At 36.8% G+C, this 144,179-nt stretch overlaps 1 protein-coding gene, 2 non-coding genes and 1 pseudogene across 3 annotated transcripts; 1 reads left to right on the top strand and 3 right to left on the bottom strand.

Annotated features, from left to right (window-relative positions):
- Positions 1-33,260: 33,260 nt before the first annotated feature.
- LOC149221095 (uncharacterized) lies at positions 33,261-34,170 on the bottom strand. The gene is made up of 2 exons (XM_089387320.1): positions 33,517-34,170; positions 33,261-33,356 (listed from the first exon to the last, which is right to left on the bottom strand). The coding sequence occupies exons 1-2, from the start codon at positions 34,168-34,170 to the stop codon at positions 33,261-33,263; spliced, it is 750 nt and encodes a 249-aa protein (XP_089243446.1).
- A 2,797-nt stretch (positions 34,171-36,967) lies between these two features.
- LOC149221092 (protein GAMETE EXPRESSED 1-like) lies at positions 36,968-122,649 on the top strand (annotated as a pseudogene).
- LOC149221094 (U6 spliceosomal RNA) lies at positions 38,854-38,956 on the bottom strand. The gene has a single exon (XR_016249788.1). It is a non-coding gene; the product is annotated as a U6 spliceosomal RNA (small nuclear RNA).
- On the bottom strand, positions 78,439-78,541 carry LOC149221093 (U6 spliceosomal RNA). Its single transcript, XR_016249792.1, has one exon. It is a non-coding gene; the product is annotated as a U6 spliceosomal RNA (small nuclear RNA).
- Positions 122,650-144,179: the final 21,530 nt, after the last annotated feature.

Genomic DNA, 144,179 nt, shown 5'->3' with positions numbered 1-144,179 from the left:
AAGATGCATAATAGAAGTGAAAGTAGTAAAAACACAGTGATACCAGACAACAAAGTTGATTACAGAGTTCTTCCCTAATGGACTACGTCTTCGGGTCCGCTTTCAAGATGGGCGACCACTTTATTAGGATTGAAACAATATGGGTTGATTACACAGAGATTTGACCAGACTGAATGTGCACATAAGCACTTCTGATCATAGTCATAAGAAAGATCTTTGAAACAAATTTCCAATTCTTGTCACGGTTCCCAATTTTGACTCCGGATGCTCCTGTTACACTGAAAACAAAGGAAATTATGACCCCCAGAATCTGCATACAAAAAACCAAAGTCACTCTCCCCCCTCTTCAATTAACAAAAACTACGTCTTATAGGCCTGCAAATACACTCCAACCTCCTTTGGCTGAATTCAAGATGAATTAGCTGCATTTTGGGTGAATTTGGAGCCTCAGTCTAGTTGTGATCTGACACATAAGATAGGCTTAATGGTCATTGAATTAATTTGTTTTAACAAACTTGTAACAAAACCCATTTTTAACTTTATAATAAAGTCATAGCTATTGGCGTCTTACTTAAAAGGTGGAGGAGGTTGACTGCCCATGTGAATAGGCCATGGTCTAACCCCCAACTACCAGATCTGCAGTCTGCCTTGGTGGTTTCGGCTACCATTACAATGGCTATACACATGTCTGCTGACTCCTGCACGGTTCCGGTTTGTGGTTACAGTGAACTTTGCAGTGAACTCTGAGCTCCATTCACAGGACGATAGTTGATGCTAGTTGTTCCCACTGTGGTCAAGGCTGCGACTTCCACAACCATTCACACAACATACCTCTGATGGTTATAATGCGGTTACGGTTTTCAATTCCGGACGGTTTAATTGCTAACCTGATGGCTATTCCAAGCCCTGTTCACATGTATAAGGTTCCATTGCGGTTTTGAGAATGTGGTTAGGGACTGTCAAATTGTATTTGTAATGTTTTATTGTATTTTAAAAGACCAATGGTTATTTAAAATTTGGAATAAGCTTTAGCACTAGGGTTTTATGTCATAGATTTGTATAGTGGTGAAATTTGATAGGTTTAGACTTAGGTGTGGTCTTAATGCATTTTGAATGTTGCATTAGGTTCTAGGTTTATGTTTGATACATGGATTTTTATCATAGGTTTTGACTTAGTTTTAGGTTTTAGTCATTAGAATTTTTACATCAAATAAGAAAATCACTATACAACTAAATGTCACAAAGTGACATTCAAACCTACATACTGATCATCAACACAATGCTACATTTGTGACGATAAACCTTTGTCGACATCCAACTCCTGTGAAGCAAATGACAAACACATGTCGACAACCAAACTCTGCAAGGCGACTAATCAAACCACATTGACAATCATATCCTGGTGGAATTGATGACAACCTCATATCGACAACTAGGTACAAAACCATATCAACCACAGTCATTACCTGAACAACCTGAACCATAAACAACCTTGCCAAAACTGAACGACATTGAAAAGAATGTTGATGATGACATTGAATACTGATGATGAACCTTTGCAATTGATTTGATGAGATCCTCCTTGATCACTGTCACTTTTTGTGTTTCACTTTATGTGAGTGTTATCTACTTGATTTTAGTGAGCGCTTGCTTTTATTTTGATGTATGTTAGCTTGTGGAATCGTTGTTTTAGTTTTCCTTCGCATTTCACTACTGTCGCATGGATGACACTGTTTTCTCATGAACGTTCATCGTTGCGGAAACTCGCTTCACACACATGAATGCTTTCCCATTTTCTGAATCCTACACTTGATGTTTGCATGTGTGATCATTCACTCTTGTTTGCACTCATCTCACCATGCATTTAGACTTCTCGTGTTGTCAGTTGCCCATCGGCCAGACTGGGCTATCTAGTCTGGGCCTTGCCCGACTAGCATTGCACATTTTTGGAAGCGAAGGCTCTACCTTGCCTCTAGAAAGTGTGCAAGTCTGGCCCAACACTGACCTCCAGGCTTGCATTGCGCAATTCTTGGAGGCAGTGTCCTGCTGGCCCGAGAAACTGCGTAATGCAGTTTACTGGTTTCATGTAAATGCTGACTGAAATTGTGCATTGTGCAGTTTCAGTCCTCAGCAGGCTAGGATAGACTGTGAATTGTGTAGTTCCAATAGTTATTTAGCCTCTTGACAGCCCGGACTGTGCCTTGCACAGTTTTGGTAGTCAATTGCTATGGGGTAAAATGCACGGGATGAAAACTACCCTCAAAGGTCTTCCCGAGACCTTCAACAGATTGTAAGATTATCTGCAAAAGCTACTAGTTACACACATGTTCATCTGTCAAACATAAATTGACAAAGTGTGGAAAGAGGATCACCTTTGGTTCCTTCTAGATTTGCTTGAGGATCTATATGCGATAAGAACTCCTTCAAGGCCAGCTCTAAGACAATTCCTACACAAAGGACAAGGCGAACCAATCACATCATATGCTTCTAAAAATTAATGTAAGAATCTATAAAAAACATGTATTAATGTATTACTTAACTACTCAACTTGATAAGCATAAGAATCAACAAATAAATGAACAATATCACTGACACTTTGGTGTAGGGAACACAACTGCAGTTCTATATTCAGAATGGAAGAGTGATTACAACAATCCGTTTTATCAGCCTTCCTTACCCCTTCTTCCTCTCTCTCTCCTTCTTTCAGATAGCTTCTTCAAGAATATGAAAGTTCATAACAGCTCTATGGGCTATCCTTCTAAATGCTCTGACCCTTTTGCAATGGCCCTCTTGCTACTTATGTAGCAATCAAATTAGGGTTTCCAAGCTCCACCTAGAGTTCATAAGGGAAAAAGCCATGAACCTGCCCTGTTTAAAAGCTTTTTCCCATTTGTCTTCATTCTCAGAATAGAATTTCTCCAAATATCTTGATTTTTGGAGTTTCCTTGCTTTTCTTGAGCAAATTTAGGGATTTAATATCTAGATATTTATGAGCAGATTCATTGGCATGACCTTCTGAACATCCCTTAAGTTCACTAACGCTCCCCCTGGTCTAACAACATGAGTTAGCAGGGTGACTAATGCTCCTTTATGCTTGGTAACAAGCTTTATAAATCAGGTTTTCTGTGTATAGAGAGCATTAGTGTGGATTCCTAGCCTGCAATTGTGGTCTTTGCTTTAGTCATCTTGTCTTTCACCTCTGAGTTGATGAGGAGGTCAATTTGTCCTATAACAGATGCCCCCTAAAGTATGAGATCAGAGGCAAAGATGATGGCCGAAATACTTTATGAAAAAACACTATAATTTGCTGTCAAAAATCTTTGTAGAGAGAGAGAGAAGTTTCGGGTGGCAAGGAAAACCTGATACAAAATAGATACATATATATAAACTGCAAAAATCATGTCCTGAGTCGGGTATTCCCATGCTTAGTAGCTATGTCAGAGTAATTTCCTCATCTGAGATATAACAATGCTGGCTGCCAATATGGCATAGGGCGGATCCAGTGTCATAATAGATCATCTTGAAATAACTGTTTCTAAAGAACAATATCCACAGCCTGGGAGAGGAAACAAGGCTGAATGATGCAAGCCTCCACCCAAGGTCTTGATTCCCACTTCACCAAACAACATAGATCGGTACATGTGATAAAATTTGTTGATGTACAACATGCACGAAATCATCTGATTACCAGCCAATAATGGAGACTGTTAACAGATGCAAGGAAGGCCACCGATAATGGTGATGGTCTCCAAGATGCACAGTGAAAAATAGCGAGTGTGAAAGATTTTTTATCGTCGAACACTTGTAGAATCGCTTAACCAGGAGCCAATAATGAAAACCTGTGATCAAACACAAGGTAACCTTCCACTAATTTCTACAGGTACCAAGGCACTGAATGTGTTTCTGGGTTATCTTCCTAGATAGAGTGTTGAAGTCGATAGGAAGAAACCTATAGAAAGGTAGGCAATGACATGTCCTACATTAGTCGACATGAAACCGGACAAGAATGATTTTGTTTTTTGAAGAGTCTTTTGAGAATTTGGGTCTAAACAACGGAGGGCGTGATGAAAGGATATGTAGGATCGGTTGATAGAGGAAACAAATGAGGACCCTTGAACAATAGAAGGCACGACAACGGTTTTAACCAGATAGCACTAGACTCATGAACACTACAGAGTTTTTAAGATATGGAGATGCAATTACATCAGGGTATATAGGCTAAAAACTCATAGGTTGGTAGGGTTCATATCGAGAGGCTATCAAATGAAGGTTTATCTAAGGGAGTGCCATGTTCAAGGGAATGATTGTTGCCAAACCACGCTTTCGAATATAGGATACAGTTGTATTGTCCACTTTCCCCGCCTGATTTTTTAATGAGTCCAAATGGGTAAAATCATCGATCTTTTCATGTTTAAAGAGTTTGAAAATGATTGCAAAAATAATGACTCTTTGCCTTATCTGATTAGTATAATGAGTCCAGATAGGCAAACTTGTCGATTTTTTCATGTTTTAAGAGTCTGAAAAGTATCGTAAAAAGAACAACTCTATATCTTGTCTGTGTATTTTAAAGAGTCTAGACTAGACAACTTGGTGGTCTTTTCATATTTAGAGAGTTTGAAAATATCGTAAAGAGAGACTCCATGGTGGCCCCTTTGTCATAGTTGTTAACCGGGTGTGAAAAAAGGTTAATATTATACCCAAAGCGGTTACTTTTACATATTTTAATCTATTGAACCCGGATAAAGAGAAACCTTTTTCCAGTAGATGGCGACCTCATTTTGTTACGAGTACGAGGTGACAAACTTAAACTCATGTTTTGTCGTGACATTTTAACGAGCTCAGTAACAAAAACTCGAGATTTTTTAGTTTTAACGAGCAAGAAAAGTATCTAAAAGAATGCTCGGGTCATATTTAGCAATTTTAATGAGTAGCTAGACATAGCTCGGGATTTTTTCAGTTTAAAGAGCGAGAAAAAAGTGCCTAAAAAGGATGCTCCATTGGTCTTTTTTAGTTTATGAGTTGGAAAAAGATCAAAAAAGAGTTGCTCAGAGCATTGTTTGCATATATTTAACAAGTGCAAATGATGAAAAACTCGGATATGGTTATTATTTTTTAAAGAGCAATAAAATATCACAAAAAGTGCTCTGACCATCGTTGCATATATTTAACGAGTGCAAATGATGAAAACTCAGGGATGTTTATATTTTTTAAAGAGTGATAAAATATCCCTAACAGTGCTCTATTGATTGCGGTATATATGTTTAACGAGCCCTACTACAAAAAATCGGAGATGTTTATATTTTTTAAAGAGCAATAAAATGTCTTCAAAAGTGCTCTATTCATATTTGTAGTAGTTTAACGAGCCCAAAGAAGGAGACTTGAGGTTTTTTGGACTAACGAGCAAGAAAAATACCATAAAAAGAATGCTCGGTCTTTCTCGATCTCATGCTTGACATTAGAAGGGTATATGCCATGCATTTCCTCATAAGACCAAGGAAAAACACCATGGAAGTCCCTAAATGGGTAGGTGAAGCTCACAATTTCCTCAGGATTGTGATTGGCTCCACTCTGTATGTTTTCCATGATGCCTGTCATGATAGAAATATCAGGGAGCAATGTTTGTGAAATATTGCCCCTGTTTCCTTCCGAGTCCAAAAGTTGGATAGTTGTATACAGTGAGGAAACGATTTCATGTGCGTCAGGTGATAGGATTTGAAGAGGTATCATGTCTGAATCAGATATCGAAACATGATGGTGCGAATCCTCCCAAGGTCACTCTTCTAAACTCGTGATCTCTCTAATAGCTTCATCCTTAGGTAGGACTTGATTGAGTGGATCGAAAGAAGGAGCAGTTATGGGAGGGATAGTGGTACCATTGGCCGAAACCAAAGTGACTGGAGATTTAGATGCAAATTGAATTGCTTGGTAGGCCGATTCAGCTGGTGACAGTGGCATGTTCTCTCTGTATGTGTCAATGTTTGAAGGAGCCAGTAGGATCCATGGATTGGTTTGTTCATGAGGAATAGATGAAAGTATACTGACCATCTGTGAAACTTGCGGCGACTGAAGAGGGAAACAACCCATGAGGGAAGAAGCCTTTAGTAGATCGGTACCTAAACTGACATAAGAGTCAGTTCCACCTCCTACTAGGGGTACAGAGCCACTTGGTAATGGTGAATAATCAAGGGTGCAGAAAGACGACTGATCTATTGTAACTACCTTTCCATCCAATGGAAATTGGATTATGTGAAAGATAGTAGATACGACGACCATCATGGCATATGTCCAACTACGACCTAGCAAGAGATTATAGTCAAGTTTTTGTCCACAACTTCTATGTCCACCATTATGTTTTTCCCACTCAAAGTGATGGGGAAACTGGCTAAGTATCCTTTTGGTATAAAGGTGTGGCCGTGGAAAGCTTTCAGGGAGTTCGACGGTGGGGATAGGGTTGGAGAACCCAAGGCGAGCCAACATGAAACCGACATGATGCAGGTTGAAGCACCTTCATCAATGACAGTTCTATGTATACCTTTACCTTTCAAAGTGATATGCACTTGAAATGCAAGCTGGTGGGAAAGGGGAGGTTTACACTTGTCCATGTCGAAAATAGCAAGCATGGAATTCGTAGGGTCAATACCTCCAATAGCCGAAAGGAAAGCCTTCTATTGGGTGGGGCATGTTTGTAATACTTCGAGCACCGACATAGCCGACAGTGCTTGCACCAAATCCTCTACGATGTTGTAGTGTTGGGCAGCACATGCAGATGTATTGTGTGTTGTGTGTCGAAGTGCCCCCTTGGGGGGTTGAATTACAAAGTCCTCAACTAACCTTTCAATATGCAGATCATTGGGCGGTGATGGATTTTGACCTAAGGATGGTCCTGCTGCCAGAGCGACAGGAGCTCCATAAGATTTGGCTCTTGTGGCTAGTTCTACCATTTCAAATGTGTAAATGGTAGAACTTCCTTCATTAGCTGAAAGATGTTGTGAACTGTCGCTACCCCTTGATGTGGGTTGCGGTTGGTTGGCAATGAGATTTTGCTACTGTTGAGTAGGAAAAGGATTTCTAAGGACAGCAAGTGCCTTACTAGAATCTCTCTTGGCAAGGTAATCCATGCATTCTTGAAGACGTGAACAACGCCAGGTTACGTGTTCTTCAATATAGAGTTTGCACAAATATTTGGTGCTTTTATCCTTTTCCTCATCAGTAGGTGCAACAACCTTCTGTTTGGGGTTGGGCTACTTAGATGACTGCTCTTCAGAAGGAGTGGTCTTGTTCTTATTCTTCTTGTTCTTACCACCGAATTTCTGTGTAGACTGCACAGAGTTAATGACAGTGGTAGGAAGAGCAGTCGCTTTGGTAGAGGGGTCCACTGCTAGCTTGGCAATGGAACCACTGAGTTCTTTTACAGTGACCCTAGAGGTTGCGCCGATAATCCCGTCGGCGTGCGCTCTAGGGTGCTAAGTGGTGGGAGGATTGGGGTTACCAGGAGCATAGGAGATTATGTCGTAGAGAGTGCCAGACTGTGAATAAATCAAATCTAAGTTTTGGGAACGACGTATGGATTGGTCTTCTGTGACCGCACCACCTAGAGTGACATCTCTAGTGATTTGTGGGAGTAACGACTTACAAAACCAATCCATTAAGAGAAAATCAGGGATGAGAGCTTTGACCAACCTCTGCCTACATCTCCATTCATGGATATGATCAGAGATGTGGGTTGCGGTATCCTGACGAAACGATGTAAGGAGCTCTGTCCCTCTCTCATAGTGGATAGGTAACTGAAAGTGCTTTAGGAAATCCATCGCTAAAGCATCAAAGGTATTCACTGACTCACGTGGTAACTCAATATGCCATTTCACGGCATTGCCAATGAGGGTGTGGGGAAAAAGACATAACCGGACACTTTCATCCACCATAGAGTTAGAGATATACCAGAGATGGTAGGTGGTGACATGGGTGCCTGGATCCTCCCCTTGTTTTCCGTCGAACTTTGGAATGTTCGTCAGTATTTTATGCGGGATCGAAGACCATTGTAAGTTGTGGTAGATGGGGTCATTTGTTAACTTGTATAAGTCAGGAATATCCAACATTGCCAGAAAAGGAAAATTGTTGGTTGCCCCCGACTCGGACCATGGTGATGATGGATGACTTGAGGAGCTTTGTGCTCCTCACATCGTTTGGTTCCCCATGGTGTACATTGGCTGCATGGTGTAGCAGTTGCTTTGCGATACGGTGTTTTAGAGTGGATTTCCATGAGGATTTTGATACTGGGGTATGAAGTTGCCCCCAGTATAAGTGGTGCCCCCTTTGACTCATCTGAGTTTGTGACTAGGGTGTCCTCATGGATTGGGTGGGAATCCCTTGTGGATTTCCAACTGACACAAAACTAACCATATGGCTTTGATTGACAGAGGGAACACTCATGTCAATCAGCGACTATCCATGCATGCCTGAGAACGACGGGGGAACTGTGACATTCCTCATCATCATGTGCATATTGGGAACCACCCCAGATATCTGAATCTGGGGGTTAGAACTGTACATTGGCGGTTGACCTTGTTATTAGTAAACTGGAACCATGCCCATAGTGCCGCATTGAGTGTTATATGGAGCACTATATGTGGCACTAGTCGAAGGTATGCTTTGTGGCACCATAGGAGTGGAACCTGGCATCTGCTGGGTTCCACTTATAGAGGGTGTTATGTGAGTTGCAGTACTTGGGACAAACGGGATAGCGGGATTCCACATTACTGGTGTTGTGATGACCATCAACTGGGGAAGTGGTAGAGGACCAACAGTGTCTCTATAATTCCACAACCCTTGAGGCATCAACTAGATAGATGGGAAAGTTCCACCTACTGAAGAAGGAAGTACAGGTACCACAGGAGCAACGATAGGTTCTGACAGATCTGTAAGCAGAGTGTTAAAATGAGGAAGAAATCCTTTCGTGAAGAAATCCTCCAGCAAACTAGAATCGTCGGTCATCCACACAGATCCCGTGTGCGATTTAGGAGACTGATTCCTCGAAGATGAGGAATCTGAGTCAGTGGAACTCGGCAGATCCTCCATAATGAGTGGAGGAAGTCCTAACAATTGTCTGGATTGATGATGAGGGCCGGATGTAGCCACAATGACTGTTAAGTTTTATCAAATAAATTTTAATGTGATATTCTTTAAAGTCTCAAAAATGATAGCACTCAGGTACCTAAAAAGAAAAAATACACTAAATATATCAATCAACAAATAGAGGGAAATTACCTCATCTGATAAGCACCGATTACTGGAGATGAAACCCAGTCTCTCAATGAATAACAGAGAAGGATGGCCAAATGTATGGTTACGGTTACTTTTGAGCTTCGCCTGAACCTTAGATTGAGGGGCCAAGTACTCTCATGAAGACGAGCACCCTCCCAAAAACTAAAGACAAAGTAGATCCATCCATTTTAGGCACCAAGACAGCCCGTCCCAGTCACCTTGTGTAAGTACCTAGAATTTTTGGCCACTAGAGATATCTCAAATCAAAGACATTACTAAGGGGGACACAGTCGTAGACAACATGCTGTGTGGGCAAGATACCTGAGTCCTGGACTCAGTTTCGAAATCCCCGAAGGGACCCCCAATATGCAGAATGCCCAAAGGAGTTGTAAGAGAAGGCGGGCTCCTTCAATTACAGTTTGATGTTGTCTCATATTTCGCTCCGTTGTTAGTGGAGTGGTCTTGGTAGTATGAGTGCAGAAGGATTTTTCACTCGTTAATGACACTAGTTTTGATTTTCAACCTTGGGAAGTTCACTCACATGCTTATCCTAAGGTCCTAATCTAGCTAATGTTGGTTTGCTCAAAAAGAGTAACTGATTGATTTTAATGTAAATTTTAGTGTACTTGATTATTTGTCTTCGGTAGGGGTGTTGACATATGAATATGGTGAGACTCTCGACTCAATAAACCATGTAGAAAAATGTTCTGAATTTTTTTTTCAATTTCTTATGCAAACAAGTCTTATTATACACATGTATCTTTTCACATATTGATGGATTCATCAATGCATCTAAAGCCGTTCAACACTTGCATAACCAAAAGATTCTTTTCCCAATATTCCCTAACAACTACTGAAAACCAAAATGAAGCAGCTTACAGCTATTTCGACAGAAGGAGATGTACAATTTATCAGTCTTTCTTTCAAAAAAATGTCTTTTAAGAGAGAAAAATTAAAACATTTTCAAGACACCAAATTTGTTAACATGATATTGTTGCAGATCTTACTTTAGCCCCTGAGACAAGTTCCCCCCCCCCTTTTGGTCCACAAAATCTACTGAAAAACATGGAAATGGGAGACTAACGCTCTGTTTCTTTGTAAACAAAGAGTTATTTTGGCCACTAATGCTCCTTGTGCACAGTCAAAGAGCTTTATAAAGATTTGTGTAGACTAGAAACCTGTGTTAGTGAGGGAAATAGCTCAAACAAAGGGCCTTTGGGATCAGTTTCTCAGGAGAATGCAAACTTGCAGGATGTAACAAGATAGATGGTGTATCAGAAAACGATTTGAAGAAGTGGGGAGCTCTTAGAAGAAAGAGAAGAACTGAGAGGAGTCTAGGTTGACCAGGAACTAGATGTAAATTCCCCAGCGAAGTCGCCAATTCTGCTATGGGGTAAAATGTTGCATCACATTCAATCACACAGGTATGTTGCAAGTTAGTCCTCAATTTTGTTTTGCTTTTAGACTGACAGATTTCTTGCCATGAGTGTTGCTATGTCTCCAGGCATCATAGGTGTTCATCTATCTCTCAACAGCACAAGTACAATGGCTTCTAGGAGAGCAGAGTCAAAGACACTATTAATAGCGCAATTAGGGATGTAGTCAAGCAAGTGTCTATGAGCTTTCCTACCTATGAAGACATAAAGTTGTTCATAGACAATGACATCAAGATGATATGGCATCAACATCACAATGAGCAGCACCATTAGCAGCAACAAAAGGTAGCATGCCTACATGCAAAAAATGAAAGAGGAAGTTTGTTGACAGCATAGAGGTAGAGAAAAGCTACAAGTTCAAAAGCAGATCCACTCATGATGAAAGAAACTTTGGAGATTGAGGCTATGAGGTGACAACACGACATGAAGATCACGCGAAGGCAAAGAATGGAACAAAGATGGAGTTGCATGTGTTGAAGCAACAACTCAAGGGAGAACATGAGCTGCATATATGAGAGAATGAGTTGTAGTAGGAATAAGTACATTAGGGGCCACAACACATATAGACAAATGAAACTACGCCCGTACAATTTATGGATCCATCCCTGCAGATGGCACGACACAGACAAGGTGAGTAGTGATGTTGGTCGCATGAAAGGGAATTCAGCAGCATGCATTTCATTGTGTGCACACATGCGATCTCAACCATTTGGCACCCTCACCAAGGCGAAGACAAGAAGAAATTCCAACTGGATATGAACATGTATTTTGACAAGTTGATGTGCATGGCCACCAGCACATGCTTAGAGATCAACGAAGACACTATGCATCAACATGTTGTTGGTCTGGTCACACCTAGGAAAACCAAGTGCATGCTATCAGACGAGTTGGACGGAGGAGCCATATCAGTTTACTCGGATGCAATGGAGGCAAGAGTTCGCTTCAATAGGATGTCACTGTTGAGCGCATGGACACCATCACAGATGACCAAGTTGGCATCAGTTCACCACCATCGACCATCAAAAGGATGTCAAAGTGTTCGTATCACCACAACGGTCCGAGTGTTAGTGATGTCTTGCATGGCTTGCTCAAGCCATTTTGTCTCACATGGGTACATGTGCAGATTGTATGTAACGTCTTGTGAAGTGGAAGTTCAAGTATCGATAATTGAATGTAACAATCATAGAGTAGTTAAAGAGTCATGAGGATAGACAAATGGTCACAAAGGGTAATTTCAAGGGTCACCCCACCCTTTGCTATAAATAGAACCTCATACTCATTGTAAATGCTTTTGGTCAGCCAAGCTTCGATAAGAGTATCTTAGAGAAAGCTTGGGCAGTGTTGTAACGCACCTTGGCTTCTCCACTATGCAGAGCTAGTATATCTCTTTGGAGGAGCATGCAGTTGTGACTGGAATGTTCTACTGTCGAAACTAGTGGTTGGACATGGATGTATTGTATGACTAAAACTTACACTTCTTAATATAAAAGAGCTAGCACATTTCATGCATATGTCATATTTTATTTCATATTTCTTGTTTACTCTAAATGATATATGTATCTGTTTGCTTACGTCGTCATATATGGAATATTCTGTATAAGTATGTATGAATCTTACTGAAATTTGATGATTGGTTTAACCATCACTTTGGATTGTTAGCTAAATTGCTTTCTAGTTTGTGATGCATCTTCACTTGTGTGTTCCCTTCCAAGCCACATGCTATCATAGGTTTCCAAGGGGAACACTCACCCAACTCTCCATGTGTTATAACTGTTCATGCACGTTCCTTATCTTGCCGCAACTGTCACACCCTTGCTACCAACACGAACATCTTACTTGCCTCTATGCGAAACTGCAGTCAAGGAATTACTGTATGACCCTACTGGGACTCCTACACCAAATGGTCTGAGGTATAATTGGGACTTCTTACTGGGGAGATCCATTGACATGTTGGCGGGTCCAACACCATCAACATTTCTGGTGCTAGAAGGAGGGCCATATGACAAGTTGTGTCCTCTCATCTTGTTTTGAACTTTTGCATATCTGTCATGGAGTCTTACACTCTCCTCCCTCCACGATGTATTTCGCACACCAAATCTATCACCATCACGAGGGAGTTTTTTAATCTCTTGTCCACATACACATATGATGGTGAAGGTGAAGTGGCCTGGCCTGAGTTCCTACATGACTTCCTTTCCATGCTTCATAAGGAAGATGGATGTTCTGACGAATAGGCCAGTCTGCTGCTTGCATACACACTTCGTGAATCTCCACATCGGTGGCTATGAAACCTACCAGCTGACAGCATGCACTCACTTGAGCACTTCTATGATCTCATTGAAGACACTTTCTATCATTTTGATCCATAATATATTGACTAAAAATTGTTACAACAATGGAAGGCTCCGCATGAATCTCCTATGGATTTTTGGTAGTGCTTCTGTGATTTGCAGTTTCAAGCTCCAAATAGCTAGATGAAATTTTTCTATCTTTGGGATAGATTCGAGTATTGTCTTAAGAAATATGCACATCCCAAGAATAAGTTTGAACTCAAGCCTCGCTCAGTATTCTTAAGTGAGGGAGCTGCGCAATCACAGAGGGATACGGTCACTATCGCAAGTGACTATCCGTCGTCCCCTCATCAAACAGCTCCACCACTGCAGCGTGATGTGGGAGATCATGCTCACACATATGTTTAGCTATCACATCCTCCCAACATCACTTCGCTTAATTTTCACCTAGATTTGGTTGTGAGTCCATCGAGTTGTCATATGCATTTTGTACCACAACCTCCGTCTTCATAATTGGCTGTTACTTCAGATGATATTATCTTGTGTTATTCCATTCCAAACTCTACACTTGTTGTGAATGAGGATCAATCCACTAACAGAGTTGGTTTGCACAACCAACATGCGCTATCATTCATGAAGAGTATGACTAGGATCATGAGCATTAACACTCAGTGAAGGATGACTCCCTTCTATCCGAGCCTCCTCTGTTCTTTCCTGAGATCTTTGGTGAACCTGTCATCCATGATTTCTCATGTGTATCTTCATCTATGGATGCACCCATTGTTGATCACTCACAGGACACATCGGATTTCATTTCATCATCCGACAACGGAGAGGATAAACTATTCACTAAAAATGCACTTGACCTTTCATTTTCCTTTTCCAGAAACACAGAGGATAGATTTTTTCGCTTCTCATCTACCCCTCTATTTGATTTATCAGATCATGAGGATGCCAATGAAATTGTTGATTTTTGTGATCATAGCTATCGTGATCTATTTACTCCCATATTCGATCATGATGATTTTTCTATCGCAATTTAGTTTTTGAAGGCGCTTGTTTATGATGATATATCTGATGATGAAGTTGTAACCCCACAGAATGTTGAGGCACTTCAGCATGAGATGATGGTTATGTAAGGCCCTCGCTATCCTGAGGTTGGTTTCACTTTCGATTAGGAAATTTTCCAATCACCCGAGGCTCCTCATCACTCATCTGTATGCATTGAATATCAATCTCACACACAGGTCGTGATTCCTCCACTCGAATTGCATGATCCCATCACTCATGCATTGGAGGAATCTTACATTGCAAGCACACGTGCACGACGCAATTTATCTTTGTTTCTTTAATTTTCTTGCATGTTACATTAAAGAGAATGCATATGCTTCAAAGATTCATGCAATGTAACACAACACTGTGACAATTCCACAGACCACATGTCATGTACTTGCACTCACTTATGTCTTGTGGACACTTTTAAACATGAAGTGTGTTTTTCTTCATTGTTATATATTTCTTGTTTACTAGTTTGCACAACTAGGTTGCTCGCGGACCAAGCCTTCACCAACATGGGTCAACGAATGTGCCAGTGGCTACATTGGAAATATCTCTTCACGTGATCAGGCCCATGCACCATTAGATTAGGAGTAGGAGTAATGTTTGCTTTTAGTTTTTTTTTCTTACATGCTTGTTTGCTTACTTGCTTTGCTTGTTTTCTTACTCACTTTTCTTTCACATTTACTTCTGCTTCTGCTTTTATTTGTTGTTTGTTTGCTTGTTTTGTTCATAGGTTAGTTTCGCATGAAACCATGCATGACTCTTGACACAATATGGGTAAAGTACAAGAGGCATTACGTAGCTATCACTACTTGGTTATCTGTCATCTTGCCTCTTTATGAAGAACTTGTTACTTTTATTCCATGATACGTCGATGGAAAATACGTACTATTCGAAGTGAACCTTGGTGAGGGGGAAAACCTTAACAGGCACATCAAAGGTATACAATAAACTACTTCTCTGAAGGAACAACCTCTTCTTCTCTCAATAAGTTAGGATCCCTCTTCTACCTCTGAAATGAATAAGTGCTATGCACAATTATGAAAAGGCGTCCTACTCAGAGAGGTGATGCAAGTAACTCCACCGGGGTACTGACTAGGCTCGCTAGAAGCAGAGCGATGCTTGTTTTCATGCATGACTCTGCTGGGGTACTGTCCAGGCCTACTGGTAGTGGAGAAACACTAGAGATGAAGCTAAGACTCTAAAGACTATACTGCTTATGCACCAATATACCCCTCAACCACAATCAAACTACTATGTTGGCTTGGCTTGGAATGTGTGTCAATCGACCAAGAGCTTGGCAGATGCTACATCTTACAATCAAGCTAGTGTGAAAACCAAGACGAGTTGAGAACTGAACAATACCTCCTGAGGTGTTAGACTTGCTTTTCATGAACAAGGTCCGTTCAGAGAGCTGGAGTTCTAATAGTGTGTCACCAAGTTTTGTAGCAGCTACAACTACCCTCCAAAATTTTGCCTGATATTTGTTTTGGAGCCTCCCTACCAACCATCCTCAACAACATGTCTTTCCTTGTTAAGCACTCAAGCTTTAGTGATTTTCTTGTAGATTTCCAGCCTATGCATGATAGCTTGTTGCATCCCCCTCATAAGTTGTTTCTTTGGACTTGTTCCAGCTGCAGGTTGAGCAACTCCCTCAAGAAATTGCACAATTCAGGAGGGGAACCAGCCTTCCCTCCAAAAATTGTGCAATCCAGACTGGTGGCTTGCTGGGCTCCAAAATTGTGCAATTTTGCTTGTCAACCTTCACTGGAAAAACTATGCAATCTATCCCAAGCAGGACTGCTCAATCCCGAAATTGCACAATTATGGGAAGAAGTCACTTGCTGCTCCCAGAAATTATGCAATCCCTCTGAGACAGCCAACCTAGTAGCTAGCAGAAATTGCATAAATCTAGCTAGGCAGTCTCCTGGGATCAGAAATTGCACAATACAGTCTGACAGGATTCCTTGAGAAAATTGCAAGGTTTGACCCAGGACAGCTGCTCAGCCTAGAAATAGTGCAATCCCGGGAGACAATCACCTATTTCTCGTAAAAATTATACAATCCCTCTGGGACAACCATCTCTCCTCAGCCTAGAAACTATGCAAATTTTCATCCCAGGCTCACAGACCAATGCATGTGCCTTTAGGTTGATCAGTTCCCTTCGGGATCGAGAAAAACTGATTTTCATGCATGTAATGCTTCTCCCAAGGCAGCATGCAAAGGCATCCCTTGATTCAGGGATCTATTTTTATCATCTGGAGGTTACATGCAAGGATCATTTTAGAAACCTCCCACCAAGTGATGAGCACCAATATTGCAGCAAGAATGTTGCAACTCTTTGGATACCAACTTTACTTTATCAACCAGGGGTTCATACAAACTTGGAGGTAACAATACTGTATACACAAGTAAAAGTGATGGTTCTGCCTTTTGTCACTGTTCAGCTTGCGAGAGACCACTAGGGTTTTCAAGCTAGACTCCTATGGATTCAGAAGAAGCTTGGTTCCTTGATGAAAGAAATAGAAATCTACTCTAAGAGAGAGATGATCTACTGCAAAAATGAAAAAGACTGAAATTCAATGCTAAGGCACACCGTTTCCTAATTAACTGCTAAGAGCTATGCTTTGCAATAATGCTAAATTAACATGAAAAAAATGGTACTGTCCTAAGCATGGAACTAAAAACATCAAACATCACTGTTATGCATGTAAAGGACTATAATAAATATGTTTTGTCTTTTTATGTTTTTCATGAAAAATCAAGTGCACAAGCTAATCTCTTTTGGTGATGTGGCAGGTGTTTTAGAGATGATGGTGGATGGATGGAAGGTTCAGAAAATGGTTGGAAGGTTTGGGAGACCCTTGGGTGACCTTGGGAGGCCTCCTAGAGGTTTTCCCTCAATTCGGCCTTAAAATAGGCCACTACAGAAAAATCTACAGGATGTACTAGAAACCTACAGGATTCCCTGTATTTCTACAAGATACAACTGTGAGAAAAATGATGGGTGTTGGAGGTGATAGAAGGCTTAGGGAAGGTGGTTGATGGGTGGAATGGAGTAAGAAAAGGCCTAGGATCACTCAAAACCCAAAACGAAGTTTAGAAGATTGTTTGATTCACTCAAAATGCTTGGGGGAATTTCTATGTAAAATGATAAAATTGGTGAAGGTCTTGATGAAAACAAGGAATGACTATCGATGGATGAAGTTGGAAGGTGGTTGATTGCTATGAGATCTCTTTGTACTTCTGAAGCACCTGCTCTATGTCAAACATGTGTAATTTACAAAAAGTCATGTAAACAAGAAGAATTCTCATGAGCTAGAAACGAAGAATTTAATGAATTAATTGTCTACCTTATGCATGAAGAAATTGCTAAATAAGATGGAATCATGGATGAGATCTACCATAAGAATTAATATATAAGAGATGGAAATGAAATCCTACACTTGCAAAAATGATCAAATGCCAGTTTAAGTACATCAAACTCTAAATCTTATGAAAGAAATGGAAATCTGTCTTTTTGGGGTTGCATAAGGGTCTTTTCCTCAAATCATGATCCCGGAAGGAAGAAGTGAGGCCAGGAAACCTATTGATAGCTTTGTGATGCTTCTTTTATCCCTTCTAACATGCTACTGAAGTAAGACACAAATGAAAGCAAACTAATAAACAGTTAATCAAATCTACACTACTTGCAATGAAATACTTCTAAAGACAGTTTAAGCATGAATCTATGAAACTAAGCTAAGCATAAAGATACAAGAAGGGGAGCCTTTCCTTCTAGGGATGGTCCCTAACCCAAGAGCTTCAGCCCTATGAGTTAACTCAATACTGGATCAAGAAAAATCTCATTCTTATTACCAAAACATAAAATTACATCAAAATCTTCCACAAGTCTGGAGCTTGAAAATAACTAGATTTTTTACAACCAAAATTCGAATCCTAATAAGGCTCTAGGCCTTTCTACTTATACAACTGAAGTCCTCAATGACTTCCTTAAATTTAAGGAGGCTCGGCTCCCAAACTCGAGATGAACTAACTTTTTATATAACACTTGCTCGGTGGCCTTCTAATCTTCATGACTTGGCTGCTTGCACTTCGAGTTGGTGGGATTAATGGAGGAATATTCGATTGGGAGAGGAGTACATGAAGAGGATTTACCTTCTACAATCTCTCTCCCTTGTCCCATTCGAGTTTCAAACCTTAGTCTTGCCAAGATTCCTTGGTTTTCTCTTTGAAACCTGCATTCAATGCATATAAGTTCACTAGGCATAATATCTCACTTTAACTCATCTCATTAAACAAAATATAATCAAAACATGTAATAAGTTGTGAGAAGAGTTGGTTTGACTAAGCTAGGAGGTCAATTAAGGCCAATATAAATACCCAATGATGAGGCTCATCATCACCCCCATACGGAATGTGTTGCTCATCTCTGAGCAACTCAATCAATATCCATGTCTTTCATAGCTCTAATGGAATCCCTGACATCCCATGCCTTTGCTATGGTTTCCTCTTCTTCTGCATAGAAACCTACCTTATTTTCTACCTCCTCCCACTGCCTCCTTTCTTCTTCTTCCTTCCTTCCTTATAGCATCCCTAAGAGTAGTGGTGGACTAAGTCTCAAGCCAATCCAATTGACATTGAGCCTTTGAATAGATTGCTTGTACATGGGTGTCTTGTTCAGTGCTTCTCTCATTCTTTGAGGAGAGTGGTAATCTCTTATCTTTAAACTGTATGGAAATGTGTTCCATCTCCTCAGGCAAGCTTGCATGCTATCATCCCCTAACAACTTGAACATGTCCTCAAAATGTGAAATTGATTGCTCTTCGGAAACAAGATACTTAGGTGCAAGTTGAGGGTCATTTGAAATTAAATTATATGTATTGATGATGGCCATTGGATTGGACTGCTCAGCTCTGATCATAAGAGGCTTTGTTTTTTCTCTTACCAATATCTTTTTCATTTTTGCAGCCCTTGCTTCCTCATGGTTCATCCATGATGCCAAGGCCATCAACTGTAAATCTCCTAGCTTCGAATTAAGGCCCCAAACATTCATGTCTGTTAAGGCTATGTTATGCAAATAAAACTCAGACATCTTGGCCCTGTCTGCCAATGTACTTTGTTCACAAAGATCAATGAACTGTCTATCATCCTGAAATGGCATAGTGCCTCTCTATGCTAGGGTATTGATTTGGAACTGTAGCCACTATTCCTTAAGGTATAAGGCATAGGATTTAGCTGGCATTGTGCAATGGATTGCTTCCAAAGAGAGACTAGCCATGCATGCCAATTGATTCTCTCTTTCTTGTAGTTGTCCTTTCAACCATGCATTTTTATGTCTCTAACTGATTTTTCATTATGGCCTCTCTATCCCTCAAGCTACTTAGCGCTCTGCCCATCTCTTTGAGCTTCTCCTCCACGTGACCAATGTCCTCCACCCCCTTGGACTTGGCAATCTGCATTCATCTATGAGTTCTGGCTCTCTCCTTCTCAAGCTCAAAGAATAATGGAATAGCAAATTTTTGTGGAATGACCCTGCCCCCTTCAATAAATCTATATTAGGAGTCAAGGTTAGTTTGGGGGTTAGGTTCCCTTAGTTATGGGTCCTCTTCTTTAGTTTCTTGCTGTAGGCTTCCCTCCTTATCCAGTTTTTGAGTCTCCTGCAGGTTTAGTCGAGTCTCTTGTAGGACTGCTTCTACTCCCTGTAGATCCTGCTGTGTATCCTGTAGGATTTCTTTTCCTTTGGATGAAGTGGTTCTAGTTATAGGCCTTCTCACATAGGTGATAGGAGACTTAGGAGGAGGCATTTTCTCCTGCTATTTAGGTGTGTCCTCAATTACAATGGGAATTTTGGTTGGAGTTTTGGGTTTCCCCTGCCTTATCCTTGTGCTTTTCCTTTTTCTGAAATATAAGGGGGTCTGCCTCTGTCTTTTTCCTTGTTTGATAGGGTTGCTTCTCTCTTAGTGGGTTCTGGAGACACCCTAGGTGACTCCTCCTTGTCTTTTTCCTCCTCTTTTCCATTGCCCTTTTCCTCTATGTTTTTCCCCTCTTCTCCTCCTTCTAGATCCTCATCTTGTTTTACAGTTTCCTCCTTGACATCTTCCTCTATTTCCTCATCACCTTCTTTCTCTTTCTCCTTTTCTTCCTCCTCATCTATCTCATCTTCTTCCCCCTCTACTTCTTCTCCATCTATTTCAGTTTCTTCCTCATCTTTTTCACCGACAGTAGGACTAATGTCATATGTGAGGGCTTTGATATCCTCCTCTATCTACATGTCTCTGAAAATTGACCATTGGATAGGAATTCCAAGGTTGTGGAGGGCATATTCTATGATGATTCTAATTAACCCATGGTGGGCTAACTATTGGTGGTTTCCTTCCTGCAAATTTATGCTTGTGTCTATCAGTGATTGTAGAAGGATGGTATGTTGAGCTTGTGGTGAGGACGTGTTTCTGCTCCAAACCTCAATTCTTCAAGAAGACTAAAGCGATACCCATAAACCACACTAAACCTACCCTCACATGATATGTATTTGATAAGGTGGTAGCTCACCTCATTCCAGGGGTATGGTAGGCTTTCTCTCCTTACTCCATTTTTGTCCTCAATGGGCTCTTCTCCCTCTAAAAAGAACTTCTTCTTGGAAATCTGACTATCTCCCTTGTCTTCCTTTCTCCAAGGCACTCCTAGGGGAAGTGTGGTAATCCTGCTTATGAGTTCAAGAGTGAGCTCTATGGAGATTCCTCTCACCACAATAGTGGCATGGAATCTGGTCAGTGAAATGAGGGAGAGAGAAAAATTTCGGGCCACTTCATCATCATACCCTCTTAATTTTTCAAAATACCCCATCCAATTATGCCTTGTGAACATTTCTAACATCTGAGGGTGTTGGTGGATTCTCACAGTGCTAATGAGATCCCTTCTATTAAACCCCCCTATCATTTTGGTTGGTGAATTTTCAGGAGTTGAGATGGTTGATACAATTTTTAAATGTAGAAGTAAATAACTGAAAGAATTATGGAGACAATTTTCTTACACAACTGCCAAATTGACTCAATACTAGGGGATTTTCTGTTCAACTCTCTTTGAAAAAGGGAAGTAATTATAGATCCTACCTCCTCATAGTGTTTGTTGTAGCCAACCCCCGTGTTTTCCCCTTTTAAACTCCTCTTGGCCAATCCTGTAGACTGTCTGTATGTATCCTGTAGGATTCCTGTGCGATCTTGTAGGATTTTCTGTGTAATCCTATAGGAAGTCCTGCGCAGGAGACAGATGGAATTTTCCTCTTCTGTAGGTTTCCTAGGTATGAGAGTGACTTTGCTAGAGTGAGCCTCGAGGAAATGAATGCATGAGTGCATGGGGATCAACGAATATTTCCTCTTATGGCCGAGTTATGTGAGGTGGTGTGATGGCAGCGGAGGTACATTTTCTATTTTTGGACTATTGGTTCCCACTACCACCTCATCATTCCCCTATCATCGTAATCAACTCCCTGTTCATGCCTCCTTAGACTTAACTTATTTTGTCCTTCTCCTCTCTTTCTTTGACTTGACTGTTTCCACGTGTGGGAGGACCAACTATTTTGTCTTCGTTGACTAAACAAAGGTGGCCAAGTTAACTCGCCACCTTTCACTTATAAACCAAATTACACGTAAACTTTACATATTTTGACTACATTATGCAAATGAGAGAGTGAAGCGAGATACTTACCTATGTTGCTAATACCTTGCTGCAGTTGTTGATGACTGGAGGTGCTCGATGTGTGTTGGATGCATGCTATTTTTTCCTTCCCTTTTTATTGCTCTCTAATGATTCCTTTGATGTGCAGGTACCTGGTGTTGAAGATGATGGTGCTGCTGCTACTCTGGATCTCCTTCTGCCCTTGGATCTTCATGCTGGAATTTTGCTACTACCCATGATTTTTGTTTTGTGGGATAGGCTGCTATAGGATTTCCTATAGGATGTCCTGTAGCTGCTTATCCCTCAGAACTTTTAATCATACACTCTGTTGGGATTTTGAGGATGATAACATGGATTGAGAGGAAGACTAGGAGTGTGGAGAATGAGAAATACTCAAGTGCTGCTCCCTTTTGCTCTCTGTTTCATTTTTGTTTCTCTCCATGTTTTCTCTTGAAGACTGTGAATTTTTTTTCTTTGGAAACTGAATTTTTTATGATGAATGCAGGGGTGATCAAGGTGGAGAGAGGTATGGTAATGAAGTGGTTATGTAGGGATGTTATTTTTTTTTGACATGGTAGGTCATTCTCTTTCCCTTGGGTCACTTCCTGTAGTTGTTTTTATAATTCCAAATATTTTAGATTACTTTATACATATTGAAAATGAAGGAAAATGAAAAATATTTGAGGGCGCTCTACATTTTGATCTAGGGTTTGAGTCAGGATTTGGCACTGGTGACCATGGTGGGTCATGGAGGAGGAAGTTTTGCTCCCTCCTACAATCAAGTAGCCACGAACACAAACAAGGAAATTGATCTGCCTCGCTTCAAGAAACCAACAGAGGGAACAACTAAGGACACTAACATAGGAAATATCAAATCTCATGAACAAAGACCAAATCATGAGGAAGATAGCAGGGAGAAGAGGAAAGAGGGTAGTAGTCAGAAAGTTGCACCTTTGAGGGTGACAGGGGGCTACAAACCCAAGTTGACCATCACTCCTCAGGTCATTTTAAGTGACCCAGTGCTATAGGCGCATGGAGATCACATGGCAGAACATGCGATCGTATGAAAATTTATGGGGACTTAGCCAACGGAGAAGGCCTTACATGCATGGATAAGGAACCATTGGAAACCAAAAAGGGAAATAAACCTTCACCTTGGATCCAAGGGTTTTTTTACGATGGTGTTCACGAGCTTAGAAGATAAAGACAGAGTGTTTGAGGGAGGACCCTATTTTTACACTGCTGTAGGCCTGTATATGCGACCATGGATGATGAACTTTGTCCCAGAACGAGAAACGTTCACTTCAGTACCGGTATGGATAAGACTATGCTCCCTTACTTTAGATTATTGACTGTCAGAGTCTCTAAAGGCTATTGGCAATAAACTAAGGCATTTTATAAAGACATTAGATGTGACATTAAGAGGCAAATACACTTCCTTCACCTAGATCTGTGTGGAAATGGACCTATCTGGGGCACTCCTAGACGAGATCATTTTAGAAGTTTATGATGAAGAATGGGTGCAAGCGGTGGACTATGAGCATGTCCTGTTTAGGTGCCATAAGTGCCATGAACATGGGCACCTATACAAAGACAACCCATTAAACAAACTAGAAAGCAACAAAAAAACAACAATAAGCAAAGATCCCGAGGGTTTCACTAAGGTGGGGGGTAAGGGGAAAAGAGGAAAGCGACACCAAAAGAAAATCAATGAGGATGGATAACTGAGCCATAATAGTTTCAAAATGTTAGAAGAATAAAATTGAAATGACGGGAAAACCAGAAATTGGAGACTAAAACCAATGAGAAGGATAGGGATACTAGCATGGAGGACATACTAGAGAACAACTAGCAACAGGATGATCTACTGAGCATTATGGAGCTCAACAGGGACCATGAGATGACCCTAACTGAGGCAAGAACAGAGGATCATGAACTATAGGAGATTCTTGAGAAGGAAAACCTAGATGTAGAAAAGTTTCTAGAGCAAGGTATTACCAAAGGAGTTGGTGCCCTGCCAAAAGAAGAGTTTGACAGGATTCAACAACTCTTCCTACGGAAATCCCAATTGAAGAGTTCTAGAGTCAAAAGAAACCATGACAGCCAGGAAAATAGAGGGATGAAGACAATGGAGGAAACACCGGGGCACTCTTCCAAGAAATCGAGTAGGAAAAGAGGAAGGAAATGACAGAATGAGCTGCTAACAGAATGTGGAAAACTCATGATCAACTCAGGTAAGATGAAAGATCACACTAGTTACTCTTTTACAAACCCTTCTTAATGAATTTTACAACCTAGAATATTAGGGGCCTAGGAAGTAAAAGGAAACAAAGAAATCTCAGCAGTAGAATAAAAGAAGAAAACCAAACATGGTTTTCATTTAGGAAACAAAGTGCTCGATGGATAAAATCAGAGAAATACATAGCAAATGGTTAAGCAGGTATGAGTATCTAGAGGTTAAGGCAGACAACTCGGTAGGAGGGATTCTTATGCTCTGGGATCCCCAAAAACTTGGAATCCTGGACGCGGAAGCGTCCAGAAACTATCTTTCGCTAGTAATACAACCTTTGGGTAATAAGGAGATTTACATGATTACAAATGTCTATGGTCCTCAAAAACTAGAAGACAAACTCAAGCTTCTCACTTCCCTTGAGGAGCTAAGAGGGAGATATCCTGATATACCCTGGATTCTAGTAGGGGATTTCAATATGATCAAATCTCTTACAAAGAAAAAGGTGGCAGCAGAACAGTAGGCAGAGACTCCGTCTTCTTCCAGAAACTCATAAATAACATGAGATTAGTGGATGCTAAAACAATAAATGGATCTTTCACCTAGAACAACAAGAGAGGAGGGGCTTCTCAAGTTGCCTCTAAACTAGATAGATTCATGATCTCAGAGGACCTATTTCTCACAGGCCCTAACATGTTAGCTTTAATCCTTCCTTTTGGAGGCTCAAACCATTGGCCTGTCTAGCTTGAAGCCACTTTTATGGGTACACTGAGGAACAAACCTTTCAAGTTTGAAAATGTCTAGCTCTCTCACCCTGACTTCACCAGCAATATTGATAAATGGTGGATGGAAGAGTTTCCCTTTCAAGGCACTAAAATGTACATGCTACAACAAAGACTTAAACACATCAAAGTTAGACTCAAATATTGGAACAAAAAACAGTTTGGTAACATTTTCAAAGCCAAAAAAGAAGTTGAACAAAAACTTCAGGGGATTAATTAGCTCATGATCACAGATGGCTTTAACGAGGAAAGGAAAACTCAAGCTGATGCTCTTCAAAAGGAATGGGATGACAGGTGTAGGCAAGAGGAGATTTTCTGGAGACAAAAATCGAGAGTACAGTGGATTAGAGAAGGGGAAAGAAACACAAAGTTTTTTCATAAGTCAACTTTGAGTCACAGGTCACATAATAGAATTTTAAAACTCAAAGATTCTCAAGGGAAAGAGCTCATCACCCACAAAGAAATGGAATTTTTCCTAGTACAACACTTCCTTAACATTGCAAAGGAGCCTCTCTTAGACAGGTCATAGTTCATTAACAAATTCACAAGGTACATTCCCCAGCTTGTAACAAGGGAAGACAACCATAATCTAAATAGGCTAGTATCTAAAGATGAGGTCAGTGAAGTTATCAACGAAATGAAAAATGGGAAAGCTCCTGGCCCGGATGGTTTGAATGTGGACTTTTTCAAAGCATGCTAGAAAATAGTCAAACAAGACATCCTTGAGGTGGTGGAAGACTCAAGAAGATCCAGATCGGTCTTGAAGGCTCTCAATGCCTCTTTCATAGCTTTGATTCCAAAGCATGAAAAAGCCATCACACCGGAAAGATTCAAACCCATAGCTTTATGCAATGTGGTGTACAAAATTATTTCCAAAGTGATCGCTAATAAACTCAAGCCCCTTCTTCCAGCTCTTATCTCAGAGGAGCAAACTGGTTATGTGGAAGGAAGACAAATTCTCAACAATATAATACAAGCTCATGAGATGGTACTCTCTGAAGAGCAACAAGCAAGTTGGTATGATCATGCAACTTGACTTGGCGAAAGCTTATGACAAGCTAAGCTGGTCTTACATCAAGGCAATGTTGAAAGCTTATGGTTTTGACCACAATTGGATCAAATGGGTTATGGCCCTTACATCCATGGCCATTTTTTCGATCCTACTTAATGGCTCACCCTCAAGAACCTTCATGCCTTCTAGGGGTCTAAGACAAGGAGATCCGCTCTCCCCCTTCCTCTTTGTGCTCATGATGGAAGGGCTAAGCAGAGTGATAAAAATGACAAGTGTTGAGGGAAGAATCCAGGGTTTGAAACTTACCACATATGGAGTGGCCTCAACTCACCAACAATTTGTGGATGACACTATGCTGCAGGGAATTCCCATAGTCAAGGAAGCCAAAGCTTTTAGATAAACCTTGAATGACTTTTCTATGGCCGCTGGTACAGAGGAAAGCCTTGACAAATCAAAAGTTTACTTTTTTAACACTGACATTGTTATTTAGAGAAACCTTACCAGAATTCTAGGGTTCCAAAAGGATTAGTTACCCTCTAAGTACCTTGGAATTCCCCTTATAGGCAAACCTCTAAGCAGGGGAGTGTGGACATGCAGATCTTTAAATTTAGCAGGGCGCCTTGTGCTCACAAAAGCAATCTTGCAGGTCATACCCATCTTCATGATGTCAACTCTTCCTATTCCTAAAGGAGTTTTACAGCATATCAGGAACATTCAAAGAGATTTTCTTTGGGGAAAAGGGGAAGACAAAAAGAAATGGGATTTGGTAGCTCGGGATAATTTTTGTAGACCTAAGGCCCATGGAGGTTTGGGGCTTCATGACCCCAAAACCCTCAGTAGAGTTTCGGGTGCAAAGCTTCGGTGGAGGTGGCTTAAGGAATTAGCAACCCCATGGGCCAAGCTTTAGAAATAGAAATATGAAAAAAATTGGCAGGAGAGGGATAACATTCGAATGTCTGGGCTTATCAAGGGCTCCCACATTTGGAATCTTGCTTGGGAAAATAGAGGCATTGTCCAGCAACACAGCTTCTGGGAGATCCGAGATGGAAACCTAGAAAGATTATGGGAGGACAACTAGCAACAAGAACCAAACCTATTTAGGGAAGAACTCACCGATCTCAAGAATGACAGTGACAACAAAGGTTTATGCATGGTAAGTGACTTCTGGGATCAGGTAAGGAACAATAGCAAATGGAGAATATGGAAGGATCTAGGCTACAGGGAAGAGAGCCCTTTGAAAGCTCAGGCAAACTCTCTTGCTATGGACTTGGAACAAAGGAAGATTTTGGTTTCATCCTCGCCTGACCAACTAAGATGGGGAAGAAACATAGAAGGTAACTTTAACCTCAAAGAAGCCAAACAAATAGCCCTAGGGTTTGATTATCAAAACCTTGATAAGGCATGGAAGAACCTTTGGTAACACCCGCATTGGATGAAAATAAAGTTGTTCATATGGTTAGTTCAACAAAAGAAAATTCTAACTTGGGAAAATCTTCTGAAGAAAGTTTTTGTTGGCCCATCCAAATGTTATCTGTGTGGTACATAAGAGGAGATGATGGAACACTTACTCAACCTTTGCCCCTTCACCTCAACCTCGTGGGATTGGATGGCCTCAATCTTCAGGACAACTAACAGGGATGGCCTCAGCATTACCAACACTTTAAGGAATTGGAGAAGGAACTTCTCAGGCAAGGAGATCATCAACAATGCTTGGACTCTAGTTCCAGGCTTCTTAATCTGGGACGTCTGGAAAGAGCGCAATAACAGGATTTTTAGCTCAACCTAGAACACTATTGCACAGATATTAAGACAGCTCAAAGATACTATTGGTACCATGTTAGGGAGACCTTCTGAGAACTTGACTCTACCCCAGGACACTCGCATACTGCTGCAGTTGGGTCTCCATTCACTAGTTTCACAGAGCATACAGAAGGATGTGAGCCAAATAATCATTGGTAAAGACTTTTGGCAACCTCCTCCTCATGGTTTCTTGAAAATTAACATTGATGGAGCCTTGAATGGTAACCCAAGGATGGCTGGTTTTGGCGGGTTCATCAGAGATGAGCAGGGGTGCATAAAGGACATCTTTCATAGTCATCTGGGAACTGCCACAAATAACATGGCGAAGCTTATGGCCTTAGAGCAGTGCCTGGAAATACTAATTGAGTCAAATTCTCACAATGCCATCATTGAAGTAGACGCAAAATTGGTTATTAATGCGGCCAAGAAGATATGTAATGGAAAAGCACCTGGAAAAGTATCAAAACATTGGCAAATTTTGTAGGTCTTTCAGCGCATTCATTCCCACCTACAAACCCTAAGAACGACCAGCTTTGTTCATGTGCAAAGAAAAGCCAATATGCTAGCTGATCGTCTGGCGAATGAAGGAGTGTTTTGCAAAGAAATTTACAGCAAGTATGCATGGGACTCGACACCCTTGGGGAAATTGCGTGAGGATTGTCAAAGACAGGCAGACAAAGACATGGAAAACTTCCAAACTATTAGGACTGAACAAGAAGGAAGACTAGTGGAAGCAGGAGAAAGCAGAAATGTAAGTCATTTTTAACCATTGATTTCCAAAAAAAAAAAGAAGAAAAAGGAAAAAAGGGAGAAGATAAATGCTTAAAACAAAGCTTTCCACAGGGGAGAGGCACTTGGTAAACAACAGGCCTCTTAGTAGGTCGTTGGCCACGGATCTTGACAGCCTTTGTAATCGAATGGCCATCGGGTGGAAAAGCAATCGAAGGTTAACCACCAAAGCGGACCCGATGTTCTTTAGTTTAATGGTTTATAATCCTCATCGGGTCCGAAAAGGAAATTAAAGACCGTGCAAGTTTCCGTTCTGATATCTTGGAGGACCAAGTTTCAAATCGGACCCGAACATTTATAAACCAATGGCTCACTTTCATTATCGGGTCCGTGAACTGGGTAAAAGGGGCGCATGTTGCCAAGACAATAGTGTTCATGATCATCGGACCTCACGAGATCTTAGATGGTGAGGCTTCGGGTTTATTTCAGGTTATGTAGTTGGTTACCCTTTATAGGGTTAGCCCTATTGGTCCTTATATTGTAAAGCCATGTAACTTATGTAAATATTTCTTGCGGTTAATAGAAGGCTCCACTCTTGTTTGACCAAAGAAAAGAAAATGAAGGAAAATGCACAATAAGGTATATACATACTAAAATGAATGAAAAAAATATATACAATTATCTTTGTATATTTTTTACATATGTGAAAATATTTTATTTTTTAATCATAATGTGAGTATTTTTAAGAAACTTTTCATATAAAAAGGAGGATTTTATAAATATAATCATAGAAAATATTAGATTATAATAAAATGTTTAGATTCTAAATAAAACTAATAAAAACCAATAACGATTAATTTGAAATCAAAAAATATATTTTATATAAAAAAATGATTATCTTTTTAAATGTTAATAGAAATAATATTTTTATAAATATTAACTAATATTATCTATTGTTGTTAATAGAAATAATATTTTTATAAATATTAACTAATATTATCTATTGTCCATGTTTAATTAATTTTAATTAAAAAATATTAATAATTCCAATTCACTATAGTTATTTGATTTTATTTTTTATATTACAATCTAATATTTTAATATTTTAAGTAAAATTTTTCCATATCCATAAGACATAATACAATTCATATCTACTCTAAAAAGATATAAAGTAATTAGAAATTAAAAAAGGTGAGAAAAATGTTTAAACTTTACACTATTAAAAAATATTTCAATACATGATTTAAATAAACTATTTGAAAATGTATATTAACTAATTTATGTTAATATCAACTTCACATATCTATATATTGCATATATAAAATGAAAAAAAATGTTAATAGTAGATAGAATATATTCATAAGAAGGTGTGGGAGCGCGATGTCGATGACAAGGTTTTGCTATTACTCAAACAAAAGATGCAACAATGAAGCCATCACTGACAATATGCTCCTCGTCATGGTCAGAAGCAATGGACTCTAGAGTAGTATGGCCATGCCCCTCGCGGCACATATCCAAGATTGGTTAGTCAATGGAATTTCACATGAAGATGTTGGTTTCTCTCTTCGTCGTGGAGCACAAAATTTGGAGGATGAGGGTCGTGTATATGGCTATCACTATCTCGACCTCCTCATAGTGTGAATTTTTGGATAGAAGTTGGATTGGATTGGTGAGGTTTGATTAAATCAGAGTGCCCAAAAGATCACAAGTATTCCTGCTCCATTATAAAGTCTGATTTTTTCAAGGAAAGCGCTGCAGGATGTGGTTCATTTGAAAGAATATGGTATTCAAAGGAATGCTACCATCATCTTGAATGTGGTGCCCTGGGAGCGAGCTTTCCACCTATATCATCTTCCGCTGGCAAGGGTCCGACCTTGCTAAAGGATGCATTGAGAGGGAATGTCACCACACAGGATAAACAAAACCCAAATCTGACAATCCCAGGTTCGTACATTGTATAGAAAATGGAGGAAGCCCTAGATTTGTCTATAGAATTATCATAAGTAAGTGGTCTTTTCATTGATTTGAAAGCAAAGGCTATCATATGTCAATTTAATGGTTTCTGGCCCAAATCTGAAGATCTAAAAGAGTGGATCTACCTCAGTTGGACTAGAGATTGTGACATTTGTCTGTGTGCAAAAGGCTTTTTTTTTGTGGTTGAGTTTGATAACCAGAAAGACATTGATTATGTCATAAATGAAGGACCATGGTTTTGGGGAAGGGAAGGCCTCTTTGTAACCCCATGGTTTCCTGGTTTTGATGCCAACTCAATGGTGGTTACAAATGTCATTTTGGGTAAGGCTACATAATCTTCCACTTCCCTTTTGGCACCACCAAGTCCTAGAAGGCATTGGAACCCCTTTGGGAAGGTTCCTAAAGATGGATCGAGAAAGAATGGACAAAGGTATTGTAACTTTTGCACGCATATGTGTTGAGATGCATTTAAGCAAAGACCTTCCTCATCGTATTCACCTAACACATCAAGACTTCAAATTGACACAATGGTTAGATTTTGAAAATACGACCTTTAATTGTTGAATTTGTCATCAAACAAGGAACTTGCAGAACAAATGCAAACAAGCAAAGAAAATGACAAAGAAAAGACTACAAAAGCAAAAGGGATGAAAATTCCCTGACCTGCCTTCATGAGATGATGAGGATGAAGAAATGGATGAGGCCCAGCAACATCCAAAGACACAAAATCAACAAGGTTCTCAAAAGGAGGGAGAAGGGAAGCAGAAGGATCCAAAGACACAAAATCAACAAGGTTCTCAAAAGGAGGGAGAAGGGAAGCAGAAGGATCAGAATAAACAGGCAAAGATTCCCAATAACTCAGCAGTGGTTTTGATTCATGAGAACCAACACGAGGACAAGAGAAACAATCAAGGCCGAGTGGAACAAAGTGATCTCATGTTTCTGAGAGCTCAGATTCAGATAAAGAAGTCCCAAACACTTCAAGAAATAATGAGTTGGCAATTTTTCATTTACTCCATCACTTGGGTTTGGCACAAAGTCCAAAAGAAAAAAGGCAAAAAAGAAAATTTTATTTTTTATTTTTTGTAGTCTAGCTAGTCCCTAAAGCATAATGCATGTGTATCTGCTCTATTTAACTTTTTATTTTTTATTAATAGAAAGTTGTTGATTTTTCCTCAAAAAAAAAGAAAAATTGTTAAAAAAATAATTTAATATTGTATATCATAAAATATTCAATGTCCAAAAAAAGTGATTGAAATTTAAAGGATAAAATATAAAATATAAAACTACTTTTTATATTTTATATAAAATATTCATAATAAAAAAAAAATCACCATGGGTCATTAATAAAATATTTTAATATGCTTTGATTAAGAAATATTAATATATAAGAACAAAAAAAATGATTTTAATGTTAACAATATAGTTTATAGATAAAATATCTCAATGCCTATGTTTTTTTAAATATTTTAATGTAAACTATGTATATATTAGATATTGTTTAAATTTTTTTAATGTATATATAATATAAAGAATTTTAATAAATAAATAAATTTGTAATTCATTGAGATGTATAATAAGATGAATTGAATGCTTTTTTTTTGGGTCAAATTTTAGATTTTAAAAGTTTTACATGATGAAAAGATTTGATCCCTCTATTCACATGCTAAATCTTTACTTAAAAAATTTGATCCTCTCCTAACATACTAAATCTTTATTTAACATAAATATATAATAATCATAAGTTCATAGCAAATACTATAAACTATTAAATATCATAAACTTATAAATCACTAAATCTCAAATACTTAACTCAAATTTTAACTTTAATTTTTTAATTCTAATATTAAATAAATCAACTTAACATTACATTATATAAGATCTTACAAAATTCCACGGCATAAATATATAACATATTATGAAAATCCCAACAAATCTCATAATACATTCACATGAATCAAATTTCATAAATATTAATACACTGATATCCTCAAGGATTTCATCACTCACTTCGACAACATAAAACATTGAAATGATGTCCAAATTAAAATAAGAAAGGAAAATCCCAACAAATTTCATAAACACATTAACATGGATATGTTTGCAATTACAATGCATTCTTCGAAACTCAGTTACTAATGTATCAATGTATCAACATGAGCTCTGCATACCCAATCTCTCGCTAATACCATATTTGATGATTCTTGGTTGCTAACTGCAACATGATCTAAAAATTATATTATTAATTTAATTATATAAAAAATATAATGTGGTTGATATAGCAAAAGGCTTTATAAATATAACAAAAATTATTATTATAACAATAAATTATTGCAATACAAATTTTACCAATATATATATTTATTTAATTAATTATTTATAGAAAATGGTCAATTTAACTTTTAAAAAAAAAGAATTACACATCTTATTGTAAAATGAGTCATTTTGCTAAATAAAATTTGCTTATATATTAATTCTTCTATCTGATTAGAATATGAATTTAATAGAATTGGAATAATCTCAAATCCTTAAGAAATTGGTGGGTGGGTAGCAAGTGACATGAATCTAATTTAACTTGAGAAAAATCTTATGTAAAATAATTATTTTGCTAAATAAAATTTACTTATATATTAATTTCCACACCTATGAACTTATTAAAATTGGAAAAATCTCAAATCACTAAAAAATTAGTATTTTTTTTAATATATTAGAAGTCAATGCAACCTAATACATCTGCAACCTAATACACTGTAAAATAATAAACTTTATCCAGTAAACCACTAGCCAAATTTCTTCTATACTCCTATAATATAAAATATGATAAAATCAAAATATCAACCTATAATATCAGATATACATGGAAGTCATTGATCTCAATTAATTAAACCCTATTATGAAAATATCAACGGACAGGACAGGCTACACCAGGCATTGATCTCAAAGCGTTTCAAAACCGTATTTGCTCAAATCAAACCCTAACTCCCCCTAAACGAGTCACCAACCCAGCCTCTACTCCATTTGAGAGCCGGGCGCTGGTTTTGGCCGAAAGAAAACATCGTTCAAAGCCGTCTTTGAAGCCATAGACGCCCCCAGCAGCTCCAAAATCTGTGATCACCAATATAAATCTATGATGGTTTTTTTCTCTTGAAAAAAAAAACCTGTGATCACCATTTCACTTTGCAAAATCAAGTCTGCAGATTCAATATATATAACACGTTGCATTAACTAAAGGTTACCTGTGACCACTATTTATAATAATGTTTACCTGGTCAGGACCGACTGTTACAGTCATTTCCTTCAATTCACTTGGGTCTTTCACATACAGTCGACTGAAGAGAGTAATGCTTGTAATGGTAGAAATTGGAAAGATATTCAAATCATCGGTGATCATGAATGTAACGGCCCCTTTCACGTACCCTGCGGGGCTCCCGGAGTTGGCAGAAGAAGAAGGTTTCGAGAGATTATTATCTAACACCACTTGAGTTTTTATTTCTTGGCCACAGGTGCATTTCTGGCCTGCCTGGGTACTAATTTGGTGCTTTGTGTAACCGTACTGGCTAGGGTTGGGGCATACATAGAAATCGCGAGGAGTTGTAAAATATTGAAGTAGTGGGAAACCGTTGAATGCGGCGCTGGAATCTAGGTGCGGTTTCAGCAAAATGGACTTATCCGCAGTCATGTATGTGGCATTCAGCTTGTGGACGCTGTTGTACACGTTACTGATACTGCCCACATTCTTCTTGGAAGACGCCGTGCCATGCTCCCGCAGAATTCGGATAATGGCACCAATCGGTAGCACAAGAAAAGCGAAGAGGAGATCCACGAAATCCTTACCCGCCTCAGCATAGACCACCCGTCCAGTTTTCTGGTTTACAAGAAGCTTCAAATCCATGCTGCAATTAGTGCCATCTTCTGCCATTTTTTAATTACCAGTATTTGTCTCTCGTTCATCTGCTTTCGGAAGGAAAATAATGTTCACTGAGCAGGCTGAATTTTCACAATGAGATTTCATAAATAACTGAAATCCTAATTACTTGCAATCCTCCAACTAATTTTTCAGTAATCAAAACTATGATTCCGTAAATAACCAATGTCTTAATGACTCGCAATCCTCTCGCTAATAGATACCAATTAATTAACCAACTTTCTAATTACGCCGGGCGTCCCCCTTTGAAATCAACACACCCAGTTGAATTGAAGGAAATGACTGTAACAGTCGGTCCTGACCAGGTAAACATTATTATAAATAGTGGTCACAGGTAACCTTTAGTTAATGCAACGTGTTATATATATTGAATCTGCAGACTTGATTTTGCAAAGTGAAATGGTGATCACAGGTTTTTTTTTTCAAGAGAAAAAAACCATCATAGATTTATATTGGTGATCACAGATTTTGGAGCTGCTGGGGGCGTCTATGGCTTCAAAGACGGCTTTGAACGATGTTTTCTTTCGGCCAAAACCAGCGCCCGGCTCTCAAATGGAGTAGAGGCTGGGTTGGTGACTCGTTTAGGGGGAGTTAGGGTTTGATTTGAGCAAATACGGTTTTGAAACGCTTTGAGATCAATGCCTGGTGTAGCCTGTCCTGTCCGTTGATATTTTCATAATAGGGTTTAATTAATTGAGATCAATGACTTCCATGTATATCTGATATTATAGGTTGATATTTTGATTTTATCATATTTTATATTATAGGAGTATAGAAGAAATTTGGCTAGTTACGCCGGGCGTCCCCCTTTGAAATCAACACACCCAGTTGCTACCGTGTGCGATTATGGACCCTCGATTATCTATGTTAGACGATAAAACCATCTTCTACCATCAGATTAATAGCTAAAAACAGTTATTAACTCCCAGCAACTATAAGGCGAAGATGGATACCTCCACGCGGTTACTAACTCCCAGCAATTGCGCGACGAAGATTGATATTCCACGGGGTTAATAACTCCCCAAGAATTGCGCGACGAAGATTGATACGGTTACATGGAGGCTCCTTCTACTCTGTATCCTACAGAGCCCGCCGCATAGCGCTCCATGTTTCTGCCGAACATTGCTTCTGGTGAGTTCAAACCTTGCCACAGAACTGTGTTTGACTGGTTTTTGTTGAAGGTTTTTGTTAAATGTATTGAAAGCTGATCAGTCGGAAATTGCACTACTTTCAGTGTTCTTCACCAGCATGGGCCAGACTCTTCTCTCACAGATACGAACAATATTGAATTTTCCTGCTCTTCCTCCTAAACCTTAACTTTGATTGTTTTTTTTTTTTCTTGTTCGTAGTGTTGTAATGTTGTGCTTTATACTTAAAATGTGTTCTTGTAATGTCCAGCGTGCATATGCAATGTATTCATGTCTTGCAATATATGTTTAGATAAATTTAATTCTCGTAAAACTTCTCGCACAGAAACTCGGATAGAATAAGTGTTACATTGTGGAACTGTAGTTGACTGTAGTGGAAACATAACCGTATTGAATGGAAGAGATATACTTCTTACATAATTGACATACTTATAACAAGGTCAGAATTAAAGAAGGAACAGAAAAAAACATCATAAGATTTCTTGTGTTTATGGCCAGAGTGTCTCCCATAGCTGCATAGGATCAATGCCATCATTTAATTCATTCGGGATTGTGCAAATATCTTCACTCTCCTGCAGTGACAAATCGTAAAATTGTGGCACCAAAGTTTCTTTTGATATACACATATTAAATACAATATACAAGGGGATTAGCCCTCTTTCTACATGAAATTAAAACCACTAGGTGGATATCCTGGCTGCTTATTGTAAGAAGAACCAAAAGCAGTCTCAAGATGTTGGAAATACATACTCATCTTCCTCGGCAAAATAATTCTCAAGGATCATAAGTGCTGTTTCGTAGACCTGTGTGTTTTGATAAGACAGCAAGCCCTCAATCTTATCCAAGCCATCAACATCTTCAATTAGGCCCACATATACATTAATATCTGTGATGCTAGAACATTAATCATGATTGCGCAAACGGCGCCGCCCACTGTTCATAAGTCAGCAAATTTAATGTCACTGTTCATGAATGAGTCCTACATCATTTTGAGATGGCGGAGGTTATTATTGACTCTCCTTCATATGTATCTATAAATATAATCATGTTTAGTAATGCAATATCAAGCTCTTCTGAAGAGTCTTCGTTGTTTTCTCTCAGGGTATCAGAGCGAAGGATTTAGGTTAGGCTGTGAGTGTTGTTTGACGAAAAAAACAGAGTTGTCGGCTCTGTGGTGTGAGGAGTGGCGAGGGCTCTGTAACCTTGGAGCTAGCATGGAAGAGCAAGCTCGATACCTCAGAGCGTGTATTTCCTCATTTTATTACGTCAGGCACCCCCTCTGAAATCTGAAATCGGCACCCCCAGTTGCTACCGTGTGCGATTATGGACCTTCGATTATCTATGTTAGATGATAGAACCATCTTCTACCATCAAATTAATAGCTAAAAATAGTCACTAACTCCTAGCAACTATACGGTGAAGATGCATACCTCCACGTAGTTACTAAATCCCCATGGATACCTCCACGTGGTTACTAACTCCCTAGTAATTGCACGACGAAGATTGATACTCCACGGGGTTAATAACTCCCCCAACAATTATGCGACGAAGATTGATACGATTACATGGAAGCTCCTTCTGCTCTATATCCTACAGAACCTGCGGCACATCGACAATTATGCGACGAAGATTGATACGATTACATGGAAGCTCCTTCTGCTCTATATCCTACAGAACCGGCGGCACATCGCTCCATGTTTCTGCTGAATATTGCTTGTGGTGAGTTCAAACCTTGCCACAGAACTGTATTTGACTGTTTTTTTTAAAGGTTTCTGTTAAATGTATTGAAGGCTGATCAGTCGGAAGTTGTACTACTTTCAGCGTTCTTCACCAGCATGGGCCAGACTCTTCTCTCACATATATGAACAATATTGAATGTACCTGCTCTTCCTCCTAAACCTTAACTTTGATCGTTTTCATGGCTTTTCTTGTTCGTAGTGTTGTGCTTTATACTTAAAATGTATTCCTGTAATGTCCAACGTGCATATGCAATGTATTCATGTCTTGCAATATATATTTAGATAAATTTAATTCTAGTAAAACTACTGGCATAGAAACTTGGATAGAATAAGTGTTATAATGTGGAACTGCAGCTGACTGTAGTGGAAACATAACCATATTGAATGGAAGAGATATACCTTTTACATACTTGACATACTTATAACAAGGTCAGAATTAAAAAAGGAACAGAGAAAAACATCATAAGGTTTCTTGTGTTTATGGCCAAAGTGTCTCCCATAGCTGCATATATAGGATCAATGCCATCATCTAATTCATTCGGGATTGTGCAAGTGTCTTCACTCTTCTGCAGTAAGTCTTCACTCTCCTGTAGTAACGAATCATAAAATTGTGGCAACAAAGTTTCATGGTAGTTTGTAACCAGGCTTAATAGATTAGCATGTTGCATACTAATGTTATCAAGTTGTTCCTAGGTGGAATCCAAATGAGCTTGCAGCTCTGCCAGTTTTTTGCGGAGATCATTAATTACTCCTACACAACCATGGACAGGATCTTGAACTCTCTGGTTAGCTTCGTACACCATGCCTCTTACTGCATCATTTCTTTGCTCAGTCGGAAGATCCTGTAACATCATAAAGGACGAACACTTCATCAATCCATAATAAAATATGGTGGATTGTGGTCTTGCTGCAAGCAACACTCACTATATATCTTAATGTCGAAATTTGGGCTTAGTAAAAGTTAAAAATCATTTTAATTGGTTTCGGAATAAGTCAAATCTATTTACTACGTCATCATATCAGCATTAACGTTTCCTTCTTATATTTGCACATCATATCCAACACAAAAATGAAAAATAGCATATGCAAGCAAACATTACTGTACAAACCTACCAATTGCAAATACGTTGAATTATATGCTCATCATCAAAAATTGAAAAGTATGAATTGTTTTACAATCAACAACCATAAAATTATGAGAACAATACAACAAAATCTTTTCTCTCATACATACATACATTGATCAAAAAAGAATTTTTGCTTTTATCATAAATATTAATAATTTAATTTTACTCTTTCCTACACTCTGTTATGGGTTTCTTTTGCAACATCTGGTACAAATTCTAGTTAAAAAAGACAAACAAACAAACTAATTTTTCAAACAAATGCAAATGCATTGTCAAAAAAACCTTCATGTAAACACTCCAATTTTTTTTTTTTTTTTTTTTCAACCCAAAACTTTCAAATAATGCATTAACTGTATATCAATACACAAAATAATGTACATACATATCAAAATGTTAAAAAAACCAAAAAAATTATATAATTATCTTTTTATATGTTTAACATAATTTATTTATTTTAAAAAATAAAAAATAATATTTCTATCATAATTAATTATGTGAAAATATTTGATTTTTTAATAATGATAGGAGTATTTTTAAGAGATTTTTATATTTTATATCTAAAGTTGTTTTTTTTTTCAATTGAAGAAATCTTGGGTGAAGCAAGCTTTTGATTTGTGGAGACCGAACTTTCCCACCTAACTATTTGACCATACCTTCAGGACTACAAATTTGGATCATTTCTGGATTTGTGAATGTCATCCTTACTTAGAGGCCATGCTAATCTTCTCTGTATAGTTCCAATTTTATCAAATTTTTATAAATAAAAGTTTATTATCTTATAAAATGTTAATATCAATTAAAAAAATTATAAACATTAAATAACATTTTATATTATCTAAAAACTAAAATAACTAATATGAAATTTCATAAATATTAAAGTAGGAAGTTAAGATAGATCTAAATGCATTCCATAGATGACAATATGTAATTCAGTCTGTATGTGTAGTTAACATGTGTCCCTCTTAAAATAAAAGTAAAATAGTTTCTGAATAGAAAAACAATATTTGCTATGATAAAAAATAGAAAATGAATATCTAGGTTTATTTATTTTTAATTAAAAAACATTGAAAAACATCAATAATCTCAATCTCACTATGGTGACTTGATTTGTTGTTAATATCATAATCCACTATTTCACTCTCTTTATGGTGACTTGATTTGTTGTTAATATTATAATCCAATATTTCACTCACTCACAATCATAAGTGAAAAAATTCTATAAAACAATTAGAAGTAAAAAAAAAAAAAAAGTAAACTATTTAAACCTTATATTTTTAAAAAATATTTCAACACCTGATTTAAATAAGCTATTTGAAGATTTATATTAATTAATTTATATGGATATCAACTTCATACATACTTATATATAGAAAGATATATAAAAAGAAAGAAAGTGCCAAAAAAAATTTTAATACTTTATATAATAAAATATTCAATATCCAAAAAGAAGTAATTGAATGTTAAAAATTAAAATAAAAAATAGCAAAGTACTTTCCACTAAAAATAACAAATGAGAGAGTGTAATTCATTCAATTCCTAATATAAAATTAATATGTGACAATTTAAAATATTCATAATTAAAAAAAATTAATAATAAAATATTTTAATATGGAGTATTAGGTAATTTTGATGTATAAGAATAAAAAAATATGGAGTATTAGGTAATTTTGATGTATAAGAGTAAAAAAAAATATTTTGATGTAGACAATATGGTTTGTAGGTAAAATATGTTACATAAAATATTAATTTAAACTATATATTATATATTGTTTAAAACAATTATGTATATATCATATAAAACAATTGAAAAAAATAAGTTTTATGGTTAAAACTTTTGAAGTCTCACTATTTTACATTTTGATCATTTTTTAGGTATTTTTTTTTTGTCAATTTCCTTAGATTTATAGGTATACATTGTATATAGAGAGAGAATGAGAGACTACAAATTCATTTCGAAGGATGAGAGAGATGCAATTTTTGTTTTTCAAATTTTTGATAGATTTGATCCCTCTCCTAGCATGCTAGATCGGTGTTTAAGATAGATCTATACTGGTCATACCAAATACCATAAGTTATTTAATACCATAGACCTATATACACCATTGCTAAACCCATCAAATGACCAACTCAAACTTTAATTTTAGTTTTTTAATTTTAATTTTGACCAAGTCAACATAACATTATGTTAAGTGTTCTCGATAAATATATAACATACTAACACACTAGGGAAAATCTCAACAAATCTCATAAACATATTCATATCGTAAATATTAATACACTTTAATATCCTCACTACTTTCATGTAAGGATTTCATCACTCACTTGGATGACATAAAACATTAAAATGATCTCAACATTAAAATAAATATATAACATAGCAACGAAAATCCTAACAAATTTCATAAATACATTCACAGGGATATGCTTGTAATTACAACACATTCATTGAACCTTTGTTACTAATGTATTAATATGTACTCTACATGCTAGAAAGACCCAACCTCTCTCTAATGATCCTTACACTAATTTTATGATTCCTTGACTACTTGGCTAGCCACAGCCTTTCAGCCACCCATGACCAAAATGATTATACCATAAACTAGTCCCTCAATCTCTTCTATACTACCAAAATATCAGATATACATTGATAGAATCAAAATATCAACCTATAAGCTATACTAGTCATTTTTCGGAACAATATTTTGACCTGGATTTATGAAGGAACCAAATGAAATATAGATTTAAAAGAAAACATAGAGATGCAATGCAATAGAAATTCAATTAATAAATAGAAAATACTTGAAACTATTTACATGCAGAATGACTACAAACTAGCTCAGTGGATAGTAGCTTATATATGAGAAGAGATGTGATGGCTACATGTCTTCTAAATTTTGTTACAATGAGGCTCAGAGGCCTTTTTATCATGAAGAAACATTAAGAAACCCTAGACATCCAAAAACCTAACTCTAGGAGATGAAGCGCCAAAAGGTATGGGCCTTGATGGGGTTTGTTGGAACATAAATTTCTCAGGTTCGTAACATTGCATAGAATCTTTGTTTGGCATAGACGATATCCCATTAGAAAGGTCTATCTAAGGAAAATAATTTTTGATTGTAAACGGCGATATTAGATTCATGTTTTCCCATTTCTGCAAAAAACATTGTTTAGGGCCTCAAAACAACTCTGGAAGTTCAGGACCTGAAAACTTCCAAAAGTAGAAAACAGTTGAAATAGGAAATTGTGTTGAAAAATAGGAAACTAATGGAAACAATGTTGGGGGTCCAAGTGGAACAGGAAGGTGGTCACCAATATCCACTTGGATTAGTCCTCCCCCTTTAAGAAGCAATGGTTCCCATTGCATTGAGTGCCTCCATGAAGTGAGGAAACTTCTAAACGTGGTCCCTGGTGAGCCACTTGCCTTGGTGCAGGAGCTAGTCGAATTTGAAAAACCGATATAGTTGAATTGTTTTTTGTTGAGTGTTCTTAATTTTTTTGTCCATGATTTGGTGAGTTGTGGATTTTTCAATGCAATATGGGTTGAGCTCTTTTGGTGCCAACTGATCAACAATGCCTAATGTGTCCAACAATGGTAGGAATTATGGCCGAAGGCAATCCACATTGAATACTTGGTGTGTGCCAATGAATGGGGGGGGGGATACTTAAGTTGAAAGAATTGCCACCCATAGCGTTGGTGATGGTGTAAGGTTTGTATCATTGTGGTTGAAGCTTTTGACGGGCTTCAGCAAGGCTTTCCTTCTACAAATGCAAATAAACCTTGTCACCCACTTGAAACTGATGTGGCACCTGATGTTGATCATGACGTTGTTTATACTTAGTGTTATAGGCCATTTTGTTGTATCTAGTTAATAGGCCTACAAACTAGATCATTAAACATCCATGAACACCTTCTCATCATCCCTACATAAAGCCCTAAGCATGACTCTCCTAAATCCCCGAGTTTCTGACCATGATGCTTCATTTTAGTGCTCTTAAGGCCTAGCGCACCCTGTCCCTTTAGGGAACTACGTTCAACAACAAGTTGCTCAGTTTTGCACCTGCTATGATTAGAGTAGGTTGTCCCTTGTTGGGGGTGTGTTGATTCTAAAATTTCAAGAAAATAAAAAGAATCTCGAAGCTTCCTCTTCCAAAAGCTTCTAGGATTTGTTACAACCTTGGATAAGAACTTTGAATCCTATCTCATCCTACCATGGATATTTCACCTCTTATCCCTTGAGCTCATCCTCCCATCAAGAGTGGATCTCAAGCCTAGATTAGTAAATGGATAAGAATTCCTAAACTACCATCCTCTCTTATATATTTATTTCCAACCACAAGCTAGAGGTTGGATTTTGGAGACTAATCATACCTTTATGTTGTTGCTTTGATCATAAGAGAGTTATCCTTTAGATGCATTAGGGTGACTTTGAGGTGTGCTTTGTGAAAAGGAAGGACAAGTCAACTTGGGGAGATCTCTACAAGATCAACTTCCACTTTTGGTTGTAAACTCTCTCCTTTCATATTAATGCAAAGAGTATATTGTTTCCTATATGTGTTATGTTATGTTTACATTCATATATCTCAATGTTATGTTGATCCATTGAATAGAGTAATTGTATAATTCTACATAGATGTCACATATCTTTGGCTTGTGTTGATTGTTTGTGCAGATTCTAATTAGAATGATCGAAGCTACGATTGGAGCTTAGAATCATAGAGGACAGAAGAGATTGTGACGGATCACAAGTAAGCATATTTTCATTCTACAATTTCTCTAAGAAGAAATGTATAGTTTTTTCTCTCTATTGTTCTAGACCAAGCCACTAGGTCTAGGGAAGATATTTTTGTTTGTAGTTATAGATTCTGTATAATAAATTGGTGACTCCACTAGAGATCGATTCATTCCCTTAGTGGTTTCCTTGGCTTTATCCCTTGTTAAAACTCTTGAACATACCTCCAGTGCCTCACTCAGTTTGAATCGACCCTAGGAAGACCTATCTTGAGCGGCATTTGATTTTTTGTGTCAAAAATTGTCTTTTCCTTTATCAACACTTCCCCTGGTCTGCTGATAGGTCATTGTAGAGCACCCTATCCTTCTCTATATCTGTGTTGCAGAGTAATGGTAGCCTCTTTTCACCTGTGTTGACCCCAGTTTCATGCAAAAACTTGTCTTTACATGCTTTTCTCTCTGATTAACTTTGTTCCAATTGGTCCTCCTTGTGTCCCTGAGTGTGTTTAGCTCTCTCAGAAGCCTTCATCTTGTTTTCTTTTGGTTTTAAGTGCCTTTGATAAGAATTTGTTTATATTTTTCTTTGTTCTTGTCATTAGGTCATTAGCAAACTGATTTCTTGATCATTGGGTTGCTTGAAGGAATTGGTGTTTCAGTCATTGTTCTGAATAGTTTCTTTTATCAGTGATTAGGTGAATATATTAGTTTTCATTTTATTTGAAAATTAAGTGGAATTGAAAAGAAAATATATTTACATTGCATATAGGGCTTTGATTTTGATTCGAATAGTGAAGTTGAGGAGATTGATTATTGCATCACTTGTTTTTTGTATCATTGGTTGATTTCTTCTTCCCTTATTTAGTTAGGCCTTTAATTGTTAAAAGGAAAATGAAAAGAGTTATTTTCATCATATTAGTTGCATTATAGGTGTGTTCAGGTGACATCGAGTTTTGAGCCTTGAAATTGAAACTTAATTCAAGATAAAATTTAAAATTCACTCAATTAACCTAAGGAGCATTTGAAACTTAACGACACACATAGAGGTCTAGGCTAGAGACATGTTTCAACATCTTTAAATGTAGGAGTTATCATTTTTTGCCAGTGCTACATTCTGAGGGTGATATCTTGTTCCACGTACATACGTATATTAGACCATTCTCCACGTACCTTTGGTTATATCGGATGGTGCTCCACGCATGATAAGTATATGTGAACACTCTCATCAAACGGTTACACATCATAAATCACTACTATGGACTGCGCTTCCATGTACCTCCAGGTATATTTTGGAAGTCCCTACTAGGTTTCTATCCTCACCATAGGTAACTAAGTCAATCGCCTTGTATACTGTGAAACAATGAACAAAGAATTCAAGGATATTTTTTGCCCATACGTAAATCCTTAGTTCACCAAGGTGTTATATTGTAGTTCACAGTTGCATGGTAATCCTTTTTTTGCCTAGTTACCCATTTGTTGTATTTTTGTCTTTAATTTCTAAAATCAATTAATTGACCACGAAATAACATCCTCCTTACGGAACAACTCCTTAGTGGATCTTAGGTTGAGACTAATGGAAGTAGTTATTGAGTCCACCAATCAATGAAACCCCTCTAACATGAATCCTTGTCCTTCTTCTCATTTTGGAAATATTGGTTCTCCTTATATGACAATGTTTCCCCTTCCTGTATTTACCATTGGTTTCCAGTTTGGTTGTTTTCAACCACTATGGTTCTGAATGTCCAAAATTCTCCTCAACCAAGTTCTCCTCCACCTGAACAGTACCAACCTCAAGTTGATCTTAAAGTTGACCCTTTGCCTTCTTCACCTGTTGTTTCTGCATCCCTTTCTTCCTCCACCATATTTGGGTAGATCAATGTGTGTATCTAACTGGAATCCTGGAGTGGAATCCAAAGGATGCATGCCCACTGCCTCCTGAAAAGAGAGAGCCTGTTCCTGTAGTGAGCTAGAAAGAGGTGATTCAACATCCTATGAAGAAGAGTTGCAGCGGGGAGGCATTGTTGTTGAAATGCGTGAAGATTGAACCCTTCCAAATGGCACCTGGGGTGGAGGAGCAGGCCTTAAAAGGAGCACTTGGTGAAAATCTTGATTCTAGTAACTAGGAAGCTAAGAAGAAGAAGAAGAGGACGAAGAAGAAGAAGAAGCAAAATAAGCAGGGGGGTAACCAAGCAACCATTGCTGCAAATGCAACTTGTATGGAGGAACCCTCAAATCAATCCTGTAAAGTTAAATTCCCTTGTTAGTTATGTAAGGGTGATAACCTTCTTAGAGATTGTCCTGGTATTCCCAAGGTATTAGAAGTATGGTCCATAGGCTCACATCGGCATTTGTCATAAGTTTCTAGAGATCATGCTGATGATAAACCTTCAACTAGTGATAGTATGTTCCATAGGAATAAGGGTAAAGTCAAGTTTCCATGAATGTTATGTCAAAGGAATCATCCTATTCACCTTTGTCCTTATATGGATGAATCCTTAAAAGTGTTGGAAAACCTTATAGCTTCTCAACCTCGTCTTTTAGCTGGTTATCGAAATATTTCTCCTAATCCTCCACTAGTTGATGAAGTGATTGATCAGAATCCAAATCCAATCAACCCCACTATCTCTGAATCCCGTGAGTCCATTCCCAAACAACCATTGGTTGAGAAAATAGTACCGATTCCACCTTTAGTTGATCGTACCTTTCCGGTAGATGATGAACTTCATACCGCTCAGGTTCTTCTCATTTCTTCAAGTTCCAATGAATTGGGGGTAAATCCTCCTATTCCAACGACACACAGGGACAATCCTCTTATTCCCATGACACAAGGGGGACAATCCTCATGTTCCCACAACACAAGGGGGTAGTTCTCCCATTCTCATGATACCCCCTCCAAGTAGTATGGTCAATTCCTTTTATTGGAGTTGCTTGGCAGGATACCGTCTTCCTCTTTTTGTGCTCTTCCATATCATAGTACAAGCTTATAATGTGCTTGTACCTAGCACAGTCATAGATGAAGGCACATTTTTTAGTATTCAATCCTCAATTACTTGGAAAGCTTTAGGTTCTTTGCAGCTTATGCCTGTTACACAAAATCTGTTGGTTTTGAACAGGGGAACCAGTTAACCATTAGGGATCCTTCCTCAGTTTTCTGTTACTTTGGGAGGAAATATTGTCTATATCAATGTGATGGTAGTCCAAGGCCCTTTATATTTTAATTTAATCCTTGGGTGTGACTATGTTTATGTTATGGGAGCTCTTGTCTCTTCGCTCTTTCATGTGATGTGTTCCCCACGTGAAGGAAGAATCGTGACCATTGACCAAATTTTATTTGTTGGTCCTAATTTGACTCCCAATCAATCAACTTTACTAAATGGTCCTTATATGTAAGTGGTATCTCCCCCACCACATGTTAATTATGTGGAAAGATGTTCCATTCTTGTGTCTACTAATGATCTAGAAGGAGATGTAGTGCATCATGTACTGGGGGCATTCAAGCCTAAAATTTCCATTAAATCCCTTGATATGTATCCCTTCCAAAGTGTTTTTATCCCATCTGATGAGAACCTCTTGGAATCCATGGCCTTCTACAGGTCATGAACAAGGAGCCAGAGCAGAGTTCCTTTTCTTGTATCAAGCTCGTTAAAAAATGAAACAAGGTCAAGGTGTCTCAGAAGAGCTCCTTTTCTTGGGTCCAGCTCACTAAAAAATGAAACAGATCCCCTTCCAATCCGAGTATTTGATTATATCTCATAAATTCCCAATTGATTCTTTCACTTTATCTCATAAAATCAACCTTCATTCCATCCACCCATTAGTAATTAGTAGTCTACTAAGGTGCATGAAATGAAACTTGGGGGGCATGTATCTCGAATTCAGTCATTATGTTGGGGGCATGCACTTATTTCAAGCATAGTTTTTCTCCATTTCAAGCTTGTGTAAAAATGAAACCAAATTCAAGCATAGTTTTCCTCTGTTTCAATCTAGTGAAAAAATGAAACCATCTTCAAGTATTTTCAGGCATGCATAGTTTCCACATGTTTCAAGCTTGTGTAAAAATGAAACCATTTTCTTCCTACGTCTCATGATTGCCATTTTTTATCAAATTCTTTATGTCATATGAGCCTTGGTTTTCTCTTTCCATCGTCACCATCTACTTGGTCTATCATAGAATTTCACTTGGTGTTTTTACCCTTTCCTGAGGAACCGCTGCGATGAGTGGTCTTGTTAGCCTGCCTCTTAACCTTTTTGTGTTTTGAGCAATTCCATCATGGCTAGAACTAATTGCTACCCTTTATACCACTCATTCCTTCAGGAGGATTTCTCTTTCAACTCTTTTCAGACTCGCTAAACATGAAAATATTTCTAAGAACTTGTATTTTCAAACTCGTTAAAGTAAATGAAAAGGCATCTAATTATTATAAGTTTAACTCTTTTCTGGACTATGATAGACTATTTACGAAAAAGGAATACCTTAGTCAAACATGGCTAAGAGGTTCTATTGAGTATTGTTTCCTTTCTTTTCAGACTCAAGAGGCTATTTACAAAAAGGAACCTTTGGAGTTCTCCTTTTCGCCTCTTTTGCAAACCTCTAAACATGAAAAAAGAGTCGAGTTAGACCTTCGCTGGACTCGTAAAAACATCAAATGATGATGGACTTGTCGAACACGATGAGACTGAACCACTCCTTCTTAGGGTTCCTTACACGTACTCAGAGCGATTCATCTGAAGGATGAAATTATAGATCAAGCATATGTTATCTTCCTCAAGCTTGTTAAAAAATAAAGAAGTACTGACCAACAATGGTTGGGGAAATTGGGAAAATGGGATAATCTACCTATTAATGGAAGTGAGTCACTCTTGAACATGACACTCTTCCACTTCATCTATGTGGTTGTTGGGTTGGGAAATTTTCTTGTCTTTTAGTTCATTATACCATTTCAAAGCCTCTATTTTTGATTTTGGGTCCATACTGCCAACTCCATTCCATGTTTATTGTTCCTAAACCATCTCCAAATCAAATTCATTATATCTCAAATAATGATACTTATTTCACGTCATTGATGGCGAATACATCAAGGCCCTCCTATGATGGGTCGCTTCCTATCGATATCAACTCATTATCTAGGAAGTTGAACTCCATTCCATGTTTATTGTTCCTAAACCATCTCCAAATCAAATTCATTATATCTCAAATAATGATACTTATTTCATGTCATTGATGGCGAATACATCAAGGCCCTCCTATGATGGGTCGCTTCCTATCGATATCAACTCATTATCTAGGAAGTTGACTTAGGAACCCTTACTTCAATACATTTGGAATTGTATACATCAATGGAATTTTTCTTCACTCTCAGCGAAAGGTTTTCATCATTGGCCTTTGACCAAAATATTGTGTGTGGTGTTTGGATTCAACTCATTCATTCACATAATATAGATTATACTGCAATACCTTGAGAGCCATTAACATCATTAGTGGTTTCTCTCATGTATGTTAACGGATTACATCATTGGTTGGAAATCATATAGTGTTTTCCATGTTCGACTCCATCTCCCTTATTCACATGGTTAGAATCGTACATTGGGTGATCGAGTGAATGAGATAGAAGACCCCAAATCTAGTTCCATCCATTTGGGTTGCAATTTAAGGATTATTGCAATATTACAAAGCGTGATGGCTATGATCACACAGAAAGTCATCCAATCATGGATCCACACTTCATAATTAGTAGACATGACTTCTTGATAATTCTATATGTAATGTTATCTTATGTTTTGAGCATGGGCATGCCTCCCTCAGCAAAGATTGTAACATATGATGATGTAACATCGTTGGTTAAAAATACATGTAAAAAAATATAAGACCATGGTCATGGGACATGTATTCCAAGTTGAATGGTGGGAAAACATCTTAGTGTGCGTGTTCATTTTGTTTATTAATGGATAAGGAAATTAGCAAAGGAAATGGAAAAGGCTTTGGAAAGGAAAGAGGCATTATTCGACATTTATTTAAATAATGGAAAATAGGAGAAAAGGAAGGTGAAAGGTCACAGGTTGCATGTGAGGAAGAAATTGAAGGAAAATAATTGAAAATGAAGAAAATAGAGGCCTCATTATTAAAATGGCTCCTGAGGATCAATTGAAAAAAAATTCTCAGACTTTTTTGCATTCAGTTTTGGAGCTCTCTCTCTATTCTTTCTCTCTCATACTCTTGGGCACTTAGAGTTTTCTTGGAGCACACTTGAAGGAGTGTTGCATACTTGTGATTTGGAGCAAGAAGGAAAAGGAAAAGAAGAAAAGCACAAGTGGACATTGGGATCAACATCTACAACAATTTTTTCTTGCAAGTACTGAGTTGGATGTATGAGTTCCTTACTATTTTTGGCATACTTGGAATATGCATGTGGTTATTTGGTTATGATATGTTATTGGCATGGAGGATTTCCTGGATTGATAGTGGTTTTTCCTAGCCTTTCCATTTCATGGATATCCATGGAGTTGTGGGTTTTACTTTTGTTTTCTGGTTGGTTTTTTTATGCCTTTGGTTGTGGGTTGAGTTATTAATTCTTAGAAGCCCTATAACAACTTGCGTTGACTTACTATTTTTGGAATCCTCGGTTGGAAAAACACTCTGGAAGCCCTTAGTGGGTTGAGTTACTAGTCCTGAGAGCCCTAGTTAGACAAACGCTCTAGAATCTTGGCAACAACTATAGGTTGAGTTACTAATTGTGGAATCCCTAGTTGGAAAAAATTCTTTGGAGCCTAGAACAACTTGGGTAGAGACCAATATGGTGATGGTTAGTGTTGTCTAACCGTGAGGTGGAATAACTAGTTGAGGGTTGAGGTGGTTTTTCCTCTAGAATCCCTGGTTTGGTTTTGTTGGATGTGTTCCATGAGATCCCACATTCATGTTTGGAATATGGCACAAGGGTTGCTAGCTGAAAGAAAGAGTTGGTTTAGCCTAGTCTATCGTCAGGTGGTTTGTGGAAGTCCTAGACCTAGTTTAATTTTTCATATGTTAGTAAGAGAATCTTTCCTCTTGTATTTGATGGGTAAATATACTTGTTTATATGTGATTTATCTAGCTTTGTCATATCTGAACTACAATAAGTAGTTGTAGCATATGTGTCAAGTACAAATTGGGCATCAATATTTGCACCCTAGAAATGAAATATTCTGAGCGAAGCTATTAGTCCATATGTCTACTTGTTCTATTTTCAAAAGAATTGTTCTTTGTTTTAAAGTACATTGAATTGCATGGATATATTTAGATTCACTTATACCTATTTTTTCAAGAAACTATCAAATTTTTATGTCTCATCATGTTCCATATTCTCTAGTGCATCAAATACCATTCTTGCATTAGCCTTTTTTTTGCATCGTTGAATTCCATAGCCTCAAATTTGTGTCTTTGGAATTGGTGGAATTAGCCCAAACTGAACCTACAATGCATCTATTTTCCTTTCCTACAAGTGTCTCTATGACGATGACAGTGAATAGTTTTTAGATTTTCAGGTAGTTTAGTTGAATCATAGCACAAGTACTTGTAAACGAAACTTTCAATTTATATATTCATTATTTTTCCATAGATAGGATAATTTTTATCCATAGTAATCCATGTTCATGCTAGCGTCCTCGATTTTGGAATTCTATTACAAAGAAATAGTCAACGACGTCACCAGAGTACTTGGACTCATGTAAAATTAACTGATGTAGATAATTTATTCTACTTCTATAATATCGTATAGAAGTAACATGGTCATTTATTATCAAGGTGTCAATACCATCTTCCTCTACTTCATTTTTAGTCAACGGTTTTTTCTCTCATTGTCTTTGTTGCAAAGCCTTTAATAAAGGCTCCCAAATATGCTCAACATTGCTAAATAAAACAAAGAAAGTAAGTGGACCCAACTATCATATCATCGCATATAAGTTCTTACAAAAATGAAAAAAATAGTCTGACGATGTCCATATTCGTCTAAGATCTGTATACGCAATGGGCGATGCCATAATGCATTTCATTTTTTTTTAACGTCTCTACTTGTTAGCTTTTTTCCTTTTAACTATTCTTTTCTTATACGAATCCAAACACAACTGAACACATGACTGGGGATAATTCAAACTATTTTGTAAATCAAATTCATTATATGATACACAAAATCATGATCTTGATGCAAAACTTCCCATCGAGCAATATTGTGATATGTAAAGTTTCCCATAACATTGTTTGATCATTTTTCCCATAAAACAATATGGGAAAGCTCATATCTTCAAAATACCAATCTTTGAATATGCCCAAAGACATATAGCCTTCACCCAGAGCAATGCTTATTTTATTATTACGAAGCTCATAAATACTATACAAATTTATAAATCCATGTAATAGTGTTTTTGTTACTGACTTTTAATCATAATAATCATTATCATCATTTCTTTCTATATTTGTCTCACATGCATATGCGTCCTTGTTTTGATCAAAGACTTGTTTTCAATTTTCGTCTATTCTGACATTCTCTAGTATATAAAGTGGGTTTTTACACAATTGTCTCAATACCTTCATGACTTTATGAACACATATTTGCCCAACAACAAATATGATTTTAAACACTAAATGTCTTTTAGTTGCCACAACCACTTTACTAGATTAATTTATGTCATAAGAAAGTGCAATTTGAATTCGAGATGTGTCATTAGGTACATTGATTAACCCACCATTCAATGCCAACGATGATTTTCTAAAATGATGTCCAAGTTCTCATATTTGCAAAAATGGCAATCTTAATGATATTAGTATTTCCTCCAATTCACAAAGTTCCTTTACAATGGAAATTTGTCTATTATGCCTAATTCTCTCTCGAACTACAAATTCGATAACTTTGTCATTTCTAATGCTTTTCTTTATTTTTGGAATATACACTTAACTTTGGACACATTGTTGAGTTGTTTTTCTATGACATCTCTTTTAAACCAAGTTTGATTGCATCTTGAACAGCCATAAACAAGAACATCTTGTATTTATTAAAATATTTGTTGTTCTAATCCAGGTGGATATTTGTGTCCACCTGCCTATTCCACATAGACCTCAGTCGGTTTCATTAGTTCCCTTGTTTATAACAACATTGACTATTTTTAGCAGTTTTTCGGGTCCTGAACTTCTGGAGCAGTTTTGACCCCCTAAACAATGTTTTTTTGAGGTACGTAGCCAGGCCATTACCATAGGAAAGAGCCTACAACAAATATTGGAGTACTCAGAGATATGACCAAGTTACGACCCTAGGAAGTTGGCTTCCCAACTAACCCTAACAAGGCCCACAAACTCTTGGTGTTCCATCTCCTAGGTTTAGGGTTTTGGTTGTTTACGGTTTTCCCTTCTTGTTCAATAATAAAAAGGCCCTTGAGCCTCATTGTAACAGAGTTTAGAGGCATGTAGCCACCACATCTCTTCTCAGAGATAAGCTACCATCGCCTAAGCTAGTTTATTTCCATTTATGTATGTAATCATATATTAGTTCTTTGATATTAATGAAATGAAGTTTTATTTTTGTTGCATCTCTTTGTTTATGTGTATATCTATATTCTGTTGCATGCTTGCATAAGTCTGGATCATTGGTATTTGAGCGGTCTCCTCTTTCTGTGTTTTTATTTGCATGTCACCAACGAGGTCAAGGTATAAGGAGTTAGGACTTGAACTGGTTGAAACTTTGCAAGACCAGCCTCACAAATCCCACTGGCCTCCCATGGCAGAAGAAATAAACACAAGGGGGCAAGTGATACTTTTAAAATATTGCTCAAGGAATCCCTTGAGCAACAAAGGAATGCGATGATGGATAACTTTTCCCAAATCCTTTGGCGACTACCCACAGGGGATGCATATTCATTACTTTGGAGGTGCCACTCCTTTTAAGGTACAATTTGACTTTGACATTCCCATATTTGAAGGCCAGATAGATGTAAAAATCGTAGATATATGATTAAATCTATTGGAAGGACTAGTGGGAAACCTACGGTGAAGAAAAAGATGAGAGGTAATCCTTATTTTTTTCAGCAGCACCCACTTGGAATTCTTTCCAAGATGCCATCAAGGAAAAATATTACCCCATCAGGAGCTATGAATATAAATACATAAACTAGACATAAAGTGGACCACACTGCCTCAACGAAGGGACCAAGATGTGCCAAAGTTCACAAGTGTTTTCCATACCCTTTGCACGAAGTTGGGTATCAAGGATTCTGAGAGGAATTTGGTACTCAAGTACTGCAGTTGTCTACAAAAGTACATCCAAGACAAGGTGGAGTTCCTGGACATCTCCTCACTTGGCACCACCTATCGACATGTTATTAAGATCGAGCATAAATTTAAACATAAGAAACGAGACTTTGGATCTGTGAATCCGAAGCAAGGGAAAGGCCCCCCAAATTGCAGAACAAAAGACAAATCCAAGGTAGGGCGACCTTGTTATAGACATTTTTGTGCCTTACAGCTCTAAGCATGAAATGTCCATAAACCAAGGGTTCCTAAGTCCCTAAAAGTGTTGTTCTAACTCCTAAAGGAACAAGGTCAACAAATTACAGCTTCTCCCAGAAGTTCTTCACCAGAAACTGCTCAGAATAAGTCAAATCAGGATCATTTCAGCTGCTCCACTAGCCAAGTGTGTTGCATAGCACCTAAGTCCACTAGCTAGGTGCGTCGCAACGCACCTAAATGCACTACCAGGGTGCGTTGAGCGGGAAATGACAAATGGCAGTGTCATTCCGCAAGGTGGAGAGACAATGGAAGCTTCCAGAATCTTCTCTAATGACACTTGCCTCACTGAATTCGACCAAGGATGAGTAAGAGGCTTTCAGTCTCCAAGTGGAAGCAAGAACTGACAGAGAGAAGCCACTAATCAATTCATGAGCTGACTCATCCTCCTTGCATACATCTATATATGGATCCCTCATCCCAGAGATCGAGAGGCGGGAATTTTGCACATTGTAAGGAACTGCTGTTGGTTTTGAGATACATATCAGAGAATTGGGTGATCTATGCTTTGTTGGGGGTGAAGAAGGGACTTATTTGCTGGGAGGTTGATGCTGGGTCAGGAATCATCAGTTGTAACTCCTCCTGGATCTTCTTGTATATCAATAAAACTATTTGAGTTTCTTCTCCATGCTTGTGTTTCATTGATGCTTGTTACATTTATATGGTTAACTTAAATCTGATCCTAAGTTATTTATGAATATAAACCCATGTCTTTGTATAGTTTCCTTCTTCTGTGATCTTACAGGTACTTGGTGAAGCTGGGCAAGTAAGAGAGCAGGTAGCTGGAAGCTGTCAAAGAGGAGAGAGATTGGATCGAAGGACTAGCGCAAGACACAGGTTGGTTCATCCTATTCCCCTTTGTTTATAGTTCATAAAGAAGAATACAAAAGTAGTTTTCTCTGTTTGTTCCTAAGGTAGCTGTCACACCTTAGTGGGATAGAGTAGTTCTAAATAGACACTTTTCTCGATAACAAAATGGCGACTCCGCTGGGGATCGTGTCTAGTTAGTTTGTTTGTGTTTCTCTTGTTGTTTGTTTCATAAACTTAGAAGTAGCAATCGAACTGCATTTGCCATTAACAAATGCAAAGTAGACATCTGCTGCTTCAATCCATTCACTGGATCTGTTTATGATTTGAACAGCTGATTCATAAACTAACTGATTGCCCTTGTGATAGCTCTTAGACCCCCCCTTAGATCTACCTCTGATTGTGCATTACTGATTGCTTTTACTCAGCCAAAAACCAAAGATTAAACTGCAAACCGTGACCCAGAACCCGGATAGAATTCTCGTTTCTGCCCCAGCGTAGGCTCTGTGAAGAGGTTCTGCATTTCAACGCACTTCTCGAGAGGGATACCTGCGCTGCAATGCAGTTTCTCTGTGTAACAGGTGCGCTGATCAGCCTAGCCTTGTGCAGCTGAGGTTCTTTGCTTCATTCTTTCCAGTTTTGTCTTTGATTTTTGCAGCCTGTGATAAGTATATGACTGTTTCAAACCCCTTTTCCTTACTGATATTCCGCCTCAGTTGTACAAAAGAATTGTAGATGTTTTTATGTGTTTGTTCAGTCATCTACAGTTTTCCATTGCAAAAGTAGAATAGTCGTACTGTCGTCCTTTGATTTAGATCTGTCGCAAGTGTCGATTTTAATCATAGGAGAAAGTTTATTTGTTGTTGATAGTCGATTATGCTTTTACTTTTGCCTTTGGTTTGAATTTGTGACTTTCTAGTGTCGAAACGAGTATTTATTTCAAAATCATAAAGTGTCGTAATCATCTCTACCTTTTGATTTCGAAAAGAAGCTTGTTTGTGTTTGTCACTTGAAAGCAAATTCAGATTTGTACATCAACTTTCTTTTTAGGCATCAATATTAAGAAAGTGAAAAACAAAACACATGCATATGCATTTGCATATTGGCAGTCTGTTTGGCTTGATTTAGGAAAGTTCATTCACAGTGTGCTCTTTGCTCTTTGCGAAAAGATTGTGTCTTTCTTATCCCCTAGTAGCTAGGATTTTCATTGTTGAAAAGAGATAAAAGTTTGTTTATCATCTTTAGATTGCATTTTAGGAATTACATCTACATCTCGTGGTGATCCCAAAAGGCAAACTTCATAAGAAAGATCAACTTAAAATAAATTCAATGAACCTAACAACACTTTGGAACTTAACGCACAACATTTAGAGGTCTAGGCTAGAGATGTATTCTGGCATCGTAAAGCTTGGTAACTGTTGTCCTCATTGATGGTTGGGTGATTCCTCCACTTTGAGACGATAAGTGCCAGTACGGACTTGTGCTCCCACGTACCGTCGAGTATATATTGGGAGACCCCTATAGGCTTAAAACCTTTATCCATAGGAAGCCGTGTCGGCCGCCCTATTGATCGCAATGCACCGAACACAGCATTCGGGAAGATTGACTGCCGTACCGTAAAAAGTATTCTGCAGTTTTGCGATTGGTTTGGTACTCCCTCTACCTAGACCTCCAGAGCAGTCCCTTTCGTTCCTTTTCAGACTCCTTAACGGAAAAGGTCCATCTGAGCACTTGTCACTTCAGGCTCATTAAAAATCGAAGGAGACTAGAGTCATCTTTTGTTTTTTCTCGACTCTTAAAAACTGAAAAAACAAGTTGTGTCAAAGCGTGTTAAAATTTATTTTAAATGGAATATTCACACCCTTTTCCTACGTTGATCTTGGGTTGAGAAAATGGAGCCTACCAACCAAGGAATTCCCCTTGGTGGAAATCCTAGTCCCTTCTCCTCTTGGGGAGATGTTGGTGCGCCCCATATGGCCACATTGTCGCTTCCAGGACTGACAATTGGCTTGCCAGTATGGCTCTTCTCAACCAATGTCGTTCAGAACACCACCATTCCTGAACAATCGAATCAGCAATTAGATGAGTCCAGAGTTGCCCACCAGCCTTCTACTTCCTCTAATTCTTCCTCTCCTCCTTCCTCTTCACTTGATGGAACTGGTAAAGCTAAAAGCCATGTTCCTAAGGAGAAGAAGGAAAAGAAGAAGAAAGAGAAGAAGAAGAAGGAGCCAAAGGCGAATGGGGGAAAACGAGTGTCGTCTAACGAAAATCCACACACTGCACCGACCAGGCCTAAATCGCCATGTGTCATTTGCAAAGGAGACCACTTTCACAGAGATTGTCCTTGCATCCCCTGGATACTAAGGGACTGGTCTCCTCGTTTGCACACCCCGGTGTCGTCAACCTCTGGTGATCATGTTGAAAGCACACCATCAACTAGTGAAAGTGAAGCCCCAGGACAAAAAGGGAAAGCTAGATTTCCTTGTAAACTGTGCGAAGGCAATCATGCCCTCCACCATTGTCCCTTCTTAGACGAAGCTAAAAGAGTTTTGGATGATCGTCCAGTTTCACCGTTACGACTTCCTCCTGGATATAAAAAACTCTTGCCGAGTCCATCACTAGTTGAGAATCCAGCTGGCCCGCTCAGTTGGTCGGCTGAAGTGCCTATCATTGAAGATAAACCAACTGAATCCATACCAAATGAAAGTCAAAGGGTCGAGGCGGCAATTGACCCGGTCTTGCCTTCAGAGGTTTCGTCTTCAGATGATACAGTCACTGAAGAGAACAAGGATGACACCGTCCAAATTCTCTTCATAAACACAGACTTCGACGAACATGGGAGCAATCTACCCGTTCCTTTACCACAGGAAGGAAGTTCATCAGAGCCATACCCGGCCGTCTATTCGGTCCCACCTCCAAGCAACCTAGTTGTCTCCTTCGACTGGAATCAACTAGTCAGACCCCGTTTACCAGCAAGCGTACCATTCCGAATTATCGTTCAAATATATAGAATGGTCATGGCTAGTACCATCATAGATGAGGGGGATTCTATGAGTATCCTTTCCTCTACTTCTTGGAAAGCACTTGGTTCGCCCTCGCTTTTGCCTGAGATGAGAAATCTGACAGGCTTTGATAAAGGAACCAGTCAACCTTTAGGGATCCTTCCCGATGTGCCCATAACATTGAGAAGGAAGACAGTTCACATGAACGTAATGGTAGTTCAAGGACCCTTGGATTATAACCTACTCCTTGGACGAGACTATATTTATTGCATGGGAGCGATTGTCTCCTCACTCTTTAGAGTAATGTGTTTTCTGCACGAAGGAAGAGTGGTCAAGCTCGTGGACCAGCTTTCATTTCCTGGATAGATAGTCATATACCATCCCTAAATGGTCTTTTCACGCAAGAAATGTCTCAATCCCCAGTCCGTCCACCCGATAAGCGCGAGTAATTCGGAGGGATATGACTGAAACCCAAGGGGCATGCATCCTGGTCTGCTTCGGTAGGAAAACTTCGGGTATAGAGTAGGTTTCCGCGGGAGAATATGCCTAGTTTGTACCCCCATCCGTGATTGGAAGAGGGGGTTATTCTAGTACAGGATTCTCTTGTCAAATTTATGTAAGTGGGCGAGCACTGCCACTCACCTTTGTTTATCTCAGTAGACATCGCCGAAGAAATGTTTTGTTTGCGCCGCAAATAGAACAATCTTTGGGTAGCCTGTAAGAGGTAGTACCCTTCCTGATAAAACGAATGTTTTGTCAGCTCGAATAGAGGGTGACCTTGAAACTCTGTTTTATACCTGGGGGCATGCAAACCTTTTGGAGTGCAAGCGATGGGCGACTATTTTTTTTTTAATTTTTAGGACCTCTAACCCTTTAAACTCGTAGGATTAGTCGTCACCTAACTTGCATAAAGAAAGGATGTGGGGCAAAAATCTAAAAATTGCCATTTTTATATGAGACATTCTTATCATATGACTGGATTAATCGAGCAGTGTTTACCGCGAGGTTCAAGCTCGTTAAAAAATAAACCCGGACCGAGCAAATGTTTCCACCCGCGTTTAAGCTCATTAAAAAATGAACTATCCCCTGGTAAATAACCACCGTGAATGTAGCATTTCAGCCATTAAAGCCCTGGTCGTGTTTGCACCGTCACCTCCACTTTTCCATTGGCCGATCATTCACCTCCATTTGTTTGTTTACCCATTTTGAGGAACAGCTGCGAAGAGTGATTTCACTAGCCATCCTTGTGACACTGCCGTGATTGGAAAATTCCAAACCTTACCTGGAATCAGCTGCTACCCATTTTATCACTTGTTCCTCAAAAGACGAGTCTTCTTTAAGCTCTTTTCAACTGACTCGTAAAATATGAAAAGATTGCCGAGTTTTGGCCTTCCAGCTTGTTAAAGCGACAGGAAGTGCTATCCCTCCTCTAGATTTTAATCTTTTTGGACCTGAGGGATTATTGCACAAAAAGATCGAGCGCTTGTTTTGTTCGGCTCGTTAAAGATAATCGAAAATTCATCCCTTCTGTATTGTTTTATACTTTTTCGGACTTTAGGGATTAGATGACGAAAAAGGAATTTTGGAGTTACCTTTACGTACCTTTTTAGACTCTCTAAAAATGAAAAGGACCGAGTTATCTTTGTCGTTAAACTCGTTAAAAAGATTAATAGCGACAAACTTGTCTTTAGAAGAGAACGAGTTTCACTATCGCTAGGCTCGTTAAAACATAGCGATGGGTTTGCCCGAAGGGAAAATTATAGAACAAGCATATGTTATCCTCCTCAAGCTTGACAAAAATAAAGAGGTACTGGTCGGCAATGACTGGGGAAAATTTGGGAAGAAAACTCAAAGAATCTTTATTGGTAGCAAGTCGCTCTTGAACATGACACTTCCACTCCGTGCCCGAGTCGGGTTGGGTTGTTTCATTCACCGGCCACATCGCCATGGTCTCGCCATACCATCCACATTTGGGGTTAATGCTACCAATCCATCACATAAGTGTCGCCGACATGTTCAAGAGAAGTCATCCAGAAAGGCCACCTGTCTCCCACCCACTACCATACATTATACTCCATTCTTTCATGACCGCCACCCTGAACCATATATCATCAGATTGTTTTCACCTCCATCAAAATCATTTTCTCCGTTCCGTGTCATTGATGTGGGATTCATTAAGGCCCTCCTATGACGGTTCACTTCTTGTCGACATCAGCTCATTATCCAAGAAGTTGATCTAGGAACACCCCATTCAGTACTTTGAAGCTTGCATGCCTCAATGGCAAGTTTCTCACTTCCGGCGACAGGTTTACATCAATGACCTTCGACCGAAAGATTTTGCGTGGTGTTCGACGCCAAGTCCTTTATTCACACCACGTGAATTGTACTACAGTACCTTGAGGGTCATTATCATTATCGGTGATTCCTCTCGCGCTTGTTAACATTTTACATCATTGACTGCTAATCAAGCGATGTCTTTCCATGTTCGACTTCAAAACATTTATCACATGGATCGACTTGTACTTCGAGTGAAGATCGAACGAGATTGAAGACCCCGGATCTAGTTTCATCCATCCGGGCTGCGATATATATTCAGGAAAATAAAGACATTGAAATGTACAGCATTGTAGCACAGATAATCATCCTACCAAAAGGATGATGGCTCTAGCAGAATCATCAGTCTACCATCAGACGATTGTCTGTCCTATGTACATGAAAATGAATTTATAAAGCTGAGCATGGGAATGCCCGCCTCAGCTAGATCATGAAAACAGTATGAAGATAATGTATTGTATTGTATCTTATTACAGGTCTCCTCCCAGCATTGAAAGAACTTCGGATCCTCCTAATAAAGCATTTCACCCGATAAACGACCTCATACTTTAGGGGGCAACTGTTATAGACATTTTTGTGCCTTACAGCTCTAAGCATGAAATGTCCATAAACCAAGGGTTCCTAAGTCCCTAAAAGTGTTGTTCTAACTCCTAAAGGAACAAGGTCAACAAATTACAGCTTCTCCCAGAAGTTCTCCACCAGAAACTGCTCAGAATAAGTCAAATCAGGATCATTTCAGCTGCTCCACTAGCCATGTGCATTGCATAGCACCTAAGTCCACTAGCTAGGTGCGTTGCAACGCACCTAAATGCACTACCAGGGTGCGTTGAGTGGGAAATGACAAATGGCAGTGTCATTCCGCAAGGTGGAGAGACAATGGAAGCTTCCAGAATCTTCTCCAATGACACTTGCCTCACTGAATTCGACCAAGGATGAGTAAGAGGCTTTCAGTCTCCAAGTGGAAGCAAGAACTGACAGAGAGAAGCCACTAATCAATTCATGAGCTGACTCATCCTCCTTGCATACATCTATATATGGATCCCTCATCCCAGAGATCGAGAGGTGGGAATTTTGCACATTGTAAGGAATTGCTGTTGGTTTTGAGATACATATCAGAGAATTGGGTGATCTATGCTTTGTTGGGGGTGAAGAAGGGACTTCTTTGCTGGGAGGTTGATGCTGGGTCAGGAATCATCGGTTGTAACTCCTCCTGGATCTTCTTGTATATCAATAAAACTATTTGAGTTTCTTCTCCATGCTTGTGTTTCATTGATGCTTGTTACATTTGTATGGTTAACTTAAATCTGATCCTAAGTTATTTATGAATATAAACCCATGTCTTTGTATAGTTTCCTTCTTCTGTGATCTTACAGGTACTTGGTGAAGCTGGGCAAGTAAGAGAGCAGGTAGCTGGAAGCTGTCAAAGAGGAGAGAGATTGGATCGAAGGACTAGCGCAAGACACAGGTTGGTTCATCCTATTCCCCTTTGTTTATAGTTCATAAAGAAGAATACAAAAGTAGTTTTCTCTGTTTGTTTCTAAGGTAGCTGTCACACCTTAGTGGGATAGACTAGTTCTAAATAGACACTTTTCCCGATAACAGACCTAGGACAACCTATTGAACCTGAAAGCAAAGAATAACACCACAAAAACAAAGAAGGACACAAGGAAATGGTATGAGTTCCATAAGAGCCCCACTCACAACACAAGTGAGTGTCGAGCCAAGCAGTCACTGATGACCAAGCTGAAGTCTTCCGAATCAGATGCATGTTCCAACTTTGAGTCAGAAACCGACAAGGGGAATGTCAAAGGGAAGCATATTATCAATGCAAAGCCTAGTGTCACTGTTTCCACCAACAAGATCTAGAACGATGAACTCAAAGATGCAGAGGAGGGGGAGAGACTCTTCCACTCACAGATGTGGGTGAAGGGTTCTCTGTTGTAGTTCGTTGTCCATAGTGGGAGCCACAAGAACCTCATTTAAACAAATGTCATTAAGAAGTTGGGCCTATCAACCACACCAAACTCGTAGTCATACACCATCAGGTGGCTTCACTAAGGATGAGATCTCCATTTTAGCCAATAATTTAACCTTCCATACAACATCAAGCCCTTCACAGATGAGTTACTATGTGATTTTTCTCCTCTTGATTTTTTTGATGTATTACATGTTGTCTATGAGTCTAGGCCTCACAGTGTTATTATTACTTTCAGTAATAAGTTGTATAGGATACCAAAGGTAGCACTGTCTACCACCATTTATTTGATCATTGTGAAGAAATGAAGTAAGATCATTTCCCAGATAGAGAAATTTGTTTTCCTTATGATTCACCCTAAGGGTAAGAAGAATATTGTGGCCATGAACTCCATACATTGCTCCTCCGCACAACAGCACCAAATGAACAAGGTTGTGGGGGAGTACGAGGACATCTTAACCTCACCCACAAGGGTACCTTGACACTATCAAGCCAAGCACTCCATTGATCTAACCCCAGGTGCATTGCTACCCAATGGACCTATCTATTAACACCCTGTCCTAGAGAACAATGAAATCAAGAGGGAGATCCAGGAGATGTTGCGAAAAGGGCACATTAGGCCAATTTCATCACCTCGTGGGAGCCTAATTATGTTGGTACAAAAGAAGGATGGGACTTGGAGACTTTGTATTTAATATCGGGCACTGAACAAGATCATTGTCCAGAATAGGTATCCAATACCACAGATTGGCGACATTATGGACCAACTCAAGGGGGCCAAATATTTCAACAAGATTGACTTGAAGTCCATTTATCACCAGGTACTGATCAATCCCTTTGATGTGTGGAAGACTACCTTCAAATCAAAGGAGGGCCTTTTTGAATGGCTAGTCATGTCTTTCGGGTTGAAAAATTCCCCCATAACCTTCATGAGGCTGATAAACAACATCTTGCGACCCTTCACTAACTCATTCATGGTGGTGTATTTGGATGACATTTTGATCTTAAACCAAAGTTGGGAAGAGTTCCTCCACCATATTATATAGGTCCTCCAAATCTTGTGACAACACAAGTTGTGTGCCAATTTGGAGAAATGCACTTTTGGTTTGACCCAGGTTCAATATTTGGGGTACATCATTGATGAGCGGGTATGCATATGGACCCAACCATGATACATTTCATTCTGGATTGGTGAGCCCCAAGAACTCTTACATAACTTCGTAGTTGTTTGAGTCTTGCCAACTTCTACTGCAGGTTCATGTTAGGGTTCTCTCATGTCACTTGGCCTTTGAGTAAAGTCAATAAGGGAGGAGAGAAAGAAAAGTTCCTTTGGTCTAAATCCCAATAGAAGGCATTTTCTTCGTTGAAGCATCACCTCTGATCTGCACCAATTCTCAAATTACCAAACTTGCAGCAACTGTTTGAGATCGAGATAGATGCCTCTAACTATGCTATTGGTGCAATTCTTACTAAGGAGGGGAATCTGGTCACATATAAAAGTGAGACAATTTTTGACATAATATGAAAGTATCTCACCTATAAAAAAGATATGTATTCCATTGTGCAGGCCTACCAACAATGGAAGCATTACATTTTGGGGAAGGAAATAATCATCCACACAAGCCACCAACCTTTGTAGTTCATACAAGCACAAGGGAAGTTGTAGAACAATCGCCAACAGAAATGGTCCACATACCTGCAATAGTTCCATTTGAACATTAATTACAAGAATGGAAGTACCAACAATGTTATAGACTTCCTCAACCGACCAACGGTCATGGCACTAACCACTATGCTCAAATCTTGTGGGCACGAGACTGTGGGTGGTCGCATCTTTACAAGAGAAATCTAGAATTCGGCAACACATACCAAACGCTCCTAAAAGGCAAGAAAGTTCCAAATTTTCACTTCTAGGATGTAATGTTATGCCACCTGGGACACCTATGTGTCCCTTCAAGCGAGTGTGCCAAGATGATTTGGAAGGCACACTATAGTCGGATCACTAAACATTTCCAGGTAGATAAAATAGTGGCATTGTTGCAAAAGTATTTTTATTGGCCTGACCTTTGACATGATGTTGTGAAGTACATCATATCCTGCACCACCTACATCATTTCCAAACTAACCATCAAGAAGCAAGGCCTATATACTCCTCTGACTACTCCTAGTCAACCTTGGGAATCCATCACCATGGATTACGTGTCGGGCCTTCCTTCTATTAAGAATGGCAACAATCGTGTTTTTGTGGTCATCGACAAATTCTCTAAGATGACCATTTTGGTGGCCTCCAAGAAGAGTATCACAAAAAATTCCACTGCTAAGCTCTTCTTTGAACGAGTGTGGGTTCACTTTTGGATCCCATAATACATTATCTCATATCAGGATAGCAGGTTCCTATGTACAATTTGGTCAAGTCTTTGGTCGATGTTGGATACCAAGCTCACTAAGTCCACGACTTTCCACCCCCAAACCTATGGCCAAACCAAGATCGTTAATAGGATTATCATACACATTTTATGAACGTACAACTCAAAGAATCCACACATATGGGATGAAATCCTCTCTTATGTCCAACACAACTGCAACAAAGCTCTCCATAGCTCAACTGGCCATATCCCCTTTCTTGTGGGATTGGGATTCCAGCCATTATGTCCCATTGATGTGGCCATACCATTTGTAGCTACTCAGGTAGATTCGCCTCATGTCCAGTCCGAAGCTGATAGGGCTAACAACTTCATTGAGCACATTCATCACATCCTCCAGCAAGTCCATGGCATATTGGATAGAGCTAATGCTAAGTACAAGCATCGAAATGATCAACATCGGGTGCCACAAAAGTTCTAGGCAGGTTACAAAGTTTGACTGCATTTGTAAAAGGAACGGCTCATTGGGCCCTATCGCAAGCTTCACCCACTTCGATATGGGAGATACATCATTACCCAAGATGTAGGGTACAATTCCTTCGAGCTCAGCATTCTACCATTCCTTGGTCTACACCTAGTATTCAATGTGGACCGCCTTTGGTCATACTTTACACCATTGTTGGACACATCCAACATTGCAGAACAACTCACACCAATGGAGTTGAACCAAGACTGCATGGAATAAGTTGAAACTGATTGAATCATGGAAAAGTAGAACAAGAACACTCACCAATAGAGGATCCAACTATATCTAGTTTTCAAAGCATGCCAACTCCTTCACCAGGGCAAGTGGTTCACCAGGTACTAGGTTCAACAGAAATTTCCTCACCTCAATGAGGCTTTGAACACATTGGGGACGATTTCTCCCTAAGGGGAGAGGACTGATCCAGGTGGATATTAGTGGCCACCCACCTATTCCACCTATACCTCTAGTAGGTTTCCACCTATACTTCTAGTAGGTTTCATCAGTTTCCTTGTTTATAGAAGCATTTACTATTTTTAACAGTTTTTCGGGTCTTGAACTTCCGGAGAAGTTTTAACCCCCTAAAAGGAATTTTCTTGAGGTCTGCAGTAAAACCATAGCAATAGGTGGGGATGTATGGAAAATCTTGGAGTAATCATAGAGATATTTCCAATGAGGTATCGTACACACCAAACAGAGATAATATGACCAAGTTATGACCCTCAGAAGTTGGTTGCCTAACTAACCCCAATAGGGCCCACAAACTCTTGGTGTTCCATCTCCTAGGTTAGGGTTTTAGTTTTTTATGGTTTTCCCTTGTTGTTCAATGATAAAAAGGCCCTTGAGCCTCATTGTAACATAGCTCAGAGGCATGTAGACACCATAACTCTTCTCAAAGATAAGCTACCATTGCTTGAGCTAGTTTAATTCCATTTTTGTATGTAACCATATTTCGGTTCTTTGATCTTAATGAAATGAAGCTTTATTTTTGCTACATCTCTGTGTTTATGTGTATATCTATAATTTTTTGTCTTCCTGCATAAGTTTAGATCATGTTCAACCATTGTTTGAAATGCATAATCAAATATCTGTAACGATTCTTTATGTTTATTAGGAAATATGGTATTTTGTATTGACTTTCAACTCTTTGACCATGTTGTAATCAGACTTGTTTCAATAACATTATTTTTTCTTATTTATTTTTTAGTTCATGCAATGAATATCATGGTCTCTTACTTATACTAACAAAATTTTATTAAGTTCCATAGTATCTTCATCCATGTTGATGTTCATAGAGCTATAATTTAATGGCTTGCAAAGATTTCTAAGAACACTTGTTTTGAAAATTTCCTTGTTTCTTATATGTTTTCTTAGTTTATGCAATGATAATATCGATCTCTTGTTTACATTGATACTTGATCTGTGTCAATTTCTATGACATTTTCATATATATTCATGTTTTCATTGTCACTTGCATTAACCTCTCTATGTCTTTTATTGGATTCTTCTATATATATATCTCTTCGTTAACTGCTTCAATATGACATGAAATGTTTTTTTGATCTTGTACTATCTCTTTCAGAGGTTCATAATGTGAATGACCTACACTCGTTCCAAATGACATAACATGGAATATTGTTGCGTATTTTTCAAAACCAAGAAATTCATCTACAAGAGCTAAGGTATCAACATACCATATGTATATAGTTATATTCAAAATATATTGTATCCAATCATAAACAAAAAGGCTATTGTCTACCTTCCCTTTTTCATATGGCAATGTGAATTGTATAATATATCCCTGTTAATCTACTATTCCATGAAGTTGCATAATTGTATATCCGTTCATGTATTTCTATGCATTTTAATGCAAATGAATCATTATGCATGATTGCATTGCAAAAAGTATATATAATTATGTGTCGTAAATAGGGAACATCGTATTCACTCTCCATCAATTAGCATATTGTTTCAAAACACCTTTCACCGTAAATACTCTTAAACTCAGAAAATACCTTAAACATATGTCTACTCATGCTTTCTTCTATCTACATCCATCTATGTTATATTTTTTCGTACATTATTTATATTATTTGTTCATGATCAATTCTTATTGAATGATTTTCCTTACACACAAGTGGTTCGAAATGTCCAACAATTAGATTTTTGTCATGGAGAAATATGTCGTAACTTTCTTTGCATAAATTTGTATTAAAATGCAAATCAATTTTAATTATTGTCTTTGACCAGTCTTATCAGAATTTTTAGCAAATTCGATAACCAATGTATACTAAATATGTTCCCCCAAAGTCCTATTTCTTCCACAATTATAGAATTTGAAGTTGATTTTGTCATCCTTTCCAAGTAAACATCCAGGCTATTTATACCATTCATATGTATGAATGCATCTATATTCAATTCACATTCATAAGATAGTATCGCTTCAACATTCTGTTCATGTAAACAATTCCTAAAATTTTCTATCATTCCTTCATGTAACTCTATTGACATGTATCTAAAATGCAATATAGTTCACATAGTATCAAACAAACAATCTCCTTCAACATATGCAAAATTTCTTAAATTAAATAGATTATGCTTCCTTATAATTGCATATGTACAAACTCATTTTATAATAAACAAACACTTCTCCATTGATGCTTTAGTAATCACACTTCAAACATGTTTTTCCATTAATGCTTTAGCTATCAGTCTTCAAATTTTTTCTAAATTCAATATGAGCTATTGCTTCACGATAACCACAACATAGACAATGTACAGGAAAGTGAACAACACGATATAACTATAGAGAATAAAGCCATAAGATAACAGAAAATACACACATTAATAGCATATGTATATCCACATCAATTCGTGTAAAACTCTTATGTATGAATGAGATATAAAAGAAAAAAACAAATAAACCACAACGTACCTAATAAAGATATCATAAAATATGTACTCATTTTCAAAAAAATCTTGTGCATGATTCTTATGCTAATACAGTACTAAGAGTAACACTCTTGACTATCGATTTCGATGACTTTGGGTAAAACCATTCATAATGAGCCGCCCCAAGAACTAGTCGAATATGTGTTGACAACATGCATGTTAAAAAATATACATGATGAACACTTGGCCAATGCAACTACAAACATGTTAATTGTTAAAATTACATTACAAAAGCTTCATAAAAATTACACTTTTTGATTTATGATTTGCGTTAGAGAACAAGTATGTGCAATTATAACAAACACAATCTTTCTGTTGCAAATCTTTGCACCTACACATGCACTCTCCCTCTGCACAGTTCTCGGGTACACCTTCCTTCTGCAAAATATTGATTTTTAAACAGTCGAAGCCAATTAATATTAATCACTCTACACAATGTATCAACTGAAGAAGCCATGTGGAGCACGTCACCTATTCAATTCCCTATGGTTTCACACCCATAAATAATGTTCACTAGTCTTCTGATTCTATGAGACTATGCAACTTTTATTTGCTTCATTTGATTACAACCATAGTTTCCACTCTTTTGGTAGATATAATTATAAATTATTTGTAGTTTATATTTTAATAGGAAAGGCAACACAATGACAGATTCACAACATATCCCTAGATAGATTATCTCTCATAGACAGATAGACTATCATCTAGATATTTTATCGTCCCAATGCCTTGGATGCAATATTGATAGAATATAATAGTTTGCTTCAACTAAAAGCTTAGGCAAGAGTCAGGGTGACAGTAAAAATGTAAAAAAGCTGCATCAAAACATGAAGGAATTACCATAATTTCTATGGTAATGACAAATGAATTGAAAGAAAGTAACCAATATTTTTCCTCAAATCACATGTTGACAACAAAAAAGAGCACGTGGATGGTCATTTCGACTCATTGGGTATTAGGATGATAATATTGAAAGAGCATTATGCTAGTAGGAATTGGTATCAATTTGAGAGGTGGCACACATATTCCATCCTTTTCAAACTGAATTGAAAAATATTTCACACATGTTCCACACTGAAGTGTATCGATATGGATCTGCAATTAATAATCATGAAGCTAATGTAATGATCATCTATGGGAGATAGAAAATGTTGCGAGTTTTCTAGAGTTATAAAACACCAACCAATTGAGTGAAGCTAGTAGAAGAACCATTAGATGAAAGTTCAAACTCTATGAGAGTTTAATAGAGTAAAAAATTCTGTAATTGTAATAATAATAGTAGCGCAACAATGGCACAAGGAACATATAAAGCCATTCTATTAATACAAAGAGAAGTTAAAGGAATGGAAACAACGAAGAGTGTTCAATGAGTAAGAGCCTATGTTGTTTACCAGTCTAGTATGGTCCAATCACAGTAGGTGGCTCAAGAAAGAAAGGGATCATTTCACTTATGAGGATGGTTTACATGACAAGTCACAACGGCACCAATTAAATTAACCCAACAAAAATTATGTGAAATGCCTGCAATTATGGGAAGGATCTGTGATCTCGAGCAGTCCCTAGAATAGGGGCTATAGCACTAGATTGAGATTTTATCCTCATGCATATGGGGATGGCATGAGGATTTCCCGTCAAGAACCATTACATTGGTGGGTAAACAAGATCACCCTTTACACCAACCATTTGGGTATCACAAAGGAGGTAAAGAGATCAAGGTCATGCCAATTCCTGCCAAGGAAATGAGAAGGTAGAGAAGCACAAAGTAGGCAAATATTAGTGACATAAATGGGACTCACTCAATTTGATTATAATATTCTATTATGAAAATATGGGCATATAGTGCGCTGTAAAAGCATAAAAAATCTTGTTGGATGAGAAAATGAACACTTTGGTCAATGATCCAAGACTCTGTATGTTTATTTTTAATGGTGATAGCAAAAGGACTGAGTGGCTTGGAACGAGCGACATTCTTATGTTCGGAGCCTCTTGCAAGCTATTTTTTTTTTTTTTTTAATTTTGAATCTATATGAACTTTGATTTCAAGGACAAAACCCTTTAGCATGTTTTCTTTTTAAATATTCCATCATGTTGATTAAATGAATGTAAGTTTTATGAAATTGAAACTTTCTTCTTAATCAAAAGTTTTGAAGAATATAAAAAAGGATGTTTTTTGGTATTAGTGATTAATAGTTTCTAGTAAACTTCTTGGTGTAAATTAATGTTTCTTATTTAAAATGAAATAATAATGTTTCTTATTTAATGTTTATTAAAGTTTTTGTTCCTAGTTAAATTAATTTTGTGTTTGCAAAATAAAGTTTCCTCTACATCCCCATTCTCCCGCACATACACCATCCTCTGCATATTTTTCATTCCTCACAGATTCACAATACATTGAAACTGCTGTCCTACATGATTAAATTTGTAAAAAAATTCAATGGAAAGGGGCTTAAAATGAAATAATACAAGATAAAAACAATAGAAACTCCTATCTTGCTCTTAGTGTGAGAGCACTAATTGAATAAATTCCTTGTCGCTTTGTCCAATGATGTCAAATATTACACAATTGCATTACTATTTGGGTTAATAATAGTGTGGCTCATGAGAGTTCTAGTTACTAATTTTTATTTTGAATTTGAGAATGCCATCAATTTCAATGTACTTTAAGATGAATTATGTTAGCGAATTCTATCTAATTTTGACAATATCAACACACTAGTGGTTACTGTGAAAGAGAAAAGTGATATATGGAGAAAACATAAAAAAAGAGAAAGGTATTTCAACTACAAACGACTAGAGCTTTAAGTCTCTTTGTCATTTCCTCTATTTTGAAGCAACAAGGCACTCATCAACAAGATCAATTATGTAAATAGTTGATAAGGTTTTATTGCTGAAAAGGTTTGCAAATTTGATTATGTACATAGTGAATACTTCAAACCTTGTCTAGCTAACGAAATTTACAAACACGAAATTTATCCGAAAAGCCATAATGCTATGGATGAAACTTTGGTTACACTCAAATAATACAGATTCAACGCACTTTGATGCCAATGGAAGTCACTAGCCCAAATCCCAATTTTCTTGCACAAACCTCATCCTTTACACATCTTTCATTGCATAGATTCATAATCCACACTCTACACATCCTTGATTCCACATAGATCAATATCTCTCTGCAATTTATCTCTCACACAACTAAATCTGTAAAAGTTTTAAATGAGAAAGAGTAGTTTTAAATTTCGTGTCTTCACCCACTCTCCACACATCCTCAAGGAATTGCAATGTTTCATATCTCTACATAACATAAACTAATTTTATGATATGCAGAGGAAGGAGAATTAATCGACAATAGAAAGGGTGTGTGGACATGTGCATGTTCAATAATTAATGTTTTTACCACAAACTTTGATTATACAAAACAGAAACCAAAAAAATGAAAAATGCAATTTACGGGAGTTTGCAATCTTTCATTGTGCGAACCCACATCTCTGCACTCTTTTGCACTTCGCTTCTCCACACACATGTGCCTATGGTATTACGAGAGTGTGAAATATTTACCGCACAACTCGATTGCTGCATTCTTGCACAATGCACAATGAACTTTGTGTAGACCAATGAACCAGTGGTTTTATTATTACTTTTAATCGATATAACAAATTTTGGAAGTATTTTATACATTGTATTAATACTTCTATGTGGATAGGGTCTACATGGATTCATGTGGTTTTCACAATGCAATTCTAGTGACTAATTCTAATGAATCATTGAAGATATTGTTGATTTGGGTGGGTAACTATGGTTTTTAGTGTCTAGGGTAGTGTGTGTGGCCTTCTGCAACATATATTTCTACACCCATATTAATGAAGTTTTAATATCAACTGCAAATTTGTATGTATGTAATAGGAAAATGTGAAATATATTATATTTGAATTAAATTTTATGTTCATAGTTAAATTAATTATGCGTCCACAGAATAATTGCACCCCCGTTCTCTCAAACATAACCTATCCTCTGCACATACTTCATTTTGCACATATTCATAGCTCTATGCAACTACTCTCCCACACAACTAAATCTATAAAAGCTTTAAATGCAGAGTAGTTTAAAATTGATTTCATTTATGCAGAATAAAGTTCCATCTACACCCCCATTCTCCCAAACATATTAACATTAATAGTTTAACAATAAAGTTCCCTATACAGCCTCGTTCTCCTTCACGTACTCTATCCTCCGCACAGTAAAATCTCTGTGCAAGGAAAGCTTCGCATAAGAAAGCTTTGCACAATGAAACACAATAATATTATTTTGAGATTGTTTCGTAGTTAAATTAATTAAAGCTCCTCCTGCACCCCCATTCTCCCTCACATACCTTGTCCTCTGTACATCCTTCATTCTGCAGAAATTCATAGCTCTATGCAACTGCTATATGACATAACTAAACCTATAAAAGTTTTAAATGAAAAGAATTTTAAAATTAATTCTGTTGTTGTGGAATAAAGTTCCCTCTACACCCTCATTCTAAGGAAACATAATAATATTTTTTAGAGATTTGTCCAACGCACCCCCCTCTCCTCCCCCCCGCTTATGCAAAGGACCTGTAAGTGCATCAATTTTGGCATCATTGGGCAGAGTAGTAACGAACTATAAAAGCACTCACAAAAAAAATATCTACACAAAATCATAGTTCTATGTAACTACTCTCCCGCATAGCTAAATCTATAAAAAAATTAAATGCCTCCTCCCTGCTTATGCAAAGGACCTGCAAGTGCATCAATTTTGGCATCATTGGGCAGAGTAGTAACAAACTATAAAGAACTATAAAAGCACTCACAAACAAAATATCTACACAAAATCATAGCTCTATGTAACTACTCTCCAGCACACCTAAATCTATAAAAAAAATTAAATGCAAAGGAGTTTAAAATTAATTTCAATGCTGTGGAATAATGTTCCCTTTGCACCCTCGTTCTCCCGCACATACTCTATCCTCCGCACAGTAAAATTTCCGCACAAGGAACATAATAATAATAATTGGGGATTTGTTCAGCCCCTTAGCCTATGCAAAGGGCCTGCACCCACATCAATTTTGGCATCATTGGGTAGAGTTGTAACATAACAGTGTCAATTTAAGAACCAATCAAATGGCCACTTACAAAATAGTTTTAATTTTTATTGTTTAAAAACAAGATTCACTGAAAATAAATAAAGAAATATATATATGAATTATTTTTTTGTGATTATTTTTTTGTGAGAGGATATAATTTTTATTTGTGGAATTTTTGTATTGTAGTTTTATAATAATGATATTATTTTTTTAATTTTATAATGATAATATGTCATTATTATTTTTTTATAAAAAATAATTTACATGTTATTTAAAAATTGCATAATTGCATTTTTTCGATGCATGAGTATTTTATTTAAAAAATAATGATAAGTTTATATATTTACTAATTATAAAGTTTATTATAAACCTGATATATTAGTATAGGGTTTGAATGTCCTAATTTTTATTTGTGGAATTTTTGTATTCTAGTTTTATAATAATGATATGTTATTATTATTATTATTTATAAAAAATAATTTATATATTATTTAAAATTATTTTTTAATGTATGAGTATTTTATTTTAAAAATAATGTTAAATTTATATATATATATATATATATATATATATATATATATATATAAAAGGTTATTATAAACCTGATACATTAGTATAGGGTTTGAAGGTCCTAACGATTAAATATTTTATTTATTTATTTGGCTTTTTACAGGTTTCTATATGTATAATTTTTTACATGGATAAGATATTATCGTAGGGCTATATAGTTAAAAATCTATTTCATTCCATGAGTACGAATTTGTGTAACTTATTTTAAAATAACATTAAAAAATAAAAATATGAAAAGACATTTAGTTGTTTTTATAATTGGGTTATATAGTTAAAAATCTATGTTATTTTATGAGTATGGATTTGTGTAATTTATTTTAAAATAACATTACAAAATATAAATATAAAAATATGAAAAGACATTTAGTTTTTTTATAATTCCAAATATTTTAGATTACTTATTCATACCGAAAATGAAGGAAAATGCACAATAAGATATATACATACTAAAATGAAAAAGATATATACAATTATCTTTGTATATTTTTTACATATGTGAAAATATTTGAATTTTTAATCATAATGTGAGTATTTTTAAGAAACTTTTCATATAAAGAAGGATTTAATAAATATAATCATAACAAAGAAAATATAATATTATTATAAAATCTTTAGATTCTAAATTATACTAATAAAAACCAATAACTATGAATATTAATTTGAAATCACAAAATATATTTTATATAAAGAATGATTATCTTATTAAATGTTAATAGAAATATATATATTTTTTATAAATATTAACTAATATTATCTATTATCGATGTTTAATTAATTTTAATTAAAAAATATTAACAATTCCATTTTACTATAGTTATTTGATTTTTTTTTTATATTACGATTTAATATTTTAAGTAAAAAATTTTAATATCCATAAGATATAATACAATCCATTTCAAAAAGATATAAAGTAATTAGAAATTTAAAAAGAGAGAAAAATGTTTAAATTTTATATTATTAAAAAATATTTCAATACATGATTTAAATAAACTTTTTGAAAACGTATATTAACTAATTTATGTCAATATCAACTTCACATATCTATATGTTGCATATATAAAATGAAAAATAATGTTAATAGTAGATAGAATATATTCATAAGAAGGTGTGGCAGCGCAATGTCGATGACAAGGTAAACAAAAAATGCAACGATGAAGCCATCGCTAACAATATCCTCCTCGTCATGGTCAGTAGCGATGGACTTTGGAGCAGTATGGTCATGCCCCTCGTGGCACATATCCAAGATCATTTAGACAGTGGAATTTCACATGAGGATGGTTTCTCTCTTCGTCGTGGGCACAAAATTTGGAGGATGATGGTTGTGTATATGGCTATCACTATCTCAGCTCAGACTAGCCTCCTTGTAGTGTGAATTTTTGGATAGAAGTTGGATTGGATTGGTGGGTTCTAATTCAAATATGCTCTAGATCTATATCTCGATCTTTTTGCTAGATACCTACATGCATCAAGGATCCAATTCATCTTGAACGGCGAAGATCCCCTTCCTCTCATAAAAAAACCCAGATCTATCACTTAGGTCCAAATCTAAATGAGAGACAAGTAAAAGGGAGATCATAGGGCACATATCTAGATGTAGAGGAGCTATATTAGATTTTGATTAAAACCATTATTGGAAAATTGATCTTGCTAAGTGTTAGGGGAACAGATCTAGTGACATATCTGAAGTAGAGTGCCCAAAAGATCACAAGTATTCCTGCTCCATTACAAAGTCTGATTTTTTCAGGGAAAGTGTTGTAGGATGTGGTTCATTTGAAAGACTATGGTATTCAAAGGAATTCTACCATCATCTTGAATTTAAGACTACAAGGTGGTGCCCTAGGAGCGAGATTTCCACCTGTATCATCTTTGGCTAGCAAGGGTCTGACCTCGCTAAAGGATGCATTGAGAGGGAATGTCACCACACAGGACAAACAAAACCCAAATCTAATAATCCCAGGTCTGTACATTGTAGAGAAAATGGAGAAAGCCCCAGATTTGTCTATAGAATTATCATAAGTAAGTGTCATTTTCACTGATTTGAAAGCAAAGGCTATCATATGTTGATTTAATGGTTTCTGGTCCAAATCTGAAGATCTAAATGAGTGGATCTACCTCAGTTGGACTAGAGATTGTGACATTTGTCTGTGTGCAAAAGGATTTTTTTTGCGGTTGAGTTTGATAACCAAAAAGACATTGATTATGTCATAAATGAAGGACCATGGTTTTGGGGAAGGGAAGGCCTCTTTGTAACCCCATGGTTTCCTAGTTTTGATGCCAACTCAATGGTGGTTACAAAAATGTCAGATTGGGTAAGGCTACATAATCTTCCACTCCCCTTTTGGCACCACCATGTCCTAGAAGGCATTGGGACCTCATTGGGAAGGTTCCTGAAGATGGATCGAGAAAGAATGGACAAAGGTATCTTAACTCTTGCACGCATATGTGTTGAGATGCATTTAAGCAAAGACCTTCCTCATCGTATTCACCTAACACATTAAGACTTCAAATGGACACAATGGTTAGATTTTGAAAATACGACCTTTAATTGCCAGATTTGTCATCAAACATGACACTTGCAAAACAAATGCAAACAAGCAAAGAAAAGGGCAAAGAAAAGACTACAAAAGAAAAAGGGATGGCAATTCCCTGAACCTCCTTTATCAGATGATGAGGATGAAGAAATGGTTGAGACCCAACAGCATCCAAAGACACAAAATCAACAAGGTTCTCGAAAGGAGGGAGAAGGGAAGCAGAAGGATCAAAATAAATAGGCAGAGATTCCTAATAACTCAACAGTGGTGTTGATTCATGAGTACCAACACGAGGACAAGAGAAACAATCAAGGCCCATGTGGAACAAAGTGATCTCATGTTTCTGAGAGCTTAGATTCAAATAAAGAAGTCCTAAACACTTCAAGAAATAATGAGTTGGCTAATTTTTTCATCTACTCCATCAATTGGGGTTTGGCAAAATGTCCAAAAGAAAAAAGGCAAAAAAGAAAAAACCAGTTTATCTCGTCAAATGTGATTTTATTTTATTTTCTCGTCAAATGTGATTTTTTTTTTTTTTTTTGTAGTCTAGCTACTGTGTCCTTAAAGGACATACATACAGTGGTCCCAGGACAATATGAATGCACGTGTGCATCTACTCTATGTAACTTTTTATTTTTTATTAATAGAAAGTTGTTGATTTTTCCTCGGAAAAAAAAAAAAAGAAAAAATTGTTAGAAAATAAAACTACTTTCCAATAAAAAAAAAAAAGACGGATGTGTAATTCATCCATTCTTAATATAAAATTAATATATGACATTTAAAAATATTCATAATAAAAAAAATTTCAATGTGGGTCATTAATAAAATATTTTAATACGCTTTGATTAAGAAATATTGATATATGAACAGGAAAAAATATTTTAATGTTAACAATATAGTTTATAGATAAAATATCTCAATGCCCATGTTTTTTTAAATATTTTAGTGTAAACTATGTATATATTATATATTGTTTAAATTTTTTATGTATATATAATATACAGCATTTGAAAAAATAAATAAATTTGTAATTCATTGAGATGTATAATAAGATGAATTGAATGTTTTTTTTGTCAAATTTTAGACTTTAAAATAGTTTTACATCATGAAGAGATTTGATCCCTCTACTCACATGCTAAATTTTTACTTAAAAAATTTGATCATTCTCCTAACATGTTAGATCTTTACTTAACATAAATATATAATAATCATAACAAATACCATAAACTATTAAATATTATAAACTTATAAATCACTAAATCATCAAATACCTAACTCAAATTTTAACTTTAATTTTTTAATTTTAATATTAAATAAATCACCTTAGCATTACATTATATAAATTCTTATATAATTCCACGACATAAATATATAACATATTATGAAAATCCCAACAAATCTCATAATACATTCACATGAATCAAATTTCATAAATATTAATACACTGATATCCTCAAGGATTTCATCACTTACTTCGACAACATAAAACATTAAAATAATGTCCAAATTAAAATAGATATATAACCTATGAAGGAAAATCCCAACAAATTTTATAAATACATTAACATGGATATGTTTGCAATTACAATGCATTCTTCGAAACTCAGTTACTAATGTATCAACATGAGCTCTGCATGCTGAAGTACCCAATCTCTCGCTAATAACCTTTACGCCACTTTTATGATTCCCTGTTGCTAGTCGCACATAACCTAAATATTATACTACTAATATAATTATATCAAAAGTATTAATGTGGTTAATACAGCAAAAAGCTTTATAAATATAATAAAAAAATATTATTTCAATAATTGTAATATAAATTTTACAAATATACATATTTATTTTATTAATCATGTATAAAAAAATTATGGGTCAATTTTAATTAAAAAAGAATTACACAAATAGGTCATTTTGCTAAATAAAATTTGCTTATATTAATTCTTCTATCTAATTAGAATATAAATTTAATAGAATTGGAATAATCTCAAATCCTTAAGAAATTGGTGGGTGGGCAGCAAGTAACAAGAATCTAATTTAACTTGAGAAAAAATCTTATTGTAAAATAGATTATTTTGTTAAATAAAATTTGCTTATATATTGATTTCCACATCTCATTAAAATATAAACTTATCAAAATTGGAATAATCTCAAATCCCTAAAAAATTAGTATTTTTTAATTTATTAAAAGTTAATACAACTTCTACAATAAACTATTAAGAAATCTCTTTTATACTCCTATAATATAAAATATACATTTATAATATCAAAATATCAACCTATAATATCATATCAAACCCTAACTTCCCATAAACGAGTCACCACCCCAGCCTATACTCCATTTGAGCGCCGGACGCTGATTTTGGCCGAAAGAAAACATCGTTCAAAGCAGTCATCGAAACAAACAAACAGACTAATCTTTCAAACAAATGCAAATGCATTGTCAAAAGGACCTTCATGTAAACCCTCCAAATTATTTATTTAAAAAAAAAAAACCCAAAACTTTCAAATAATGCATTAACTGTATATCGATACACAAAATAATGTATATACATATCAAAATGTTAAAATAAATAAATAAATATATATATATTTAACCTAATTTATTTATTTTAAAAAAATAAAAAATAATATTTTTATTATAATTAATTATGTGAAAATATTTAATTTTTTAATAATGCTTGAGTACTTTTAAGAGATTTTGTATATAAAAATGAGTTTTATAAATCATAAAATATATTTTATATTTAAAGTTGTGTTTTTTTTCAATTGAAGAAATTAAGCTTCTGATTTGTAGGGACCAAACTTCTCCACCTAACTGTTTGACCATATCTTGGGGACTAAAAATTTGGATCATTTCTCGATTTGTGAATGTCATGCTTACTTAGAGGTCATGCTAATCTTCTCTATATCGTTCCAATTTTATCATATTTTTATAAATAAAAGTTTATTATCTTAGAAAATGTGATATTAAAAAAATTATAAACATTAAATAACATTTTCTATTATCTAAAAACTAAAATAACTAATATGAAATTTCCTAAATATTAAAGTAGGGATTTAAGATAGATCTAAATGCAATCCATAGATGACAATATCGAATTCAGTCTGTATGTGGAGTTAACATGTGTCCCTCTTAAAATAAAAGTAAAATAGTTTTTGAATAGAAAAACAATATTTGCTATGATAAAATATAGAAAATGAATATCTAGGTTTATCTATTTTTAATTAAAAAACATTGAAAAACATCAATAATCTCAGTCTCACTATGTTGACTTGATTTGTTGTTAATATCATAATCCAATATTTCACTCACTCACAATCATAAGTGAAAATTTTACATAAAACAATTAGAAGTAAAAAAATGAGTAAACTATTTAAACCTTATATTTTTCAAAAATATTTCAACACATGATTTAAATAAGCTATTTGAAGATGTATATATCAACTTCATACATACTTATATATAGAAAGATATATAAAAAGAAAGAAAATGCCAAAAAATATATTTAATATTGTATATAATAAAATATTCAATATCCAGAAAGAAGTAATTGAAAGTTAAAAATTAAAATAAAAAATATCAAAGTGCTTTCCACTAAATAACAAATGAGAGATGTGTAATTTATTCAATTCCTAATATAAAATTAATATATGACAATTTAAAATATTCATAATTAAAAAATAAATAAAAGAATATGTAGGTCATTAATAAAATATTTTAATATGGAGTATTAAGTAATATTGATGTATAAGAATTAAAAAACAACATTTTGATTTAGACAATGTAGTTTATAGGCTAAATATCTCATTTGATATGTTACATAAAATATTAATTTAAGCTATATATTATATATTGTTTAAAACAATTATGTATATATCATATAAAACAATTGAAAAAAATAAGTTTTTATAGTTAAAACTTTTGAAGTCTCACTATTTTACATTTTGATAATTTTTTAGGTATATTTTTTTGTCAATTTCCTTAGATTTGTAGGTATACATTGTATATATAGAGAGACTGAGAAAGACTACAAATTCATTTCGAAGGATGAGAGAGATGCAATTTCTTTTTTCAAATTTTGGATAGATTTGATCCCTCTCCTGGCATGATCGGTGTTTAAGATAGATTTATACTGGTCATACCAAATACCAGTAGTTATTTAATACCATATACCTATATACACCATTGCTAAACCCATCAAATGACCAACTCAAACTTTAATTTTAGTTTTTTTATTTTAAAGTTGACCAAGTCAACATAACAATATATTAAGTGTTCTCGATAAATATATGACATACTAACACACTAGGGAAAATATCAACAAATCTCATAAATTTATTCATATCATAAATATTAATACACTTTAATATCCTCACCACTTTCATGTAAGGATTTCATCACTCACCTGGATGACATAAAACATTAAAATGATCTCAACATTAAAATAAATATATAACATAGCAATGAAAATCCTAACATCATAAATACATTCACAGGGATATGCTTGTAATTACAACACATTCGTCGAAACTTTGTTACTATTGTATTAATATGTACTCTACATGCTGGAAAGACCCAACCTCTCTTTAATGATCCTTACGCTAATTTTATGATTCCTTGACTACTTGGCTAGCCACAGCCTCTCAGCTGCCCATGACCAAAATGGTTATACCATAAACTAGTCTCTCAATCTTTTCTATACTACCAAAATATCAGATATACATTGATAGAATCAAAATATCAACCTATAAGCTACACTAGTCATTTTTCGAAACAATATTTTGATCTGGATTTATCAAGGAACCAAATGAAATATAGATTTGAACAAAAACATAGAGATGAAATGCAATAGAAATTCAATTAATAAATAGAAAATACTTGAAACTATTTACATGCAGAATGACTACAAACTAGCTCAGTCGATGGTATCTTATATATGAGAAGAGATGTGATGGCTACATGTCTTTTGAATTGTGTTACAATGAGGCTTAGAGGCCTTTTTATCATGAAGAAGCATTAAGAAACCCTAGACATCCAAAAATCTAACTCTAGGAGATGAAGCTCCAGAAGGTATGGGCCTCGGTGGGGTTAGTTGGAACATAAATTTCTTGGGTTTGTAACTTTGGCAAGGAATCTTCATTTGGCATAGACGATATCCCATTAGAAAGGTCTATCTAAGGAAAATAATTTTTGACTGTAAACATCGATACTAGACTAAGTTTTCCCATTTCTGCAAAAAAAAATGTTGTTTAGGGCCTCAAAACGACTATGGAAGTTCAGGACCTGAGAACTTCCAAAAGTAGAAAACTGCTAAAATAGGAAATTGGGTTGAAAAATAGGAAACTAATGGAAAAAATGTTGGGGGCCAAGTGGAATAGGAAGGCGGTTACCAATATCCACTTGAATCAGTCCTCCCCCTTTGGGAAGCAATGGTTCCCATTGCGTTGAGTGCCTCCATGAAGCGAGGAAACTTCTACTAAACGTGGTCCCTGGTGAGCCACTTGCCTTGGTGCGGGAGCTATCCAAATTTGACAACCCAATATAGTTGAATCCTTTTTTGTCGAGTGTTCTTAATTTTTTTGTCCATGATCCGGTCAGTTGTGGATTTTTCAATGCAATCTGGGTTGAGCTCTTTTAGTGCCAACTGATCAACATTGTCTAATATGTCAAACAATGGTGGGAATTATGGCCAAAGGCGATCCACATTGAATACTTGGTGTGGGTCAATGAATGGGGGGATACTTAAGTTGAAATAATTGCCACCCATAGCGTTGGTGATGGTGTAAGGTTTGTATCATTATGCTTGAATCTTCTAATGGGATTCGGCAAGTCTTTCCTTCTACAAATGCAACTAAACCTTGTCACCCACTTGAAACTGATGTGGCACCCGATGTTGATCATCACGATGTTTATACTTAGTGTTATAGGCCATTTTGTTGTATCTAGTTAATAGGCCTACAAACTAGATCATTCAACATCCATGAACACCTTGTCATCATCCCTACATAAAGCCCTAAGCATGAATCTCCTAAATCCCCAAGTTTCTGACCTTGATTGCTTCATTCTAGTGCTCTTAAGGCCCAGCACACCCTGTCCCTTTAGGGACTTGTGTTCAATAACAAGTTGCTCAGTTTTGCATCTACTATGATGACAGCAGGTTGTCCCTTTTTGGGGGTGTGTTGATTCTAAAATTTCGGGAAAAATAAAAGGAATCCTGAAGCTTCCTCTTCCAGAAGCTTCTAGGATTTGTTACAACTATTTAACTTGGATAAGAACTTTGAATCCTATCTCATCCTACCGTGGATATTTCACCTCTTATCCCTTGAGCTCATCCTCCCATCAAGAGTGGATCACAAGCCTAGATTAGTAAATGGATACGAATTCCTAAACTACCATCCTCTCCTATATATTGATTTCCATCCACAAGCTAGAGGTTGGATTTTGGAGACTAATCATACCCTTATGTTGTTGCTTTGATCATAAGAGAGTTATCATTTCCATGCATTAGGGTGACCTTGAGGTGTGCATTGTGACAAGGAAGGACAAGTCAACTTGGGGAGATCTCTACAAGATCAACTTCCACTTTTGGTTGTAAACTCTCTCCCTTTCATATTAAGACAAAGAGTATATTGTTTCCTATATGTGTTATGTTATGTTTACATTCATATATTTCAATGTTATGTTGATCCATTGAATAGAGTAATTGTATAATGCTACATAGATGTCATATATCTTTGGCTTGTGTTGATTGTTTGTGCAGATTCTAATTATAACGATCGAAGCTACGGTTGGAGCTTAGAATCATAGAGGACATAAGAGATTGTGACAGATCACAAGTAAGCATATTTCCATTCTACAATTTCTCTAAGAAGAACTTTATAGTTTTTTTCTCTCTATTCTTCTTAACCAAGCCACTAGTTCTAGGGAAGATACTTTTGTCTGCAGTCATAGATACTGTATAACAAATTGGCGACTCCACTCGGGATCGATTCATTCCCTTAGTGGTTTCCTTGGCTTATCCCTTGTTAAAACTCTGGAACATACCTCCAGTGCCTCACTCAGTTTGAATTGACCCTAGGAAGACCTCTCATTGAGCTGCATTTGATTTTTGTGTCAAAAATTGTCCTTTCCTTGATCAACACTTCCCCTGGTCTACTGATAGATCATTGTAGAGCACCCTATCCTTCTCTATATCTATGTGGTAGAGCAATGGTAGCCTCTTTTCACCTCTACTGACCCCAGTTTCATGCAAAAACTTGTCTTTGCATGCTTTTCTCTTTGATTAACTTGGTTCCAATTGGTCCTCCTTGTGTCCCTGAGTGTGTTTAGCTCTCTTAGAAGCCTTCATCTTGTTTTATTTTGGTTTTGAGTGCCTTTGATAAGAATTTGTTTTTATTTTTCTTTGTTCTTTTCATTAGGTCATTAGCAAACTAATTGCTTGATCATTGGTTTGCTTGAAGGAAGTCATCATTCTAATATTTTCTTTTATCAGTGATTAGGTGAATATATTAGTTTTAATTTTATTTGAAAATTAAGTGGAATTAAAAAGAAAAATATATTTGCATTGCATATAGGGCTTTGATTTTGATTCGAATAGTGAATTTGAGGAGATTGATTGTTGCATCATTGGTTAATTTCTTCTTCCCTTATTTAGTTAGGCCTTTAATTGTTAAAAGGAAAATGAAAAGAGTTATTTTCATCATATTAGTTGCATTATAGGTGTGTTCAGGTGACATCAAGTTTTGAGCCTTGAAATTGAAACATAATTCAAGATAAAAATTAAAATTCACTCAATTAGCCTAAGGAGCATTTGAAACTTACTGACACACATAGAGGTCTAGGCTAGGGACATGTTCCAGCATCATTAAACGTAGGTGTTACCATTTACCATCATTGCATTCTGAGGGTGATATCTCGTTCCACGTACATAAGTGTATCAGACTGTTCTCCACGTACCTTTGGGTATATCGGATGGCACTCAACTCATGATAAGTATATGTGAACACTCTCATCAAACGGTTACACATTAGAAATCACTACTATGGACTGCACTTCCATGTACCTCCAGGTATATTTTGGAAGTCCCTACTAGGTTTCTATCCTCACCATACGTAACTAAGTCAACCGCCTTGTATACTGTGATACAATGAACAAATAATTTAGGGAGATTTTCTACCCATACATAAATCCTTAGCTTAACAAGGTGTTATATTATAGTTCACAGTTGCATGGTAATCCTTTTTTTGCCTAGTTACCCATTTGTTGTATTTTTGTCTTTAATTTCTAAAATTAATTAATTGACCACAAAATAACATCCTCCTTATGGAACAACTCCTTAGTGGATCTTAGGTTGAGACTAATGGAAATAGTTCTTGATTCCACCAATCAATGAAACCCCTCTAACATGAATCCTAGTCCTTTTCCTCCTTTTGGAAATATTGGTGCTCCTTATATGATAATGTTTCCCCTTCCTGTATTGACCATTGGTTTTCCAATTTGGTTGTTTTTGACCACTATGGTTCTAAATGTCCAAAATTCTCCTCAATCAAGTTCTCCTCCACCTGAACAGTACCAACCTCAAGTTGATCCTAAATTTGACCCTTTGCCTTCTTCACCTGTTGTTTCTTCATCCCTTTCTTCCTTCTCACGTGGTGAAAATCTTGATTCTAGTAACTAGGAAGCTAAGAAGAATAAGAAGAAGAAGAAGAAGTAAAATAAGCAGGGGGTAACCAAGCAACTATTGCTACGAATGCAACTAGTATGGAGGAACCTTCAAATCAACCCTACAAGGTTAAATTCCCTTGCAAGTTATGGAAGGGTGATAACCTTCTTAGAGATTGTCTTGGTATTCCCAAGATATTAGAAGTATGGTCCATAGGCTCACATCGGCCTTTGTCATAAGTTTCTAGAGATCATGTTGATGATAAACCTTCAACCAGTGATAGTAAGTTCCATGGGAATAAGGGTAAAGTAAAGTTTCCATGTAGGTTATGTGAAAGGAATCATTCTATTCACCTTTGTCCTTATATGGATGAATCCCCAAAAGTGTTGGAAAACCTTATAGCTTCTCAACCTTGTATTTCGGTTGGTTATCGAAATATTTCTCCTAATCCTAAACTAGTTGATGAAGTGATTGATTAGAATCCAAATCCAGTTAACCCCACTCTCTCTGAACGTGAATTCCATGAGTCCATTCCTGAACAACCATCGATTGAGAAAATGGTATCAATTCTACCTTTAGTTGATCGTACCTTTCCCGTAGTTAGTGAACTTCATACCGCTCAGGTTCTTCTCATTTCTTTGAGTTCCAATGAATTGGGGGGAAATCCTCCTATTCCAACAGAACAGGGGGACAATCCTCCTGTTCCCATGACACAAGGAGGGCAATCCTCATATTCCAAAAGGGGGTATTTCTCCCATTCCCATGATGCCCCCTCCAAGTAGTATGGTCAATGCCTTTTGTTGGAGTTGCTTGGCAGGATACCGTCTTCCTCTTTTCGTGCTCTTCTAGATCATAGTACAAGCTTATAATGTGATCGTACCTGGCACAGTCATAGATGAAGGCATATTTTTTAGTATTCAATCCTAAACTACTTGGAAAGCTTTAGGTTCTTTGCAACTTGTGCCCGTTACGCAGAATCTATTGGCTTTAAACAGAGGAACCAGTTAACCATTAGGGATCCTTCCTCAGTTTTCTATTACTTTGGGAGGAAATATTGTATATATCAGTGTGATGGTAGTCCAAGGCCCTTTATATTTTAATTTACTCCTTGGGTGTGACTATTTTTATGTCATGGGAGCTCTTATCTCTTCACTCTTTCATGTGATGTGTTCCCCACGTGAAGGAAGAATCGTGACCATTGACCAAATTTCATTTGTTGGTCCTAATTTGACTCTCAATCAATCAACTTACCTAAATGGTCCTTATATGCAAGTGGTATCTCCCCCGCCACACATTAATTATGTGGAAATATGTTCCATGCCTGCGTCTATTGATGATCTAGTAGGAGATGTAGTGCATCATGTATTGGGGGAATTAGAGCCTAATATTTCCATTAGATCCCTTGATATGTATCCCTTCCAGAGTGTTTTTATCCCATATGAGTAGAACCTCTTGGAAGCCATGGCCTTCTGTAGGTCATGATCAAGGAGCCAAAGCAGAGTTCCTTTTCTTGTATCAAGCTCATTAAAAAATGAAACAAGGTCAAGGTGTCTTAGAAGAGTTCCTTTTCTTGGGTCAAGCTTGCTAAAAAATGAAACAAATCCGCTTCCAATCCAAGTATTTGATTATATCTCATAAATTCCCAATCGATTCTTTCACTTGATCTCATAAATCTACCTTCATTCCATCCACCTATTAGTAATCAGTAGTCTACTAAGGTGCATGAAATGAAGCTTGGGGGGCATGTACCTCGAATTGATTCATTATGTTGGGGGCATGCACTTATTTCAAGCATAGTTTTTCTCCGTTTCAAGCTTGTGTAAAAATGAAACCAAATTAAAGCATCGTTTTCCTATGTTTCAATCTTGTGAGAAAATGAAACCATCTTCAAGTATTTTCAAGCATAGTTTCCACATGTTTCAAGCTTGTGTAAAAATGAAACCATTTTCATCCTACCTCTCGTGATTGCCATTTTTTATCAACTTCTTTATGTCAAATGAGCCTTAGTTTTCTCTTTCCATTGTCACCATCTGCGTGGTCTATCATAGAATTTCACTTGGTGTTTTTACCCTTTCCCGAGGAACCACTGTGATGAGTGGTCTTGTTAGCCTGCCTCTTAACCTTTTTGTGTTTTGAGCAATTCCATCATGACTAGAACCAATTTCTACCCTTTATACCACTCGTTCCTCTAGGAGGAGTTCTTTTTCAACTCTTTTCAAACTCGCTGAACATGAAAATATTTCCAAGCACTTGTACTTTCAAACTCGTTAAAGTAAATGAAAAGAAGTATAATTAGTATAAGTTTAACCCTTTTCTGGACTGCGATAGATTATTTACGAAAAAGGAATACCTTAGTTGAACATGGCTAAGAGGTTCTATTGAGTATCGTTTTCTTTCTTTTTAGACTCAAGAGGCTATTTACAAAAAGGAACCTTTGGAGTTCTCCTTTTCGCCTCTTTTTCAAACCTCTAAACATGAAAAGGAGTTGAGGTATACCTTTGTTGGACTTGTAAAAACATCAAACAATGATGGACTTGTCGAACATGACGAGACCGAAACACTCGTTCTTAGGGTTCCTTAAACATACTCAGAGGGATTCATCTGAAGGATGAAATTATAGATCAAGCATATGTTATCTTCCTCAAGCTTGTTAAAGAATAAAGAAGTACTAAACAACAATGGTTGGGGAAATTGGGAAAATGGGATAATCTACCTATTGATGGAAGTGAGTCGCTCTTGAACATGACACTCTTCCACTTCATCTTTGTGGTTGTTGGGTTGGGAAATTTTCTTGTCTTTTAGTTCATTATACCATTTCAAAGCCTCTGTTTTTGCTTTTGGGTCCATACTGCCAACTCCATTCAGTGTCGCTGATGTGTTCAAGAGAAGTCATTCAATTGGTATCTGCTACAATACTCTTAAGCCTTCATTCCATGTCTATTGTTCCTGAACCATTTCCAAATCAAAGTCATTCTATCTCAAATAATGATACTTATTTCATGTCGTTGATGGCGAATACATCAAGACCCTCCTATGATGGGTCACTTCCTATCGACATCAACTCGTTATCTAGGAAGTTGACTTAGGAACCCTTACTTCAATACATTGGGAAATGTATACATCAGTGGAATTTTTCATCACTCTCAGCAAAAGGTTTTCATCATTGGCCTTCGACCAAAATATTATGTGTCGTGTTTGACTTCAACTCATTCATTCACATAATATGGATTATACTAAAATACCTTGAGAGCCATTACATCATTGGTCGTTTCTCTCGTGTATGTTAACAGATTACATCATTGGTTGGAAATCATATAGTGTTTTCCATGTTCTACTCTAGCTCCCTTATTCACATGGTTAGACTCGTACATTGGGTGATTGAGTGAATGAGATAGAAGACCCCAAATCTAGTTCCATCCATTCGGGTTGAAATTTCAGGATTAATGCAATATTACAAAGCATGATGGCTATGATCACACAGAAAGTCATCCAATCATCGATCCACACTTCATAATTAGTGGACATGACTTCTTGATCATTGTATATGTAATGTTATCTTATGTTTTGAGCATGGGTATGCCTCCCTCAACAAAGATTGTAACAGATGATGATGTAACAACATTGGTTAAAAATACATGTAAAATAATATAAGACCATGGTCACGGGACACGTATTCCAAGTTGAATGGTGGGAAAAGCATCCTAGTGTGCATGTTCATTTGGTTTATTAATGGATAAGGAAATTAGCAAAGGAAATGGAAAAGGATTTGGAAAGGAAAGAGGCATTATTTGACATTTATTTATGAAACTAATGGAAAATAGGAGAAAAGGAAGGTGAAAGGTCACAGGTTGCATGTGAGGAGGAAATTGAAGGAAAATATTGGAAAATGAAGAAAATAGAGGCCTCATTATTAAAAAGATTCTAAGGATTAGTTGAAAAAAAAAAATTCTCAGACTTTTGTCACTTTTTGGAGCTCTCTCTCTATTCTTTCTCTCTCATACTCTTGGACACTTAGAGTTTTCCTGGAGCACACTTGAAGGTGTCTGGCATACTTGTGATTTGGAGCAAGAAGGAAAAAGAAAAGCAAAAAAGTAGAAGAGGACATCGGGATCAACATCTACAACAATTTTTTCTTGCAGGTACTGAGTTGGATGTATGAGTTCCTTACTAGTTTTGGCATGCTTGGAATATGCATGTGGTTATTTGGTTATGATATGTTATTACCATAGAGGATTGCCTCAATTGATAGTGGTTTTTCCTAGCCTTTCCATTTCATGGATATCCATGGAGTTGTGGGTTTTACTTTTTTTTTTCTGGTTGGTTTTCTTGTGACTTTGGTTGTGGGTTGAGTTATTAATTCCTAGAAGCCTTGGTTGGACAAACGCTCTAGAAGCCCTGTAACAACTTGGGTTTAGTTAATATTTTTGGAAGCCTTGGTTGGAAAAACACTCTGGAAGCCCTTGTTGGGTTGAGTTATTAGTCCTAAGAGCCCTAGTTGGACAAACGCTCTGGAAGCATGGCAAAAGCTGCGGGTTGAGTTACTAGTCCTGGAAGCCCTAGTTGGAACAAATGCTTTGGAGCCCTGAACAACTTGGGTAGAGACCAATATGGTGATGGTTAGTGATGTATGACCATGAGGTGGAATAACTAGTTGAGGGTTGAGGTGGTTTGGCCTCTAGAATCCCTGGTTTGGTTTTATTGGATGTGTTCCATGAGATCCCACATTCATGCTTGGAATATGGCACAAGGGTTACTAGCTGAAAGAAAGAGTTGGTTTAGCCTAGTCTATAGTCAGGTGGTTCATGGAAGTCCTAGACCTACTTTCATTTTGCATATATGTTAGTAAGAGATTCTTTCCTCTTGTATTTGATGGGTAAATATAGTTGTTTATATGTGGTTTTTATGGCTATTATATCCTTGTTGTTTGTGTTTACTATATGTTGGTTATGAGCATGCTTTATGAAAGTGATGATGTATGGCTCTCAACATGTTTTGATTTTTAAATGAATGAACAATGAATATATGACCTTATAGATGATAATGAAATCAATGTGAGAAGCCATCAATTCTTCTTAGAGAATCTCAGATAAGTATGAGACCCATATGCTCAGATCTGTTGTTATGACTTGTAGATTTCACATTTGTGATATGTTTGATGAAATGACTGTCATGGTTGGGCTTGGTTAGGCCAATTATTTGATCAAGTTTTGTGTTAGAGGCTTTGTCATGGTGTCTTTTATTGTTTTGGAAAGTCTCATCAAGTTCTGAGTAGTGGTTTGGAGACTAGCCCTGAAAAAGTGGCTTAAATCTCGTAGTCTCTTGCATGGAACTGGCTAAAAATGACTATAGTCTCTCTCTTATAGGATTTGTGGGAGCGAATGGAGGGTCCTAGTCACATGCATGCCCATCTCATGGGAGCAAGTATGGGTTTAATTAATTGAAATTCTAGTTTAACTCAAGGGTTGGGCACATGGAGTGTTGGATTAGCTTTTAGGGGTCATGTAGCGCCTCAAGGAGGTCTGTGAAGTGTTGGTTCGACAATTCCACTTCCTTAACTGCACTTAGGGAGATGAATCATATCATAGTAACTCTTCGTCACATTTTTACCCCAGTGGACCGGTTAGCTTGGGTAAATGTGGGAGGAAGGGGTTAAAGAGTGGTATTAGAGCATGGTTCAACACTTGGACTGGATGGGCGAAATGTGTTTGTCATGCATGCATGTAGGTTGTATGTGTGCTTATTATGCATGCATGGTAGTGGTCATTGTTATAGTTTTGTTTCCATGTAGGATTTGATGATGTTATTGTTGGGACGTGTTTGTCATGAATGCATGTCAGTTGTATATGCATTTGTTATGCATGTCGATGTCTATATGTTGTTATGCATGTATTGTCATGGTCATGGCTATGCCTGTATAATAGGTCAAAGATGCATTGTGATGGTCATTGTTGTGGCCTTGTGTCATCATGATGCTATTGGCTGTTATGATGTTAATGTGTTGGTTGAGATAGAGTAGGAGATGTAGACCATCAAAGTGAGGTTGCATCACTATATTTTATAGTAAGAGAAGATCATCATATAGGTATTGTATGTTTTCCATGTAGGTATGTTAGTTAATGGATTTTTATATGCATTAGGGTTAATTATATATATGTTTTCCATTTTATTGGTGTTGTGGTTACATGCATGGTAAATTCTAGTGAATTAGTGTGGTCATATGCACATGTGTCGAATAGTCATGAATGATAGTAACTTGTTGTTATATGCATTGTTGTTATTGTTTTATGTTAGTTAACTTGATGATTATGTTATATGTTGTTGATAAGTATGTTATATGTTAACTTGTTGATTGTTATATGATATTTAACTTGATGATTAGGGTTATTGCATTAATATCTTGATGTTATATGTATCATGCTAAATTGGATTGGCCTATGAAGATGGTTATAGTTATGACATTCAAGTATGAGATGATATATTTTTGATATTGTGTCGTACTAATCTAGACTGAATGTGCATATGTGATTGTTATGCATGAATGACGATTGTTTATGAACTTATGAGGTGAACATGTTAGCTAGTTATTGTTTGAGTTGATATGTTGTGAATTTATATCATGCTAATCTAGATTGATTGTGCATATGAGATAGCCTCCCTTGAGATACATTAAGGTATGAGTTTTCTTATGTCGTCTATTTGGTGTTTGAATGTTTGATTAGGTCATTTATTTTGTGTTTGAGTGTTTGGTGTCTATTATGTCATCTATATGTTTTTTTAATGTTTGATTAATTGCATGATATGAGTATGTGTCTATAAGATTGCATGAAGAAATGATCTTGTTTTAATATGGTTGTACTAATAAATATGTGTTGAGATAACGGATATGTACTTGAGTGTAAGTAGGTGATTGTTGTAGCAGTATGTATTATGACTAATGTATGTGAGTTGATTGTTGAGTATGACATGGTTGCTAGACTTGGTAAAGTTTGATTTCAAATTAATAGATATGTTGTCTTGATCTTTGAAACATGTGATCGACATGTGTGAGCAGTTGCAGGAAACATGCTTGGTATTAGCTTGACAAGGTAGTAGTTGATGTGCTTATATAACTAACAGTTGGGTGATGTGATAGTACATAGTAAGACTTGATTGTAACAAGGAAAATAGGTAAAAGAAAGGAATTGAGAAAGAATTCCTTTAGATATGTTTGGAAACCTTAATTCCAAATGAATGAGTGCTTTGCATACAAGAAGGCTTCTTAACCTTGATTTTGTCTGACATTATGCAGATATGTGCTATAGTCATGAACGTGTATTTGATAGGTATATTAGCTAGTTTCTAGTTATAGTTGGATCCGTCAAGGAATTGGAGTCCCTTGAGAGATGGCATGGATGTGTTTGGTTACAAGGCAATGTGCTTGGAAAAACAAGATAAGGTAAGTGGTGCATTGTTATGTTTATTTATGCACTGAAAGTTATGTTTTTATGGTAGTATGGTGCAGGGGATTGCATGGAAAAAGATACTGCTATGAGATCTTGAAGAAGTATTAGGTTGATCTTTCCCTTGGAAGCATTGGGAACCCATGGGGATTGAGTCATAGTGTTTGTTGCTAGTTTTTTGCCTTCAGTATTTTGTGATTTGTTTGAGCTTGATTATGGGTTTTGATTGTGTTTGGTGTAAGTCCTTGCACTTTGTTTGTGGTGTCGAATTGTATTGGTTTTCATGGTTTCTTCTTTTTTGTCCTTATTCTTTCCTTTTATGTTTTGTGGGTCTTCAGAATTTGTTGGAAAGAGGAAATTTAATGGAGTTGATGGAGAGCTAAATGAAACCTAGCAAGTAATGTAAGGCCCAGATGAAGCTTGGTGCATGTATAAGGGAAACTAAAAGTAAGAGTATGACAACAAGTGGGACTGGTTGGGTCCATTGGTGTAAATGGATGATGACAGCAGATTCATGGGAAAGGTAATCAAGAAAGGTAAGGTGACTTGATCTAGGGTGTCAGATGCCTTGGCTATGTTGGGAATGGTTATTCTCAATGTTGTGCATGGATAAAGGGAATTCTCTTAACCTTGAACTTATGCTATCTGGTAATTATATTGTGTCATGATTATGCTAATGTCTATATATGTATACATGTATATATGTATGTATGTATGTATGTATGTATGTCATGTTTGACAGGGTCATTAGGGATCATGATTGTGTTATGCTAATGTTTATATGTATATATACATATGTATGTATGATGTTGTCTGACGGGTTCATTAGAAATCATTCTTGTCGAGGAAGGATTTCTTATGCAAGCGAATGACATGAAGAGGTTCCTGGCTTACGAGGAATCAAGTGGGAAGAGTAGTCCTAACAAATATACAAGGTTAGTATCATGTAGATATGAATTGATATTATATGCTTGTACTATGTGTATGTTTATGTTATGGATAGGTTATGCTGAGGGATACATCAACAAAATGAAAGTAGTGTGACCTGTGGCATGCTAGGACAAGCATGGATAAGATATTAGAAGCAAGGTTGCTTGGTAGAGACAGTGTGGTCTTTGGATGTATGGTATTGCTATTGTGTATTTGTTGTGCACAATGTATATTCAGTGATTGTACCTATGGTGTTGAGTGCATGTTGTATATATGGTGTTGTGTGCATATTACATATGCATTGTTGAGTATAGATGGTGTTATGTACATGTTGGATATGTGGTGTTGTGTACATATTGTATTGTGCACATGATGGATATGCGGCGTTGTGTGCATAATGGTTTTGTGAACATGTTGTATATGTGATGTTGTGTACACGTGGTGCTATGTACATGTGTATATGCAGTGCTATGTACATATGATGTTGTGTGCATCTTGTACATGTGGTGCTATGTACATATCGTGTTGTGTGCATGATTGTACATGTGATGTTGTGTGCATGTGGTGTCGTGTACATGTTGTACATGTGGTGTTATGTGCAGGTGATGTTGTGTATATGTCGTGCATGTGGCATTGTGTACATGTGGAGTCATGTACATGTTGTGCATGTGGTGTTGTGTACATGTGGTATTTACACGTTGTACGGGTGGTGAGATGTACATGTGGCACTATGTACACATTGTGCAGGTGATACCATTTACATGTGATGTTATGTACATGTTGTGTAGTTGGTGTTATGTACAACTGGTACTATGTACATGTTGTACATATGGTACTAGTGTAGATGTGGTATTGTGTGCATGTTGTACATGTTGTGTTGTGTACATGTGGTACTATGTATGTGAATTGTTGGGCCTCCAAAATGTCATCCTCTTTTTCCATCATTTTACCATATTCTGAAACTCCATAACCCTACATTAATAACCATTTTCATGATCATATGGGTTTATCATTATTATTTTCCAAGTAATTTATTTTAAGTATTTTAAGATAATTTATGATTAAATATGAGAAAATTAACATGTTTTCATATATATCTAAAAGTGGTATGAGTTTTATGATATTGTAGGCCTATTTGAAGATTCTAGAAGGGTCCTATTTGGCTACTCAACCACAAATTCGAATTTCAATTGCAACTCATCAAGGTTTGTGGAATAATTGTAGAAGATCTAGATCATTGAATAAGCACATTCAAGGGATAAAAATCATGGATGTTTTGATATGTGTCTTCTATCAAAACTAGGAGAGAATTTTGAGAGGATTTGTATGTCATATTTTTAGGTGATTCGTTGTAACCACAAGAGATAAATGTGGATTTAGGAGAGATTTGAGGATCTATATTTATTAATTATTTATCTTGAATTTTTGTATAAATAGGAGTTCATCCTTCATACAAAGGAGTTCAAAGTTCCATCCAAGATATGTAATTTGTAAAGTGAGGATAGAGAGGAAGAGAGTTGAATTATTGTAATATTTTTGGAGCTTTTCTCCAACTTAATTTTATGGAATACATATTTCTGCTTTGATCTCAAAGATTTTATAAGCATTCGGTGTGCTTGCTGAGGAGTGGAGGTCCCCCATCAGCCACAGTTTGCACACCTTTTTCATTTGTTGTACATGTTAGTAACATTGTGTAATTACGTTATTTAATTTATTTTCATTTTAAGCAAGTGTGATTTTCAATTCAGCAAGTGCGATTTTCATTTCAAGCAAGTGTGGTTTCATTTATGCAAGTTTAGTTTAATTTCTTTCATGTTATTTTGATTCATTTTGTTTTGTTAAGATTGATTCAATTTCTTTATGTTTGGATTGGATTGGATTGGATTTGATTTATTTAATTTTCTTTGTAATTAGTTTCAATTTTCTTGCATTAGAGTAATCTATTCTGAGAAATAATCACCTAGTAAATATAGTACAGGTACACCTCATCTGTCCACGAACCCCAGGTTGACAATTTAATGACAGGGATTTAACTCACAATTAAATCACCCAACATGAATTGTGTAGTTGTGGTATCGTGACATGTGTATTCTCTATGTTGTACTCTATGTACATATATGTATTGTGTTGTACACTAGATGTAGGTGTATATGTTGTGTTGTACATCAAGTGTAGGTGTATGTATTGTGTGGTGTTAAGGTAAAACAATTTTATACTATAAAATTTGGGTGAATAATTGATAGAAAAAAATGGAAATTAACGAATCTTTTTGGAAAAAGCATGGAAAATTATCCCATTTGCGAATATTAGCCCCTAAAATTTTTCCTATTAAAGGATAAAGGTAGAAGCAAAGGATCGATTAAAGGGTATGTATCAATGTTTTATTTTAGTTTTGATTATGCATGTGATTTATGACTCTGGTTTATGATGGTTACATGTGATTTATGACTCTTGATTATGATGGTTGAGTTTTGAACTAACCAGATGTGATATGTTTGTACATGATTATTTAATCGAACAACAAATTTGACTTATTGTGATAGGAAGTGAACAAAACTGTAGGTATACCTTATTGATGGGCCACCGCTGAGGTATGATCTGAGTTTATTTCAATTTATTTTGAGTCTAATGGAAATTATGTGCTTGGCATAGGAAAGCATGCAATGCCTGGTTTGGGATGGTTGAAACTAACTACAAGAATTAGCAGCATCAATGAAAGGAATTGGAAAATGCAATGTAGTATGTTGGTAAAGCATTGCAGGAGCAAGGCCATTGTGGGACACTGGTACCAAACAGTGTCCATTGATTTCCATGATCATGCTATGACCAGTATGATGGTTTTGAGGTAGGGATATGCCCTGTCTTTTGGACTTCCAATGCGAGGAAACCTTTCCAAGGCAGGGGTCACCCGAGGGAATGTGTAGCAGATAAGGGGGTGCATGCAGAACTTGAAAGGTGTGTGACTGCATGAAATGGGATGACTAGATTGCTTGAGGGATTATGTGTTAGAGAAGGGAAGGCCAAGGATGGATTTGTTTTGGTCATTAGCATTTCCACATGGAATTAGATGCACATTGGGAGTGTGCCCTGGAACAATGAGTTGATAATTGTTCACTGAGAGGAAAAGTAGCGTGGATTGTAGCACTGGACATTGATGAAATTTGGACTTTAGCAGTGGATTTTGAACTTCCTGGGAAGGAGGTGAATCTTAGTACTACTTTGAGGGTGGATGTGTGAGCCTCTAGATTCCCTTGTTGTTGATTGTTATGAAAATAACTCACAAAGTAGAAGAAAAGATAGAGCAACGACTTCAAAATTAGCCTCTTCGAAGGGGCAACCTCCTTTACATTACACAAATGAACAATTATTGGATGATACAAATGACAAGACCTCTTTTCTATATATAGGAGTCTAAGGGGTGACAATATATTCAAAACTGACATAACAATAATAATGTAAGGGCACAACAATAACAATAGTGGGCTTCTATGGGCCACAATAATAACAATATGCGGACAACATGAGCACAACATGGGCACAACAATAACAATAAGGGGCTACAATGACAATAATAATAAGGGAATACACTAGTATTATAGGGGCCTAACATGCCCCTCTCCTTCAGAAAAGTGTTGTCCTCAATGCTTGAGTAGTTCTAGATGCCTCTGTATAAAATTCTCATCCTCCTATGTGGAATCTTCAGTGGGTAAGTTCTTCCAGTTGTTGAGATACTCTAAAATTGATCAATTTCGTAGTTGTCGAGTTCTTGTTTCTATGACTGCTTCAAGTTCCAATATGATTTTTCCTTCCTCGTCAAGCTCTAGAAATATTGTCTGAACTAGGATCTTGCCACCTATAACATTATTTAAGCATGAAACATGGAAAACTGGGTGCACTCAAGAAGTTGTAGGGAGCTCCAATTTGCATGCCATAGCACCAATATTTTGCAACACCTTGTACAGACCATAATACCTTGGCGATAATTTATTATGCTTCTTAGCTTGCTTGAGGGACATTTGTTTGTATGGTTGTAGTCATAGAAATACCTAGTCACCTACATCAAAACTTCTTTCGCTTCGATGTTGATATGCCTGTTGTTTCATTCTATTATGTGCCAAAGTGAGATATCCTTTAAGAGTTGGAGAACTTGTTGTTGATGCTCGATGTGATCTTCCACTACTTGAAACTTAGAATTTTCTCTTAAATATGATGTGATGGACGGTGGATAGTATCCATAAAGTGCCATAAATGGGGTTATTTTTGCTCCAGTATGGAAGGAAGTGTTATACCACCATTCAGTCAGAGGCAACCATTTGACCCATTGTGTCTCTTTATCAGATACAAAGCAACAAAGATATCGACCTTCCAAACATTTGTTCACTATCTCCATTTTCCCATCAAATTGAGGATGATACAATGAGCTGTGAGCTAACTGAGTACCAGACAAAAAAAAAAATATGTGCAAAAATTTCCAATGAAAATGGGATCTCTGCTGCTTACAATAATCTTTTGGTTTCCATGTAGCTTTTGAATTGTTTTCATAAATGCAATAGCAGTTGTACTGGCTTTAAAGGGATGAGATAATGCACAAAAGTGTGCATACTTGGTAAGTATATCAACTACCACCATGATGGCACCCTTTCCTTTGGACTTGGGTAAACTTGTGATAAAATCCATTGAAACCTCCTCCCGACGTTGACTTGGAATGGATAAGGGTTGTAATAAACTTGGGGTCTTAATTGTTTCAACTTTATTTTGTTGCCAAACCAAACACTCAGCCACAAATTTTTGAATATCAAATTTAAGGCCATCCCAAAAAAATTCCTTCTTAAGCATGTGGTAAGTTTTTAAAAGTCCTGAGTGCCCTCCTAAGGGAGATGTGTGCAATTCCATAAGAGTTTTTTGTTTGAGTTGGGAATTCTTACAGAGGTATAAATGATCTTTGTACCATAATGAATCATTTTTCCAACTAAATGTATCAAATGTATTGGGGTCTTGTTGTAACTTTTGAATGAGTGCCCACACTTCTTCATCAGTCTTCCATTCATCCCTCGCTTCGTTTATCCAATTTGGTTTGATAATAGAAATGGTGCAAAGTAATGCTTCCACATCCTCATCCTTTCTTGAGAGTGCATCTGCAACAACATTTTGATTCCCTTTTTTGTAGATTATTTCAAAATTCATAACCCAACATCTTTGTGACCCATTTTTGTTGTTCTTCTAAATATAATCTTTGTTCTAAAAAGTATTTAAGACTATAATGACATGTTTTTACCTTGAAGTGCCTTCCCATTAGGTAAGGTCATGCCAACATTTCCTTCTCATAAATAGCTTTGTGTAAATACTTTCCTTTGATTGGATGACTTTTGAAAGCAATGGGTCTTTATTCTTGCATTAAAACAACACCAATTCCATTTCCTGAGATCACATTCCACAATAAATATTTTTGTGAAGTCTAGCGTAGCTAAGACCGATGCTTGGAACATTGCCTCTTTAAGATGTTCAAAGGCTTTCATTGCTTCTGGTGTCTAACAAAATGCATCTTTCTTCAGCAATGTTGTTAGAGGTGTTTCTATTCTCCCATAATTCTTAACAAACTTGCGATAATACCCTGTCAACCCGAGAAATACTCCGAGATGCTTTATGGATGTGGGGATTTTCCATTCCTTAATGACTTTAATTTTTCTAGGGTCTACCTTAACACCTTCATGAGATACAATATGACCCAAATATTCCACCTCTTGTACTCCAAAGAAACATTTGTAGGTTTTTTCATATAATTGTTTCTTCTCCATTAATCTGAGCATTCTATCAACATGTTGAACATGATCCTTCCAAGATTTGTTGTAGATTAGTATATCATCAAAAAATACTAACAAAAAATTTCTAAGGGTGGGTTTTAAAATTGAATTCATCAAACCTTGAAATGTAGAAGGTGCATTGGTAAGGCCAAAAGGCATGACCAAAAATTCATAATGACCCTCATGAGTTCTAAATGTTGTTTTCAGAACGTCTCCAGTCTTTATTCTGATTTGATGATATTCTGAACGAAGGTCCAACTTGGTGAAGTAAATTGCTCCATGCAATTCATCCAATAATTCATCAATAAAAAGAATGGGAAATTTATCTTTAATAGTGAGCTTGTTGAGCTCCCTATAATCTAGACACATGTGCTATGATCCATCCTTCTTGTGCACCAATACTACTAGAGCAGAGAAAGAACTTTGACTAGCCTGACTTATACTAGCTTCTAGCATTTCTGCAACCATACGTTCAATTTCACTCTTTTGAGCATAGGGATATATGTAAGGCCTAATGTTTGGAGGAACAATTCCTGGAATCAAATGAATAACATGATCATAATCATGAATAGGTGGGAGGCCTTTGGGAGTCTCAAATACCTTGGAATGATTGTCTAAGACTTTTTGGAGATATGGAGAAATAGATGATTTCGATGTGGGAACCTCTAGCGAACATAATTGTGCAATTAAGCCACGTTGTTATTTATTTATAACATCTTTCATGCCATTAGAGCTTATTATCTTTCCTAGTTTCCCTACGATACCACTTAATTCAACTTCCTTTCCTTCTGAAAAAAATTCAAGAAAAGATCTTGAAAATTAAAAGCTATCGTACCCAAAGATTATAGCCATTGGAATCCTAGTACAACATCAACACCACCCATTGGAATGGAAAGCATTGGACTATTCAACACATATTCTCCCATGGATAGCTTGATATTATGGCACTTTCCAGATCAATTTATGGTTCTTCAATTTTCAACCATCACTTTACACTCTGGTGCTACATATAGGAAGCAATTCAATTCCTTCGCTATCTTACAATGAATAAAATTATGGGTATTGCCTGAATCAATCAACACTATTACCTTTTTCTTCTTGATATGTCCTTCTATCTTGATAGTTTGAGGAGTGGTTATTCCGACCAATGTATTACAAGATATGGTCATATTCATTTCTTCTTTCTCTAGGCTTTGTTCATGGTGTGTATCCTCTTCTTTTGATGTTTCTTGTTCCTTTTCTTCTTCCTCTTCACAATCTATGTAAAATAATTTATTCTCAGCACACTTATGACCTTTAGTGTATTTTCTATCACAACTGTAACACTACAAGAAAAAAGGTCTTTGGTGAGGGTTGAAAAATGTCACCATAAGCTCATTGGTGACTATAAAAAAAGCCTCTGTCACCAAAAACTGAACGTCACCAAAGGCGGCATCGCCAAAAGTATAAATGTTGTGGTGACATTCAAGGTGTGTCACCAATAATGATTTATAATGACGGATAGTGACAGTCACCATTTCATATGATAAATGCTGACAGACATTAGCCTTCGTCACCAAAAAACTGAACGTCACCAGAAGTGGCATCACCAAAAATATGTGTTGTGGTGACATTCAAGGTCTATCATGAATAATGATTATAATGACGGATAGTGACCGTCACCATTTCATATGAACAACAATGATTTATTGTGATGGACCTTTCATGTCCATCACTATTAATGCATATATATGGTGACATTCATTGATTGTCACCATTTCATATCTCAGTGAGAGAAAAAAAATGTCACCATAAGCTCATTGGTGATTGTCAAAAGATTTTTTGTCACAAAAAATTGAACGTCACCGAAGATTGCATCGTCAAAAATATAGGTTTTGTGGTGACATTCAAGGTCCGTCATGAATAATGATTATAACAACAAATTGTTGGAAATAATATTGAGAGGGGGGTGAATCAGCATTATTAGATCAATAATTTAGTTTTCAAAACTGATTTGTATACGCTACTTCAGCTTAGTGAACTAGAGTGTATACGCAACTATACTTAATGCAACCAGCATATATGCAAAGATCTTTTGATTTACCCAAATTATCATACCTTGAACTTTAACCAGTACATCAAGAATTCATTAGACAATGCAATAAAAGCAGAATAAAGCATCACACTATTAAGCAACACACAAGAACACCAAGATATAAGGTGGAAACCAAATGTGGGTGAAAACCACCTACTGTTGTCGTCTTTGTCTTCTTTTAATAATAAGAAAATTCAATTTACAATTTTGTACTGGTGTAGTCTTATACCAGTATGCAGGCTTCTACCTGCAGAAGGCTACAACCTTCTCTCATTCTCCAGCTTCCACTGGAAGGGAACGACAACCCCCTAGCTCTTGTACTAGCTGATATGTTTACTAGTATGTAGGTGTCGTCCTACAGAAAGCTACAACCTTCTCTTTTCTTCCAGGGACCACGTTTCATAAATTTTCAGACTGGATCCATCAATAACATCATTCAATCATCAAATATATCTACATCAACCAATCACCTTTGAACCAACCACAACCAAATCAATCAATCACTTTGACAACCCTTCAATTGATTTTTCAAAATGTTGTAACCAGAATACAGTAACTAGAACCCAGAACATTGCAATAGCAAACAGAGGCAACTAAATCATATTTTATAAGGTATACACTACTTTCATGTGTCAAACCCACGTGTATGCATGGTTTACTCAAAGCCAACCAGAGTATACATCTGCAAATATAAATTAAGAGTTCTGCAGCTATTCCAGACTTTAGTTATACCCAGATCATATCATTTATAGAATAATATATGTGTCAGTGTTCAGATCTAGAATATTCAACAGAAAAGATAGTACATTTTACACCTTAATATCATTAGATCTGATTCCACATCATTAGCTAAGGTTCATCCTTTGTTCAGATCTATCTATGCACCATAACCCAATAACCTGCATACTAGATCTCACACTTCATCAGATATTCGATACTTGCACACCTTGGCCTAATGATCTTCTCCTCCTTTTATAGTTTGTAGGCCTTTCTCAATACCATGGACCAAAACCACTTAGGACCAATACCTTGGACCAAATACCTAGGGTCAATACCTCGGACTCAATACCTTGGACCAATACCATGGATCAAAACACCATGGACCAAAAACCTCGGACCAAAAACTTAGATTTCCAAGGTATACGCGCTTTTCCTTTAGTGAAAGTGTGTGTGTACGTATACACGACTTGTATACAGTGAACCCGTGTGTATACATGGCTTGGCCAATGGTGAACCTGAATATACCTCTCTTTCTTCATTCTGTAAAGTCTGATCTGTAACTCTAAGTTGTTAACCTGCTAAACTGTGATCTGTCATCTGAGAGAGTTGCCATCAAGGACAACACTTGTGTCATAATGCCAACAATCTCCCCCTTTGGACTTGATGGCAACACCAAGTCACTCTCCCCCTTTGTCATCAAGGGCAAAGGGTCATGCTCCCCTTGAGTACATGCTGAATTCTCTAATATGTTGAAGTGTGTTGATTGAGCTCTTATGATCAAGTCCATGCTCCCCCTGAGCACAAGCAAGGTCTAAAAAAAGATAACATGACTCTATACATACATCATCAATGACCTTCCTATCACCAAAGACTCATACATACATCCATCTCCTAATCAAATGGGGATATACCAAACTTGAATCATCCACCCAACTAAGTGGGGATATACCAATTGTTTATACAAGAAACATTACATCATCCGTCCCATGCATAGTGGGGTTACAAATTAGGTCTTTTCATGACCTTTACATTAAATGATATACATGACATATATAACATAGACCAAATATCTTAAATAGGACCATGATAGTCATCAGCAACTATCATCAGTAGCATCTGTCAATCAACATCCATACCAGCAACCATGGTCTCCCCCTGAATATATTCCACCTGAAACAAAAACAACTATGCAAATTTGTACCAAGATCTTCTGAGATAATGCCAAAAATGCATTATTAGAAACATATGCTCCCCTTAAACCTGTGCTAGATGTTCAATGTCAGATCTGATCATTGCATATATCAGAAGAGTTATCAAAGCATCATCATCAATCAGATATACATCAAGGTATCAACTACTTATGAGAGCCAACATATTTCCACATGTCATCAATAGATTGTAACCATCATCAAGTAGAGCAGATAATGCACTTAACCATATCAAACCCCTTCTCCTGAGTCTGGCCCACAACTTCTCCTCAAACCAACATATACACGACTGTACCCACAGAAACCAGCGTATGTATATGACTACGCTTCATGAAACTCGCATATAACCACCTTTTCTCAAAAATGGATTTTAACAATAGGATGATGCAGCAACTACTCCCAGCTTCTGTCTGAGATATTCAAATGTCTCTCTGGGCAGTGGTTTGGTGAATATATTAGCAACCTGTTCTTTGGAGGGAACATACTCCAATTTGACCTTTTGTTCAAGCACTTGTTCACATAGAAAATGATATTTTATGGGTATGTGCTTGGTCTTGCAGTGCATGATTGGATTCTTTGAAATACTGATGGCACTTGTATTATCACATAGAATGGAGATGGGTGGAGTACATGTGATCTGAATGTCTTGCAAGGTTTGCATCATCTAAAGTATTTGTGTGCAGCAAGATGCAACAACCACATATTCTGCTTCAGCTTTGGATAATGCAATTGAACTTTGTTTCTTGCTGAACCAAGATACTAACATGGAACCCATATAGAATGCACCACCACTAGTGCTTTTTCTATCACCAACGCTTCCTTCCCAATCTGCATCTATATATGCATGAAGTGTAATATCTGTATCTCTAGGATACCATAAACCAAAGTTTTGTGTTCCATGAAGATATTTGAAAATCATTTTGACTGCCCTGGAATCTTCCAACTATTCCTACTACATGCATGATGTCTAGTTGGGTACCTGTTAGATAAAGCAGACTGCCAATCATGGATTTGTAATTTGGTTGATGTACTGCTGTTGATTCATCATTTGTTGGGTCCCTATAATACTAGTGATTACCCCATTACTATTGTAATTGTACCCCTTATTAATATTGTTGTGCCCCTATTATCCCCATATTGTTATTACTGTGCCCCATAGAATCCCTCTATTGTTATTTTTGTGGCTTTATATTATTATTGTTAGGTCAGCTGGGTTATATTGTGACTCCTTAGACTCCTATATATAGAAAGGAGGTTTTGTCATTTGTATCATCCAAGAATTGTTCATTTATGTAATGTAAAGGAGGTTGCCCCCTCGAAGAGGCTGAATTTTAAGGCGTTGATCTATCTTTTCTATCTTTCTCTTGAGTTGGTTTCATAACATTTGGTATCAGAGCTTTGGATTCTAGGGTTTCTCTGCTCCAAAAAGGTCATCGTGGTATTTTCACTATAACTTTTTTCTATGACGTTTTAGAAGCTAAAAAAAAACCCATTTGAGAAGACATCGCACTGAAGTGGTCTTTTTGCAGACTCCTGAATTACATTCCAAACAGGTGACCTGGGGAAAATCGTCATAACTTTCTCTCTGAGCATCGGATTGAAATTTCGTAAGAAGGTATAGAAAGAGGACAGACTATAGTTTCTCGTATATATTTTTCAGAGCCAAAGGTCAAAACAGTGACTCGTGGCACGTAGTACAAGTTCGCTCTACTGAACTAGTCTATAATCAGGTCACTATGGGAGATTTCGCATAACTCTTCCTTGGAGAATCCAATTTCGATCAGACTGGTGGCATTGGAAAGAGGACAAAGAGGGCTACTGCAGGTCACAATTTCAGAACTGAATGATTTGAATGTACAGAGATATATCAGAGGCAATATCGAGCTCCTACAAAGTGAAAAAAGCTGTGTAGATTCTTTTAAATTTTTGCTTAAGATTGGTTTGAAATTTATTTTGAAGGAATTCAAAGGGCATAGTAGAGCATTATTATCAGTAATTGATGCCCCGAGGAAAGAAAATGCAAACACTTAGTAAGGAACCTGAAAGCTCTAGCATGACTCATGAAGAAGAGGAAGAAATGCAACATGATATATCAAAATTACAAGACCAAGTGCAACAACTGTCCCTTGCACAAAAAGGAACAGAATCTAAGATGGATGGTTTAAAGAAAGATATAGAAGCTAAGATGGATGGTTTAAATAAAGGTGTAGAAGCTAAGATGGACTGTTTAAAGAAAGGCTTAGAAGCTAAGATGATTGACGTGGAAGCTAAGATGGATGATTTGAAGATAGATTTGAAGACAAACATGGAAGATTTGAAGACAGGCATGGAAGATTTGAAGACAGATTTGAAGACAGATTTAACAAAGTTTCTACAAGAAATGCTTACTAATGGTGAAAGGGTAGTAAAGGAAACTCATGATTTTTAAAACAAAATAAATGTTAATCATGATTTCATAGACTCTAATGTTGGATCGAAGACCCACCATATTCTAAAAATCAATATGAGGAAGTTTGATGGCAAGGATCCCGCAACATGGATATTTCAGATGGAGCAATTTTTCGATCTCAATAATGTGCAAAACACACAAAAGGTACGTATTGCAACTTTATATTTGGAACCAAATCATTTTGTATGGTATCAATGGCTTTGCTCTCGTAAACAATTTATCACTTGGGCAATTTTTACGGAAGAATTGATAGCACATTATGAGGATACAAAAAGCAACACTTTCTTTAGCCAATTGATAAGTCTCAAACAAAAGGGTTCAATAATGGAGCACATTGAGAAGTTCCAAAAATTGAACATAAGGGTAAAAAATATTTCAGAGCATAGGATTGATGTGTTCATAGGGTCTTTAAAGGATAATATCCAACATGATGTTCGCCTTTGGGAACCTGATTCATTAGAGAAGGCATTCAGGTTAGCAAGAAAAATGGAAAGCAAAATTATGGCAACCAGGAAGCATACCACTCACAACTATAAAGACGGAAGTGTTGTTGCCCTTAGTCTTCCACAACCTATAAGGTTGACACCAAAAAAATTGGAAGAAAAAAAAGCAAAAGGGCTCTGTTACAGTTGTGATAGCAAATACACTAAAGGTCATAAGTGTGCTGAGAAGAAATTATTCTACATAGATTGTGAAGAGGAAGAAGAAAAGGAGCAAGAAGGGTCAAAAGAAGATGATATACTCCAAGAAAAAAGCCTAGATAAAGAAGAAATGAATCCGACCATATCTTGTAATGCATTGGTGAGAATTACCACTCCTCAAACCATCAAGATAGAATGACAAATCAAGAAGAAAAAGGTAATAGTGTTGATTGATTCAAGAAGTACCCACAATTTTATTCATTGTAAGGTAGCAAAAGAATTGAATTGCTTCTTATATCCAGCACCAAAGTGTCAAGTGATGGTTGCAAATGGAGGAGCAATAAATTGCTCTGGAAAGTGCCATAATATCAAGCTATCCATGTGAGAATATGTATTGACTAGCCCAATGCTTTCCATTCCAATGGGAGGTGTTGATGTTGTACTAGGAGTCCAATGGCTACAATCCTTGGGTACAATAGCTTTTAATTTTCAAGAACTTTTCATCAAATTTTCTACAGAAGGAAAGGAAGTTGAATTAAGGGGTATTGTAGGGAAACCAGGAAAGATAATCAACTCTAATGGTATGACAAAGCTTCTAAAAAAGGAACAAAGAGGTGTAATTGCACAATTATGTTCACTAGATGTTTCCACATCGGAATCATCTATTTCTCTAGATCTCAAAAACATCCTGGACAATCATTCCAAGGTATTTGAGACTCCCAAAGTTCTCCCACCTATGCGTGATCATGATCATGCTATTCATCTGGTTCTAGGAAGTGTTCCTCCAAACATCAGGCCGTACAGATATCCCTATGCCCAAAAGAGTGAAATTGAACGTATGGTTGCAGAAATGCTAGAGGCTGGTATAATTCAACCGAGTCAAAGTTCTTTCTCTGCTCCAGTAGTGTTGGTGCGCAAGAAGGATGGATCATGGCGCATGTGTCTGGATTATAGGGAGCTCAACAAGCTCACTATTAAAGATAAGTTTCCCATTCCTGTCATTGATGAATTACTGGATGAATTGCATGGATCAATTTACTTCACCAAGTTAGATCTTCATTCAGGATATCATCAAATCAAAATGAAGATTGAAGACATTCCAAAAACAACATTTAGAACTCATGAGGGTCATTATGAATTTTTGGTCATGCCTTTTGGCCTTACCAATGCACCTTCAACATTTCAAGGTTTGATGAATTAAATTTTCAAACCATTCCTTAGAAAATTTGTGTTAGTATTTTTTGATGATATACTAATCTACAGCAAGTCTTGGAAGGATCATGTTGAACATGTTGACAGGGTACTAAAACTATTGGAGGAAAAACATTTATATGCAAAAAGATCCAAATGTTTCTTTGGAGTCCAAGAGGTGGAATATCTGGATCATATTGTATCTCTTGAAGGGGTTAAGGTAGACCCTAGCAAAATTAAAGCCATTAAGGAATGGAAAATCCCCACATCCATAAAGCATCTGCGAGGATTTCTTGGGTTGACAGGGTATTATCGCAAGTTTGTTAAGAATTATGGGAGAATAGCAGCACCTCTAACAACATTATTGAAGAAAGATGCATTTTCATGGACTCCGGAAGAAACAAAGGCCTTCGAACATCTTAAAGAGGCAATGTGCCAAGCACGGGTCTTAGCTACACCGGACTTCACAAAAACCTTTATTGTGGAATGTGATGCTTCGGGAAATGGAATTGGTGTTGTTCTAATGCAAGATGAAAGACCCATTGCTTTTGAAAGTCATCCAATCAAGGGAAAGTTTTTACACAAAGCTATTTATGAGAAGGAAATGTTGGCAATACTCCATGCACTTAAGAAATGGCGACCCTACCTAATGGGAAGACACTTCAAGGTAAAAACGGATCATGATAGCCTTAAATAATTTTTAGAACAAAGATTATACTCTGAAGAGCAACAAAAGTGGGTCACAAAGATGTTGGGTTATGACCTTGAAATCATCTACAAAAAAGGGAAGCAAAATGTGGTGGCAGATGCACTCTCAAGAAAGGATGAGGATGTGGAAGCATTGTTGTGCGCCATTTCTATTATCCAACCAGATTGGATAAACGAAGCAAGGGGGGAATGGAAGAATGACGAAGAAGTGTGGGCACTTATTCGAAAGTTACAACAAGATTCCAGTACGTCTGATACATTTAGCTGGAAAAGTGATTCGTTATGGTACAAAGATCGCTTATACCTCTATAAGAATTCCCAGCTAAAACAAAAGATTCTTATGGAATTGCACACTTCTCCCTTAGGAGGGCACTTAGGATTTTTAAAAACTTACCACAGGGTTAAGAAGGAATTTTTTTGGGATGGCCTTAAATCAGATATTCAAAAGTTTGTGGCAGAATGTTTGGTTTGCCAACAAAATAAAGTTGAAACAATTAAGACACCGGGTCTATTTCAGCCTTTATCCATTCCAAGCCAACGTTGGGAGGAGGTTTCAATGGATTTTATCACAGGTTTACCCAAGTCTGAGGGAAAGAGTGTCATCATGGTGGTAGTTGACAGACTTACCAAGTATGCACACTTTTGTGCATTATCACATCCATTTAAAGCCAGTACATTTTCTACTGCATTTATGGAAACAATTCAAAAGCTACATGGAAATCCAAAGATTATTGTAAGTGACAAAGATCCCATTTTCACTGGAAATTTTTGGACAGAATTATTTTCTTGTCTTGGTACTCAGTTAGCTCATAGCTCATCTTATCATCCTCAATTTGATGGGAAAACTAAGATAGTAAACAAATGTTTGGAATGATATCTTCGTTGCTTTGTATCTGATAAACAGACACAATGGGTCAAATGGCTGCCTCTGGCTGAATGGTGGTATAACACTTCCTTCCATACAGCAACAAAAATGACCCCATTTATGGCACTTTATGGGTATCAGCCACCATCCATCACATCATATTTAAGAGAAAATTCTAAGGTTCAGGCAGTGGAACATCACATCGAACATCAACAACAAGTCCTCCAACTCTTAAAGGATAACCTCGTGTTGGCATAGAATAGAATGAAACAACAGGCAAATCAACATCATAGCGAAAGAAGTTTTGATGTAGGTGATTGGGTATTCCTACAGCTACAACCATATAAGCAAATGTCCCTCAAGCAAGCTAAGAAGGATAATAAATTATCACCAAAGTATTATGGTCCATACAAGGTGTTGCAAAAGATTGGTACTATGCATACAAATTGGAGCTTCCTGTAGCTTCTCGATTGCACCCAGTTTTCCATGTTTCATGTTTAAAGAAGGTTATAGGCGACAAGCTCCCAGTTCAAACAATATTTCCAGAACTTGACAAGGAAGGAAAAATTATATTGGAACCAGAAGCAGTCACAAAAACAAGAACTCGACAGCTACGAAATCGATCAATTTCGGAGTATCTTATCAAGTGGAAGAACTTATCCACTGAAGATTCCACATGGGAGGATGAGAATTTTATACAGAAGTATCCAGAACTACTCAAGCATTGAGGACAACACTTTTTTGAAGGAGAGGGGCATGTTGGGTCCCTATAATACTAGTGATTACCCCATTACTATTGTAATTGTACCCCTTATTAATATTGTTGTGCCCCTATTATCCCCATATTGTTATTACTGTGCCCCATAGAATCCCTCTATTTTTATTTTTGTGGCTTTATATTATTATTGTTAGGTCGACTGGGTTATATTGTAACTCCTTAGACTCCTATATATAGAAAGGAGGTTTTTTTATTTGTATCATCCAAGAATTGTTCATTTATGTAATGTAAAGGAGGTTGCCCCCTCGAAGAGGCTGAATTTTAAGGCATTGATCTATCTTTTCTATCTTTCTCTTGAGCTGGTTTCATAACATCATTTGAGCTAAGACTACATCCTGTTACCATTGGGGTACATACTGGTTTAGAATATTCCATGCCATACTTTTCCAGATCTGTTTGAGATATTTGGTTTGTGACAAAAAAATAGCATCTTTATTTTGTTGAACTTGTAGACCAAGAAAATGTGTAAACTCACCAAGCAGGGACATTTCAAATTCTTGCTGCATTACTGAAGCAAAATTCCGACTCATGGCTTCTTCATTGCTACCAAAAATTATATCATCAACATAAACAACAAGTATTAGCAATTTATTATTGTCAATCTTTGTATATAGATTGCTATTAGTTGATCCCTTTGAAAAACCTTGTTCATGGAGATATTTGTCAAGACGGTAATACCAGGCCCTTGGAGCTTGTTTTAGACCATAGAGAGCCTTTCTGATTCTGCATACAATTTTTGCATCATTTCCAAGAATGAATCCATCTAGTTGCTCAATATAGACTTCTTCTTATAAGTCTCCATTAAGAAAGGCAGATTTTACATCCATTTGGTATACTTTGAATTTCTTAAAACTAGAAAGAGCAAGAAACATTCTTATGGCTTCAAGTCTAGCAACAGGTGCAAACTTTTCTTCAAATATATACCTTCTTGTTGAGCATATCCTTTACAAACAAGTCTGGCCTTGTTTCTAATAACTTCTCCATTTTCATTCAGCTTGTTTTTGAATATCCATTTAGTTCTTATGATATTCTTATCATGAGGTATAGGAACTAATTCCCAAGTATTATTCTTTTCAATTTGCTCAATTTCTTCATTCATGGCCTTGAACCAACATTCATCTTTGCATGCTTCATTTACATTTTGAGGTTCGGTGGAAGATAGCAATGCTAGATAGCTTGAAGCTTCTGTAATAGTTCTTCTTGTCTTCACACCTGCCTCTTTCTATCCTAAAATTTGAGTTTTTGGATGATTTTTCTGAACATAGCTAACGGATTCTTTTCTTCTACCATTATCCCTTCTTCTGGTGCTTCATTAGGTTCTTCTTCAGAATTATTGTGATTTGATGTGGGAATATAATCTTCATTTTCTTCATAATCTTCAGTTTTTATATGTTTTGGATCTTTGCATGCTTCATCAACCACAACATCAATACTTTCAATATCCCAAGTCTTTTATTATAACATTTATATCCTTTACTTTGGGAAGAGTAACCAAGAAGAATACCTTCATCTGCTCTGGGTTCAAACTTACGAAGTTTTTCATCAGTCCTTTTGATGTAAAATTTGCTTCCTAAAACTTTGAAGTATTTTACAGTAGGAGTCTTACCATACCAAAGTTCATGTGGAGTTTGAGTGTTGTTTACCCAAACATTTGCTTGGTTGAGAACAGTGACGGTGACGAATGCAGCCTCACCCCAGAAGGTTGCAGGAGTTGTAGATTCATCTAGCATAGCTCGAGCCATTTGTTGAACAGTTCTGTTCATTCTTTCTACCACTCCATTTTGCTAAGGAGTCCTTGCGGTGGAGAACTATCTTTTTATTCCATGTTGTTCAAAAAATTCAAAGAACTCATCGAAGGTAAATTCCCCTCCTTGATCAAATCTAATTTATTTGATTTTGCGATCTGATTCATTTTCAACCAAAGCTTTGAAGGCTTTGAATTTTTCAAATGCTTCATCTTTATGCTTTAGAAGACCTATCCAACACATTCTGGAAAAAATCATCAATGAATAATATAAAGTATTCTTCTCCATGAGGTGACTTTTTCCTTGATGGTCCACATAAAGTAGTATGAATAAGTTCAAGAGGCTTACTAGCTGATCCTTCTTTTTCAAGGAAGTGCGATCTGGTTTGCTTACCAAATTGACATGATTTGTATATTGTGTTTTCAGGAATGCTGATATCAGGAAGATCACGAATAGCCTGGAATCTGTATGCTTTTCTTATTTGAGAAAAGCTTAGCTACCCCAATCTTCTGTGCCATAGCTAGTGTTCATAATTTTTGCTTAGATAACATTGTTGTTGTCCTCCCTTGAGTATGTATAAGTTGTTTTGAGTTCTTGTACCTTTGATCACAGTTTCTCTTGTATCAAGCTCACAAACAACACATCCGTTTGATCGAAAAACTACTTCATTTCCTTGATCGCACATTTGACTAACACTCAATAGGTTATGCTTTAGACCATCAACATACATAACATTCCTAGCTTTAACCTTTTCTTTTAAGAAAACAGAGCCTTTACCTTTTATGACAGCAGGAGTGTCATTTCCAAATGAGACCTTCTTTTCTTTTTCTAAGGCATTATATGAGTGAAGTTTTTCTTTGTCACTTGTCATGTGTTTTGAGCATCCACTATCGATGTACCACTGATTTTCTTGTCCTTCTACATACAAGGCTATGCCACATATTTTTTTTGGCGGTTCTTTCTTTCTCCATATTTTGGGTATTAATGGAGTTTGCTCTTTTTTAAATATTTTCCAAAATTTACTCCTATATTCAGATTCTTCATGACCGAAGTTGTTGCAGATAGAGCATTCTATTTCATATTCAAGAAGAGAAAATTTATTGTAGGACTTTTTCATGATCCCAGTCACATTCCTTTGATTTCATGCTTCTCTAGTCATGATGGTCTTGTAAGCAACACATTGAGTAGCTTTGTGTCCAAAGTTATGACATGAAAAACATTAGCCATTAAAGAAGTTACTGTGATTATCGAATCTACTGACCTAGTGATTGTAGTTTCTATTGATATTCATCCTTGAAGTAGATTGAGTATGATTTACCTGAGGTTGGTTGTGGCTTCTGTTCATCCTTGAAGTAAATTGAGCCTAATTTACCTGGTGATCTGCTTTATGCCTTTGCTGACGATTGTCAAACTATTCACTGCTCTTTGTTGCATCAAGATAGCTTTTAGTGGAGGTTGGCAGCTTCTGTGCTTGAGATGCTTCTTCAATATATCCAAGACCTGTCTTTATCAGAGGAGAACACTGCACTTTGATAATTTCATTTAAGGTTTCTGATCCTTTATCAAATCTACGATTGAGAGCTTTTGTTTTCTCAAGATCCTTTCTTAGACCCACAATTTCACATTCTAGTTTTTCATTGTGTTTTTCTCTTTCAGCAAGTTAGAATGTCAAAGTATTTATAATCATATTCTTTTCTTCTAAACAGATTTTGAGTTTAGAGATTTCTTCGTAAAGGTCATCTTTATCTAATGCATCCAAGAAATCATCATCTTCATAAGCCATCATAAGTCTATAGTCATTACTAATTCCATCTTCATTGCTAATTGATAAACCATCATTATCTTCATGAGTATAGTGGCTCTTCTTACTTACACTTTGTTTTCTATTCCATTTTGTAGATTCCTTCCCTTTATCAAATTTATCTCTATGAGGACATTTGGCAGCATAATGACCGACTCTACCATAAGCAAAACATTTGAAAGGTAGTTTACCTCTGAATCTTTTGAAACCCTGTTTAAGATTCTTGGCAAAGTTTACCTCCTCTTCTTCTTCTAAAATATGTCCTGATTCATTGAGTTCTTATTTTCCTTTTGTTGAAGCTTTAAATGTGGCTTCTCTCATATCTGATGGACCTCCTTTTCTCATCTCAAAAGCAGTTAATATTCCGTGCCACTGTGTCATAGTAATAGTCTATAGATCTTGCTTTTCTTGTATGGCAGATACTTTTGATTCAAACTTAGCAGACAAGGATCTTAAAACTTTTTCAACTAAGGTAACTTCCTTTATCTCTTCACCCAGATTCTTCATGCAATTAACAATCTCATCTATACGTAAGAAGTAACTAGCTATACTTTCATCATTGTGCATCTTGAGAGTTTCATATTGAATTCTGAGAATTTGTAGTTTAACATGTTTTACCTGAGAGTCTCCTTCGTAGCTTAGAATGATTTTGTCCCATATTTCTTTGGCAGATTTGAGTTACATAACTTTGAAAAACTTTGATTGTGATAGACTTCCCAACAATGTATTGACAGCCTTGGCATTGGTTTCATATTGCTTTTTACCTGTCGTATCCATGGGAATTGCTAATGGAAATGTATATCCTCCTTCCACAATTTCCCAAACATATGTTCCAAGTGATTGAAGATAGGTTGTGGTTCTTACCTTCCAATAAACAAATTTTCTTCCATCAAATATTGGCGGTATGATGGATCCCCCACTTTCTTGATTACTCATGATGATGGATCTTCCTTCAAGCGATCAAGCTTCTTCTGAAGGACCTGCTATGATACCAATTGTTGGAAATAATACTGAGAGGAGGGGGTGAATTAGTATTATTAGATCAATAATTTAGTTTTCAAAACTGATTTGTATACGCTATTTCAGCTTAGTGAACTAGCGTGTATACGCAACTATACTTAATGCAACCAGCATATATGTAGAGATCTTTTGATTTACCTAAATTATCATGCCTTGAACTTTAACCAGTATATCAGGACTTCATTAGACAGTGTGGTAAAAGAAGAATAAAGCATCACACATAAGAAATGCACAAGAACACCAAGATATAAGGTGGAAACCCAATGTGGGTGAAAACCACCTGCTGCTATCGTCTCTGTCTTCTTTTAATAATAAGAAAATTCAGTTTACAATTTTGTATTGGTGCAGTCTTATACCAGTACGCAGGCTTCTACCTGCAGAAGGCTACAACCTTCTCTCATTCTCCAGCTTTCACTAGAAGGGAGCTACAACCCCTAGCTCTTGTACTAGTTGATATGTTTACTAGTACGTAGGCGCTAACCTACAGAAGGCTACAAACTTCTCTTTTCCTCCAGGGACCATGTTTCATAAATTTTCAGACTGGATCAATCAATAACATCATTCAATCATCAAATATATCTGCATCAACCAATCTGCTTTGAACCAACCACAACCAAATCAATCAATCACTTTGACAACCCTTCAATTTGATCTTTCACAATGTTGTAACCAGAACCCAAGCCAGAACCCAGAACACTGCACTAGCAAACAGAGGCAACTAAAACATATTTTATAAGGTATACGCTACTTCCATGTGTCGAACCTACGTGTACACATGCTTTACTCAAAGCCAACCAGCGTATACATCTGCAAATATAAATTTAGAGTTCTACAGCTATTCCAGACTTTAGTTATACCCAGATCATATCATTTACAAAATAATATATGCGTCAATGTTCAGATATAGAATATACATGAGCGTCAACACAAAATATAGTACATTTTACACCTTAAGATCATTAGATTTGATTCCTCATCATCAGCTAAGGTTCATCCTTTGTTCAAATCCATCTATGCACCATAACCCAATAACCTGCATACTAGATCTCACATTTCATCAGATATCCAATACTTGCACACCTTGGCCTATTGATCTTCTCCTCCTTTCTTAATGCCATGGACCAAAACCACTTAGGACCAATACCTTGTACCAAATACCTAGGGTCAATACCTCAGCCTTGATACCTTGGACCAATACCATGGACCAAAAACTTTGTACCAAAAAATTAGATTTCCAAGGTATACGTGCTTATCCTTTTGTGAAAGTGCATGTGTACATATACACGACTTGTATGCAGTGAACTAGCATGTATACGTGGCTTGGCCAATGGTGAACCTGCATATACCTCTCTTTCTTCATTCTGTGAAGTTTGATCTGTAACTCTGTGTTGTTAACCTTCTGAACTGTGATCTATCATATGAGAGAATTGCCATCAAGGACAACACCTATGTCATAATGCCAACACAGATAGTGACCATCACCATTTCATATGAATAATAGTGATTTATGTTGATGGACCTTTCATGACTATCACCGTTTCATATTTTGGTGAGGGTCGAAAAATGTCACCATAAGCTCATTAGTGATGGTCAAAATAGCCTCTGTCACCAAAAATTGATCGTTGCCATTCCATATGAATATCAGGGCACAATGGAATTGAACCACCAACCTCCTGCTTACAAAGCAGGTGCTCTTCCATTGAGCTAGCACCCTTTAAAGAATTAGACTTTAAAAAATTAGACCTTGAAACTTTATAAATTGTAAATTATACAACTTTCAATAAATTAAAACTAATAAAAATATGCAACTATAATTTATGAAACTCGGAATAGGGACAATATCTTCAAGATACAAATGCAAAAAAATCTAGTGTCGTGAAACAACACAATATTTATCTAAAGAAGAAAACAAAGATCTCTTTCTAAATTTCAATCGCATTTATTTCAAATTCATTAGAATATATACATTTGAAATCATTAAACTTGGCAAAATTAAAATAGGTAGGCCTCATAATAATATCACCACTTTGTTTAGCAATTTCCAACCTATAAATTATAGTACATTTTTAGTAAAATATTATTTAAATAACTAGATCAAAATGTCCATGGCAGTCTCAAAACCAAAAATATAATGATCTATCTTATAAATCCATTACCAATTTGATGACAGGTTGATAAATCTTTACATCATATATCCCTAGTTTTGCTTAGTTCCATTACATGAGCCATGCAACATAACAAAATAGTTTTTAATCACTACAAATTTGGAATACCAATAGTCATTTCTATCTAAACTTAGGAATAATGTACTAAAGTATTTTATAGATGTTATTAAAAGATTTCATATTTGGCTCCTTCTTCACAAGTGGAACACATTGTTATTCTCAAAGGAATTGTTTTGATCTGTGTGATCTCTACACTCTTCTTTTCTAATTCAAAAGTAATGTGCTTCTAGTTATCACTATGAAATAGAAGTAACATAGTTTTGAAGTTTCTTTTCATGTATAATACAAATTTCCCTCACAACGCTATCAGGAATTCCAATGTTCCATGAGATTTCTAGGTTCTAAGTTCTAACATAAACTAATTAGGCTTTTTACTTTTGGCAAAGCTCTAACAGCCTACCATGCAAAATAATCAATTATCCACACTCTTAGAACACTGAAAAGAAATGTCTATCTAGAATCTGTGGTGACTTTTTTTATTTAGCTATGGTGGAAATATAATTATGTTTAAATATTGTGATCAAGTATAGAGACAAAAGGAGCCATAGTTTAGTCAAGATGAGGTGTGGGACCACAATTAAGAAAAAAATTGCCATTGAAATGATTGGTTGCAACTGGGTATAAGAATGTCTCACTGGGAAGAAAGGTATCAGATGTTTATAAATCATGTTGATAGGTGGGTTAAATACTTCACAAACATTAAGTTACCTTGGAGTAGTGTCAAGCAGGGCATCAAAGTTGACTACACATTGTGCTACAAAGCACTATTATAAGAATCCTATCTTTCTCATTTGTTAGTTCTATTGTACTTCTATAATATAACTAGGCATTTGTGGCAACCATTAGGAGGATTATTTAGTGTTTCCTTATTTATTATCATTTATGGGGTCCTTTTCACTTTTATATTGTGCTTTTGTTAGTTGTTTTGGGTTTGAGTTGATTCTTATTTCTCTCAACTCTTCAATCTCAAGGATAAGTGGATAGACAGGCTTCATAGTGTTTGACTATGGGTCTTTGCATGGTTGGTCATCAACCATCCAAGGCCACCCAAGACCTATTTGGATAAGAGCATGTTGATAGATGGGATTTTCTAAATTTGTGGTAAACCAGAGACAAGTGAAACACATCTTTTTGGATTACCTGTCTCCAAGAGACTACTAGCAAGACATTGAGGATCAACACTCAGTTTGATTCTAGGAAAAAGTGAATTAGATACTGCAAACTTTGGAAATTCCTTGTATCTTGTGCTCTTGACCCTCTCAGGGATTTGGAACTACCTCAGAGTTATTCCATGTCTCACCTTTTGAAGAATAAAGTGGAAGTTTGTTTTTGCTAATGAGGATAGAAAAAACATCATGTATCTTGTCCACTAAGATTATGAAAAAGATGTATGGATGGGAAAAATTACAAATGATTCCACGTGCTGCCACAACAAAGTAGAGTCATGTATATGCACTTTCAATCCATAGTGTATTATAACTGATATATGTGCAATTTGGAAGTTGTTATTACACATTCAAACACCAAGTGCATTATTTATTTTCATTAACAATGTTCACAACACTAATTTCTTAGGTCATTGGTTGACAACAGTTTGGTATTAACCACTTAGATATGTTTCATATGGTGCTCAAAATAACCACTTAAGCTTTCAAAGGTTGATCATTTTGCTGGCAATTAAAACATGGCTCATTGGAAGAAGATTTTAGTGGAAAGTGGTACATAAGTATTGGCTTGAATCCATCTTTTGATATGTTTGATTGCTAGGTTCATGAATTTTATCTGAAGTCAAAGAATCTTACAATTTTTTTTACTAGATAATATCAACCCCTTACAGTGGCTTCTTCATTCATTCTACAGTTCAAAGATTTGTGCAGGATTCATCTCAACTTGGAATACTCTACAATCATGATAATGAAAATCTACATTATCAGGATGACTGTGTTGAAAATTGGCAGCTCAAGGATGAATTTCCTTAAATAAATTCTCATTTCTGACAATTCTGGAGTAAATTTCTAAAAATAAAAATCCATGTCTAGCATCTCAAGTAGGACTTTCCAAAAACAGTAAATCACCTTTCATCAATTGGTAATCAAGTATAGATGAAGGAAAATCACTTAAATTATCATTAATCAACCCTAATAGTTCAATCTTGACTTAATCATCAGTATTATTATTATTATTATCCTTTACGATACTATGATATTATTATTAAAAGGAATTACAAGTCACCTTACCTTCATCACCTCAATCACTTCGCACCTCTCCCCTTGATCACTAACATGGAACTACGTAACTCTCTCTCTCTCTTAATGATACGTTACACTCTTCTCTTATGCACTCATTAAAATACATGGCATATTCCTCTTACACTCATTAAAGGCATGTCATAAAAGATTCCTCTTACATGCTCTTTAATGCATATGTTACATGCTCCTTAACTAAGGCATGCATATGTCTCCTTAATTGTGTAAGTTACTAAGGCATGTATTTCTCTCCATAATGGTATGAGTTACACTCCCCTAAATGGTATGAGTTACACTCCCTAAATGTCATGTGTTACTCTTCCTCAAGGCATGTGTATTGCGCTTCCTTTATGACAAGAATTCGTTCCTCCCACCCCCCACAGCCCCCCCGCCCCATATATGTGTCTCATGTCTTCTCACCTAACCACTACTACTTGTGCATTGTGAAAGAAGAATGTGAGAGAGAGTTGGAGAGACTTGAAGAATATTGTGAGAGAGATATAGAGACTTAGAGAGTAAGAGCAAAACTTGGTGAGCCAAGGTTGATTCAGTGCTTCAATGTTTCAATGTTTATTTAAAAGAAGGGAAGGATGATTCAGTGTTTTCATTTGTTACTACAACCAGTAATCTTCATGCCACATCTTGTTCAGATTTGGGTGAACTTACTCATTCTCTTGATCTCTCATTGTACTATGTATCTCTGCTGAACTATTGATATCTAAAAAAAAAAAATTGGTTGGTTTTTCCCCTTGTGGGTTTTGCCTTAGTCATTGGACCTAAATTATTTGTGTCTCATTTTGTTGTTGGTTGTGTTCTATTATGCATTTTGTTTATGTTCTATCTACAATTTCTTAACTAATATTACAACAACCAAAAAAAAAAATTGGAATAAGTAATTGTTTCTGCATGGAATATCAGAATTTCAATAGAATTTCAACAGATTGGTCTCTATCTTTATCATGTAAGCATGTACGCAAATGCATCATACATTTTAATTGTTAGAAATATGTAGTGAAGTCATAGTGAACTGCATTTGGTTAGTATCATGGTTATTTTTTCTTGTTTTTCTTATTTAAACATCAAATAAATAGAAGTACTTTCCATGGTCTCTACCATCAATCTTGGAATTGTCAACAAGTAAATATTTCTTTTGTTTGTATATTGTCTTGAAAAACATTCACTAACAAATTTCATTTGATCAACTGAAATTCTATTCAAATGGTACAAAATATAGTTTACTCTACTATCATTGAAAGGAACCTCTAAATTCCATTAGCACAATCTAATTATCGACCTTTTTCCTACAAGTCAACTCAAAAGTGAGATATGGAATCTCATGGCTATTAGTTTTCCATTAGATTGTTTTTGTTGGGGGAGTGATAAAAAACAACAACAGGAAAAAGTCTTTTGGATGTTTTTCATTTTCTTTCTTTTATGTAATATAAAAGAGATATTGACAATTGAGTTTGGGATACCAGATACATGTGGATGTTGGTCTCTTTGGTTTATGCTTAATTTTCCAAGAGGGTTTGTATTTAAGCTTCGCGGGAGTGCACGAGAGATATGTGGAATGTTAGGATTTGTTTATGGTGAATCTTTTCCACCCTTGGTGCCAAAATGGAGTGTTCTATTTTTCCTCATTTTATTTTCCTTGGCTGAGGGGTGTTGCTTGAATTGGAGGACAAGAGATCTTGATCATTTGTTCATAAACCATGAAGGAAAAGCCATTAAATTTTTGTCCCAAACCTATGGAACAATGTCAAAAGAATATGATGTGAAATTAGAAACAGGTTTTTCTCATGAAGTGGAGAAATGACATCGAATCAATATTGGTGGGAGCGATACATTTAAATATGAAGATCACAAAGATAATTTTATGAATATGCCCATGGGGTATCATCATAGTCCCAATGGTTATTATTTTCTAAACTATTACGATGAAACTAAATGGATTTCTTACAAATTTATATTCTGTGGGATTGATTGATTGAGGTTGAAGAGGATAAAATTAAAGTAATTGAGAAAGTTCAATAGTTACAATAATTTTGTAAGCCAACATAGCATTGCATGCTCTGTAGAAGGTTATATGCCTATTTTGAATCAGTATGCATGTATACATACACATCATATGGTCATGTATGTGAAGGAAATGGCTTTTACTTGTTGGTTCATTCTTTTTGGGACTACCAATCAATCCAAAGGTGCATGTGAATTTTTTCAAGCATGTATATCATTTTATCTATGTGTCAACTCTCAATTCCTTCATGTTCATGGATTTCTCGATGTCACCTAGATGATTCCTTGTGAAGCTTATTAATTCCCTAACTTCATTCACTTGCATCTTCAACTTGGATAAGACTCTAGGCAATCGATCTGTGCAGGGATTGAATGGGGCATTGCCTAGAAGATTACATAATATTACAAAATTGATGGTGTTAGATGTGGTGGTGAATGTTAGTGGACCTACAATTATTATCAACAATATGGAACATGGGACATGCATGCGTTGAAGATAAACAACAAAGACAAACTATTATAATGTTTGCAAACTCTTTGACGAAATCATTAAATGGAGTATAGCAGTGACAATCTGTAGTGTATTTGTTTTGCAGACATATTTTGGTTTAGTTAAAGAGGTTTTTTCCCTACCGAGACTACCATCATTAGAGAAAAAGGGGTTGTGACCAGGTTTTCAATCTTCATTATATGCTCATGGAGGAAATTGTGAAGGCATGCCAAGCCATTATTAACTTCAATGTAGTGTTGAAAATGCTCTTTACTGGTGGTGGAATTATATTGAGGCTTAGTTTGAAGGGAAAATCATTGGCTCGAACCTGAAAATACCCCACTTAATTTTACACTCATGAAATGTACATCTACATTACAAAGGTTTTCCAATCGCAGTCTTTCATTAATTTATATGCCACAACTTTCTTATGTTGGACATGGGGATTTGGTGTCACAAATTGCAATGCTTATAGTATACATAACAAAGGTTTCTGTAAATTCCTTCTATTACCTCGGTAGAGACATCAAAAACATTGACCATAACATACATAGGATTTTGCAAGGCTCGTTCATGGGGATGGTTATTTTCATTAGACTGCAGTGATGATGATAACTCTGATAGTAAGAGAACAAGAAGTACTGCAAATGAATATCAATATAAACATCCATATGGTAGTGAGTTTGATATTGAGGCACTTGACAATATCAAGGGCAAGGAGTTGGTAGACAAAGCAAGGAATGGATTAGCGAAGAAAGATAAAGTGTTATTGTCCAATTCATGTTGGCAGAAGGCTTACAGTCAATTTTTTTCTAGTTTCAAACATATCATGCATGATAATGAGAATAAATCAAGACTCTTGTGGCATATATCTGACTGCTTTTACAGAAAAATCTGGCAGGCTCCCACTTTCACAATGTCCCACTTCAACTCTTATGCTCAACTGTCTCAAGGGATTAGATGATTTTCCCCACAAAGTGTACCTAGCCTTCTTCATCTATGCAAATTTTATGTGCCATCATTTTCAAAGAAATGCATTCAAGCAAGATGGAGAAAGGGTTGTGAATGAGTTGAATTCATCCACTCATTGGGTAGTGAACAAATCAGATAAAATATAGCATAAATCATATTCTTTGTTGGAGCACTCAAATGAAAACCATAAGTCCCTAGACTCTATTGATTCTCAACCAGAACTATTGACTCAAAGTCAAGGGTTGTAAAAGATAAAATCACAAATGTTATGGATCAGTCTGATTCCATTTTTTTAGCAATCTCATCAAATAATTGGCACTCAATTTAAGTTGCAAGAACAATAGTTTGATATGTAGAACATTGTGGATACTAGTATGGTTGATCTTCAAAAGTTCTATGTAAGATTAGGAGAAGACATAGGGTTCCCTCAAAAATTAACTTCACAAACACAAGAAAATCACTGAAGTGGCTAGCACTATATCATCTCAATTAGACAATATTCAAAATAAAATGGATTACATTGGAAACATAGTGACTTTGTCATTGGGTCAACAAAAATTATTACTAGATGGCCAAAGTGTTACTTTGCAAGGCCTTGATACTCTTACATGAACTCACATTGAAGCATTTGAATAAATCAAGTATCAGTATAGCAGCTTGCTGATAATGCTTGCTAGCACTAGCTTGAGTTCACTACTTACCAAGAGGAGCTTTAGGCAACTCATAATCGCCTAGCACAAAGCTCCTCTGTGATTTTGTTAGCTCAGGAAGCATTTGAGTCAAAGAAAGCCACTATGGTCATGGCTTTGGATAAGTTATCTTCATTGCAAAATGTCATTCTTCTTGAATCTCAGGCTATTAATACCATCTTCTTCTACTTGATTATGATGTGTGTGCTCTATATGTTGATAAACACAAAAGAAAACCAATATTGTCAGATGTGTTCTATACTCTATACTTTGCATATAATTTTCCATTGAGTTCATCATATCCTATTTTAAAGGCAACGATCTTTCACAAAAAGGCTAGATTTCCTCAAAGACATTTTATGTAAGAACAACATTTTAATATACTCTTGCTCTCTTCAAGACAACCTGACAATCAACACACCCTCAAGCCTACAATCAGAAAAGGCTACTGATATACCAAGGAATGGTAGTAGTAGTGTAAGATACAGGGGGCTAATAAGGCATAAGTGAGTAATGGGAAAAATTGTGACGCATGAAAACCATGTTTTTGAATTTTGTGACATGAGAGGGCATGAACAAGAGAACCTCTTAAAACATTATCTTCTTGATTGATATGAAATGTTATATGTGATGAAGACTTGACTCGACTTGGTCCCTTGGTGGTTCAATTTGGTCCTTTGGATGAAGACTTGACCTTCTAATGGCTGCTTTCTTGTCCATTTGAGTTGCAATGACTAGCTTGACCTTCAAATGGCTAGTTTGATGCCCCATCGTCTTTCTTGAATAGACTTTAATGGCTAGTAAGAGGGTTGACTTGTCCACCTTGGCTAGATCCTCAATACCCTTAATTATTTTTCCTTCATCCTTTGATATTTATTTAGTTTATTTTTTTACTTTATTCCATGTGACACTAGCCCCATCAGCGAGACCAACCCCTGCGTTGTCACAAATTCACCCACGCATGCCATGTCATCACGCAATAACAGGGATCTCTACCACCATAGAGAATCTAGAGAATCTTTCACCTAGGTTTTATCCTACTAACTTTGTAGACCACCTTTGACATATTGAATGCAAAATGTCAATTTTTTCCCTTGTTTTTCCACTTGGAATCCCCACATACCATAGGACCAACTTTCACTACTTGTTTTTGAACAATCTTCACATTTTGGAAAATTTTCAATGTGGGATGTCATATTCTCTTCATTCCAAGCATTTTGAGACCAAGTTGACTTTTTATTTCTGAGATCACATGCATCTAGAAATGTGTACTAGCTTGCGAAATGTGAACTGGAACTGTGAGATTGCACTCATACAAACTCAATGAAACTTAACCATGCAGTAAGACACAGTTGCACTCTTATGTGAGCTACATTGGCCCATACACTAGTGATCCCATACATAACCAAGGGAAGTGTTGCAAACATTCCCAATTTTATCATGATAAAATGGAAAAATCGTGATTTTTTTCCCTGGTCGATGTTTGTCAATTTTTACCAATATTTTGGTGGTATCTTAATTTTGCCGATTTTTGCAATTTTTACCAATATTTTCCTGATTTTTATGATATTTTCATTTTCCAAACCCTTGCCAATTTTATCCCAATGTCGATGTTTGCAACATTGACCAAGGGTCTCATAAAGCATGTGTCCCAATGAGATCCATCCAAAATCCTCCAATCTTATCTAGGACAAAGGGACCTTATTATTATCCCAAAGGGACCAGCAATGGCCGACCATAACAAGGCCTAGAACACCTAAATAAAAAGACTCACATCAACTTTACAAGGCTTTAACTTGTATTCTTGGGCTTACAATGGTGATATGAAAAATGACAAAAATATCTATGTACCCTTCCTGAAATGAGGGGTAACAGGACTACCTTAGATGCAGGTTTAAGATTAAAATTAAAAACTTGATCATTTCAGCAAAAGCATTTCCTGTATGCAATGTTGTAACCCTTGATGGTTCAGCTGAATCCTCTTCTTCCTCATTAGCCTTAAAAAACATTGAAAATAATGTTGATAAAGCACCCTCAAATTCTAGAGCATTAGAGTTGTGGACAAGGATGTTAATTTCAGCCTTATGGTCATCAACATGATCTATAGTTTCCTTGTTAGTTGCAGATTTCTCTCCTATAAAATCTTCAAAGTTCTCTCTGATTTTCTTCATAAAGTTGAACATGCTCTGAGAATATTTCTTCAAGAGAATCTTTATTATAAGATTCACATAAGCCTATATATTCATCAATGCTTTTAGTGAATACTTTACCTCTCTTCTTATAACTTCTCTACATTTAGAAGTCTTCCATCGGATATTTCCAGTGTTGACCCATTAGGCAAAGGAAGTGGCTCCAATACACTGTAAAAAGCCTAATTTGAAAATTGAAATATCTTATTTAAACTGAAATCTAATGTGAATTCTGTTGTTATTTGGGCCTTGTACACCACTGTTATGAGCCCCAGACTGTTATTAACCCAAGATACAACACTAACAGTAAGCTAATATTTCTATAGCAGAAGATTTAGCGCAGCTAGTTACTATGGAAAAAAAAAAAAAAAAAAATGGGTAAATATAAGTACAGCAGTATAACAAGCAATAAATTCAACAATAGTAAAATAATAACAGCATTTTACATAGTAAACTTTGGATCTGACCAACCAATAGGCAACAATTATAAATCTGCTATAAGAACCAAGCTATCAATGAATACTAAATAACTCTGCATTAGCATAATAAAACCTTAGTTTCGTTGGTAAAATAAGGTAGTTGTTATTAATCATCACCACATTCCATATGATGTCCATGTGTTCAATGTATATGCTTTCCAAGATTTGTTGGATTTTAATGCTTTTGATTTGAAAGAAGTGCTTTAATTAATAATATCAATCTGTTTGCCTTCATGATTTCTAAAGGGTTTTTCAAAAGACTTACGAAGACCCTAATACTAACCTTGAAAAATCCATGCTATGTTTTAGTGTCACACATCAGTGCTATGAATTAGACAATTAGTTCAGTGATAGAACATCACCACAAGGTGGTATCTTATGGTGCAGGGATCATATAAAATAAATATTGTGAACCAACGGAAGTGAATTTAGAATCATGGTTTAATATTTTTTGAGCATGAGTAAATTATGGCAAGGTATGATTTGAAGATACAATTTGGGTTCCATTATAGAGTTGATCTTTGTCTGAATCCCAACAAAACCATGGAGACAAAGTTCTATTGGAGACTAGGATATTATTTCCTCTAGCCAAGTTCACCATCGCACTCCCTTACATTGAAATAATTGAGAAAACCATCTTAAGAAAGTATCGAAGATGAAATTTGAGGCAGCTCAACTCCTAAACTACTCAGGAAAACCCATACAAAGGTTTGGATGTCTTACTCTCATCCAAACCTCAAGATTCAACCCATGGGGTTAAGAGCTTCGGGTGAATAGTACAACAGAAACAAGACCTAAGAACCTTAGGAATGGAACCTAGAAGGGCCTCGTTGGAAAGGACTGCGAGGTGGGTAGTGTTATTGTATGCTAGTCACATCACACTTGTAGTCTAAACAAGGGGACTAATACTAATTGAATGGGAGATAAGCCCGAGGAGGTACAAGTTAATGGCACTCCTGTCACATTATAATATTCAAAAAGGGTTAGGAGTAGAACTTAGGAACCCTCAAAATAGTCCAATTCATAATTATGCTTTTCATTACAGAGAGGAAACACAATTAGAAAAAAAACTTGGGGTAGCAGATGGAAACTCGAGATTTGTGGGTACAATCTTGGATTTGGAGCCATTAAGTGGTTTGGTGGGGTGGGTGAGTAGAAGCAAGGAAGAGGGAAGAGAATTAAATGTATTAAGAAATGGAAGGACGTAGTAAGGATAGTGGTTGGAGAGGATTTATACCTTGAACAAATTGAAAAATATCAGGGCCTCGCTTTAATTAGACGAATCTATGGGTGGCAAATAATGGAAGGAAGTAGTAAGGATAGTGGTTGGAGAGGATTTATACCTTGAACAAATTGAAAAATATAGGAACACTCATAAAATGGTGAAGGGAAAACTAGGATCCATTTTTGGGTTATTCTCCTAGGTTTCACATGATGCCTTAGGGATGGGTAGGGTTCATAATGAGAGTGGAATAATATGTGGGAATAATTATGAGGAAAAAGTGGTATTAGGGTTCATCCATATTCACATTGTCAAACTGGCATCCATGTTTCAATCCAAAGGTGGAGCCTATATCAAAATTCCTAGTCTAGGAAAATCTTTTAAGGCTACCCCTAGAATGTTGGTTCAATAAATATTAAATTTCTCAGAAGTATTGGTGAAAACTTTGGGAATACTTTGGTTGTAAATATTCCAAATAAGATAAGTGTGTAGAGAGCAATGGAAAAAATCCTTGTCGAGGTAGACATAAGGGAAGGAATTTTGATTGCATTGAAATGGTAATGAGTGCACAGATGCATAGACTAATTATTGATTAGCTAAAAATACTCTTCAAATCCGTTAGATGCCATTCTTAAGGGAACGTTGCAAAATAATGTAGTTTTAGGTTTGAAAAAAAGTGTGGAGAAAGAAAGTCACTCATTGGAGTGAGGAAGTGAAGGGGAACTTGAACCCTATAGAGGGGGAGTTGGGAGAAGTAGCATTTAAACCAGATGAAGGGAATGTGCAGAAGAAATCAGAGGGCATAGAAGAAGCACTGCGAGTTCAAGAGAAGAATCTAGTAATAGCTAAGGACTCTCGGGACAAATATATTCATAAAAGGTAAAATCTTGGCCAAAAAAGGAAACATTGGATACCAAAGCTAGAGATCTTTAGGAAGACAAAATGTTAAGTCAAATGATAATACATATAACCCTCCTGAAAAATAATCCTTAATGGGGTATGGGATCAGTTCATCCAGTGAAACAATACCTCAAAATTCCAACCTTGATGAAGTCATAAGTAAACAAACCTCTTTAAGATATCAACTTAGATCTAGACGGGGGGGGAAGAAATAATGGATGAGAGTGAAGCAGATGTATTAGGGGATAACCCTATTCAAGAGCTGCCTTCAAATAAACCAGGGAGAAAATATTTCTTGTACCATGCCTAAGAGAAAGCCTTGAAGGAGATTCAACAAGGGAAACAAAAATCCTTGAAAGTGGTCCTTAAAGCAGGAAAGAAACCCTCCAAGGTTAATCCGTGATCATTTTATGCGGCTCGGAAGCCATCAAAAAAATTAGCTCTAGCAAGACTGGTGGAAGTAACAAATCTAGGTGTTATTATGTTGCAAGAAACAACGGGGAAATGGAAGATGATGGTAGAAGCATTAGGTAAAATCCTTAGGGAACAGGATGTTTCATCACTTCATGCAAATGGGATATCACGTGGGGTAGTTACTAGGTGGAAAGACTAATTGCAGTCTTCTCTTGCAGCATGTAATGTATAGATTTCATGTTTCAGGAATTAGGACAAATAAGAGTAATTGCTATGGCCTCTATGATGACAAGAAGCCATTTCGGGATGAAATATTTTTTCAAGAAGTAATCAATTAGGATAAAGTCATTGTAGGTGGTGACTTAAACTTTACCTAAGCAATTCTAAGGTCTAGGGACAAACTGCAAGACAAGATAGACTTGCTGATTATTTTGAGACATAATCTTGAGGAGGTTCGGTTAATTGATGTCGAACCCATCAAGAAGGTTCCCACTTGGAGAAATAATATAATAAGGGAAGTTGGTACCCCAAGAGGCTGGACAGGTTCCTAGTATCTGAGATATTCTAATCGAGGTAGGAAAAATTAGAATGTGGGTTAAAGTAGGTGGGGGATCATATCACCTACCTGTCCTTCTATAGATAGATAAAAAATATACTACACTAGTTGCCCCCTTTATGTTTAACCCTGAATAGCTAAAAGATGAAGAATGCATCAAGTTGGTAAAGGACAAAGAAAGGGGTTTTGATCCTACGTTGAGGGATTCTACATGCACTGAAAAAATTGAAAAAAGCTAAAATGGCACGGGCCTCAAAAAAATTCAAAGAATCTAATGAGGAATTGAAGAGGACAAAAGACAACTTATCTTCAGTATATGAGTAGAATGCAAGGGGGGTCTTCATAGAAGAAGAAAGGGAAAGAGTGAAATCGTTGGAAAATGCAAGGTAAAACTTATTGGAAAGAAGGGAGGCAAGCTAGAGAATAAAAAACAAGGGAGTATGGTTAGAGAAAAGGTGGTGAAAACACTGCATTTTTCCATAATTTTTCAAATCACAAGAAAAGGGTCAATACAATACGGGAGATGAAGAAAGAAGATGGTAGAAAGGCCAAAACATTCCTAGAGATAGCACACATGGGAGTGTCTTACTTCCAAACCTATTCACAGATCCTAACAGAGAAAATATTATTGAGATATTAAAAATCTCATCATAGTTTCCAAGATTTGTAACAAAGAAGGGGAATCAAATGCTTATGGAAGGGGTCTCCAAGTATGAGCTAAAAGTGGTCATGGCATCCAAGAAAAGAGATAAAATCCCTAGGCCGAATGGATGGCCAGTGGAATTTTATTTAGGATTCTACTAGCTATTAAAAGAAGATATGTTAAGGGTGATTGAGGAGGTCAGGAGCACCAATAAAGTTCCTGGGTCATTCAATGCTACCTTCTTGGCTCTAATTATGGAAAAGGATAACCCTAAAATTTTTCAACAGTTCAAGCCAATTTCATTGTAAAATGTATTTATAAGATATTGGCCATAATTTCGGTAGTTAGAATCAAAAGGATCCTTTTAGAAGGAATATTTAAGGAACAATTTGGGTTTTTGGAAGGTAGCCAATCCATGATGCAATAGGAGCAGCACATGAAGGTATTCATACCATGAAAACAAAAAATCCCCTGACTGTGGTTATGAGTTTACTTATTTAAAGCTTCCAATAGATCCAACTGGTTATATTAGACTGGTACTTTTGCAAGTGGGATTTGGCATGCCTGTGTTGAAATGGATAATGGGGTTGTTGACTTCAGCATCCTTTGGTGTGTTCATAAATGGGTCAGCTTCAAGGTTTTTTAACCCATCAAAGAGGTTGAGGCAGGGATGCCCACATTCACCATTGCTCTTTCTCATAATAGATGAAGGCTTAAATAGAGAAATTTCAGAAGCCAAAAGCAGAGAGACAATATATGGACTTAAGATGGGGAGAGATTTATATTCATCTCATTTGTTATTCAAGGATGATGTTATATTATGCTTTAAACGAAACTTGAGGGAAGAAAGAAATATGAAATAAATTATGGATCTAAACAGTATAGCTACAGGTATGAAAATAAATGTTATAAAATCTGACATTTCCTTTACTAGTCTAAATGTTGAGGTAGAGAGACAAGTCTCGCATATTTTTCCATTTAAATGTATTAATTTTAACAAAGGATTTAAATATCTGGGGTTCCCACTTAAGCCTAATGGTTATGGGAAAAAGGACTAGGAACGGTTGATGGAAAAAATTGAGGCAAGAATAAATAACCAGTGCAATACATGGCTTTCTAGTGGTGGCAAGTTGGAAATCGCCAAGTCAATTATTTAGGAAATTCCAATCATTTGGCATACTTTAGCATACATACCAAAAATATTTTAGAGAGAAACAGAAGAGAAGGTTTTCAGATTCTTATGGACAGAGAAAAAACAAACCGAGGGGAACCCATTGGTTAAGTGGAAACCAATAGACATGCCAAAAGAGAAAGGTGAGTGGGAATTGAAGAACATTTACAATTTTCACAAACCATAGGTAGTGAAAAGCTTATGGAGAGTTGTCTCTTAGGAAATATCTATGGAAAGATATTACAGTACATAAGTACAATACTCCAGGTTTTATGGTCTCATAGCATAGGTGTGATTAGCTCCATCATCTATACATGAGTGTTTTTTATGGGCAATAGGATAGTATGGTGCCCAACAGTAGGGGCGAGTATGTTGGCCTTGATTATTATGGGTAGGGGATTGCAAATATAGAGTGGAGGTTTTTCAAACCAAAATAAAGTTGTTGTGAATATCAAAAGTTCCTACAAAAAAGAAGGGAAACTTTTTAATTAAATCAACATTTCATACCAATTTAGAATTTTATATATGTTGAAGGTTGAACTTTGATCATTGATATTGTTATGTTCTTTTTTTCCATCAAATATATATATCCTAAGGAAACCTTCTAGGAAAATTCCCTCATTCTAAAGATGGTACCCGAGATAAAATGGATTCTTTGGGGCTCAATTCTAATACAACAATATACTTATTAAGGGCTCAACATGTCACTTGTGAGAAATTATCCTAGGTGAGAAGGAAGACACTTCTCTCAACCACACAGACTAGACCTAATTGACTAATATTTCTATGCTCTATTTCAACTATCAAACCATAACTTGATGAGTTTTATCTCAATCACTAAACCACAACTCCACAGATCCAAGAAAAAATATTGAATATACAAAAAAGGGAAAAATCTAATAAAATGTCGTGCCAAAAAAATAACACAAAGTTGTAAATTATATGTAGTAATGCGATGAATGTTAGCCTTGGGCACACAAACTAAAATCATACCATCTTATTTATGGAGGGAGGAAGGGGCTAAGGAAACCATAGCTAGTATAGGAGAAAATGTGTAGTTAGTTGACTCTAAAGTTGATCCTACTGAAGGTCAACATATCTTTGATTACTATGGTTATTGTCACCTTGTAGATGGAAATTTTGGGATTCCCATTGACCACACTAAGGGGTCCTACTCTCAATCCTCATAAAATTATGGTTTGGAGCTCATGGTGGGAAGAATAATCATTTCATTGTGTGTTAAAATTTTTTGGGATGAGTTATAAAGGTCAAGATGGAATTGGTAAATGGGAATCTCTTCATGTGGTTCAATCAGTGAAGGAAAGGAAGTAGCAAGTTGCAATTAATGAAGACCGTGTCATTTTTTTTTTTCCAAAATGGGAAAATCATTTATATTAATTGAGCAATAAAAATCATACATCATATTTGATACCTACTGGTCTGCCACCAGGGAAAGCAACCTAGTAGCATAACAATACAACTTTTGTCCATATAAATTGTATGAACTAGATAACAAAACCAAGAAGATAATGTAGCCAAAAATAGTTTAACAATTTGCAAAACTAAACCAGAGCTAACAACACCTACGATCATAACTAGGCTACTACTATCATATATAGTAAAAAAAAATATTAAGAACATCTACTTCGACAAAGAATCGACCTGGATAGTGTTAGGTATATCACTCTCCTCATAGAAGGTAGAGAACTCAAGGTCTGCCAACTTCTTAGCTGGGATTGACACTTTTTCAATTAGCTTCCTTGAGTTCCATTGCATTTCATCAATGTATAAAAGGGTCTCCTATTTTGTTTTTTAGCATTATACTAGAACTTTTCTCATTATGGTTTAAATGTCCACAATTTGCAAGTATCTTGTTTATTTAGTCCCAGTGTTTCCAATATCTGGCACCCACTCACCAACCTCTTCTTCTACATCAACATCAATGATGAAACATCATTCAATTCTAGCCTCTTACTCTTCTTGTTCAATTTCCTTTCAAATTTAAGGAGGGGTGGAGTGCACATAAACAACAACAAACCTTTCTACCAAATGTTGGGCCCATGAGTTGGAGAGATTGAACTGATTCCTCCTTTCCCTGCAACCTCAAGAATGACTAAGATGAACCATAGTTGTAGAAGGACCAACTTATAACATTAAAAATGAGGAGGGAGAAAAGCTTAAGCACAAATCACTAAAAGAAGGTTTACACAAGGAGCCAAGGAGAGAGGTAAGGAGTCAAGAACTGAAGAAGGATGAAAACAAAATGATCCCACATAGGAAACACAAGAGGAGACTCAAATAAGACCTATAGAAACAATAAACAAAAAATAACTTCTCTAAGAACTATCCAAAGGAAACAATGGGTTAAACACAGTAAGTTGACTAGAAGTTCAAAATGAGGCCTCAAAGGAATAACTTCCACCTAAAAAAATCCAAACAAATAAATAAAACAGAAAGAGAGACAAAAGAGAGAAAACTAAAGGGGATAGAAGTAAACAAAGAGAACTACCTAGTGACAAACTGCAAGGTTAACTAGAACTTGAAAACATATCCTTAGGCTCTAAAGTTATCACCTAGTTTAATGACTGATTTCGTTGCCAAGGGGAAGGAAAATTAATTGTGCTCTTTCTTCTAGCCCTATTTATTTTCTATTTATAGTATCAAAATGAATATATTATTTCCATGTGGGTTGTAAACCCAAAAAATTAAACTAGAAAGGAACATAATGAAATTCTAGATAACAAAAAATCTTTGTATCTTGGATAACCAACCATGAAATATGAAAATGATCTCAATTAACCAAAAAATAGGGGGATTTTTTCCCAAGTTTCTATAGAAAGTTATATTTCCTTGTGTTGGAGCTATTGTCTTTTCCATGAAACCAATCCAGACAAGCACCTTAGTTGTGAGATAATGACTCCTAGATGAGCGAGCTGCCATATCAAACCATAGAGCTACTACCATAATTCCAAGGAGATATTCCTTGTATGCATAGCAAGGTTTTGAATGCATGCATCAAGTGGTAGAGGGAATATACTGCCATTTCCCTCACCCACCACATACCATTGAAACTCCAATATCATCCATGATTGTCACCCACGATGGGAAAATGAAGGCCATGTCATTAAAAAGGATTCATGTTTTTATATTTTTTATCGTGTGAATTTGACCTTGTTTTATTGTGATTTGAAAGCCCTACTTGTGAAAATTTCATCAGGGGAGAAATGCTCTCATCATGGGCCCTTGATTTAGTGAAATATGGAGGAGTTGAATGGAGAGGTTTGAATCTAGGAAAGAAATCACCCAAAGTTCCAAGGCATGATAGGCATTCCAAGACAAGTCAAGTGCTAAGGCATGCCAAGATGTGCCAAGTGCTAGAGTGTGGCGCAAATGCATGCTAGGGAGTGTGATAGCCACGTGTCAGGGAAACATAAAGGAGCGCTAGTTTCAAATTCATGGAAATGAAGTGCCAACGAGTTACAATTGTGCTAAGGAGGGAATCACAAGGTATGTTAGCTTGTGCCAAGGCATGCTAGAGTGATAGGGAAGCATACCAAGATGTTCCAAGTGCCAAGGTGTTCTAATGCATGCTAAGGAGTGCTAGGGAAACACAAGGGAGCACTAGGTAAAAATGCATGGAAATGAATGAATAATAGTGTGTGACAAGGTGTGTCAGCAAGTTCTAGGTGTGCTAAGGAGGGAGTGACATGGTATGGTAGACAGTTCTGAGTCATGCTAGGGTGTTAGGGAAGCATGTGGCCAAGATGTTCTAAGTGCCAAGGTGTGCCAATGTGTGCTAGAAAGTGTTAAGGAGTGCCAGGGAAACACATGGGAGCACTAGGTGAAATTAATGCATGGAAATGAATGAATAAGAGTTTGTGACAGGAAGTGTTAGTGAGTTCCAAGTGTGCTAAGGAGGGAGTGGCAAGGTATGATAAGCAGTGATAAATCATGTTTGAGGCTAGGGCTACATGCAAAAATGTGGCAAGTGCCACGGTGTGCCAATGCATGCCAGGGAGTGTTAGGGAGTTCCAGAGAAACACAAGGGAGCATAAGTTTCAAATGCATGGAAATGAATGAATAATAGTGTGTGACATGGAGTTTTAGCAAGTTTTAGGTGTGCTAGGTAGGGAGTGACAATGTGATATGTAAAATTGGACATGAGTAACCTAAGATGAGTTATAGTCAGTTCTTAGGTGAAGACAGCACAGCCTAGTTATAGTAATCGTAACTTGGTCAACTTGTTGTAGTTGAGGCAAGACTTGGTTGGGTTCCCAAGTCCCAAAAAACGTATGGGTAGTTGTGAGAGCATAATAGCTAAGGAGTGTTAGAGTGTGCCAAGAAATTAAAAGGCGTGCTAACACATGATAGATAGTGTCAATGCATGTTAAGGAGTGTTAGGGAGTGCCACAACATCAGAAGGGAGAACTAGGTCAAAATGCATGGAAATGAACAAATAAGAGTGTGTGCCAAGGAGTGTCAACGGACTCCACGTGTCTCAAGGATAAAGTGTGTTAGGAGAAAGTCAGAATAGGACTTGTAGGAGGCAATAATATGGTTACAATAAGGGGTTGGACAAAGCAGTTTCAAACAAAGGGAGACACTAGTTTGCGCACAACATTGTTTTTCCAATGACTTGGTTAGGTTCCCAAGGTTCAAAAAAGTAAGAATATCTATGAGGGCATGACAGCCAGGGAGTACCAAAGAGTTTCAAGGAAATGATATGTCAAAAAGTTCCAAATGTGCTAAGGAGGGAGTGACAAGGTGTGATAGACAGTTCTAAGGCATGCTAGAGTGCTAGGGAAGCATACCAAGATGTTCCAAGTGCCAAGGCCATCGAGTTGATCTATTCGGTAGGAAAAAATTACTCTGAGATTTTCACTCTTCACTTGGATGACACAGGGTCTCGGAATAGGGTCTTGTTTTCTTGTCTTCTCTTGGTACATATGTCTCAGTATCTCTGATTTTTGTACTTCACTCCGCATGGAAAGTCTCTATTTTGAAGCTTGCATTAGAAGGATATCTCTTGTATAACCTCTGCTACAAGGCTCACATGGTAATTCTATGTTTTGAGGCTCGCATGGTTAGGTATCTCTATCTCCCGCATGGTATAACATATCTAGCACACTGATGAGCCTAGGTATTTCAACAAGAATCCTACAACTCCCAAGGCTACCAGCTTTACTTATCAACCCAAGGTTCGTACAAACTTGGAGGTGACAGTGCTATATGCACAAGTAGAAGTGAAGGTACTATCTATTGTCATTGCTCATCTAGCAAGAGACCCCAGGGGTTCCAATCCAGACTTCTATAGGGTCAGAAGAAGCTTAACTCTTTGATGGAAGAAGAGAAAATCTATCCTAAGGGAGAGCTACTTCTTCTGCAGTATTGAAGAAAATAGCATGTAATGATAAACCACACCATAACCTAACTAACTAATTAAACAACTATGCTAAGCATAATTGCCAAAACAATCACTAACCTAAGGCTGCTATCTAAGTTGTAGAAGTAAAGAGCATCAAACTATACTAAGGTGTAAGTGAAGGAACTTAGACTAAATCAGTTTTCAAGCGAAAGAGAAATCGGAGATCGAAATCAATGGAAGGAGGACGTAAGGATGCAGTAGCGCATAGGGACCGTTGGATCGATCAATGAATAGAAGATGGATAGTGGAGATCTGATCGTGGGGCTTAAGTGAATAAATGGATGAACAGTGGAGATCGTATCGTGAAGGCTTAAGTGAATGGATGGATGGACAAGGTAATAAAGCATATGAATGGTTGAGATCTGATCGTGTAGATTAAGTGAATGGATGGACAAACGAGGTTAATAGGAGATGAATGGCCGATATCTAATCGCAGAGATTAAGTGAATGGATGGACGAATGAGGTTAACAGGAGTGATGAATGGCTAAGATCTTATCGTGTAGGTGAATTCAAGAGATGGACGACGGATATCGTATCACACGAAAAGAAACGTGTAGAAATGATGGAGCGGGTTTCTAAGGTGGTAAGTAGTTTCTCGTGCGCGCTTAAGGCAGTAAGCAGAATTCTGAAATTTCACGCAATTAGCCTTACTGTGCGACACATAGCACAAGAAAACCACTTTTCTTACGGGCTCTCGAGTGGATAACGTTTGTACACTAATCCGTGCAAGATTGCATGATAGCCATTGGATCAGGGGGGGCTAATCAACGATGGAGATCAGCCTAGCTAGTTGGAAATCGAGTGAAGCGATAACCGTTGGATCAAGCGAGGTAGATCGACGGTGGGGGTTTAAAGCGCATAAAGTGATCGGGTGACGTGATAGCTATCAGATCAAGAGACGGATTGAAGATGGAGATTAAAGCTCATAAAGCAAGTGGTGGACTCCACGCGAGGCAGAAATTGGAGACATTAATGAATCAGACGGTGATAGTGAAGCTTTTTTGGTGATCGAACGGTGAGGAAGTGATGCATGAGGAATGTGTTGAAGGTGGTTTTAAACGAAAACAACAAAGAAAACTAGTACAGGTGAACAAATAACTGCATCAAACATTGAACTCCCTAGCTCATGCGAGAACTAGAAACCTATTTTTTGGGAGCTGCTGAAGGGTTCCTTCCTCAAGTCATGGTCCCAGAGGGAGGAGATGAGGCTGAGACACTTGCGCACAACCTGATAGTGATCTTTTTCCTCTAACTAACTTGTGAACTGAAAGAAGGCACAAATGGAAGTAAATTGAAGCAAATGTAGCTACTGAAGCAACTAAATAGAAAAACCATGAATAATCTACGCTATAATGTTGTAACAAAAGTGCAACTTCTTAAGCAAATAAACAGAAAACCAAGAAACTACTTAAGCAAATGAACAGAAACATAAATCTAAGCTACTCAAGCAAATGAACAATGAAAACCAGGAATCTATGCTAGCATAATAGTACAATAAAGAGGAGCTTTGGCTGCTTGGGTTAGGCCCTAACCTAAGAGCTTCAGCCTTCAGAGTTAACTCAGAGTTGGCTTAAACAGAACTCATTCTTATTATAAAAACCACGGATTACAAAAGAAATTGTCGCAAGTCTTTGCAGCTCAGAAATAAAACATAGTTTTACAATAGAAGTCTGAATCCTAATGTGGTCCTAAGCCTCTCTACTTATACATCTGATAAACTAGTTTTTGTCCTTTTCCTTGCTCGGTTGTCTTCTAGTCTTCAAAGTGATGGTTGTTTGCACTCCGAGCTGATGGAGGAATATTTGAATGGAGAGATAGTAAATGAGGAGGATTTACCTCCTATAATTACTCTCCCTTGTCCCATTTGAGTTTTGACCAAGGTCTTTTCCATAGTTCCTTGATTTTATCCTTTATGCCTGCATTTTACTTGCTTGTATCCTTTATTCTTGCATTATATGCACATTAGACCACAAAGCCAAATATCCAACTCTAACTCATTTCATAAACAAAATATAATCAAAAGCATGCAATAAGTTGTGAGAATAGTTGGTTTGACTAAGCTAAGAGGTGAATTAAGGACAATTAAGGCCCATATAATTACTCAATGATGAGGCTCATCATCACCCCCCTACTGAAAGTGTTGCTCATCCTATGAGCAACTTAGACAATGTCCATGTCCTTCATGGCTTTGGTATCCTCTCTGAAATCCCATGCTTCTATTGTGGTCTCTTCTTCTTGTTCATAGAAGCATGCTTTCCTTTCTACTTCTTCCCACTGCCTCTTTTCCTTTTCTTCTTTTTTCCCTTCTAGCATCTCTAGGAGTAGTTGTGGACTGAGTTTTAGGCCTATCCAAATGACCTTCAACCTTTGCATTGATTGCTTATACATAGTTGTCCTATGGAGTGCTTTTCTCAACCTTTGAGGGGAGTGATATTCTCCAATCTTCAAGTTGTGTGGTAGTGTGTTCCATCTCCTTTAGCAGGGATGTATATTATCATCTTAGCAGCCTAAACATATCCTCAAAATGTGAAATTTCTTGCTCTTGGGTAGCAAGATATCTAAGTGCCAGCTAAGGATCATTAGATTATGGGTGTTGATTAGGGCCATGGGATTTGATTGTTTAGCTCTGATAAGAAAAGGTTTATTTTTCTCTCTAGCCAATATTCTTTTCATCTCTGCAACCCTTGATCTCCTAGCTCTGCATTAGGATCCCAAAAATTCATGTCTATGAGGGCCATGTTATGCAAGTAAAACTCAGCCATTTTGGCCCCATCCTTTAGTGCACTTTGATCATAAAGATCGATAAACTATCTGCATTCCTGAAATGGTATGGTGCTCCTTTGTGCTAGTGTTTTAATCTAAAATTGCAGCCATTGTTCTCTGAGGTAAAGAGCATAGGATTTAGCTAGCATCCTACACTAGATGACCTCTGAGGAGAGGCTGGCCATATATGCTAGTTGGTCTTTCTTTTCCTACAGTTGTCCTCTCTGTTTTTCTTATCTTCTTCCTTTTTTTGTTCTTTCGCATCTCCATCAATTTCTTCCTCTGTTTCAAAACCATCCTCCTTGTTTCTATTTCAACATCATCCTCCTTGTGTTTCATCATGTTCCTCTGTATTAGTTTCTTCTTCATCCATCTCATCCCATCTAGCTCTGTATCTTCTTCTTGTTTTTCCTCCTCCTCACTGACAGAAGGACTAACATCATAAATGAGGGTTTTGATGTCATCCTCTGCTGGTAAGTCTCTAAAGACTGACCATTTTATAGGGATCTTGAGGTTTTGGAGGGCATCCTCAATGAGGATCCTAATCAAACCATGGTGAGCCAACTGTTGGGAATTCCCTTCCTTTACTTTGTTACTGGAGTCTATGAGTGATTGCATCAAGAAATAAGGTATGTTGAGTCTTTGGTGAACTGTCGTTTCTACCCCAAGTCTTAATTCTTCAAGCATTCTCAAATGGTTGCCATAAAAATACTGTATCTATGGACTCTTGCATTCTCTTTTGACTTATTAAAGAATTTTCTTTTTGCCACCTTTCACTTATAAACCAACTACCTCTTAACCTTTACAACTTTTGATCAAATGATGCATATGAGTGAGTGAGTGGGATACTTACCTGTGGTCTTGATGTCATGCTGAAGTTGTCAAAGATCAGAGGTGCTAATGATGGTCATTCTTCTTCCTCCTCTGTTGTATGTTGATGGTTTATTAGCTTTTTCAGGTGTCTGTGGCTGAAGATTTTATGTTGCTGTTGCTGCTGTGGAGCTCCTGGATCTAATGCTGCTACTATTGTGGAGCTCCTGAATTACCACTTGGCAATGTTTTGTGTCTCCCTTAGAATTTCTTGATCATGTTGCTGGCTAGTGCTGTGAGGATGTTGTAATGAATGGAAAGAGGGAGTAGGAGTGTGTGTGGATGCAGGGATGATGGTAATGGTTGAGGTGAGTCTGTAGAAAACACAATCTTCACCTAAATTGAAGCAATGAAGTGAAAAACAATGGAAGTGATGGAGGGATGCATGGTAAGGAGTGGAGGAAATGAATATATGTGAGGCAGGGTTCTCTTTGGATCTTTTCTTTGCTCCTTGCTTGTCTTTCTCACCCACCTGCAAATAACAATTATGTTTTTTCTTTTATTATTATATATTTCTTTTAAAAACACCTAGGTTGCCTCAAAGAGGTTTTCACCCTAGATATCTGCCCTGGGTGCCTCAAGGACGGTTTTCGCCCAGGGATCTTCTTATCCTTTTCATTTTTCTCATCCTTGGGTCGCCTCATGAGGTTTTCAACCCAAAGATGGGACTCAGGCACCTCATGGAGGTTTTCACCTGAATCTTTATTCGTTTTTCCTTTTTTAGTGACCTAATGAGGGAGGAGCTAGAACTTGCTCCAATATCATCATTGTCTTATTCATACTGTCAATGAAATCTTGTTTTGATAAAGGCCTCTTGTACATTTTCAATCGGTGTCCATTAACTAGAAATGGAATGGCTTATTCATTTATAGTTCTGATTTGTATTGAACCATTATCATGGCATATTTCCACCACATAAGGTTCGAGCCATCTTGTCCTTAGCTTTCCCTTGAAGTCTTTATACCTAGAGTCATATAACAATTCCCAATCTCCCTCTTGAAATTGCTCCTCCTTGATATGTTTGTCATGCCAGATCTTCCTCTGAAGCTGAAATATCTTTGTATGTAGGAGGGCCTGCATTCTGAATTCATCCAAGCCATTCAAATGGAACAACCTTTCTTGATGTGCATGATTGAGATCCAAATCTAGTTGGGCTGTCATCCTCAATGTGTTATATTCAAACTCAATGGACAGCAAAGCCTTTTTCCCATAGACTAGCTCATAGGGTGTAAATACAATGGTGGTCTTCCATGTTGTATTATAGGCCCAAGTGGCCTCAACTAGTCTCTCTAGCCAATCCTTCTTGCTACTACTCACTAACTTGGTTAAGATGTTCTCCAGTGCCCTAATGGTCACCTCCACTTGCCCATTAGCTTGTGGATGATGGGGAGTGGAGGTCCTATGCTTGATTTTGTGATGGCTGAGTAGTTCTTCAATCATGCTGGAGGTAAACTGGCTGCCTTGGTCAGTGACTAGCTCTCTATGGTACCCAAATTTGTAGAATATATTCTCCCTTAGGAACTTAGCCACCTTCTCTTCTGTTGCTTCCTTAATTGCTTTGGTTTCACCCCACTTAGTCTCATAATTAGTGCACACAATGATGTATTGTTTTAGCTTTGAATGAGGGTTGATAGGCCTAGTGAAGTCCATGCCCCACTTTTCAAATGGCTTGAAAGTCACTTGAGGTTGTAGCGGAATTTCATCTCTTGGAGTAGGCTTTCCCATCCTCTGGCACCGATCACAATGACTAATATACTTTTTCACATCCTAATGAAGAGTAGGCCAATAATAGCCTGCTTGCAACACTTTGAATTTTGTCCTCTTTGCTACAAAGTGACCTCCACAAGGCCCATCATGATAGGTTATAAGGATGTCAAAGACTTCCTCTTCCCTTACACACCTTCTTAAGATTTGATCTGGGCCAAGTTTGAACATATTGCCCCCAATCTAGGTGAAGGGGGCGCTCTTTCTAACTATCTTTCTCTTTTCTTTGGAGGGCAAGTTTGGTGGGAACTGTACTAATACCAGATAGTTTGTTATGTCAACAAACAATGGGGAGAGAACTGAAATAGAAAACAAATGCTCATCTAGTAACTAGTCATCCCTCATTCCTTCTTCACCTACAGGCAAATTCATTCTAGATAGAAAGTCAACAACAACATTTTCCTTACCAATATTATCAACAATAGTTAGATCAAACTGTTGTAATAAAAGCAACCATCTTCTAATTCTAGCATTCACATATGGTTTGTTCATTAAATATTTGATTCAAGCATGATCAGTGTGCACAAATGTTTGATATCCTATAATGTAATGCCTAAATTTGTTCAATGAATGCACAACAACCAGGAGTTCCTTTTCAGTCACAGAATAGTGTAGCTCAGCCTTTGACAGGTTCTTACTGGTAAAATAGATGGCATAGGGCAATTTATCCTCTTCCTGACCTAAGGCTACTCCTATGGCTTTGTGTGAGGCATCAGCATGAATATGAAAAGGGAGGGCCTAGTCTGGGCCTCGAAGAATTGGTGCATTGGTTAACTTACCCTTTAGAACATATAAGGTCTCTTGACAACTCTTTGACCATATAAACTGAGAATCTTTTCCCAAAAACCCAAAAAAAGGAGAGGCCAACTTGCTAAAGTCCTTTATGAACCTTCAGTAGTATCCAACTAACCCTAAGAAACTCTAGACATCTCTCTTCTTTTTTGGAGGTAGGACCCTTTGGATGATTGTTATTTTGTTTGGGTCCACCTGCAATCCTTGCTGAGATATTGTATGACCTAGCACAGTCCCTTCAGTCATTAAGAATTCACATTTTTCTGGACTGAGAGACAGGTTCATTTCAATGCATTTCTATAATACTTTGCCTAGGTTATTTAGGGCTTCTTGTAAATCATAGCCAGAAGGTGTAAAATCATCCATATAGATTTCCATAACATCATGTACTAATTCAGCAAAAATACTCAAGGCTACTCTCTAGAAGGTGGCAGGAGCATTGCATAGGCCAAAAGGAAGGATCCTATAGGCAAAAGTACCCTAAGGATAGGTGAATGTGGTCTTATCCTGTTCTTCTGGGCAGATTTTGATTTGGTTGTACCCACTGAATCCATCTAGGAAAGAAAATAACTTCTTCCCTGCCAGGCCATCTAGCACTTGGTCAATGAAGGGTAGGGGAAAATGATCCTTCTTTGTGGCTTTGTTCAACTCCCTATAATCAACACAAATCCTCCACTTACCATTTTTCTTGGGAACTAACACTAAAGGAGAGACCCACTCACTATCTGAGATAGGGTAAATGAATCCTGCATCTAGCAGTTTTTGCAATTCTTCTTTGACTATGTCTTTAAGAGCTGGATTCATCCTCCTTTGTGGTTGCCTGACTAGCTTGCAACCTTCTTTGATGTATATGTGGTGAGTACACACTGAGGGGTGTACTCCCTTCATTTCCTTATAACTCCAAGCAAAGGCTTCTAGGTTCTCTCTCAACATGTTGCATAGCTTTTCCTCTTCTAAAGCAGAAAGATATGGATTAATTTTCAAAGTTTTCTCTGGGCCAAATTCTATGGTTTTGACACGAAGTGGGTTGGAATTGGCCAAGCATAAGTCAATTGGATGATTGTTCTAGGTTTCCCTTACTTCTTCTTCTAATGGTAATGAACTCGGAGTTGGACTTTGGAGCAGGTGTTCAATTAAGTCATCCTCATCTTATTGTCCTCCTCCTATGGTTGCTTCCAAAGTATAAAGTTGGGCAGAGTAAACCTCATCTTCTTCCTCCTCCTCCAACCATAGAGGTAAATCATGCACTAGGGTAGGTTGAGCAGGAGGGTATATGACTAATTGTTTGGACATATGCCCATTCTTGATAGTCATATTCCTAGCTCTGTAACTAATGTAAGCATCATTTGTGGCCAACCATGGCCTCCCAAGGATGAGAGGGTAACCAGTAAGCTTAGCCTTAGGTTGGAGAACTAGGAAATCTGCAGGGTATTCTCAGGAGTCAATGGAGACCATCACATCCTCCACAATTCCCTCAGGGGTGACTGTGGAACGGTCTGCAAGTTGCAGAACTATTGTGGTCTTTCTCAATGACCCTTGGAGGTTGAGCTTGAGCATGGTGTCCTTGGTCATCACATTAATGGAAGCCCAAATATCAATTAGAGTGTGTGGGACAATGGTTCCATTGATGTGGACATCTACTACAGGGCTTCCAGGGTCTAAATATTTTGGACATATTATCTGCCCCAGCATTAAGTCAGACAACTACCCAATGACATTAATGGTAGGGGCATCCCTTTTTCTTCTTCGCAGATGCTTGAATCACTTCTCCTTAATCAGCTTATTGTAAATGGGAACATCTTTGATTTCCTAGAGAAGGGGGATCTTTACACATAGATTTTTCAATTCTCCCAGAAGTTCAGTTTCTTCTAGTGTAGGCTGGAGTGGTTGGGTTAATCTCTCAGGAAAGGGTGGATTTACTTTAAGGTTTCCTTCCTCTCTTTCTTCCTCAACCTCCCTATGTGGAGAGGGAGGTTGGTTGTCTGGGAAAATTATCCCAAATCTTAGGTTGATCTCCTGGATTTCTGCAGCATAAGCTGGGTATGATGTCTCTCCATTGTATGCTTATTGAGCATGCCTATTGTTTGGGTTATGATTTGGATGGGTAGGCATCTGGGGTTGCTTAGGTGGAACAGAGTGCAGGAGTTGTGGTTGGGTAGGTGGTGGAGGCAATAGGGCTGGAACATGTTTGAATTGGGGCCTCCACCCCTAGTGTGGGGTATTCCACTAATGTTGTGGCTGAAGATAAGGTTGAAATGACTGGTTAGCTGGCTGGGATTGATACTGAGATGCATAGGACCAAGGATTGGGTGTAGACTAGGAAGGATGAGCAGGGGGTCCCCAAGAAGGTATAGTTGTGGTTTGGTTGGGATTGTAATATGCATGGGATGACCCTTACAAACCCTGCTGGTATGGTCTATGCACAAGAGGTCTTCTTTGGTTGATGTAACAAAGCTACTTAGTGACACCATCTCCTTGATATACAACTTTGAGTCCAGGTAAAGAAGGGCACTTTTCTGTGGAGTGCTTTTCTTCACAGACTGAGCAAATCTTAATACAGTTCAATGGACATTCATTCCTAGGATGCCTCCTGGTGCATCTAGGACAAGAGATGGCCAAGGATCTCTTTGCTTCCTCTTGCTTCCATTTGATGTTCAGGGTGTCCAATTTCAAGGCAAGGGTTTGCATCATGTCACTTTTGAAATCTTCCAGCATATTTC

The sequence above is a fragment of the Pinus tabuliformis genome, chromosome Q, assembly GCF_031772625.1.
Source record: "Pinus tabuliformis cultivar Carrire ecotype Pingquan chromosome Q, CPIR1, whole genome shotgun sequence".
Taxonomy (NCBI): Eukaryota; Viridiplantae; Streptophyta; class Pinopsida; order Pinales; family Pinaceae; genus Pinus; species Pinus tabuliformis.
Note: the sequence above shows the minus strand (reverse complement) of the source record. Positions and strands in the feature narration are given on the sequence as shown.

Bases quoted from the DNA above. Each gene is read 5' to 3' on its own strand.
- LOC149221095 (XM_089387320.1), bottom strand. From the start codon at position 34,170: ATGGCAGAAGATGGCACTAATTGCAGCATGGATTTGAAGCTTCTTGTA. The intron at 33,357-33,516 runs GTAAACATTATT...TGGTGATCACAG, and splicing joins TAACAGTCGGTCCTGACCAG to ATTTTGGAGCTGCTGGGGGC.